Below are 142,709 nucleotides of genomic sequence, written 5' to 3'. Positions count from 1 at the left end.
ACATTCAATTTTCTTTCTCATGTTCTACATCAGGGTGTCGACTCATATTAGAAAATAAAATTCCCTGACTTTCCCTGACTTTCCAGTAATTTCTCGAAAAATTCCAGGTATGATTTTTTTCCAATTCTTAAGCATTTGAAAATCCTTGCATGTTGAAATGAAATGAATGAATGCATGAAAACCAAACGAGTTCCTGAGTTATTGGAAGCCTATTCACTTGTAGAAGCAGTTTTTGTAATAAATGGCAGGTAATTCTGGTCGTTCACAAAGATTCTAGTGAATGCGCAGAGCTCCCGAAAGGTTATTATAATTCAGTATTACACAAAATTGGCTCCAAAAAATGTTATAAACTTTCTGGTGCCCTCATCAACCTTCGGGAATTCTCCACGGGAATAGAGCTCCACGGCTACTTTTTCAAATCGTTGAAGTTTTCATAATCTTTCTAGAAATTTATTTGAAATCTTGTAACTATCTTATCTTTTGACAAGACTTTGGAACTCTTTCCAAACAATCGTGGGAGCTTCTAGAAATCCTTTAAATTCCGTTAAAAAATGCTTACGGATTTGCGGGTATTATCGGGAACATGAAAACCTTCTCTGAAGTATACTTACGGAATAAGAATGCCTATTCACTTTCTGTGGGGTGTATGGATTTCTGATAATCATCACTTACTGCTTGCAATCTTACAGATATTCAAGAATTCAATTCCAACAATCTCGCACAAATCCATTCAGCACTTACAATAAGTCATTAACATTATAACCACTGCGATACTTTAAATATTTTGGTTTGAATATGCTCAGTTCCTTCGGAGAAGAAGTGGCATAACTAGCCGCAAATGCAAGGGAGAGCTACATCTATTCCATTTATTTTATCGAGTTTTAGTTATTTACTAAAACTTCCAAAGTGGATCAATCGTTTTAGAATTACAGCATTGTTTTTTTTACAGAAAGTTCAATTACTCTCAACTCGATGATAGACTTTTTCAACAGCTACAACAAGCGATGAAGCTTTATAAAAAATATCTAATGGAATTTTTTGAGGAACTCGTGGAAAAATGTTTGAAGATTCCTTTCCTTTGCATATTTTTTGTATACATCCCTCCACAAATACATTTTAATTTGAGTAAATACCATACAATCTATTAAGTTTTTTTAGGTAGAGAAACTACAGAACATTTTTTATTTTAAAGGGGAATTTTGAAGTAATTTGGGAAATTTTGAGAAAGAAATAATTATAATTATCTTCAGAAGATATTCCAAAGTACACATGATTCTGTTTTAAACGATTTTTTCGCTGGTTATTCTGATCGTGCGATTTCAATTTGCCACCAAAGTATTTGCAAGACGTTTAAAAAAATTCTAAATAATTCAAAGAAAAATCACATGGTTATTATTATGCGTTAAACATTTAGGATGAATTAAAAATTGAGAAAAATGTAAATCGTGCAAAAACTGAATCCAGTGTATCTCACTGAAGTTATTTTTGGACAAAATTCTCCAACATCAACCAGAATATTTCCTGATAAAATTGTTTTCTAAACATCAAAAGAAACGTTTAGTGATTTTTTTGTAACATACAAAATCACTCTAATAAATCTACAAAAAAAATCAAAGCAGCGAATGCAATACTGAAATTTTGCAGGTTTTTTATAATGTTTTTGGTTTAAAAACATATAAGTAGGCAATGTCTAGAGATAAACATAGCCATCTGTTAACATGACTACAATTTCGCTTGTAGAGTAAATATGCAAACAGTCGCAGTTTGAAAAGTTCGCAACAAATATCTCACGGTTGCAAACAAGGATGTTAACGATCATTCAGTAATTTGCATTCGATCATTTAGTAGTTTGTCAATAACACATTCCAGAAGCTGAATTTCAAATATCTTGTATGGGGGACTTCTAGTACGAAGGTTTTTTTACAACTCTGCCTAAGGGTTTGTAGTTTGAATTCCACTAGTAACGGAGTTATAGCCAAGATGAATACACTACTAGGTGTTCCAATCTGCCAAATTCACGATTCAGCCATCTTGGATTTTAGTATGGGAGAGCCAGCCGGTTTGTTGTCGTTTTGCACTGAAAATGAATTTTTCACCCCCGCCTTCTTCTCTTCCACAAACTAAGCACATTGCAACACCTAGCTGTGTATTCATCTTGGTTATAGCTATAGTTTCAGTAACTTAGACTAAATGATTACAAAATTCCAATCATTTAGTTTGAGTTACTGCAACTAGCGCTCTAACTCCGTTATTAGTTGAATTCTAATAACGAACCATTGGGCAAAGTTGTAGAAAAACCATCGCACTAGAAGTCCACCATACAACATATTTTGAAATTCAGCTTCTGGAATGTGTTATTGACAAACTACTAAATGATCGAACGCAAATTACTGAATGATCGTTAACATCCTTGGTTGCAAATATAATTGAACGTTGCATTGTTTTTGCCTTCTGTAGATAACACAAACATTGTTGAAAAGTTTTGAAGAATTATTTTTAAACCGTCTGATTGGTGTGATCTTCTTGATTCTGTCAATTTATTTCAAATTACTTTAAATTTTCTAGGAGAGCGTCTATGATTGTGGAGTATGGAGTAACGTTTTACCATTTTACATGCTCAATAATTTGACCACCTGCCAATGTTATAAGCCCATCATCAAATGGAAGTTCATGAAATGGTTTTTCAACATTATCTACAGAATCTTGTTTGTAGCACTTTCAATCGTAGTTTTCGGCATTTGCTTGAAATAAGCCTTAAAACATCAAATTTTTGGTAGTAGGTTGAAATTTTTTATGATTGTTTGTTGAACGGTTCTGAACTATGGCCCATTTAGGCCTTTCGACTCAGTTTCGATTGCTTCCACTAGATAATTTTCATACATTTAGACGATAAATTTATATCAAAAGATAATGGGATATTATTGGTTTTTCATTGGAGTCGATTACTTGCATGTAGTCAGCAATTTAAATTCATTGTGATATATCATATTTCCTATCAATATCAATATCAATATATCAACATAATTACATTACGACTAATTTGTTTGACTAAATTGTTTGATGGGAACATGACTTGCACGCCACTAATGAAGAAACTGCAAAAAATTAAAAATTACTCTGACATAAAACCACTAAAACTAAATATGTATTGTTTTTTCTTTATTGATGTGATTTTTTAAATTTAAATAATAAATTATAAGGGGGGACTTTTCATAAAAGCTATTTGGATCAGGCCTGAACAGTGACCATTTGAGTAACCTCTGTTATTGATCTAAAATAGATTAATAGAGGCAAATTAGATTACCACGAGGAACATGGCATATGCCCGAAGTAGTCTAGTGATGGGCAAAACGGTTCATTTCGATGAGCGGCTCTGAACCAAGCGTTCACTTAAATGAGCCGACTTATTTGAACGGCCCAGTTCACAAAAAAAAAATAGAATGTTCCGGTGGTTTGAGCGATACAGCATTCAAATCATCGGAGTTAATTTTTAATTTGAACTTCTAGTAACTTCTTGATATATAACTCATCTCTAATGGACTTTTTTGCTGTTTTGTTTGATTTCATGCACCGTGCTCCAAGTTCAAATTGAAAAGTGTTCAGATTGGAATGGCCAAGTTACTGCAGTAGATATTTCTTTCAAATGAAAAAGCCTAGCCTAGTTTTATATCTGGCGTAATCAACTATATTCAATATCATTAACAAGAAATCAATCAAAAGAAATTCAAAATATCGAGTAGGTGTATTAAAACAACAATGAAATAGCCGTTCATTCTTAGTTTTCTTTTTATATCTTTACAAACTTTTTAATGTGAATTATGGCATACATATATTTTCCTCAATGTTTTCCGATGTTAGTCGGCTGCGTCGCTCACTAAAAATTTGTCTCGTTTTTGAAAAAAATCCTCTCGCTTGGGATTTGAGTACCCGTAATACAAAGTCTTTTCAAGACAAACTGATATAACCTCGAATAGATTGTTTTTATCTGCCCCCACCAGAACAAGGGATCGCAAACTTTCGGCAGGTGATGTTTAGTGGTATACTTAGCGCCTTCGATTATGGAAGAAACTGATGGATCATAATATCATCTCGAAGCTTACTGATCTGTTCGTCAAACCACAGATAACAGATACTGAGGTTGGCATCCGAAACGTTTGTAAACATCCACAACCGTTAGTTCAAATGTATTTTAAATTGGGACCGCGTTTGGCAATCGATTGGAGATGGCGCAAGGATTATTGCTATTGAAAACGCAGCCCGAATGCGGCTATCAAATGCAGCGTTCGCCCATCTCTAAAGTAGACTGCCAACGGGTCACACGAAAAAATAAAATATGCCTCACAGCTTGATTTTTTTTTATTACAGTTTTTACAGTTATTATTACAGTTTTGTGATTTTTTCCCTGACCTCAATCAAAATTCCCTGACTTTCCCTGACATTCCAGGTCCAAATTGAAATTCCTTGACTTTCCCTGACTTTCCAGGTTTTTCCAGGTAGTCGACACCCTGTTACATGATAATTAATATGATAAATGGCCTAATCTGAATAGCCTATTATGTGCTTATATCTTCTATCTTAATAGAAATCGTGTTAAAGTGAAGAAAGAAAATTGAATGTATGTGATATGTATATGATATTCATTATAATAAATAGCGTAATCTGATTTGGCTATTAAGAACATTAGAGATTATAAATGCAGAATATGGCTGGGTTTAAATCTTGGTCCAGTTTAAAATATTCTTGGGTTCCCTGCGTTGATTAGTCATATCATGATACAGCAATGAATGCATGAAAGTAAACCAAGATTAGGAACCTTGCAAAACGATAATGTCTCGAATTTAGTCTTCAAAGGATAAAAATGATTTTCATTGTCCTTGGGATTTGGTCTGATGATCGCGCAACATAGATGTTCTTTTATACAACTTAAAATCATGGTTGAAATTAAAGATCAAGTGGTTTCACATGACATTTTTTCAACGTCATTTAAAACGCTTTTTTGTGACGCTAATCTGTTTTAGAAGACGCAAATTTTATTTGTTACTCACTAAGTAAACTGAACCAAGCCAACCAGCATTGAAGTGGATTCTTGTTCAAAATAATTGAACTTTCACGAAACTGGGCATTAGAATTTTATAGTACTTGGCGGGTAAATGGAACTACGTATTTTGTTATTGTCAGAGGATCAAGCGAGCTGGAAACTCGACCACAACATATACAAATTAAAATGCGATTGCTCGTAAAAAATCTCTAACAATATTTAATAGATCCAAACTTCTCGTATATTGAATGAAATATATAAAAATTAGCCTGCGTAGTACAAACCGCAGGCAATCAACATATTTAATAAAGAATAGCGATCATGTATGGAGAAACGAAATCGATTGGCTTATGGTATATGATGAGACAAACAGACGATGATGGCGATGTCGTCTTTGATCGTAGCGGCTAAAGCGCGACCGCGAGGAGGAACACAGCTGAGGCGTACTGTTTTGTGTTGCGGCGACCTCCGTAGAAATGCAGGGTCAGCAGTAAATAAATTCATTTGCCATAATCAGTAGGTCGACGTCCATCGTGGACTTCGTTTATGCTAATTCCGCGCTTCATTTCACTGTCAATTGTGGTTGCGGTCGGTTCGAGTGATAGTTTAGCAAGTTTTAAAAAATGATCTTCAAGTTAACAATATTTACATTTTGCCTAGTGGGGATCCATGTTTCCACTGCAGGTCGCAGTTCAGGATTCTGGCGTGGTAAAAAGTTCTCCCAGGATGGCCCTACGAAGAATCCCGTTTTCAAGGGAGTGGATTCGAATGTTCAAACACTGTGGTTCGATCAACTGCTGGACCACAACGATCCAACAAATCCGACCACCTGGAAGCAACGGTACTACGTAAATGATGAATATTTCAAAAACGACGACGGCTCCGGCCCGTTGTTCTTGATGATCGGAGGGGAAGGTGAGGCCACCGTTCGCTGGATGACGGAAGGGGCTTGGATTCACTATGCGCAGGAATACGGAGCATTGTGCTTCCAACTGGAACACCGCTTCTATGGCAAAAGTCACCCAACTGACGATTTGTCTACGAAAAATTTGGCATATCTCAGCTCGGAGCAAGCATTAGCTGACTTAGCGTACTTCATTGAAGCAATGAAGGATAAATACCAACTGGGCCGTGGCAATCGATGGATCGCATTTGGTGGATCATATCCGGGATCGCTTGCTGCCTGGTTACGGGAGAAATATCCTTATCTGGTACATGGATCCATCAGCAGTAGTGGACCACTGTTGGCGAAGATTGATTTCAGGGAGTACTTCGAGGTGGTGACCAATTCCTTGCAGCGATATTCGGCTGAATGTGTTGATGCAGTACGTAGTTCTATGATACAGGTCGAAACGCTACTCAAACACATGATCGGTCAGCGAAATCTAAACGAAAACTTCAAGCTGTGTGATCCCGTTGAAAAGTCTATTGCGAATGATTTGGACATTTCCAGTCTGTTTGAGGCGATAGCTAGCAACTTTGCGGGAGTGGTTCAATACAACAAGGACAATAGCCCGCATGCTAGACTCACAATCGATGAGGTATGCGATGTGATGATGAACCAGACCATCGGAGTGCCAGTTATGCGACTGGCCGCCGTTAATGCGATGGTTATGAAGCAAGATAATGTGACATGTTTGGACTATGTGTACGAAAAAACGATCAAACAGATGCAGAACACCTCGTGGGATTCTGATGTGGCTAATGGAGGTAGGCTTTTTCTAATTTTGACTTCAATTTCTTCAATTTAGAGCCTTATTATGGAACCCTCTATTTCTACCTTTTCTCAGCTCGTCAATGGACCTACCAAACGTGCAACGAGTTCGGATTTTATCAGACGTCGGACAATACGACCCTGGTCTTCGGCAATCGTTTCCCGGCCGAGTTCTTCACCCGTCAGTGCTCGGACGTATATGGCAGACGATTTGATCAAAATGCCCTGAGCAGAGCCATCTATCGGACAAACACCAACTACGGTGCCCTGAACCCCGGAACGACCAACGTCCTGTATGTGCATGGGTCGATCGATCCCTGGCACCGGTTGGGACTGACGGAGAGCAACGACATAAACTTGCCTACCATTTTTATCGACGGTACCGCCCACTGTGCCAACATGTACGAACCCAAGGAGGATGATTTTCCACAGCTGAAAAATGCACGTGTTCAAATCAGTAGCTTTATTGGTCGACTGCTCAAAGTGGATTATGATTACGATTATTAGGATTATTACGATATAAAGTTATTATAAAATATAGCTCTCTCCTTGTGATTATACAAAATAAAAGCAGATTACTTTCGTGAAACTAATTATCAAAAATTTGTGATTTCTGCGAGTGGAATGACCTTGTCTCTATTTGGTCCTGTTGTTCGGTGTCATCTGCCAGCGATGCGGTGTCGACACAAGGATCTATCGTTGGCTGGGCGTTGAGATCCACGGCCGGACATTTAGCTATTTGACTGGAACGATTTGACTGAGCCGATTCCAGCTGGCGGACATTTTCGTTGCTGGTTTTTGATGCCCGACATGGAACTAGTTTTTTGCCGGCACTATCCGCATTTGCCTTGGCGCGATTATTGTTGCCAGCAGCATTATCCGGAGATGGGATTTTGATATGGTATTTCTGAAAGTGTAAAAGTTTAGACAAAAGTACGTTTCGTCGAAATGTAGATTAGTTTACCTCTGGAACCGTCCAGACGAATATTCCTCCATCACTGGAACCTGTCACCAAAAATTTCCCGTTAGGGCTGTACCTGGCAGAAGTGATGGCACTTGCATGTCCAATTCCCACGGCCACCTCAACTCCCAGCTGATAATCCCACAGGCGAACAATCTGGTCTGTACCAGCCGAAACGAAGAACTCTCCGGTCATGTTCATGTCGATGGCATTGATCGGACCGGACTTAGAGCCTTCCACCTCTCGCACCAAACTGCCATCGAAGGCTTCCCAATATCCAATCAGTTTATCCGATCCAGCCGTCAATATCTGAACCCCCGTCGGGTAGTACTGCGCCGCAATGAACTGCGTATGGGCGAAGATCACATGTTTCCTAGTGAGTCGAATCAAATCCCAAATCACACAACTCCCATCCCGCGAAGCCGACACAACTTCTGTATCGAAGCTATTGATGTGAACGGACTCAATCGGACCGTAATGTTCCTTCAGAACACCGATCATGCTCTGCATATAGGGTTCTATTTTCCAAACTCTTACTTGTCCTTCGATACCCCCACTGACCAATATCTTCCCATTGCTAGTGACCGCAACCGACGAACAGCCCTTGTTGTGGGCATTCGGAATGGCGTAGATCAGTTTGCCAGTTAGCGGAGTAAACGCACGAATAACTCCATCATTCCAAGCCGAAATAATGCTCTTGCCATCTCGGCTGAACACGATAGACGAGGAAGCAAAGTTCGGCACCACGATGCGTAACAGTTCCTGCATCCGTGAGGTCGACCAAATTCTGATCGACTCGTGGCTTGACGTGGCGAACACTAGGGAAAAGTTGCTGAAAAAAATGGCGATCGGTGAAAGGCGGGACAGCGCGAATAAGATCATAGAGCTACTTACTAGGGAAATGCGATGTCATAAACGGCATTGGTGTGACAGGTTTTGAGTAGTCGCAAGGTGGTTTTGAAGTTCTGAAGCTCCAGACAGTAAATTTCGCAGCCATCGGTTCCGATCATTAGCGTGTATTGATTCACAATCTGTAGAGAGGTGATCACGCCTCCTACTTTGGTTGATTGGAGCTGCAAGTTACGAAGTGGTTTCAAAATTTTAAAAATGAATTCAAAAGCGTTGATGAAATGGAAACTATGATGTTACGACATCTTGCGCCGATCCCTCACTACGCCTTCTACAGTCCTAATACTTCAGAGTCTTAATGTAAAACGATACTTCAACTGAAGAAAAGAAGAAGACGTCAGAAAGAATGATACTAGGGCCCCGCCAGTTGCAGTGAAACCAAGTATATATGGGGAAGAGTAGACCAGATGGGGCTACCCTAGCGTGCCAACCAATGGCATTGTCATTAATTGTAACTTAACCTAAACACTTTAAATAAACGTAAAAATCAAGACTTTTTTTTAGAAATTTATGAAACAAAACAGTAATAAAATAATGCAAAAAAAAAGACGAGGGGGTGGTTATATTTGGGACATTAGCAGATAAAGTGCTCCACGCTGTTTTCGGTTTCGCAGAGATCACAACGGGACCGGAAGGGACCTCCACCGAAGTTGTGGGAGACCCTTGTGTGGCCGGTCCGGAGCCTCGACATAATGTTCTGTTCTTTTTGAGTAGCCGGATCATTCCAGGAGCCGATGAATCCTTTGACTTTCCTCAAAAAGAGTCCTCTGCTATTGCTCCAAATCCGAGCCTAGTCCTGGCCGACGACGATCGTGTCCGACACTGGCCAGGACATCGGCTTCGTTAGTTCCCCTAATGCCGTAGCGGCCGTGGATCCAGGTGAATGTGGTGAATGTGGTACCGGGGATCATACCTGAAGGGATTCTCTGGATCCAGGGGTGTTTCGGAGTCTCACTTTGAAGGCCGGAAATTACACTTGCGGAGCCCGTGAAGACCATGATTGGCTTGTTCGCCGGGAGGGTGGCCGCGACAATCCTGCCGGTGGCGGCTTCAGCGGAAAAATATTGCACTGGCTCTCCGATTTGGTCAGACTAGGTCTACAGACTCCAAAGCCAACCCCTCGGCTCCGTCGGTACACCAAATCTCACTGTTTCGGAAACGTGTTGCAATGAATTCCAGTAAGGATGTTCGGAGTTCATCTGTGTTATCACCCCTTTTGAACCGGGCGGAGAAGCGGTCGCTGTTAACGGAGGAATCAGTCAGCTCTTTGCTCCGTGCCAGTGAGCTCGCGCCACGGGAGGAAGATTGGTACCAGCTACACTTCTCAAGATCCAGTCAGCCTCGTCTAGGAGAGGGATCATGTCATTTACTGAGGTGGCAGCAGCGAAAGAGGCGGCTTTGCGACAGATGGCCATCAAAGTCCGATGCCGGAAAGGAAGAATGCTGGCGTCAATTCAGGCCGCTTCATCGGGAGTGGACGGAAGTAGACCGGAGGCCAACCGAACGTAGCTGTTGAAGACAGGCGAGAGTGTGTCGATGAGGTTCCGGTTCGATTAGACCCACTCGCCGTATCCAGCTTTACAGAGCCACTATCATATTTTATAATTTCTTGAATTCTTCCCGTTTTTATTTTTGCCTATTAAAACATTTTCTTGCGACGGATGTTTGTCAGTAATTCTCGCATGGCGTGTGTTTGGAGAGCACTGATCAATGCATACTTTTTTTGTTCCACCTTCCACAACCCGTTTTTACCGCCGCCGTTTGTTTGTCGCAACAATGTAATCCGTAGAAGAGTTTGATACATCATCATCAATGTCGGTTCATTCGTCATCGCTTCGTTTGTTTTCTTTAGCAGTATGTTTGATTATTTTAGCGGATGATGTATTTTGCTGCTCGTTGTCAATTGGAGGAAAATCGCCTTGGGTGAATAATCCATCACATGGAGTCGATGTTTGGAAGACTGTATGCTCTTAACATCAGTATACTGGATTTAATATTATTCTCCAAAAAACTTTGCACTTTTCCAGCTTTTCCAGCGTCTGGTCGAACACTGAAGTCTATCACCAGGGTATTTTTCCGAACACCACACATATTGTAAGCGACGACAAAGCGAGAGAAGTAAGGAAAGCATGTCCGTCGGATTCGATTTGCGGCTGTCAACTGCCCGCGGACACACTTACTGGCGTTCATGATCAAGCCGACGAATGAAGCCCAGCGATGAATGGTACTTACCGCCGCCTGATTCTTAATCCTGGCCCTGGACCACGACCAATAAAATGTCGTCGGCGTATACAAATATATATACGTTCGCGGGTAGAACGAACGCTGAAGATCTCGTCCAATGCGACGAGGAAAAGCGTCACCGCTAGGACCGACCCTTGGGGGACGCCAATTTCTTCAGGGTACTCGTCCGATGCTGTGCCGCCAATGGGTACTTGGAAGGTTCGTCGGGTGACTGCTACCAGGGAGGCGAAGTAGTTACCGAGAGCATTGGCAACTTGTGCAGGGCCAGAAATTGTGCGGTTACCCTGATCGAGGTGGATGGGAGCCGCCCTCCAAAGTTCGGTGGAGGTCTGGGACGGATTGATGCTGTCGATCAAACCCTCCCATTGCTTGGACTTCGCCTCCCTGATGATTATCATCCATTGCCGATGCTTCTCCTTGTAAGACTCCAGGGCGTAGGATCTAAGGGGGTGGTCGCTGCTGAGCCTCATTATAGCACGTAAGGCCTTGCGTCTACCTTTAACAGCATGTCGAGTTTTATTGGTCCACCACTGAAATGCTCGACGGCCGGGACGACTAGGAATTAGGAATTGTATGGTTCCGATGTAAGAAAAAAAACAGAAGAAAAACAGCCAGTGCCTTTCTTGACCATCATAAAATGTGTGCGATCGGAGATAGATGAATGGAACTAGGAGTAAAAAAAGAAGAAAATTTTCTGCATCCGTTCTATGAAAATCGGATTATTTTAAGCAAAGATATGTTAATATGAATTTCGACAAAATGTCCAATCTTTTTGACATATCCCTGTTTTATTTTTACCCAGAAAAGGAAAATTTCATTCCCATCGTTCTGTAGATTAAAATAACGCAACTGGAAATTTCAGTAAATACTTCTCGGATCTCGTCCCTTTATTTGGTTCACGTTCAAGAATCTTTCAATGGCTGAAACTCGAAAAGCTGAAAATTATGAGAAACCGATTTTAATGGAAGAATTCACATTTGACGTTAAAAGGGGAACAAACTAAAATTAAACGAAACCTTCTTGCGACTCCTTGTTGTCTTTCAATTTTTATATGGAATTCAAATTTTTTAGTATGTACAGCACAAAATATTTGGAGGTACACAGAAAGAAATAAAATTGTACCTTTAAAAATTGTGCACTTTTAATCAAAAAAGTTGCATATTTTCGTAAAAATAAAAGTGAAATAACATTAAAAGAAAGTTATGCATTTCATTCAAAAGTGTTTTTTATCTTTCCTGAGTGTGATTTTAAAAGTTCATCTTTTCAATTTCAAAAACTGTTAAACTATCAAAAAACTGTTCATCTGTCAACAAAAAGTTCTGAACAAAACAGAGAAGAAGAAAAAGAAGATGGTTTGGAAAGGGCACTATGGTACATCATGTGGAAAAAAGTAAAAAATTAAATCAATTGTGTTCTTTATGAATTTCAAAGTCATATACATTAAAATGAATACATGTACGACATTTGAAAATAAAATTTACATAGTATAATACAATTAGATAATGTAGTACGATGTCACGAATGAATTTGCTGCAGAACCTAATTATACTTAAAAAAAATTAAAATGAAAATAAATTTTGTCCTGTTTTCAAGTGCATCTCACTGTTAGCGCACTTTTGCATCTATCACTGTTGCTGCCAACACATCGCCCTCGGTCAACAACAGTCGCAGTAGATGCAGCGCGTACGGTTTTTGTTTTTGCTGCCGGAACATTTTGTTGTGCAGCTGTTTCGGGAAATTTATTCGACGCACTTATGTCGGAATACGAAGGTAAGTCTTATTTTTGAAAAAAAAAAAAATGCTTATGCTGGAGCTAACAATCATCAAAAACAGGGCCCGCTCCGGTGCTGCAATAGCGTAAAAAGTATCGGAGTTGGTTGGCATCAAGAGCTCATAATGTTATTTATGTATAATTTCTCTTCTATAGGTAATTTATGGCGCAATGCCCACATATAACCCCAAATGATGCGCACCCTCACTCTGGCCAGGGGCTGGATCCCGGACTATTATGTCGAAAAAAAGTGGCCACCGTGTTGTGGATAATGATCCAGCTTACAAGCCTCGTTATAAGCAGTGTATACAGCGTTTAAATTAGGAAAAATGCTGAAATCATGAAATAAAAAGTAAAAGCAATTATGGGGTTCGATTGATTTTATTTAAAACTGAAAGATGATTGAAGGGTACAAGGGAGAAGAGGGGAGGTTTCTTTAATTAGAAATTGAAAATTTCAATTCCGAATGAAAATATTTTGCTCTATTTTTCACAGTGTGAACATTTTCATTTGACAGTTCTACAATTTAGTTTTGAATGTTCAAACTTTTAATTTCAAAGCATTTGACAAATTTTGAACCATGATTATGACAAAAGTTGGCGTACTTTTATTTTGAACATATGGAACTCTACGAAAAAGAACCAATGCAACTTTTTAATTTTACCAATGGTTTTTTTAATTTTAATAATGATTTTTCTTTCTGTGTAGCTTTATTATTCTCGGTTCTTACCAAGATTACTTCGTTATTTTTATTCTTTATGCTTCTCTTTCCTTCCTTTTTGTTCCCTCTTTATTTTTCCTTCTTTCTTTCTACTTCCTTTCTTATTTTTCTTCTACCTTCTTTTTTCTTTTTTTCCTTCTTTCATCTTCAACCCTTCCTTTTTCCTTCCAATCATCCTTTTTCTTTCTTCCTCCTTCGTTCTACCTTATTTCTTCTTAGTTCTTCCTCCACAGTACTTTCTTCTTCTTTCCTTCTTCCTTGTTCCTATTTACTTCTTCTTTGTCTTCCTTCTATCTCCATTCTTTTTCCTACTTTTATTCTGCTTTCTTCTTCCTTCATTCAATATCCCTTCTTCCATCCTTTTCTTACATTTACTTCCCTATTTTATGTTCTTTCTTCAATCTTTCATCTTTTTTTCTTTCTTCCTTCTTTCTTCCTTATTCTTTCTTTTTCTTCTTCTTCTCTGTGCATTCTTTTTTTTATTCTTACTTTTTTTGGAAAAGATATTTAATTTTGATACACATAGTTAAGTTTTCCATTTTAATGTGTTTTTATGAGATATTGCGAAAAAAGATTTGGCTGCCTGTGGGACTTGAACCCACACTATTCTATTAAGTACACAGACGTATTACCAATTATACAACAGCTGCCCAAACATGTGCTTCTATTTGTCGTATTGAGGCGTTGCAGAAGCAAACACGCCTCAATACGACAAATAGAAGCACATGTTTGTGATTCAAACGCAACCGACTGTTGTTTAATTCTGATACACATAGTTGGGTAGAGAAAATGATGTGAAATGTTGCCAAAGCAGATTCGATGGATACGGGGATCTCCCATCGTTATTAGCTGGTTATGGAACAACTTCGCGCAAGGGCAGCTGTTGTATAATTGGTAATACGTCCGTGTACTTAATGGAATAGTATAGGTTCAAGTCCCATCGGCAGCCGAATCTTATCGAATCGAAACACCTTAAAATGGCAAACTTAACTATGTGTATCAAAATTAAACATCTTTAAAAAAAAATTCTCTTTTCTCTATTCGGTATTTTTTATTCTGGGTCCGTTAGGCATAACGGACGTTTGGCATAATGTACGTTAGGCATAATGGACGTTTGGCATAATTCTGCCATCTTCATGTCATGGGATGTTCTTTGGGTCATTTTATGCCAAACGTCCGTTATGCCTAACGACAGTTATGTCGTTACGTCTAACGTCTTCATTCTGAATTATTCATTCTTTATTTTTTATTCTTTGTTCTTTGTTCTTTGTTCATTGTTCATTGTTCATTGTTCATTGTTCATTGTTCATTGTTCATTGTTCATTGTTCATTGTTCATTGTTCATTGTTCATTGTTCATTGTTCATTGTTCATTGTTCATTGTTCATTGTTCATTGTTCATTGTTCATTGTTCATTGTTCATTGTTCATTGTTCATTGTTCATTGTTCATTGTTCATTGTTCATTGTTCATTGTTCTTTGTTCTTTGTTCTTTGTTCTTTGTTCTTTGTTCTTTGTTCTTTGTTCTTTGTTCTTTGTTCTTTGTTCTTTGTTCTTTGTTCTTTGTTCTTTGTTCTTTGTTCTTTGTTCTTTGTTCTTTGTTCTTTGTTCTTTGTTCTTTGTTCTTTTGTTCTTATGTTCTTATGTTCTTATGTTCTTTGTTCTTTGTTCTTTTGTTCTTTGTTCTTTGTTCTTTTGTTCTTTGTTCTTTGTTCTTTGTTCTTTGTTCTTTGTTCTTTGTTCTTTGTTCTTTGTTCTTTGTTCTTTTGTTCTTTGTTCTTTGTTCTTTGTTCTTTGTTCTTTTGTTCTTTGTTCTTTGTTCTTTTGTTCTTTGTTCTTTGTTCTTTGTTCTTTGTTCTTTGTTCTTTGTTCTTTTGTTCTTTGTTCTTTGTTCTTTGTTCTTTGTTCTTTGTTCTTTTGTTCTTTGTTCTTTGTTCTTTGTTCTTTGTTCTTTGTTCTTTTGTTCTTGTTCTTTGTTCTTTGTTCTTTGTTATTTGTTCTTTGTTCTTTGTTCTTTGGTCTTTGCTCTTTGTTCTTTGGTCTTTGTTCTTTGTTCTTTTGTTCTTTGTTCTTTGTTCTTTGTTCTTTGTTCTTTGTTCTTTTGTTCTTTGTTCTTTGTTCTTTGTTCTTTGTTCTTTGTTCTTTTGTTCTTTGTTCTTTGTTCTTTGTTCTTTGTTCTTTGTTCTTTGTTCTTTGTTCTTTGTTCTTTGTTCTTTGTTCTTTGTTCTTTGTTCTTTGTTCTTTGTTCTTTGTTCTTTGTTCTTTGTTCTTTGTTCTTTGTTCTTTGTTCTTTGTTCTTTGTTCTTTGCTCTTTGGTTTTTATCCTCCATTCTTCATTCTTTATTCTTTATTCTTCATCCTCCATTCTTCATTCTTTGTTCTTTATATTTTATTCTTTATTCCTTTTTCAATTTTATTCTTTATTATTTATTTCTTTATTCTCCATTCTTCATTCTGCATTCTTCATTCATCATTCTTTATTCTTTATTTCTTTATTCTTTATTCTTCACTATTCGCCATTCAACATGGTTGGTACAACAACTCGTATGGTTGGGATTTCATCCCATCAATTTCAGCCTTTTGAGTTCAGTCTTATGAGTATTTAGCCTTATGCGTTTCAGCCTTTCGTAGGACACCGCAAATCTAAGTTATTTCCATTTCCATCTCACCCAGTGCACAATGGGGAAAAAAAGGTTCATAACGCGAATAAATTCAATTTGTCGGTTCGCTATGGGCGGATTGCGCTGAAATTTGGACACAAATCGTAGAACTTTTTGGGGAATCGCGAAAAGGTGGTTAAGTTCACTGCACGAAGCTGCATGACCTCGTTTTACACCTATTGTCCCTTAGCTATCGCCGTATGTCGACGAGTTTCTTGGCAATGCGCTCGAATAGCAAGATCATCGCAGCTACGTTCAATTCATGCAATCCAAGTTTCCAATCATTATGCTCAAGAATCATCCGATAATAAGAGCAAAATCGAATGCTTCCACGGAAAATATCTTCAAGCTAATAATGCGACGATTGCCAGCGAAATCTCACTACAGTCGCCTCTCCACATCTCGATATTGAAGGGACCATCGAGATAGGGAGAGATCGAGTAATGGAAGGAAATTTGAATTGGGTACTAGATCCGAAAAAGCTCGTTGCTATGAAAAACGTCAACAAAACAAATGTCGTTTCCTGTTGTTGATGTGTTTGTTATTGTCCAAAGATGGTCTAGTAGCCTAAAAATCTGACCATATCGACATAAGGAGAGTGAATCCTGAACAAAATATGATCAGAACCCATCGATATAGGGAGGTTATCGAGATGTAGAAAGTTCAAATGTATGTAGATTGAAGGGACTGAGGAAACCATCGACATAGGGAGAGATATCGAGTTATAGAACATCGAGATGTGGAGAGTCCACTGTACTTCGACCGTTCGTGCGCATGGTGCCGAAAGAGCACCTATATGATGGGCAAATTAAGAAAAGCAGTTTCAGCAAAGACATGGATGAGCACCCTGTAGTCCACCCTTTAGTTCGAGTTAATACTTAATACTAAAATTTAAAATTTTGAAATTTGCGTCAAATTGTTAATTTATAGCTTAGTATTTAATACTTTCTTGGGACACCTCAAAACCTGAGGCCCAACACCTAATATTGTATTGGAATCAACCCCACACTTGCGTTTATGCTCATGTACCTTGGTCTAAAATTGTAGTCACGCATCTCCTGTCGTTACATAAAAAATCTCAAAAACGAACAAATGTTTCAGAAAAATATATAAAGCTCTTTTAGTGGAATATATTCAACCGTCTAAGACGAATTAAGTACTCTCCATTTAATTCCACCAATTAATTTTCGATATCTTTGCAGATACGTAGTTCGACCACAACTGTGTGGTCGTCTGACGTCTTCAGTGTCTCGTACTTGACTCGACACTGAAGACGACCACACAGTTGTGGTCGAAATACGTATCTGCAAAGATATCGAAAATAAATTGGTGGAATTAAATGGCGAGTACTTAATTCGTCTTAGACGGTTGAACAAATGTTTGAACAAATGTTAATACATACCGATTTCAACTGCGGCCACGTGGGACTGTTATAATTCTTAAAACTAACATTCCTCTCGTGCACCATCTCGATCGTCCCGTCACCGGCCCCGATGATCAAACTCCCGTTGGGCAATATCAACAGATCGCGCACCCCATAGTGATACTTTTCGCAATCCTTGCCAACGGGTTTCCTCGGATTGTGCTTCCCGAAGCATCCCAACAGAACCGGTGTTTTATCCTGTGACGGCGCGTTCGGATCAGAGCTCACATTGAGCCGAATCTTCACGATGTCCCCACTCATGGTTCCCACGTAGAGAATTTCGTCGTCCTCGGTGATGCGCATTCCCGTGAATTCGCGCCGCAACTTTCCAACGGCCACATCCTGGACGTTCAAGCGTTTCCGATCGCGGTCGATGTGCCAAACGCGGAGATTTTCTGGGGGAGGAAAATGCGTTTACAATTGTAGTAACCGAAAGTAACACAACTAAAAGGGTCATCAAACCCCCGAAAACTTCTCTAAAATTATTTATTTAATATTCTAAGATAAGATAAAACAATTTCATTTTCAGATCTCTTTAATGATTATATTTAGGTCTTAAAATTGGATTAAATGATTTCAAGAAAGGTGAGTAGGATTAGGTTTGAACTAAGAATTAGAAAAATATGGTGAGAAGATGAAAGTTTGGACATCAACTGAAAGCTGTTGTGTTCTTTTTTCTTCTGCTGAACAAATAGAATTACCATCACGGACTGGTTTTTGACTTCATCGATGAGAGCAGTCAATCATTCCTTTTTTCAATGTGCAGTACACAATAAAGGTCATTCAAAAGGCTAAATAATAGTTCAGGTTAGGTACGAGGTACCAATTATAGGACATTCAATAAAGTTCAAAATATTCATGATTCCAAGCAATTTCAATTTTTAAAATATCCTTCAGAAATAAACGAAACTGTACTATTGACTTACGATCTCCACCCGATACAAAAGTTGTCCATCTTTGGTTGAGTCCGCAAACTTTCAAAGCGTCACCGGTTGTTTCCTTAGTTGCTATAGTTCCACAAATGGCCATACTGAAAAAAAAAACAAATCGAATTATGTCCCTGCACATCCTCGGACAAACCTTTGACCAATCGGACTCACTTCTGTTCGATATCCCACACGATGATCGAGCCGCAGTCCTTCCCACCCAAACTGACCAGGTACTGCTCGTTGGACGAGAAACACAACGATTGAACCTTCACCCGATGTAGCTCGTAGCGTGATATTTCCTTCCGGCTTTCCCAGTCCCAAATGATGACATACGCTCGGAATCCCATGTGATTGGTCTGCCCGGAGGCAACCATCCTTCCCGACGGTGCAATGTCCACGGTGGAGATTGTGTTCGTGTGGCCCCGCAGGAACGTCTGCCGGTTGGTCTCCAGCTCGTAGACGGAAATTTCATTTCCCAGCGGAAACACCAGATGCTTCTGGTCCGGGTGGACACGCAAACCGGCAATGACATGACCTGGAATATAAATCAGAATTGAACAACGATTGAGAATCTATAAAATTATTATGCGTAATTTTACGTACCATCAAATCCGATGATTGCCGCCGGTTCCAATCGAATGATCTCACAATTCTCCGCCGATGTCATAGCTGAATCAGTGAACTGGACTGAGTTTTCGAAGTTTTCAATTTACAAAATCAAACCCGATGCTTTGTCAATCAGGATCGAACGAAACAAACCGGCTTGCTTGGAAACCGGCGTTCCGAATGGGGTGGGCAATTTCCCATGGCAACGCTGATTGCGCGCGAATTTTCATGCATGTCGGGCGTATCGCAACATGCGGTGAGTCATTGTTATGAATGTTAATTTATGCTGCATGCTTTCCGACGAATATCACGTGGGGAGCATTTGAAATGTTTGGCGTTTCATAAGACGCTCATATATTCATGGTTTGTATCCGTTGTATCAGGTTGGATGCTTCCTTCAGGACTTCGGTCGGATGCTTATTTCGGAACCTTGGTCGGATACTTCCTCATGGAGCATCCGGTCAGATGCTTACTTCTGAATTGCAGTCGCACGCTTCCATCGGGACATTGGTCGTTTGCTTCTTAAGGAACTTCAATTGGATGCTTATTTAGCAACTTCGGACGAGTACTTTCGTTCGGAGCTCCGGTTAGATGCTTCCTTTGGAACTCCGGTCGGCTGCTTATTCAGGAACTTCGGACGCATACCTCCTTTCGGAGCTCCGGTCAGATGCTTCCTTTGAAACTCCGGTCGGATACCTTTTTAAAACTCCGATCGAATGCTTCATACGGAACTTTGGTCGCATGCTTCTTTCGACACTTCGGTTGGATGCTTATTTCGGAACTCCGGTCGGATACTTCCTTCGGAACACTGGTCGAATGCTTCCTTTGGAACTTCGATCGGATGCTTATTTAGGAACTTCGGACGAATACTTCATTCTGGAGCTCCGGTCAGATGCTTCCTTCTGAACTCCAGTCGAATGCTTTTTAAAACTCCGATCGAATGCTTCCTTCGGAACTTAGTTAGTCGAATGACTATTTCGGGACCTTGATCGGTTACTTCCTTGCGGAGCTCCGGTCAGTTGTTTACTTATGAACTTCGGTCGGTTGCTTCCTTCAAAACTTTAATCGGATGCTTCTTTTGAAACTCTAGTCGGACGCTTCCATCGGCACTTTTTTTTTGTTCCTTTATTTATTTGATAGGCACTCTGTGTTACTTAACCGCTACTGTGCGTGTGCCGAGATCTACTGTGCAGCCAGAATCCACACAGAATCTATTTTTAGATTTTTCCATTATTCATTGTTGTTGTCGTTGCTGGTCCATTCCTACGGAACTTCGGAAGGATGATTTTTTCGGAACTTCGGACCGATACTTCTTCTCGCAGTTCCGGTCAGATGCTTCCTTCTGAACTTCAGTTGCACGCTTCCATTAGGACTGTGGTCGTTTGCTTCCTACAGAACTTCAATTTGATGCTTATTTAGGAACTTCGGGCGCATACCTCCTTTCGGAGGTCCGATCACATGCTTCCTTTGGAGCTCCGATCGAATGTTTTTTAAAACCTCTGTTTTTTTTAATGTTTTTTCTATACTCTTTTTTAAAACAAAAACATTTTTAAAACTCCGATCGAATGCTTCCTTCGGAGCTTCGGCCGGATGCTTGCTTCGGAACTTTGGTCGAATGATTCCTTCGGAACTTTGGTCGCATGCTTCCTTCGGCACTTTGGTCGGATGCTTATTTAGGAACTTCGGACGGATACTTCCGTTCGGAGCTCCGGTCAGATGCTTCCTTTGGAACTCCGGTCGGATGCTTTTTTAAAACTCCGATCGAATGCTACTTTCGAAACGTATTAAAACAATGATCGGATGCTTCTTTTTAAACTTTGGTCAGACACTTCCTTCGGATACTTGCTTCGTTTGCTTCCTTCTGAATTCCGGTTACATTCCTCAGATCCGATTCTATGAAAACTCCGGTCCCATTCCTTCAAATCTCCGTTTTGATTCATTTCAGTCCACTCCGGTCCGATTCGTTCGAAACTTCGGTGCGGGCCGATCTGTTTCCTTCGGAAGTCCGAACAGATTCCAACGATATTTCGAATGGTTTGTTATGTGACTCCAGACATATTCCTTCATAGCTCCGGTCGAATTCCGGAAGTGTGGTCGGATTCCTTCGGAAGTTTAGTCCGATTGCCTCGGAAGGCCTACCCAACTAACATTTAATATCAATGTAAATGTTATTTCAACTCGTCTATACGGCTTCAAGCTGAATATGTGTGCTATACATATGATCAAGAACTTCTATTCAATGCTTTTACCAGCAAATCTGGCGAATCTATTCAGCTGTTTTTGACGTGTCTGCACAACTACTTTACAGCATGTTACACAGTTTTTTCTCAATCTTTACTAAACCATTTAGTAATATAATTCGCTTCAATGGCGCTTATTCAGATTTTTTGAATCTGTTTAATAAGTTTTATACAGCCACTGAATTCAATTTGATTAAATATTATTTGAGAGGAGAGTAAATTTCGGGAGTTTATTCAATGTTTTTTTTTTGTGAAAACTCAAATATCAATTTTGTTGCTATCTAGATTCGAACTCCTGATCTCCTGATTCAATGGCCGCTGCTCTGTTTTCACCGTCACTTTGACATATGTAAATAACAAAGAAAATTATGGATGTGCTTCTTCGCATACCCTATAGGTTGTTTTACTAATGCTATTTTCAGATTCATGCTGTATAAACGTTAGAAAGAGGCCTACATGCTGCTTTCAGCACATAAGCTTAAAAATTATGCTTTCAGCATTATTTCAACCATTATTCAAACATCTATCAGCATGTTGTGTTGGCTAACTTTTATCCATCATCAATCCCTGAAATTGTTTTTAGGCAACATTTTCTCGACCTGTATAGATGCTACTTTGCTGCTAATCGTTTAACAGTAGCTGTCAACAGAAAAATCGCTTCTAAATGGCTTGTTTTCTTACGCTATCTGCTAGCATTAATGACAGCGCTTTGTCAGTTGCTATAAGAGCAGGTGAATATCTTTGTAGCTGCATTACAGAAATCAATAGCTCATACACAGCTCCGGCAACAAAAATCAAATGTAAACATAGCGGTTTTGACGTTCCATACTGATATGCTATTAAAAGAAGCAGTAATAGGTTTACTTAAACGTTGTGTAATCTTCAAAGGTACAGAAGTTGCCTAAAAGCTTCGTTAGTTCATTTATAGCGCCATTACGCTATATTGTTAGTGCTATAACAAAAACGTTTTCATTGTGAATGCTACTCACCGTAATATGGGAAGTTGCTAACAAGCAACTCAGTTACATACATGAGCTCTTAACCGATAAGCTTTGTTGCTAATTCAGACAGAGCTGTTTTATGACTATATGAAAGCTGCATAAACGATAAAAGATTGAATATATTCGGCACACTGACTTGCTGATAGGTATTTGGGTAATAGTCGAGTTGAAGTTTAAGGGATTATTTGTGGAGGCTTTTCTTTTATTCAGCATTGGCTGCTTTTATTCAAATATTATACAGCCAAAGGCTAGAAGTTGAAGCTTTTAGCACCAAAAATGTTAGTTGGGTATGCCGATTTTTTTTCGGAAGTCTGATCGCATTCCTTCAAACATCGTTCAAACCGTGAAAATCGGAAGACTCCGGTGGGTCGGACACGTGGCCAGAATATCGGACAATACCCGATGAATATGGCACATTACAATGATCCGACAGGTACAAGAAGGCGAGGTGCGCAGCGAGCAAGATGAATCGATCAGGTGGAAGGCGATTTTCGGACCATCCGCAGACGACTGGGCTGACGACGTTCAGCCATGGACCAAGTTGAATCGAAAAGACATTTATTTACTGCACAGGCCACTCCGGCCTTATTTTGAGCAATAAATAAATAAATTATATGCAAAATACTTCAGTTGTAACATGCTTATGTATTTTAAACCTAACGAATGATTATTTGTTATACGTTTGGTATTGCAATAACCGAGTAAGTTATGCCTGAAGTATTTTGGATATTAATTTTTGGTATTACTCCTTTAGTATTTTACCTCTTATGCAAGGTAAGTTCATAATAGATAATAGGTTAGCTGCGTCACTTGAGGGTTCACGTACACTTTAATCCGGTGCTGAACTTATGGTTTCACGGCAACTAATTTCGGCGCTTAGCAGCCGGAGCATCGGGGTACTATGTCGGTGCAAAACGGCCAGTGCTTGCAACACGTGATCTTGCGACGATTCTAAACGACGCACACGGCCTAAGATTTAGCTGCGTCACTTGTGGCTTCCCTGTCACTGATTGGCGCTAAACGGCCGGGGCTTCGGGGCACTATTCCAGAGCTAAACGTCTATACAGATTTCTATGCAACGATTGCTTCGAAACTCCCGACGAACCTTTTTAATTCTGGTCGGATTCCTTCGGAAGTCCGGTCTGAATCGTTCGAAAATCCGGTGGGATTACTTCTGAACTCCGAACGGATTCCTTTAGAATTCCGAACGGATTACTTCGAAAATCCGAACGGATTCCTTCGAAAATCCAGATTATTCTTTCTTAGCTCCGTTCAGATTTCCCCCTTTCAGATTCTTTTCAAAGTCCGGTCAGCTTCCCCCGGAAGTTCGAACTAGTCGGAATCCTCCGGATGTCCAGTCCGGACGGATTCCTTTGGAAGTCCAGTCCGGTTGGGTTACGACCGCACTTGTGGAGGAATCCGATGGGCCTTCAGGAGGAATTCGACTGGACCTCCAAAGGAATTTGACCGGAGTTCCGGAGGAATTCAACCGGACTCCCAGAGGAACTCGACCGGACATCCGGAGGAATTCGACCGGACTTACGAAAGATTACGACCGGACTTTCGGAGGAATCCGACCGCACTTTAGGAGGAATCCGATAGAACTTCCGGAGATAATCCGGAATAATCCGATCGCACTTGGAAGTCCAGTCCGGTTGGATTCCTTTGGAAGTCCAGTCCGGTTGGATTCCTCCGGAAGTCCGGTCGGATTCCTCCGGAAGTCCGGTCGGATTCCTCCGGAAGTCCTGTCAGATTCATCCGGAAGTGTGATCGGATTCTTCCGGAAGTCCGGTCGTATTCTTTTGTAAGTCCGGTTATATTTATACGAGAATCTGGTCGAATTCCTCCGGAAGTGCGGTTCGATTCTTCCAGAAGTCCTATCGGATTATTCCGGAAGTTCGATCAGATTCCTCCGAAAGTCCGGTTGAATTCCTCTGGTCCGGTCGAATTCCTCTGGAAGTGCGGTCGAATTCCTGCGGAAGTGAGGTTCGATTCTTCCGGAAGTCCTTTCGGATTACTCCGGACGGTCAGATTCCTCCGAAAGTCCGGTCGATTTCCACCGGAAGTCCGGTCGAATTCCTTTGGAAGTCCAGTCGAATTCCTTCGGAAGTCCAGTCGAATTCCTCCGGATGTCCAGTCGAATTCCTCCGGAAGTCCAGTCGAATTCCTCCTGAAGTCCTATTGGATTCCTCCACAAGTGCAGTCGGATCACTCCGGAAGTCCGGTCGTATTCTTTCGAAAGTCCGGTTATATTCCTACGAGAGTCCGGTCGGATTCCTCTGGAAGTGCGGTTCGATTCTTCGAGAAGTCCTATCGGATTATTCCGGAACTTCCTCTGTAAGTCCGGTCGAATTCCCCTGGAAATGCCGTCGAATTCCTTCGGAAGTGCGGTTCGATTCTTCCGGAAGTTCGATCAGATTCCTCCGAAAGTCCAGTCTTATTCCTCCGAAAGTCCGGTCGAATTCCTCCGGAAGTCCGGTCGAATTCTTCTGAAAGTCCGATTATTCGGATTATTCCGGAAGTTCGATCAGATTCCTCCGAAAATCCGGTTGAATTCCTTTGGTCCGGTCGAATTCCTCTAGAAGTGCGGCCGAATTCCTCCGGAAGAGAGGTTCGATTCTTCCGGACGGATTCCTTCCTTCGGATTACTCCGGACGATCAGATTCCTCCGAAAGTCCGGTCGATTTCCACCGGAGGGCCGGTCGAATTCCTTTGGAAGTCCAATCGAATTCCTTCGGAAGTCCGGTCGAATTCCTTCGGAAGTCCAGTCGAATTCCTCCGGAAGTCCAGTCAAATTCCTCCTGAAGTCCTATTGGATTCCTCCACAAGTGCAGTCGGATCCCTCCGGAAGTCCGGTCGTATTCTTTAGTAAGTCCGGTTATATTCCTACGAGAGTCCGGTCGAATTCCTCTGGAAGTGCGGTTCGATTCTTCCAGAAGTCCTATCGGATTATTCCGGAACTTCCTCCGGAAGTCCGGTCGGATTCCTCTGGAAATGCCGTCGAATTCCTTCGGAAGTGCGGTTCGATTCTTCCGGAAGTCCTATCGGATCACTCCGGAAGTTCGATCAGATTACTCCGAAAGTCCAGTCTTATTCTTTCGGAAGTCCTATCGGATTCCTCCGAAAGTCCGGTCAAATTCTTCTGAAAGTCCGATTATTCGGATTATTCCGGAAGTTCGATCAGATTCCTCCGAAAGTCCGGTTAAATTCCTTTGGTCCGGTCGAATTCCTCTGGAAGTGCGGCCGAATTCCTCTGTAAGTCCGGTTGAATTTCTTCGTAAGTCCGGTCAAATTCCTTCGGAAGTCCGATCGAATTCCTTCGGAAGTTCGGTCGAATTCCTCCGGTAGTCTAGTCGTGTTCCTCCGGAAGCCGTATCGAGTTCCTCCGGAAGTCCGGTTGAATTCCTCCGGTAGCCCGATCGGATTCTTTTGGAAGACAAGTCGGATTCCTTCGGAAGTCTGTCGGAATCTTTCGGAAGGCTGGTCGAATTCCTCCGGAAGTTCGGTCGAATTTCTCCGGTAGTCTAGTCAAGTTCCTCCGTAAGTCGTGTTGAATCACTCAGGAAGTTCGATCAGATTCCTCTGGAAGTCCGGTTGAATTCCTCCGGAAGTCCGGTCGAATTCCTCCGAAAGTCCGGTCAAATTCCTTCGGAAGTCCGATCGAATTCCTTCGGAAGTCCAGTCGAATTCCTCCGGAAGTTCGGTAGAATTTCTCCGGTAGTCTAGTCGAGTTCCTCCGTAAGTCGTGTCGAATTCCTCTGGAAGTCCGGTCGAATTCCTCCGGTAGCCGGATCGGATTCGTCTGGAAGACGAGTCGGATTCCTTAAGAAGTCTGTCGGAATCATTCGGAAGGCTGGTCGGATTTCTTTGGAAGGCAGGTCGTATTGTGTTCTGTTCAACTCCTTACTGTCTTTAATTTGGTCGGATTTCTTTCAGTATTTCGGTGTAATTTGTTCGGAATTCCTGTTGAATTCCTTCATATATTCAGTTAGATTGCCTCAACAGATTTTTGCGATACTTTTGAAAATCTAAATCGTTTAAACATATTTCGAAAGATTAGCTCGGATATTTCTGCTTTTTAGTAGAATGAACTATGTTTGGAAAAATGGATTGTGATCAAGAAAATATTTGGAACGCACAATTCGAGTAAAATTTTTCATATGTAATTGTAGCTTTCTGTTGTTTTTTGTTTTCCACTTGTCACTATTTGAGTACAATGAATACCTAATCGTCTGTGGGGATCTTTTTTGGGTATTTATTTTGAATCCTCTGTTGTTGCTTTATGTAATCTAACTTTGTTGTTTTCCATAGAAGTGATAGTGAAATAGATTAGATTAGAACATTACAACATGTGTTGGTTTTGGTTGAAAGAAATCAAGATTAGATTATACATTTGTATGTCTGTGGCCTTTCTATGTATAAATACCGTTTATTTACCTTACTTCTTACTGTTCATGTAAATTAAACTAAGATCATTGATTCTCATTTTTTTTTCGTTTCGCATCAAGTCAATTTACTTGCTTTATTCTTGCTTTCCTGTACTGAGTTTTCAAAACTCGGTACACTGCTCAGAGATGAAACTGAATGTGACAGAAACTCCATCATGTGTTTAGTTATATTTGCTTTCGATATTGATACAAGAGTTGATTTTGCAGTTTTGTTTCATGGTTGTCGAATTTATCTGATTTGGAATATAGATTTCATATCATATGTTCATTTGCTTAATTTGTTCTGCTTTATCTTTAATTATGTCCATCTGTGTTGCTTTTCCATTCTCGTATGTCGTGTTGCGAAACTCATCCCTATTATCCGGTACCAAATACAGAACGATCCTCGACCACATACGAAACGCTCCCGTGTGCTCGCATGCCGCAGCTATTTGTTTTTTAATTTATTTGCGCTTTTGTTCTAACGTCGCCCTCGGTCTATCCGCACTTTACGATTTAGTTATATTTAAAGTCTATATAATAGCGTCCACCAATCGTAAGAATAATTAAATAAACGCAACATTTGAGTGTGAGTGTTGAACTTATATATCACTTGAGACAGCGCTCGAAATAGGTTTCGCCAATGTAGCTGCCGCGCATCGCCTTGAACACGTTGTGCTCGAAAAGGCGTCGGTTCGTCTGGAGCACTTCCGCGGCTTCTCGGTTCAGGGGGTCTTCGGGGTTCGGTTCCTACGGAGAACAATATATTGACGGGTAATTATGTTTTCGAAATATTCGCATCTATAGAGAGACAGAAAGCACTCACCAAAAACAAGTATTGCAATCCGTACACGATCGAGTTGATGGTCAGCACCGGCTTCCAGTCTTCGCGTAGGATATTGAGACAAACGTTTCCCTCCAGGTCAATGTTCGGATGGTAGACCTGGGTTTCGCATTTTACCTTGGGAGGCTCATGTGGGTAATTGGGACCAACCTAAGAGTAGTAATCAATCAATTCAGAAGTCATAATTAGATTTTCGCAGGAGGTTGGTTGTTCAGGTCTCCGCCTAGGAGGCCAGAGGCAATAGTCGGCAGCTCGGTGCGCAGTGCCTGGCTGGGCCACTACGGCTACGCCTGCAGAGGTTATGGACGGCCCATGGCTTGGGAGGGCGATAAACCGCAAAGACGGTGGGCTTTCGGCCTTCGAGGTGGCGACGGAACAGCTGGACGCCATTATCAACTTTGCGTCATCGAAGCATAATATCAGTAAGGACCTCAAGGGGAGCTTGTCGAAACTTCGAAAGTCGATGTTGGACGCCAAGCTGGAGAGGGCGGCCGGGACGGCCAAGTGCGAACCTGTGAAAACCGTGGAGTCGAGGTCTACCCAGACTGAGACCCAAGGATTCGCGGGCACGTCCAACGGAGCAGACACAAAAACGGGGGAGACAGTCTCCCGGGGATGAGCTCCCTGATACCTTCCAGATACCTTCAAAACCGGGGGAGGAAGGACCTGGAAAGGTCCGTCCACCCAGGAAAGACGGTGGTAAGGGGTTACGGCAGGCTTATAGCTCTCAGCCGCCCCAGACCAGGGAAATACAGGGGGATAACGCCTCCTTAACCTTGGTCAAGGACAAGAGGAAACCGAAGACGTCAAGGGTCGAAAAGAAGGCCCAGGCGAATGAGGATAGCAAGAAGTCTAGGGTAAGCGCCAATCGCTCCAGGGGCGATGCCCTAGTCGTCAAGACGGACGAGGCTAAGTACTCGAACGTCTTGAAGGCGATGAGGAGTGACGTCAAGCTCAGTGAACTCGGCGCCGACGTACGTCGACGTACCCGGACGGGCGAGATGATCCTCGAGCTGAAGCGTAGTCAAGTTACGAAGCGTCAAGGTGGGATGGTCGGTGTGCTCTGTGGCATATACGCTATGCGCCTCCTCGATGGTCGATCGAGCAGTTAAGTCGTATGCTGGATTGTTTGACGGCTAACTTGATGGGGCGTACGCCGGTGGTGATAGCGGAGGACTTCAACGCTTGGGCCGTAGAATGGGGAAGCCGGAGGCAGATCCTGCTTGAATCACTGGCCATGTTGGATGTGAACTTGGCCAATGTCGGTACCAAAAGTACCTACAGCTGGAACGGGGCCGAGTCGATTATCGACGTTACGTTCTGGAGCCCAGGCCAAACGAGTAGTTTGAACTGGAGGGTAGATGATGGCTACACTCACAGCGACCACCTGGCGGTTCGCTACAGTATCGACTATACGATCAGCATTCAGCGGACGGAAGAAGGGGCGATGCCTAGCCCTCGTACGTGGGCTTCGACGACGAGGTGTTTAAGGAAACGCTACGCCGCGAGCACAATACTCTCGGTCTGAGCGGCGAGCAGCTGGTAACAGTACTCTCGCGTGCAAGCGATGCCACCATGCCTAGGAATAAGTCCACTCTAGGAATGGGAGGCCACCGGCGCACTGTTGGACTCAAGCAATTGCGAACTTGCGCCGCGCCTGCCTACGGGCACGGAGGCGGATGCAGCGAGCACGCAAAGAAGAGGAGCGTGTTGAACGACGGGTGGCGTGGAGTGGCTGCAAGAGCCGCTCTGAAGGCTGATATCAAGCAAACAAGCCTGCTTCGAAGTCCTGTGTTGTCAAAGTGCCAATGCGAATCCTTGGGTTGACGCCTATAGGGTCGTAATGGCCAAGACACGTGGGGCGATGGCCCCCACAGAGCGGTCTCCAGAGATGCTGGAGAGAATCATCGCGGAGCTCTTCGCACGTCATGACCCAAGTCCCTGGCCTCACTTTGTGGAGCTGCAAGGGGGCAGGGTGGCCGACGAGGGAAGAGTAACCGTGGCGGAACTTGCGGGGATTGCACAGTCCCTCAGTATAGATAAGGCGCAAGGCGGCGGCCAAAGGCGGGAAAACCACCAGGGGATCCGTCGGCATATAGACCATTATGCCTGCTTGATACGGCGGGGAAGGTGCTCGAAAAGATCATCCTCAACAGGTTGTTGATACGCACGGAGGGTGCGGATGGTCTATCAAGTAACCAGACTGGCTTCCGGAAGGGTAAGTCGACCATAGACCAGACGCTATCCAGCGTAAGAGGAGGGGAGTTTGCTATTGTGCAGTAGTGACTCTCGACGTGAGGAATGCTTTCAATAGTGCCAGTTGGGCAGCTATTGCAGATGCGCTCCTGCGTCTTGGAATTCCCGAGTACCTGTACAAGATTCTCGGAAGCTACTTCCAGAACCGATTACTGGTATACGACACGGAGGCGGGTCAGAAATGCGTTGAACTGGCTCGCCACAAGACTGAGGTGGCTGTTGTTAACAACCGAAAGTCGGAACAATAAGCAGTGATAAGGGCAGGCAACTGCGCGGTCACCTCTGAACGCTCCATCAAACTCTTGGGGGTAATGATCGACGATGAGCTCACCTTTGGTAGACACGTCAATTACGTCTGCAAGCGTGCCTTCACAGATGTAGTGGCATTGTCCCGGATGATGTCCAATAGCTCTGCGGTTTATACCAGCAACCGCAAGCTTCTGGCTATTGTTAGAAAGTTATAAAGTACGCATAGGCTCATGTGCCTAAGAGTTGCGAGCGCGTACCGTACCGTGTCGCACGATGTACTTTGCGTAATCGCCGGTTTGATGCCTATTGACATCGTTATCGGTGAAGAGATAGAGTGCTTCAAAATGCGCGGCACGAGAGGCATCCGTAGGACTATCAGGTTGGCCTCAATGGTCGAATGGCAGCGTACGTGGGACAATTCCACTAAGGGTAGATGGACACATAGGTTGATACCGGAGATTTCTACGTGGGTCAAGAGGCGCCATGGGGAAATCACTTTCCACCTGACTCAGGTCCTTACAAGCCATGGTTGCTTCAGACAGTATCTACACCGGTTCGGACACTCGGCCTCGCCCGAGTGTCAAGTGTGCACAGGTTTAGAGGAAACGGCGGAACACGTGTTGTTCATGTGCCCGCGTTTTCGCACAATGCGTGACCACATGCTTGCCACATGTGGTCTGGACACTACCTCGGACAACCTAGTCCGGAGGATGTGTAAAGATGAAGTTGGCTGGAACGCCGTTTTAACGGCTATCGTTCAAATCGTCTCGGAGCTACACAGAAGGTGGCGCGTGGACTCTAGGAATGGCTAGTGTTGAAGTAAAGTTTCAACGGGATGTTTCCGATCTTATGATTCTCGACCGGAAGCGAAATGAAACACGTATAATCCGGTGATAGCGAGAATATAATTTCCTGTCACATAGAACATAACAAATTCAGTTGGTATTTGAACAGGTTTTAGTTTAGGCAATACTTGGCAATTGTATATATCTAAGTTGCCTTCATGCTAAATAATAATTTCATCAATCATGCACATTTATATGTGTAGTGGAATCGTTCTCAATTAATTATTATGCCTAAATGTAAATACATTTTATAATAACTTACGTTTAGTTCCCTTTGTATAATTCCACGTAGTTTACAAGGTTCAAGTAGATAAGCTGTAGTCGTAAATCCTATTAGGTTTATTGTAAGTTAGCTTATAAGGTTTAGAATTCATTTTGCTGTAGTTTTACTCTTACCAATTACTTCACGTCACCTAGTTCATAGTAGCATGTATGGCGTGTGGACAATAGGTCGCGGAATAGGTTTAGGTTACCTAGTTTAAGGATAGGTTTTAAGTAATTTTAGGCGATATTTAGGCAAATTAGGCTTACCGGTTCCAATATAGATTTGTGCACAAGCCCACTTGGAATTATTGAACTAGAATTAAGTTAATTTTATCTATCTTTCCTCAGAATACCTGACTTGCCGACTTCTTTTCTATTTGTTCGTCCTTTTCTCTCTGTTTTGTGCATACTCAGACTCACCCAATACCAGGTCGTATACCTGTCATCCACGTCAACCGTATTGTCACATCGCTCGCAGGGTTGCGAGTGGTGTAGACACTATGATGATAGATGCGCGCGCTGGCTTAACGGATTAGGCCAACACTCCCCCAGGGTACACCAACATCCGGTTGGTTTACTGCTCCACGCGCTGAACGTCCAAGATCGCTAACTTAGCCACAGGGCGCTCGTAGACCCCGCGAGCTGTACGTATGGTCGCTGATCGTATCTGGCCGTCTCGGCTGACACACGTAGATATGACCTTTCCTTTTGGCCAACAATTCCGTGGTAGTTTCGGATCGGCTATGACGACGATATCTCCGATAGCGATGGGTTTGACTGTGTGGAACCACTTGGATCGTCGGGTAATTTCCGGAAGATAATCTTTTACCCAGCGTTTCCAATACCTATTTGCCAGGATCTGCGAGGTACACATGTTCTGCTTCAGAGCATAACCGCTGTCATCGATGGTCACTAGGGGTTTTGAACCATTGGAGGAGCCGACCAGAAAATGGTTAGAAGTTAGGGCTGGACCAGAATCGTCATCTACTGGAACGTGCGTGAGGGGTCGGGAGTTAACGACGTTTTCGATCTCGACCAACAGATTCCGAAGAACTTCATCAGTCAAGGTCTTGGTAACGCAAACAGCCATTAAATTGCTTTTAACGGTCCGTATTAATCGCTCCCAACTACCGCCCATGTGCGGTGTCAATGGAGGATTGAACACCCACTCTGTCTCTTCGGTCGTGAACTCTCTCATAATTTCGTCGTGGTTGATCGTTGTCTGGAGCCTTTGCAGCTCTCTATCCGCACCAATGAAGTTGGTACCTCGATCACTGTAGATCTTGCAGGGTTGACCACGACGAGCAATGAAATTTCGGATTGCCATGATGCATGAATCGGTGCTAAGCGAGTTAACGAGCTCGATGTGTATTGCTCGGGTGGTTAAGCATGTCACCAACATTCCCCAGCGCTTTTCATTTCGTCTGCCGACAGCAACTTCAATGGGACCGAAATAGTCGATGCCCGAATGAGTAAACGGTCGAGAAAAAGCATCTAGGCGGCCGCGTGGCAGGTCGGCCATAATCGGGTTATTCGGTACTGCTCGCTCGTTTTTGCATCTTTGGCAATTCCGACGAACTTGGTTGTAGCATGTGCGTAAACGAGCAATTTGATATTTCTGACGTAGCTCGTTAATCACTGTTTCGTGGTTCTGGTGGTGATATTTATTGTGGTAGTGGTGTACAATAAGGGTGGTAAGGTGGTGTTTTCTTGGAAGGATGATGGGGCTTTTCGCATCTTCGGTGGGAACTGACACGCAGCTATACGCGTCTTCATTCGCATAATGCCGCGATCATCGATCCACGGGGTAAGCTTGTACAACAGGCTTGATCTAGGAAGTAGTTTAGCTGGCTCTGCGGGGCGTTCTAAGTTACTGTGTAGTATGTGAAACTCTTCCGGGTATCCGTCTTCTTGTGCGATTCGTATCAGTTGTGCTTCAACTGTACGGAGTTCACCGTTGTTCAAAGGTTCTCTGTTGATGGTTCTTTGTTGTAATTGAAGACGACAGTTCGTGATGAACCGCAGCACCAGTCCCATTACGTGCAGCAAACGCTTCCAGTTGGAAAAGTTTTGAAGGCAAATGATCGGTTCCGGAGACGTGTGATGAACCAACAGAGTTGTCAGCAGCTCGGTGTTCGTCAAATTATCGCGTTTGGTAGATGATGGCCATTTCTCTTCGTCTTCCCACAAAAAATTTGGCCCTCGAAACCATCTGCTTCTAATAGAAAGATCAGGAAGCCCGTCCCACTTGGTAGAATCGTCGGCTACGTTCAGTTTGCTAGGTATATATCGCCATTCGTGAGGTTCGGTGGACTCCAGTATCTCAGTAATGCGGAAACCGACGAATTGGCTGTAACGCCGGTGGTCGGAGTTGATCCAGCATAAGACGTCTTGTGAGTCGGACCAGTAGAACCTCTTCATGTTCCGGATAGACAACGTATCAAGCACCGTTTTCGATAGTCGTGTGCCAATGACCGCTGCTTGTAGCTCCAACCGAGGGATCGATGTTAATTTCAGAGGAGCCACTCTAGCTTTGGCGGTGACGAGTGAACAATAGGTCTCTCCGTTCTTCATGAACCTTAGGAAGCATGTCGCTGCCATCCCACATTTACCAGCGTCGACAAAGGTGTGAAGCTGAGTCTCGTCGGCTTCATTGATAGGATGTCCTGGCCAGAAACATCTAGGAATCTTGACTTCTTCTACATGCGGCAGAACGCTGAGCCACTTCCGCCATTTTTCAAACACATCGTCGTCGATTCCTTCATCCCATGTTATTCCGGATCGCCAGACATCCTGCAGCAGAAATTTCAGATAGGCGAGAAAGTGAGCGATAAGTCCAAGCGGGTCGAATATGGTCATCAGAATCCGTAGTAGTTCCCGCTTTGTAGGACGTCGTCCACCCTCAAGTAATAAGCCATCAAAGCGTTTCCAGCCGATCTTGTAGGTGAAAGCATCAGCTACCGTATTCCACCACATTCCTAGAACCTTCTCAGTGGCCATTTCTGCTGATAGGTCTAGGCTCTTCTCTTCATCGGCATTGTCTTCTTGCAGCGCATCTACAACTTCTCTGGAATTACTAATCCAATTGCGGATCTCAAATCCGCCCTGCGCGTGCACATGTCGAACATCCTTGGCTACCTGGATCGCTTCTTCTTCCGTCGCAAAGCTGATCAGCATATCGTCGACGTAATGCGACTTGATAATTGCTGCACATGCTGCTGGATACTTCATTTTGAAACGCTCCGGGTTAACATTCTTGACATACTGCGCCATTCACCGTCATGACATACACCGCCAGTTCGCCGGTTTCACCCGTCCAGTAAAAGCATTGGTATTGCTGATCTTCCTGCCGAATGTTCACTTGATGGAACATCTCGCGAATATCTCCCGTTACCGCAACAGGATGCAGTCGGAAGCGTAACAGTATGCCAAGCAGAGAACATAGCAGATCGGGACCTTTCAAGAGGACAGAATTTAACGAGACTCCATGGACCTCGGCCGCACCATCCCATACTATGCGAACTTTTCCGGGTTTATTGATATTTGTTACCGGGAAGACGGGCAGGAACCAAATGTCGGTGGATTGTTGCTGCACTTCCTCTTCGGAAAGCTTACGAATGTATCCCTTGACGGCGTAGTCGACGATCTTCTGATGTAATATTTCTGCGAGATTGGGATCCTTCGCCATTCGTTTCTCCAGGCATCTGTGGCGACGCAGAGCCATCGGTCGGCTATCTGGCAGACGGACGTTGTCATAGCGCCAGAGCAGACCAGTCTCATAGCGGCCTTCTGAGAAGCGTGTGAGAGACCTCAAAAGCATTTCGGCTCGCTCATCTTCGGCCGACAGAAGCGGTTTTGATGAACTAATTCCCAGGCTGTCAATGGAGAAATAATCCTTCATCGTCTGATGCAGATTGTCGTTCGGCCGTTCGTTTAACGAACACACGTGGAAGCTGTAATGAAACATGCTTGAAGCATCTCCGGATCTTAGATTGCCACACGGTCCAGCCTAGACGAGTTTTGGTTGCAATCGGTTCACCGAATTCTCCTTCGCGACTCTTGAGAGTTAAACCCAGCTGCGCATGCTTTGTTCCGATCAGAATGCGAGGACGTGCATCGTGATATGATGCGATGGGCAATCCTTCCAGGAAACGGTACGATCGCCTCAGTTCATCTATGTCTAGGTTCTGTAACGGCAGCAGCAGCTCGCTGACCGTTTGCACGTCCTCCAATGTGAACTTCTCTGCTCCTTTCTGCCGTCCGGCAACTTGTAGACGAATGATGCACGAGTTCTTCTCACACCGCTCAGTGCCACCCGTCCAGCGTAGACATATTGGGCTCGGCGTTCCATCCAGTTGTAGCTCGTCGGCAAGATCTTGATCGATCAGCGTTGCTCCTGAGCCTTCATCAAGGAAGGCATAAGTGTAGATCGTCTTCCTCGGCCCTGATAACGCAACTGGAAGGTAGCGGAAGAGGACTGGACTAGATGCCGTTTGGTGTGTGTTACACCCAAGCTCAGCGCCGCTTGCTGTTGATTGAGGAGATTGGGAATTTCCGGTCTTTGCACTGTTACTGTGAAACTTTCTCTTCTGCTCGTTGTGTAATAGCTCGTGGTGTCTGAAGTAACACCCGTCCTTGCCGCACGGTTTTGCTCTACAAGATCCTTTATGCCGACGGAGAAATGTTCGACAAAGACCAAACTCACGAATGACCGCCCATTTGGAGTCTCTGGAAAGCTCCAAGAACCGTTTGCATTTGTCCACTGACTTACACGTTCCTTGGCACACCAGACAGTTTTCTTACACTACCGGCGCAGCAAATGTTTCAGGTGCTTTGGAAGACGATCACATTATACTTTTCCTGTGTTTCTGTATGCGCATTGAGATATGCTTCACCTTTTCGGTTGCGCCGAACATCGTTTCGAGTTAGTTTCGCCTGCAAAGATTCCATTGGAAACGTAACCGTGCTTGCTGCTTCCGCCAAAGAGTAGATCCACTTACTGAAAGTCGCCAAGTTGACTGCCGGTTGAGCTTTACGATGCTGAGCCCAGTTCAGCTTAATCGATGGAGGTAGTTTTCCAATAAGCTGGTGCAGAAGAGTTACATTGTACATGTAGTCGTCTAGGCCGCACGATTCCACCGTCGCACAGAAATTCTGCACACTCACGGCGAAGTCCACCAATGTCTCGAGGCGATCTTCGCGGATGGGCGGTAGAGAGCTGATCTTACAAATCAACGAGTGTACGATGATCTCTGGTTGGCCGTACAGCATCTTCAGTGTGTTTATTATGCCCTGAACGTTTCCCGGATGCATCAACCTGCATTTAACCGATTCGTAAGCTTTCCCTTTTAAGCTTCTTTGCAACCGCACAAGATTTTCTTCTTCAGTGAATCCACACATTGCGGTTGTACTATTGTACATAGAAAAGAAAATTGGCCATTCCTCCGGGTTGCCGGCAAATGTTGGCAAATCTTTCGACACTGCTTGCCTTGCTGCGATTTGGGAGCGCGAGAGTTGGAATGGATCGTGTTCGTCTGGTTGCTCTGCTTCCGTCGGATGTTCTAGGAGCGTTGAATTCACCAGGGATCGAGGAACCCGACCCGGCACCCCAAGCTGGCCAGTTTGGATTCGAGTCGATTGAGGTTGGATGTTGGGATTGAAGTACTTCGACATTCTGACGGATTTTGTTGACGTTGTCCGAACTCCTGCTGCGCTGGTAGCAGATCTTCTTGACCTAGCCCCTGCTGTGCTGGTTGTCCATGGGATTGTTGCGCCGCATCCGAATGACAGTCCTTCTCTATCCAATCCGCTACACGATTCCGAGAGTAGTCACTACCGGAAACTCGACTAGATCCTCTTTCGCTAGCTAGTTCTTCTAAGATTCTGTACTTCTTCTCGATGAATACTCTATGTTTCTCCGCTTCTTGCTGTTCAGCTATCCGACGTCTTTCTGCTTGCTGCTCTTCGAAAGCCATTTCTTCCTCCAGACGCTGTAACTTCAATTTTGCACGGTTTCTAGCAGACTTCTGTGATGACGAACATGAGACTTCCGATGCTTCATCCAGTTGAATAACTGGTAAACCTTCCAGCGATGGAACAAATAACTTCCTTCCTGTCCCTCTGCTCTTCTGCGGTATTGCTCCATCCGTTTGACGTGATTGACTCCATTCATTCATAGTGTGAGTTCCGGCAGGATCTGATGGCTTTATCAGTTCCGGATTTCCGCTTAATGGTATAATCGCTGCAGCTAGAGAAACATTCCTTTTGGATGAAACACTTTTGGGTGAGTGCTCGTTGCTGGTACACTTCGACGCTAGATCCCTGTTGGATGTTGACGTTGTTCGCTGGTTCCATGTTGCAGTCTTGCAGTTGGCACAACTCCAGCTTTGGTCGACGACTTCCTCACTAACTCCAACGCATTCGTAGTGATGCCATCCATCGCACTTGTCGCACTGCACCATTTCATTTGTATCAGGCCTTCCACAGCACTTGCAGCTTTGTCCATCGATGGTCTTCTCTGTTTCATCCACCGCCACCACCACTTCACTTTCCTTATCACCAATCACTTCATCAACCACATCATTTTTGGCCTTTTGCCGATCACCTTTGCCACTTGTTTTTTGTTTTTTACCACTTGTTTTTTTATTTAATCCGAGAAAAAGTGATCATCGAGCATTGTGCCGGATTGACTAACATACGGTTGACGTTGCACCAATTGGCAAAGGATTCTAACTGACGTTGAAGGAAATAGCAATCGTCGATGGATTGGATTTGCAAGAACATTTTCAGGTCATCAGCATACGATAGGCGAGGAACTTCGAGTACAAAATTCACGTCATTGAAATATAGTAGGAAGACAAACGGTCCCAAATGACTTCCTTGGGGTATTCCCGATGTAGCCACGAAGGAATCAGATCTGCAGTCGCCGATAGCAACCGTTAGTTGGCGGCCGGATAGATATGATCGGAACCATTCCAATAAAGTGCCATTTACTCCAAACTTGTCTAATTTGGCGATAGCGATGCAGTGGTTTAACTTATCAAAAGCAGCTGACAGTTATCAGTCAGCAAGATTTGTAATAAGGGATTTGTTGTTACGTTTACGGAGGCTTCTTGTATGGTGCTTGATAAAAAAGGAGAAGTAGGTATTTGCTTCGGGCACAGCAGTTGGTAGATTATATCAATTGAATCGTCAAACTCAGAATACTTTTATGTCAACCGAGGTAATGGTATGGCATAGGAGACTCGGCCATTTGAACGTTCAATGCTTGAAGCAATTGAATTGAAGCAGATGTCAAATGGATTCGAATTGAAGAATGTTGAGGATTTGAACTGCATAGCATGTCTCCAAGGCAAACACTCTCGAGATGTTTTTCCGGTAAGTGAAAGTAGAGCTACTGAACGACTGGAGCTAGTACATACAGATTTATGCGGACCATTCGAAGTACCGTGCAAACTCAAACTTCGGACGCTTAAGCACTTTCTGATATACAAACATCCTGTTAACTCGCATTTTAAATCACACCGTTTAAATCACCATTGCAATCACTGAGTACAGTATTCATCTTTGAACTACGTATTTAATACGTGCAGAATATTGCAAAGAATGTTTGCAATTTATGAAAATGTCCGGCTTCTGTTTGATTCAAACCTCGGACACCGGCGGGGTTGGATTCATATTTCGGACACAAAGATTCAAACTTCGGACACCTGATTACACAGTACCGGGAAGAATTATTGAAAACAATTCTCACTGCACAGCTCAGACTGTCTTTTAATCATTTCGTCGCATTGTATTAACATGTCTTATTAAAATGTAACTATACTAAAACAAGCAAAAACTATTAGTCCTTCCGTTCCAGCTTGGCGAAACATTTCGATGAAATATTTCAGAAAATTTCCCATACGAATTCAAGCGTCCGAAGTTTGAGTGTGTCCGAATTTTGATTATCCACGGTACCATCTTTGGCGGGCAGTCGATATTTCGTGACTTTTATTGATGATGCGACGAGGAAGGTTTTTGTTTATACATTGCAGTCGAAAGATCAAGTTTTTGAAGCATATGAGGATTTCATAGTAATTGCTGAACGACAAACTGGTTGCAAATTGAAGACTTTGAGAAGTGATAATGGACGAGAATTTGTAAATAATCGATTCAGTGCAAGCTTGCGACGAGATGGAATACGGTAAAGCAACTGGAGGGCGATTTGTTGAACATCGAAACCGTGTATAAAGTGACTGAAAACCGGAGCGTATGTATTAAGTACAACACGAAGGAGGCAATGACGGAGTCACTTGCCAAAAACGCGGAAACCAAACATTTTATATACAGTGACGGAAAATCGGTGGATGTATGTATGACGATGGCTGGTCAAAATGTACACTATGTCCGGATGATTGATCTCCATCCGGAAATCAAGAATGAAGAACTTTCTTCGACTCTTCAACGATGCGGAAAGGTAGACCGAATTGTGCACGAGAAGTTTCCTGCAAATCTGGGTCTAGATCATGTATGCAGGGGTGTGAGAGGTGTGTACATTGACCTTAAAGAGGACCGAAGTTTGTCCGTAGGACCGTAGTTTGTAATCGAAAGGGAAAGATATTTTATGACGGACTAAAAAATAAATGTTTTGCATGCCAATCAGAAGGACACCGGAAGAATTCCTGTCCAGAGAGACTAAATTGGAATCAGCAAAAACCGCCATATGCCGGAATAGTCAGGAAAATGGACCATCACAAGGAACCGGATCCGATGGTTGATGAAATTATTTAATATGTGAAAGAAGAATCACTCGAGGGTCGTATTGATCAGGAAGATGAAAAACCGGAACCGAAAAATCAACATGCGAGAATCGATGACGAACAGATCTACAGGACATGTGGTATCCCCAATGCTACCCAGCTGGTAACGGATTTCAATGCAGCGATGGAAGAACAGACACGGAAACTAGCGGCGAGCCAGCGTCGGGCCACTTTCGCCAAATCAGGATCGACGGAGCATCGCCTCCCAAGGAAAAGCTCTCGTAAGAGTGCAAAATAAGTTTGTTTTTATTCTTATGTTTTATACTGTAACTTACTTGTTATGATGGAATATCGGCTCCGTAAAGTTTTTCTATAAAACGCCTGAGCCTATTAAATAAACTATTAAATAAAGAAGCATGGACAGTAGGGTGTCCCAAAAAAAATCGATGTTCGAAAAGTCATGGTGCTCAACCCTGAAATGAAAGATATACTTGTCTGGATAATTTTTGTAGAACAAACCGAATTTCTAAAAAATCGTTTAGAGGTCGCGCCAGATCGATTTTTGAAAAATGAGCTTTTTTAAGGTAAAAAATCAAATATTAGGTCTTTTGACAATTTTTTTAAGGGTCACCCATTCGTTTTATATTTTTTTAATTTTTCTGCGGATCTTTGCCCATATTCTCTATGAATTAGTTTTTGGTATTATGCGTTTTAACAGTCCGCAGAACTTTTTAAATATCGAAAATAACACATTTTTGCCTTTCTCGTACAACTAAGTTGTACCGAAAGGCTATCATTTCACTCCAAAATCGAACTTTTGATCGAAGTTCCGTAGACCCATAGTGTTATATACCATTCCACTCAGCTCGATGAGCTGAACAAATGTCTGTCTGTCCGTGTGTGCGTGTGTGTGTGTGTATGTGTGTGCGTGTGTGTGTGCACAAAATGCCATAAAAAACATTAGCCAAATTTTCACATAGAAACTCTTATCCGATTTTCTTGCAACAAGTTGCATCCGACAGAGACTAAAACGCTGTTGATCACTATTGAATTTCATAATAATTGCAAATTGCAAAAAATAGATAATATTAAAATAGTGATGAGACATAGTCACATAGAACAATAATGTGTTATGAAAAATGCCTTGCATCTATGAATATTTTATCCGTGGCTTCCCATTAAGAGTTTCATCGTACTATAAAGATGCTCGTGTTGCACGCATTTAGGCGTAAGTATGCTCTTCGTTCAGTTTCATAGTACTATGAAATTGTCCGAAAGTCAAAATTCGAACATAGGAAATTCGAGAAACTTTTGGCAGCGCCATCTGTCGTCTACTAGTGTAAATTTTCTATCATAACATTAGAAGGTGTAACTGTTTTGCCTTTCTTGTACATCATCGAGGTGTAAGCGTAAAGGCTACATTTATTACCTTTTTGCGCGAGAAAGGCGCCATCACCGCTAGGTGGATAAATATGGGTTTTTTGACTAATTTTCGAAGTAATTTCATCCTCAAACAAAAAAAAAATTTTCGTTCAGAAAAAAATACATACTAGAAAGAGCTATTTATAAGGAGTATTTTCATAAAAAAATATCCAAGAAATGTTGTTCTGGGGCTGAGATATTGCAGTTTTAGTAAATAGTCAAAAAGTGTACAAATTACGTACTTTTTCCTTACATGTTCTAATTTCATCAAGATTGCGCCAAAAAATTAAAAACAATTCAAAAGCAAATAAATGGAAATATTTTCTAGGTAACATAGCTTTTCTTTCCGATGGAGTTGGTTACCTGAATTACAGGATTTGGTCGGAGTATATGGATGGAGCCAGTTATAAAATGATATCACACCCAACATTTAGTATGTAGCAATATACAAGTAATCAGGTTAACTATGATCTCTTTATTAGTTTTGATTCAATCATAGGATGCTTTTCACGGTATATGAAAAACAAGGCAGGCTCAGCACGTATGTAAACATTCAGTTTGAACGTAAACATGTGTCGTCACTACTATCTTCGCACAAGCTGAACTGAGACGATGCTCTACGATTTCAGCATGCTTACTTTTGTACTCTAACATATGGCGATTAAATATGCGTCACTCTTGAAGTGTCATTTTCCCGTTTTTACTTTACGTTTATTCCGTTTTTACTTTTCCAATATCTCAAGTGAACTCATGGAAAAGCTGTCGAACTGATACGACGAAAAAAATTGTTTGACTGTCATATGACATAAAAAGCATCACGGTATACAGACAACAAGGTAGGCTTGTAAGAAAAGTGACACGTCAAGAGTGATGCATATTTTAACGCCACATGTTAGAGTACAAAAGTACGCATGCTGAGACCGTAGAGCATCGCCTCAGTTCAGCTTATGCAAAGATAGTAGTGACGACACATGTTTACGTTCAAACTGAATGTTTACATACGTGCTGAGCCTGCCTTGTTTTTTGTATACCGTGAAAAGCATCTTATGATTGAATCAAAACTAATGAAGAGATCATAGTAAACCTGATTACTTGTATATTACTACATTAGGGCAGTTCACATTTCAAAAATGTTCGAAAATCCCAACTCCCATATGTCTATTATCATCATTTTGATAATATAGGACTCCTGGCAAAATTTCAGGCAATTCGGTGGCCATTTAGGGGTGGCGCGAAGTCAATTTATGTTTATATGGACATTTGTATGGGAAAAACTTAAAAAAAATTCAAGTCTCCCTACAACTGTCAAATCGTGATGAATTAAAGTAAACATCCCCAACCTCCCTTTTGGAATCCATATAAATGAAACCTGCAGATAACACATTAGTTATGAGTAGATTGAAAGATTCTATTGACAGTGTGAATATGAGATAAATGGCTAAAATGGTGTGATTAGCCTCAACGTAGTAGTGGAAATATAAATCAAAATTAATGAGTTACCCACTGGTTGAGCTCAAATAGATTCCAAAAATTGGTTGGTTGATGTTTATTTGAATTCATTTAATTTAATAAAATTCATTTATTTGAATTCGATTTAAGTGTTGTAGGGGGATTTGAATGAATTTTAAGTTTTTCCCATACAAATTTCCATATAAACATAAATTGACTTCGCGCCACCCCTAAATGACCACCGAATTGCCTGAAATTTTGCCAGGAGTCCTATATTATCAAAATGATGTTAATAGACATATGGGAGTTGGAATTTTCGAACATTTTTGAAATGTGAACTGCCCTATTGCTACATATTAACTGTTGGGTGTGATATCATTTTATAACTGGCTCCATCCATATACTCCGACCAAATCCTGTAATTCACGTAACCAACTCCATCGGAAAGAAAATCTATTTTACCTAGAAAATATTCCCAATTATTTTCTTTTGAATTGTTTTTAATTTAAATTAAAATATTGGCACAATCTTGATGAAATTATAACATGTAAAGAAAAAGTACTGAATTTGTACACTTTTTGACTATTTACTAAAACAGTAATATCTCAGCCCCAGAACAACATTTCTTGGATCTTTTTTTATGAAAATACTCCTTATAAATAGCACTTTTTAGTATGTATTTTTTTCTGAACGAAAAAAAATTAATTTTTGTTTAAGGTTGAAATAACTTCGAAAATTAGTCAAAAAAATGTGTTATTTTCGATATTTAAAAAAATCTGCAGACTGTAAAAATGCATAATACCAAAAACTAATTCATGGAGAATATGGGCAACGATCCACAGAAAAATAAAAAAATATAAAACGAATGGGTGACCCTTGAAAAAAATTGTCAAAGGACCCAATGTTTGATTTTTTACCTTAAAAAAGCTCATTTTTTAAAAATCGATCTGGCGCGACCTCTAAACGATTTTTTAGAAATTCGGTTTGTTCTACAAAAAATATCCAGGCAGGTATATCTTTCATTTCAGGGTTGAGCACCATGACTTTTCGAACATCAATTTTTTTTTGGGACACCCTAATGGACAGGTAAGAAGCCGTACATTGGTCATTTGAAGATTTTTGGCTCTTCCGCCATGATGCATGTCCCGAAGCAGAAAAGGTTGAAGCTTGATCCTAAATCTACAAAATGTGTGTTTGTGGGTTACGCAGCAGAAGTAGACCCGATCGAGAACAATGGATTCAAACGATGAAAACAGAGATCGCAGCGTTGAAGTCCAATGAAACATGGGTATTGGAAGATTTACCAGACGGTGGCAAAGCTATCAAGAGTAAATGGGTGTTTAAGACCAAGCGCGGATTAGACGGAAAGATTGAACGTTACAAAGCACGATTGGTAGTGAAAGGATGCTCGCAGAGACCGGGTATAGATTATGACGAAGTGTACGCCCCAGTTGTACGATACTCGACGTTACGATATCTAATGGCATTGGCAGTGAAGTTCGGTTTAGAAATTGATCGAATGGATGCGGTAACAGCATTTTTGCAAAGTAAGCTCAATGAAGAAATGATACATATGCAGCAGCCCGAGGGTTTCATCACGGACTCGACGAAGGTATGCCGGCTCCAGAGGTCACTTTACGGTTTGAAGCAATCCAGTAGGGTCTGGAATCAACAATTGGACAAAACGTTGCGTGAATTCGGATTAGAGCAATCAAAGACAGATTCCTGTTTGCATTTCAAGATACACAGGATTTTGTTTTTACACGATTTTTTTTCGCTCGTATTTTTGATCGTGTGACTTCAATTTGCCACCAAACTCTCCGCAACATTATTCAAAAAATCCAGAATAAATCAAAGAAAAATCACATGATAATTAATATACGTTAAACATTTGGGATGAGTGGAAAATTGAGAAAATGTAAATCGTGTAAAAACAAAATCCAGTGTAAATGGCAGTAAAATGTTGTTTGTCACGATTTATGAGGACGATTTTCTCTTATTTACCAATGACGCAAAAATGAAGAAACAGTTAAAGAAATTCTTGTGTAAGCGGTTTCAAATGAAAGAATTAGGCCAAGCAAGATATTGCCTAGGACAGCGGTTCTCAACTTTTTTCTTGAGAGGTACCCCTTCGAACTTTTGCATGATTTGAGGTACCCCCTCCCAACAGTAGGCTTCCAATCCTCCTTTAAGCTTTTGAGTCCCTTTAGAGCAGGCTTCCGCGCCTCTTTATTAGAGGCTTGTGAGCCTCTTGTAGAGAGGCTTCCGAGCTTCTTGAAGGCGTTTTTCGAGCCACTTAAAACGAAGCTTCCCTTGCATCTTGAAAGAACGCTTCTGAGCCTCTTGATAGTATGCTTCCAAGCCTGTTGAAAGAAGAGTTCTAAGTTTCTAGAAGCGAGGCTGCAGAGCCTCTTAAAAGAAGGCTTCCGAACCACTTGAAAGTAGACTTCCGAGCCTCTTGGAAAGAGGCTTCGGGGCCTCTTGAAAGGAGGCTTTTGAGCCTCCTTAAAGGAGCCTTCCAAGCCTCCTGAAAGGAGCCTTCCGAGCCTCTTAAGAGGAGCCTTCCGAGCCGCTGGATAGGAGCCTTCCGAGCCGCTGGATAGGAGCCTTCCGAGCCTTTTGAGAGGAGGCTTCCGATAATTTTGAGAAGAGGCTTCCGAGCCTCTTGAGAGGAGGTTTCCGAGCCTCTTGAAAGGAGGCTTCCGAGCCTCTTGAGAGGAGGCTTCCGAGCCTCTTGAAAGGAGGCTTTCGAACCTCTTGAAAGGAGGCTTCCGAACCTCTTGAAAGGAAGCCTTCGAGCTCGAAACCTTCATTCGATGATAAAATGGTGAACAGTGTAGTTTGTGTCTGCCGTGCAGTTATTAATTAAATAATTTACGTGTGAAAAGTGCATAGTGCCGCAGAAAATTTTATTTCCTTGTGTGCCCATTAGTGCAGTGCAACCAACAATCAATATAAAACTGGTGAATTTTTCGTGGTTCCAGTTTCGCGTGCTATAAACGGTCTTCGGTACCCAGACATGAAAGCGTCTGTCAGTACGTAATCTATTGATGCGACCTTTGGAAATAATTTTAGCACTGCTGCCATAGCAACATTTTCGTTAAGTTGTTTTTCTTCAAACGAAAACAAACTACAAAAATGGAAGCTTGTTGAGGCATGGATCATTGCATCACGGATTTCAAATCGTTGGTTGTAATTTTACCTAAATTAGTGGTTATTTTCAACAAAAGATTCGTTGCTTGAACACACGAGTCCTGATATTTAAAAAGGTAATGAATGCTTACCTTATGAGCTCATTTCTTGCTAATATTCAACATAATCAGGTTCTCATTTCAGCAGCCATAAATTAATATCTATACTATGTGCAAGAACATAACACCTTTTCGGATGGTCGGATTACATTATCTCCCGACTAAAATATTTCTGTTAGAGTTTGTTCCCAAAAGTAGGATGAATAAAACTTCTTGCTTTGTACAATGCTGACCAATTATGTTTTATTGCTTTCAGTTCTAACTAAATTGTTTTGCCGTTCGAAGAACGATCATTTCCATGGAAAATAATTTAAAAAATACGAGAAAGGCAAAACAAGAAAGATGTAGGAAAATCTGCAACAGTTCGACGCCTTTCTATCGTTCAGTCGCTGCAGGCGATGTTCTTTTTACGCTTCTAAACTATAGACAAAGTCGCAGTCGCCAAACGATAGAATCGCGCCGCATGTGTTTGGGAGCACATTTATACCCCTTGGTAGTGACTGGGTCTGTGCGACTTGTACACGGGATTGTAGCTACGGAAGCAGTAGTCCGCTAGATGAAGTGAAAACACTATATCTCATTACTTCATCGGACCTAACCACGGGTCAGCAGAAATGTTTGTTATGTGCAAAATGCGTTGCAAATAAGTGTACAGTGAGTATTTTCCATTAGCAAGATCAATATATGTTTCGTCCAGGATGGGACGACCCTACGTTGTGTGATTTTTTTATGTAGTTCTCCGGACGACGGATAAAGTTACAACTGGTTCATACTGGACTAATAATTTATTGCCTCCGAGAGGCAGCGTGCCAGCTCGGAGGTTACTTTCGAGACACTGTACAAGACATTCAATTCAGAGTCGCCTTTTATAGGCGACTCTTAGTATGGAAACAATATACACATTTTAGGGGACGTGCGCACAAACATTCAAATTTAAGTCTAATAAGATTAACTACGCGCCAAATTGCCAACCGAACGCTACAACGCATTCGGGGTACTGGCGCGAAACACAAAACTAATCAAACGAATCAATAGAAGCTACGCACGCTGCTCTTCTTTGTGCTGTCCTCTCACTGCAAGCAAGCAGCAGAAACGGTGACGATGAGTTGTGCGAACAATATATTTTATGAAAAGCGACAAATAAAAACGTGGATGATTACATGAACTATTGTGTTTTATTTGTGTTTTGTTTATGTTGTCGGCAACTTCTCGAACGGCAGAACTTTCACAGCCCTGACCACTCCGTGCGTCCTTCGGTGATGCGAGCCAGTGGCCACTATGTATCAGAAATTCCATCCTTTTTATGGATCACCATTTGATCCACTTTGAGAAGTGTTGACTGCGGGTATCGTTGATTTTGGTTACGGAGCTGCGAGATGTAATCACGCCTTCACTGATTCCAGTGTTGTTGCACTAACTGCTGCAATGCTTGGTAGTGTTGCATCCAATTGACGGTACATCGGTGTAATCTGGATCAGGTATTGCGAGTAACGACTATGCCAGGCTTGAGCACGGCTAACTCATCTGGATCCTCCAACAATGGAGTAAGCGGTCGCTAGTTCATACAGCCGCCTCGACTTGGGTTAAAACTTTGGCCATGTCCTCAAAGGACAACTTCTGCTTACCCAGCACTCGAATTAAAGACGTCTTTGCAGATTTCACGACCGTTTCCCAAAGATTGCCGAAATTGGGTGCTCTCGGGGGAATGAATTTCCAAACGATCCCTCGTTGCGCAGTTCTGTTGAAAATCTCTGATGCGGTATGTGAATTACGCAAACGATCGTAGATCTCCCGAAAATGGTTGCTGGCAACCTTAAAGTTGAGCCCATTGTCCGAGTGAACGTAGACCTCGCCGTGAAATAAATCGCCGCAGAGCAGCGAGGAAAACTGAAGTTGTGGGGTCCCCAACCAGTTCGAGGTGGACCGTCTTCGTGCAGAAGCACACGTAAAAGGCTATGTATGCCCTATTTGCTGCTGCTCGGCCATGTACAGGCTTGAGGTAGACTGGTTCATAGTAGTTCACGCCAGTGACATCGAAGGGGCAAGAGAGTGTTGTACGGGATTTTGGAAGTTGACCGGAGTATCGGAGTATCGATCAAGCAGCGGATGAGGATGCAGGGGCTCCGCCTTAAAACTAGAACGTTTTTCTTCTGCTCCAGCAGTTTTTCCGACGGTGGCTCGTAGTCCTACGCCCTTAACGAAGTTCCATCGGTGTCCCTTCATTAGATCCTGGATGTGTGAAACGCGATTTGCAACGAAAGTTGGCCAAACGAACGGTGGTAGCTTGAGCCATAACAGGACAACGGTAGAATCCAATCAAAACCAAGTTTCAATCTACTCCATCTTCAAGGCCTTAATGGTAGTACGATACATTTTTGCGGCCACATAAGCACCGCAAAGTTCTAGCCTCGCTAGAGTCGTCTTCTTCAGGCTGGCTGGTCGGGATTTGTCTGCTAAAAGCTCCACTTTGATATGTCCAATCAGATCGAACGGGCATATATGCACGCTCCGTAAGCATCCGAAAAGACATGAAAGCAAATTGGGAATTTGTCTCTTATGTCTGGTATTCACGTATAATGTGAACGTATATTTTTGCTTTGTGGCCGACGATACTATTGTATGTGAGCTTTGTGTCATAGAGAAGCCGTTCGCAAAAGCGTTCTCGTCGCGTGAAAAACGTAGATCGTCCCCAACGCTCGATCTTGTTCACACATTTTATTTATTATCAGACTAAGGCCGGAGTGGCCTGTGCTGCACATAAAAGTCTTCTCCATTCAGGATAATCTACGACTTGTTCACACATACGTGTGCCGGTATGAGGCTTTTGTCACGGCAAAGTTTAAACGGTCGATGGTAAATATCAGTGCATGCGGTTCAAGAGATTCTTCAAATGCAAAGGAATTCAGATTCAAAGAACGATTCCGTTCATGCTGGAGCAGAATGGGCTAAAGGAGCGCATGAAGCGGACTAAGGGCCGATGTCCACCTAGCGGTTTTTTTAGGCTGCGTTAACGCCACGTCCACGAAAGGTACCCACCATCAAATAGAGTAATGCACACGTATACGTGTGCACGACTACATTTAATTCTGGGTACCTTGCGTGGACGCGGCGATAACGCAGCTTGAAAAACCGCTACGTGGGCATCGGCCCTAAGAAGGCAAAGGCCATGCTGGAGGATTTTTCCGCCGACAAGATTTTCTGGGGTCAAACTTTGCTAATAGCAACATATTTATTGAACAGGAGTCCGACTGCCTCGACGAGGGAACTAAGAAAACCGGATGTTTTCGGTTAGGGTGTATTTGTTCATGTGCCGTAGGAGTTGAGCTCGGTGCCAAAGCTTGAGATGTTTTGCGTCGGATACGCTCATAACCGCGTATGGGATTTGGAAGCAAAACATCCTGATTCGCATTCACTTTATATATAAGAGTTGTAAGCATTGATCTAGAAACAAATAAAAGTGTTAAAGCTGAAGAAAACCAAAATTATCATATTCCTTGACTCTCAGTTGTTGACCAGTCCGAAACCGCAGGAAAATAATAAATAGCCAGGATGATAACCTTGACAACAGTAGAAAATTAGAACTGTTCAAATTTATATTGAAGCGTTGCTTTGTTTCACTGGGTACCGAAATCTTAGTACATGGAACCATACAATGAGTGCTAATTTGCTCTGACCCCAACATCTTGATTATTATATCTATGGTACATAGCCCAAGCCACTCGTCCAGATATATGCTAGGCAGTCAACGCTGTTAGTCAGTTTAGCAGTAATCCTGGCCGAAAGCATTGGGAAGCCGTGAAACGAATTTTCCGGTATTTGAAAGGAACGATCAACAGTAGACTCGTATATAATAAGCAAGGCAACAGCGAAATAATTGGTTATACCGATACAGATTGGGGAGGAGATGTTGATACGCGACGATCAACTACCGGATACGTTGTCATGTTCCAAGGTGGAGCAATTTCATGGAACGTCAAAAGGCAACTAATATTAGCTTTGTCATCATGCGAGGTAGAATATATGGCCGTATCACGAACCATTCAAGAAGCACTTTGGTGGCGAAACATGCTGAAGCAAATTTTTGAAGAAATTCGTATCCAGATTCTATGTGATAATCAATCTGCCATCGCCATAGCCAAACATGGAAGCTACAATCCCAGGACAAAACATGTAGATATACGTTACCATTTTGTTCACGAAGCTATTGAAAGCGGATCAGTGACGGTCAGCTATGTAAACATTAAGACCAAGCAGCAGATGGATTTACAAAGCCTCTCGTTCAATCTGGGATTACTCATATGAAGCGAATCATCGGAATCAAGGATTAGGGAGGAGTACCGTAATCAAGTAATCCATGATGTGTCTTAGAAGCTGAAGTTTGTTATATTGTTAAATAAAATTTTCATTCCACTACCAATGTTCAAACCTATCAGACGTATTTCATTACAATAATTTTCTTACCCAAAGGAAAAAAAAATTGGTTGGGGGGGATCTTGGGAACGTAGAATCCGACGACTTTTTTTTCTCCCCATACTAGGCTGGGCCAGTCTAATACCAGATAGTACGTCGACAATGCTTTAATGATCGGCCTTCTGAAAGTTGTATGATACGGAAGCGGGGAATACATTGAACTCGTTGGCCAGGTTCACCGGAATTCGGACAACTAGAGGAGGGTGATGAGGGACGAGCTTAACCATGGGAGCTGGAGCTGCGCGAAGAACGGGGCGACATCTTGCTTGCTCATAAAACATAAGTCCAAGCAACGTTGATTCTCATTCGTTACATGATTGAACATAGTACGATGAATTCCAGATAGGCTTTGATGCCCAAGATGCGAATCCTGATAACGTAGTGTGTGCTGCTCCAAACAGATCCGACACTAGTCTAACTGTGCAGAACGCCGGATAAACAACAGAAAAATATTTGAACGCTGGCGATCAGTTTTAGGGCCGATGCCCACGTAGGAGATGCTGGGTACCTTGTGTCAATGCGGCGTGCACACAGCTTGAAAAAACGCTACGTGGGCATGGCCCACTGAATTGTTGGCAAGCAGCATTTTCGATCTTACATTGCTACAGTAAATGACCAAGGAATTCAGAAAAAGTAAGTTAGACGATGGTGATAGAGATGGAGAAGTGCGAGCCCTCCCCAGACGTATTTGTTGAAGTTCGTAGGTAATGTTGAGAAGGACATAGAACCCGGGTTAAGGTCCTGGGCTACCAATTAAACTGGGAATTACCAATTTATGATGGGAATTAAGCTATGCTATTACAAAGGACTAAATAGCGACTAGTTAGAATGTTCTATGAAGTTGTTCCGGATGATAACACTCTTGGAGAGCAAAATAGTCGTTCCCCAGAACGTAATAATAATCCGCGATATTCGCTACAACATTTATAGGAACCACTGTAAAAATATTGGAAACGAACGATTTAAAAAAAAAGCCAACTTAATTCACCGAGTAGTGATACTGCCTTTCTCGCATTTAGCCAAGACGCCAACCTTATATGGAGCTAATATAGTTCGATGAACCATTTTCTTAATAACTTCTAAACGCAACGGTTGATCGTTACCAAATTCAATAGTGATGAACTAGGACTTGTCCTCTGTCGAATGCAACTCGAAAATCGGTTAATGATTACTATATGAAAAGTTGTCTAATGTTTTTCCTAGCTTTTGTGCACACACATACACACATACATACACACGGGCAGACAGACATGTGCTCAGCTCGTCGAGCTGAGTCGATTGGTATATAACACTATGGATCTCCGAGACTTATATAAAAAGTTCGTATTCGGAGTGAAATGATAGCCTTTCGGTACAATTTTGTTATACGAGAAAGGCAAAAAAGTGCAATAATATAAATCCGCAATTTCCGCGACCATATTTAAAGGAACCGCGATTTTCGCGACTGGAAGAGCAAATCCGCAAAATTCGCGAAAACCAAGAGTTTATTGACAAACTACTGAATGATCAAGACTATCCTAGATTGAGATACAAAGTAGTAAGGATTTGAAATCAAGCCCACGACCTCCTGCTTGTATAACAAGTGGTCTACACTAGATCACCTATCCCGACATATTGAGCAGAATAATGATTGATGTGACTAAACAAAACAACTAGCAAACAACTACTCAGCAGATTTTGGCAACAAGCCTTCCCTTTTTTGATCTAAATATTTAAGTCACACATTACGATACAACATACGGGTATCTGCTCATCGATCGCCCACAATCGAAGTAATTCCATCAACCCCATTATCGATTCGTTCACGTATCGAGCTGCTATTGACCCTGAACTCATCCAAACAACCGAAGCAGCAAACTCCACTCACCTTGAAGTTGAACACGAACCGTCCACCCTTGTAGAATCCTTCGTCGGGGCAGATGATCAGCTTGAAGTTGAGCAAATCGTCCGGATCGGGGAACTCCGTGGCACAGGTTTTGGGCAGATTCAGCTCATTGATGTCTGCCCCATCATGGATGGAAGTTCAAGCGCAAAGTGAAAATTAGCGACCATGAAAACAAAATTGGCTCGAAAATGGAAATCGATTTTTTTTTTGTTTACCTTTTGTGATTCTCAGCTGGGCCGCGGTGAAGGCCTTCTTCTGGGGTCCGGACTTGGGTGTAGCTTCCCCGTCCTTCTTCTGCTGCTTCAGCGAGAAAAGTTTGATCATTTTTACCTGCTGGTGATGCTGTTTGTTGTTCAGAGGAGCAATTCGCAGTATTTTTGACAACCACTTCCGAGTGCGAGGTGGTGGGGGAAATTTCTCTTCTTGCTGCTTCTAATTTTGGCAGCAATTTTATATTTCTAGTTCTTCACTTCACGGATTTTCTTGTGACTAATGACGAAAGTGGCAGAGTCCAGAGGTAGCAGCCAAATAAATTCTGATGACTGACGGAATTATTGCGACGGACGTTTACCCTCACCAAAAAAAAAATGCAAACCTACTGAGACTATGAGACTGGAAGTTACTCTGGTGGTGGCCTCCGGAGTCGATATCGTGACCGGAAAAACTGTTCCTCGCGGCGGACAATACGCGATACCGACGAAATGGTGTCTATTCGGCCAAAATCCGAGGTAACTTTCCAGTTTTTTCTTCAGTAGCTACTGCAGTTTTCCTTTCTCCTCCTCGCACAATTCGTGTACAATCAATCAACAACGAAACGAAAACGAGATGCGAGGCGATTCGCTGCACACACACAAACAAAAATTGACAGTTCGTGCATTAAGGTGATTAGCAATTGATGATGGTTGAAAAACGACACGCGCAATGTTTTCGTATTTATAGCGAGCATTTCCAGGTGGATATTGTGTATCCGGAATAAATTTATACCGCTTTTTATACCGAAGTTGGATTTTTCTCCAGATACAGGCAACCCGGATAAAAATATACAGTAACTTGTATGACATAACCCATTGAAATACAATAGATTGTGTGGTAAACAATACAAACTATTGTATGCTTATTGTAAAATGTTCACGGTTGTAAAAGATCTTGCAATGTACTTACATTCAAATAACAATATATTTAAGTGTTACCAATACATTCTATTATATTTTTATTGTTCGCTTATGTTTAGTATTGCTCATCCAGAAACTAAACAAATTATAAAAGTATTCGGTTTGGAAATCTGGAAATTCGTCTAATATGATTGAATTAATATGTTTTTGGGATATTTCATGGATTTATTATATTGATGAAATAACAATTGAAAACAATAAAATTACAATAGCTTTGCTAATTAAATGAATGAAAATGTTATATGTACCGATTCTCAAGTAATATATTTTCATATTGCAGGTCTAGAAATGTTATGCAATAAAAGTTTGAATTAAAAAAAAAATGAAAGGGAACAAAAACTTTTGCTCATCATTTTTCTCGGAGAATGTCTAGATTCATTTGAGCGTGTACAGTTTTGTTTATAATAAGCGAAGAGATAAAAATAATGAAACTGTATGGTGCAGAAAGTGTCTTTTTCATTACAGTTTCTGGTGCTGGGCAACGGTAGATCACTAGGGCTTTGTACCGTGGTAAGTATCTAAAGTGTTAGAACGCGTTAGAGCATCATTACTGGGCGCGAGTATTTTGATCACCATCGCCGTGCTGTCATTTTAGATTGGTCAAACTTTTTCGCATCGGTCACTATTTTCGGTTATCATTTTGGTGGCTGCATTTCGTACCGGTGGCATTTGACATGGTGGCGTTTGACATTTGATAGTTCACCAAATAGCAGCGCCGTGATCGCGCTGAAAAATTGGTCACCTGTCAGCTGCGCTACTGTTTTATCAGCGCGTTTAGTAGCGACCGGTAAAGTGAGATTTTTGAAAATGAATACTGCGCTGGCAAACGGCTTATATTCACCACCGGTAATCGTAATCTGATACTACAAAAGTTCAATGTACATAATGGCCGCAGTGGTTCATCCCGAACAAAAAATAAATAAAAATTGTATCATCATAATACCTGATGACATACCTGGTAATACTAAGGACACACCTGTGGTACAGTCGTGATTCGCTGGTTGGGCCACGACCTCGGCCCAACTAACGAATTCAGTTTTTTAGTTGGGCCAACTGACAGCCATTTGAACACGTGTATTTCGACTTGAACATCACAAATGATGTCCAGTGACGCCCAATACCGTTTTCCGTGTTTACATTGAATTTTGACGTACGGTTGCTTTTTAGTTGGGCCATGGCCCAACCAGCGAAGGCCCAACTAAAAAGTGACCCAAGTATTAAGATCCCAACCAGCGAATCCCGACTGTACTTGTACCATTGTACAAGAGAACAAGAAAATTAATCCAAGACTATCTTTAATAAAGACAATAATTGGTATGCTATTCATTTCAAGATTCTTGTACCATGGTACTTGTACCACCAGTGTGTCATTAGTATAACATGTATCCTTGTTCCTTTACAGAAATGAAGCTTATGATGAAATACTGGTGCTTGCCGTTCACTGACTCAAGATCGTTCAGTGGTTATCATTGGCCAATCTCACCAACGGGATGTAATAAGAACTGATGTAGGTATTTTTTATCTTTTCTTCTCGATGTTCTTTTTCTAATAAAACTAACATTCTTTTATAATTTACATTTTCATTTACTTTCAGCGTTTCTGCACCCGTGGCCAAGTAACAGCAAAGCGAGGTAAAATGAGTGAAAATTAAGTTTGAACTAAATTAAAATCATATTAAAAATAAAATAATTTATAAAACAATTAATTGTATTGTATTTTTATTGTAATGTTGGAGTATAATGTATTCTAAATCCTGTTGTATTTCTATTGTAAAACAATAGAAACAGTAATTGAAAACATTTAAAACACGATGTTTTCTATTGTTTTGTTGCTCGAAATCATCCCATTGAAGAACCGTTAAATCAATTGTTTTGCTCAGAATTTTGTATGGAAAATTTTCGATTTTTTTATTGTAAAGATACATAACAACCCCCCTTTTTTATTGTAAAAGTTCCATTTACCATTCATTTTATCGTGGAAAACCATTATTTCTCATGTGATTTTATTGTCAAAATTCCATTATATTCAATGGTAAAAACTATGTTTTAAATGGTGTTGTAACAATAAAATTTATGATATTTTAATGATATTTTTTATCCGGGAACTTTCCCAACTTTGGAAGTAGTGCCGTGGATTCCCCTAATACTAAAGACACACTGGTGGTACAAGGACCGTGGTATACCACGGTTATATACCCTAGTACATATTGTACCATGGTTTTCCACGTTGTACCAGCATGGTACAAGGCGACACACCTGTGGTACAACTTGTACCATGGTACGAATACCATCAGTGTGTCATTAGTATAAAGATGCGCTAAACAACGCATCCATTAGTTTGACAGATAAAGCTTCGGAAGAAAGTTCGGTTCGGAAGTCCGGACTTCCGAATTCTAAGTTGGTGCTACGCCGACAATATGGCTCTTCCGGAAAGTTGACCTTGACTGCCGTAATCTGGAAAAGTGACGTAACCGCCATTTTACAACATGCATGTTTTCCATTTTTTTGTTAAAGAGCTCGATGAGTATATAGGACTCGTTAACACCATTTTTGGAAAATGGCGTATACGTCACTTTTTCAGATTACGGCCGTTGAGGCTTTGGTCCGATTCGCGAATTAAAATCAAATTAAACTTAAAAATGACAGTTCAAAATTTCCAAATAACCCTGCCCGCAGAGCAAGCTTACTTTTGACAGATGTTGAATCATTTTTGGTAGATATTTTGTTGTTCTTGCTGGGTAGCACCAGCCATTCTTATGAGCGGGGGATTTCATAATTTCTGAACTGTCACTTTTAAGTTGAATTTGATTTTAATTCGCGAATCGCCCGGATAAAAAATATCATTAAAATATCATAAATTTTATTGTTACAACACCATTTAAAACATAGTTTTTACCATTGAATATAATGGAATTTCGACAATAAAATCACATGAGAAATAATGGTTTAATAAAAAAATAAAATGAATGGTAAATGGAACTTTTACAATAAAAAAGGGGGGTTGTTATGTATCTTTACAATAAAAAAATCGAAAATTTTCCATACAAAATTCTGAGCAAAACAATTGATTTAACGGTTCTTCAATGGGATGATTTTCGAGCAACAAAAACAATAGAAACATCGTGTTTTAAATGTTTTCAATTACTGTTTCTATTGTTTTACAATAGAAATACAACAGGATTTAGAATACATTATACTCCAACATTACAATAAAAATACAATAGAATTAATTGTTTTATAAATTATTTTATTTTTAATATGATTTTAATTTAGTTCAAACTTAATTTTCACTCATTTTACCTCGCTTTGCTGTTACTTGGCCACGGGTGCAGAAACGCTGAAAGTAAATGAAAATGTAAATTATAAAAGAATGTTAGTTTTATTAGAAAAGAACATCGAGAAGAAAAGATAAAAATACCTACATCAGTTCTTATTACATCCTGTTGGTGAGATTGGCCAATGATAACCACTCTGAACGATCTTGAGTCAGTGAACGGCAAGCACCAGTATTTCATCATGTTTCATTTCTGTAAAGGAACAAGGATACATGTTATACTAATGACACACTGGTGGTACAAGTACCATGGTACAAGAATCTTGAAATGAATAGCATACCAATTATTGTCTTTATTAAAGATAGTCTTGATTAATTTTCTGTTCTCTTGTACAATGGTACAAGTACAGTCGGGATTCGCTGGTTGGGATCTTAATACTTGGGTCACTTTTTTAGTTGGGTTTTCGCTGGTTGGGCCATGGCCCAACTAAAAGCAAACCGTACGTCAAAATTCAATGTAAACACGGAAAACGGTATTGGGCGTCACTGGACATCATTTGTGATGTTCTAAGTCGAAATACACGTGTTCAAATGGCTGTCAGTTGGCCCAACTAAAAAACTGAATTCGTTAGTTGGGCTGAGATCGTGTCCAACCAGCGAATCACGACTGTACCACAGGTGTGTCCTTAGTATTACCAGGCATGTCATCAGGTATTATGATGATACAATTTTATTTATTTTTTGTTCGGGATGAACCACTGCGCATTATGTACATTGAACTTTTGTAGTATCAGATTACGATTACCGGTGGTGAATATAAGTCGTTTGCCAGCGCAGTATTCATTTTCAAAATCTCACTTTACCGGTCGCTACTAAACGCGCTGATAAAGTTAGCAGCGCAGCTGACAGGTGACAAATTTTTCAGCGCGATCACGGCGCTGCTATTTGGTGAACTATCAAAATGTCAAACGCCACCATGTCAAATGCCACCGGTACGAAATGCAGCCACCAAAATGATAACCGAAAATAGTGACCGATGTGAAAAGTTTGACCAATCTAAAATGACAGCACGGCGATGGTGATCAAAATACTCGCGCCCAGTAATGATGCTCTAACGCGTTTCAACACTTTAGGTACTTACCACGGTAGAAAGCCCTAGTGATCTACTGCTGCCCAGCACCAGAAAACTGTAATGAAAAAGACACTTTCTGCAACCATACAGTTTCATTATTTTTATCTCTTCGCTTATTATAAACAAAACTGTACACGCTCAAATGAATTAGATATCTCCGAGAAAAAATGATGAGCAAAAGTTTTTGTTCCTTTCATTTTTTTTTTAATTCAAACTTTTATTGCATAACATTTAGACATGCAATATGAAAATATATTACTTGAGAATCGGTACATATAACATTTTCATTAATTTAATTAGCAAAGCTATTGTAATTTTATTGTTTTCAATTGTTATTTCATCAATATAATAAATCCATAAAATATCCCAAAACATATTAATTCAATCATATTAGACGAATTTCCAGATTTCCAAACCGAATACTTTTATAATTTGTTTAGTTTCTGGATGAGCAATACTAAAAACATAAGCGAACAATAAAAATATAATAGAATGTATTGGTAACACTTAAATATATTGTTATTTGAATGTAAGTACATTGCAAGATCTTTTACAACCGTGAACATTTTACAATAAGCATACAATAGTTTGTATTGTTTACCACACAATCTATTGTATTTCAATGGGTTATGTCATACAAGTTACTGTATATTTTTATCCGGGCGGACCAAAGTTTGAACCAGAGTTGATGAATGTCGGATGAGCGAAGTGGCACTGTTGTACGATGATGAATGATGATGATCAATTTTAACCCATGTACGGGGTAATTTTTCCTGAGCGTGTTCAAACTAAACTGTCACATCACAAACAAGATCGACAACATCAACAAAGCACCCCCGCCCGGTACAGTTAGTCGGATTTTTCGGGAATTTCTGACAAATTTACGGATTTAGAAGGTAATTTTCTATTGTATTACAGAAATTGTTTAGGGACGACCTTTTTTTTGTATCTTCAGTTCCATTTCTGCGGCGCAACATGATCATGGACAACCAGAAAACGACGAGCAAGACGACGCTTCTCAAGCTGATGCTGATGCGGGCCTGGAAGGAACGTTGGACCGACTGCCAGTGGGGAATCAACGTAAAAACGGTGAGTCCAGTTTGTTCTCTTCCTGCATGGTGGCGTCCAGTTCCTTGAGCAGATGACGCTGCCTTGGGGTCACCTCGGTAGGAATGCGAATTTTTATTCTCACAATATGCTGACCCCGTTCCTGCGTCGAAAGGTCCCAAACGCCCTTGCCCGGGATGCGAATTTCCGTGTCGGGTTGCGTCCCCGGAGGAACGTGCACGTTGAAGACACCGTTGATTCCCTTGATGGGAACGTTCGCGCCGAGTATCGCTTGGGTGAGCGTTATTTGCTCGGTCGAGGCGATGTTGAGACCATCTCGCTGAAACCGATCGACGTCTTGCACGTTGAGGATGATGTTGATGGACCGTTGGTGGCCCGGTATGCGACACTTGATGATATCTCGATTTTTAGAGGTTTTTGGAATGTTCACCATTAGCGGGATTGGTTTCAGCGTGATTCCTTTTCCGTGGCATTTGGGACAAATTAGTTTTTGGGGGGTGGTTCGTAGGCCTTTGCAAAATTTACACGTCATCCAAAGGGTTCCGTTTTCGGTTTGAAGGGTTTGCCTCCCGGTGCCCTGACAGACCTTGCACAAACCCTCTTTGTCCACCGGGGGGAAGCTACCCCAGGCGGAGCATTTGTCACATTTGGACCCGATCGGAAGCTTTACCTCACGCCTCCCGCCTTCGATGGCTTCCTTGAAGGAAATCGTGAGGACGACATCCTCGTAGTTTAGCTCGTTGATGGTCCTCCAACTGGAGGAAAGGGTTTTGTGACGTTCGCGGGTGACATTTCTGCAACAAAGGAGTTGGTCTCTAAATTTTGGTATTTAAAAATTGTTTAAGCATAAACTCATACCGGTACAACTCCGGATTTAACGCAATCACACTGTCGCCCTTCTTCTGTTCGCTCATCAGCGCTTCGTAGGCTTCGGTGATCTCCTTGAATTTAGCCTCATCGACAAGCTCTCGCGCGTTCGTTCCCGCATGCTGCAAATCCGGATGGGATTCCTTCGCCAGCGAGTAGTACGCTTGTTTGATCTCACGAAAGCTGGCGGATCGCTTCACCCCCAGGATGCTGTGGTAGTCTTTGGCGACGGCTGTGGACTGTTGGGCATGTGGGGCCGGTGTCTTCGACGTAGCCGACGACGGTTGAATGAATTTGAATTTCGGCTTCGCTGGCGCCGACGGAACACCGCGGATATAACGAATCAAACCGGACCCTAGTTTGAATTTATCGATCATGGTGGTTATACCAAAGCCGTTGGAAATGTTGGTCAAGAAGGCGCGAAGGATTGTTAAAGGGTTCGGATGACAATTTGTAGTTTTTTTTTCGGTTGGTTGCTACGATTTAAATAATTTGGTACGTGGAGAGGTGTAGTGCGCGCTAGTGATCAGCTGGGCGAAAGTGCCCCCCTGAAGCAATTGCCTATTCCGCATTTGGAGCTTCTTGCCGCGGTACAAACTGCTCGGATGTCGCATACGGTACTCGAAAACCACAACATATCCGTTATCAATGTGGTATTTTGGATAGATGCAGAGGTGGTACAATCGTGGATTCGAGATCCGATCAGCGCCGCTACAAGGGGCTGTCCACATACCACGTGGACAATTTTGAGGGGAGGGGGCGTATGTCGGCTGTTCACGATTCAAACAATTTTTTGAAAATTTATATGGAGATTCGTACACGCTGGGGGAGGGGAGTATCTAAAACTAACCAAAACCTGTCAATGTGGTATACGGTCAGCCCCAAACAGTTCGTTGGTTTCCTTATCGGAGAGATTCTGAGCTTGACGAAACCAGCAGACTGGTGATGGGTACCGACAAGGCTAAACGTTGCAGACCTACTGACAAAATGGGGAAAGGATCCAGATCTACACCCGAGCAGTCCGTGGGCATGAGGCAAAGTTTCTGTACGACGAGGAGGAAAAATGGCCCAGGAAGAGTTTGCCGCGGACGAATATGACTGAGTAACTTCGGGTTCGTCTGTTGCTACGCGACGTTAAGGTACCAGCGGACGCGAACCGTTTCTCGAAGTGGACTATCCTGTATTACATTCCGCACTTAAATGCAGTGGTAAGGAAAGTGTCGGCGGCCTACTTCTGGTGTAAAGCACATCTCTGTCGTCCGCTTGTTGCGCGGATGGCTTCACTACCAGTGCAACGCATCATGCCGAATCTTCGGCCGTTTAACTACGTAGGCGTTGATTATCTGTGGCCGTTTGATGTTACTGTAGGGCGTTGAACAGAGAAACGTTGGATTCACCTGCATGGTGATACGAGCGATACATTTGGAGGTAGCACACGGACTGACAACTCAGTCCTGTTTGATGGCGATATACCGGTTTATCGGTCGCCAGGGCTGACCGATTGAGTTCTTCGCCGACAATGGGACGAATCTGCGGGTTGAATTGTTTGTTAGGGACTACGCCAGTTCAGCGAATGGTGGAAACCAACAATCCCCCACCTTGAGGACAGTTAAGGCTTTCAACCGCTAAAGACTAATTAAGCAGAGCTGGCCCTGTACAGACTGATAGTCAGAATCTGGGAAACAGAACAGCTACCGGAGGAGTGAAAAGAAGGGGTAATATAGCAAGGGGTAAATTAGTAAGAAAAGCGCTGAGCTGGAGTGTAAGAACTTTCGAACAATCACCATCTTAAATGACACATTTAAAGTGATCATCTTCCGTCATCTGTCACCGATAGTAAATGTATCCGTGGATGTTAGATATTAACTTTGTAATTACTAGGCTTTAACTATGGTATAGACCTTCTCTTAGGTTTAGAGATAATTAGAAGTCACGTCTTTATTCTTTACGATCACAGAATCTAATAGTTTAGTCATTGGTGTAACTAATAAAAAATTCTAGAGGGGAATTTTTTTTTTCTTTATTTTCTATTTTTACAGTCAATATACACAAAAACATTTCGCTTGCTGGCCTAACAGATAGCTATTTTAATACAACCGTAGGCGACTTGAAGATTACAAATAATGTTCATCAACGCTCAGTCTTTACATGAAAAAATCTACAAAATTTGAACGAGTCTCAAAAATCTCAATTCTTTTTAAAAACATTGATTTTCGTAAATTTTGAAATGTCTAGATCTTTACATATGAGTTAGTTGAACAAATCTTTGAATCTGTGGAGTTTTATTCTGATCATAATCCATAAATTACGTAACGCTTAGAAGAATGCTTCATACAAAATCTAGAAAATGGGGTGGGGACGGGGGGTTTGAAAATTGCCAATTTTTGCGTTACGTAATTAATGGATCTTCCGTAGCTTTTGCATGTTTGTTAATTTAGTAAATATTCGGCGAGTTGCCCCCACAAATTCAAATACTGTCAGCTTGTCATAATGTAAGCAAGATAGAGGAAAATAGGACAAGTTCGCCAACAACGATTGTAACATCAGTAAGCATCATTTTCACATTATTAGGGTCTGTCTCAATTGGATAATTAAACTGAAATTAAACTTAAAAGTGACATTTCAATAATTATCGAATAACCCTGCTCGCAGAGCAAGATTACTTTTGACAGATATCGAATCATTTTCCATCGATGTCCAATTGGAATTGCTGGGTAGCACCAGCCATTCTTATAACGGGGTGATTTTTTAATTTTCGAACTGTCACTTTTAAGTTTAATTCTCCAAATGAGACAGACCCTTAATCCAGCTTTCCACGCTCGCCCTAATGGCGGATGCTATTAAAGTTTTGTTATTAAGGGTCTGTCTCATTTGGAGAATTAAACTTAAAAGTGACAGTTCGAAAATTAGCAAATAACCCGGTAATAAGAATGGCTGGTGCTGCCCAGCAATTCCAATAAGACATCGATGCAAAATGATTCGATATCTGTCAAAAGTAATCTTGCTCTGCGAGCAGGGTTATTTGATAATTATTGAAATGTCACTTTTAAGTTTAATTTCAGTTTAATTTTTCAAATGAGACAGACCCTAACTGTTTTCCGAGACTGAACTGGAATTTCCATCAAAGTAAGCAGTGTATTCTTCGTAAGCAGTAAGCAGTGTAATCTAGAAAATGGGGTGGGGACGGGGGGTTTGAAAATTGCCAATTTTTGCGTTACGTAGGGTAAGGGAGGTATTTTGGACCACTAGTTCGACGGCTCATATTTTGGACCACTGAGTGCAAATTCCTCTTGGTGGTCCAAAATAAGAGCCCTCGTAAGGGTGGTCCAAAATACATCCTTTACCCTAATTAATGGATCTTCCGTAGCTTCTGCATGTTTGTTAATTTAGTAAATTTTTGATGAGTCGCCCCCTCAAATTCAAATACTGTCAGCTTATCATAATGTAAGCAAGATAGAGGAAAATACGACAAGTTCGCCAACAACGATTGTAACATCAGTAAGCATCATTTTCACATTATTAGGGTCTGTCTCAATTGAATAATTAAACTGAAATTAAACTTAAAAGTGACATTTCAATAATTATCGAATAACCCTGCTCGCAGAGCAAGATTACTTTTGACAGATTCAAGCTCTATCTGGTAAAAGGGCGAATGTCGCAAGAGAGAATTCTCTTCGTCGACTTCCCCTCTTTTAAATAAAAGTGACAAGCAGAGGATTTCTTTGCAGTTTATCACCTCAGAATGCAAGTTCGTATTGTTTTCTACCGTGCAGAGGTGATAAACCACAAAGAAATTCGCTGCTTGTCACTTTTATTAAAAAGAGGGGAAGTCGACGAAGAGAATCCTCTCTTGCGACATTCGCCCTTATTCCAGATAGAGCTTGAGAGCTTGAGATATCGAATCATTTTCCATCGATGTCCAATTGGAATTGCTGGGTAGCACCAGCCATTCTTATAACGGGGTGATTTTTTAATTTTCGAACTGTCACTTTTAAGTTTAATTCTCCAAATGTAACAGATCCTTAATCCAGCTTTCCACGCTCGCCCTAATGGCGGATGCTATTAAAGTTTTGATATTAAGGGTCTGTCTCATTTGGAGAATTAAACTTAAAAGTGACAGTTCGAAAATTAGCAAATAACCCGGTAATAAGAATGGCTGGTGCTGCCCAGCAATTCCAATAAGACATCGATGCAAAATGATTCGATATCTGTCAAAAGTAATCTTGCTCTGCGAGCAGGGTTATTTGATAATTATTGAAATGTCACTTTTAAGTTTAATTTCAGTTTAATTTTTCAAATGAGACAGACCCTAACTGTTTTCCGAGACTGAACTGGAATTTCCATCAAAGTAAGCAGTGTATTCTTCGTTGCCCATGACATCCCAATGTTTATCATTTTCAGGCCCAAGACGGCCTCTTTAATAAAGACGATAATAATGGGAATTAAAAATATTTTATTTAACTAATATGTTATATGAGGGTCACAATCTTCTACAAGTTTCATTTAGTTGGAGGAAAAGTCAACGGTCAGTGACACTTGTGAGCTCCTCTACCCGAGCAGAGAATGAAAACAAACTGGAAATTCATTTGGATATTTTGATACTTGCATTTGCAATATCAAATTTTGGTGACCCTGTGGTCGAGTTAATAGTAATCACATCAGAAGTTGAGAACTAAATGTTGTATCCAAATAAACAAAGTTATATCAAGTTTTGATATTACGGAAAACAAAAATAAACTTATTTTGATATTGGGCATTTTTTCTACGGTTTACATAATGAGTTTTCATTATGACAATGACTATATCTTGCAAAAACAAAACAAAAATATCTCAATTTGATATTATTTTGATCAATGGATCACATAGTGATATCAAAATACTCATATCTTATTTAGTTACTCGTTTGATCGATATCATGCGATATCAAGATTTACAAACTAGATTTAGTTATCATTTAGTTATGTTGTATAAGTCTTGATATCAGAAAAATATCTAATTCAGTTCCTATTTTGTTTTAATTTATTTGAGATGACATCAAAATAAAAATATCAAAATTAGTTTGACTTTTGGTGTTTAATCATTTTATTTTATTATTATTCAGTCTTATTCGATAACTGATAATAGAAAATAATTATATCTCGATTTATTGCTTATGACCATTCGCGGATTTGGTAACCAAAAAAACGAACAGTGGGTAATGTCTGTGACATAACCGCTAAGTGGACGTAGGACTTCCCTCGACCATGCCTTTAAAATACATAATATGTCCAAATTTCTCACATCAACTATTTTGGATAAATAATCGGCGTTGCATACCATTCCTTGGCAAAATCTTCTCATCAAACCGACACAGAAATCAAATCTACCTCGAACAAAAATCATCAAAAAAAAATCAGGAAGTATCTGTCCGGTCACGAAATATTAGCCTCGACAGTGGCAACCTTCCCACTGAAGGACTGCCTGAAATAAACCACAAGTTGGCTCAGCAGGAGATGTAGACTGTATCTCAGCCCTTCCACTGAAGGGCCTTCTAATCCGTGCGATAGCGACTGAAGGAGAACATTATTTTTAACTCTTAGAGCCTTGAAAAAGACTGTTTGCTTCGGCCAAGTGCAAAAAGTAAGAAAACGATCTTTTCAAATAACCGCGAATTTCTAGTGATGGTATAAAAAAGTCTGAATGCTCTGCGAGCGAATGCACTTTTCTTTTATACTACTTAATTTTGAATCTTCTCTGCTTTCGTGGGCCAATCAGCTAGTGTCTTGTATCCCGCTTCTTTGTCAGCCAAAGCGTCATCATCATCAACGCGTTCGAGAAGGGCTTGTTCTTTTTTACGCTTGTTGCTCGCTGCTGGCGTCTATTTCTTAACGAGACTTTTGCTTGATACAGGCCAATAAGCCGGGCAAGCGAGCTTAGAATTGCAGTTCAGGTGGGAAGTACATGTTCTTTTCTGAGCCAACATTGTTAGTAGTAGAAGGAAGGAAACACCCGGACATGGGATTTCGGGTGATAAGATTTAGAATTCATAACATGGGACGATCATTCAGTCACGTTCGCTTTGTGTGCGGTCAGTATCAAACAATGTTTTTCTACATATTTTTTTATCAATGCCAATATTGCATTGATCAATGCATAGATATTTAACGTGTATTTGCTTAGAATTTAGTTCTGGGTCGCGCGGATTTGGCGCAGAATGGATTTTCATGTCGCGCGGAAATGGCGTGGTTTTGATTTTAGTCGGCGCGGAAAATATTTCAGGATCTCCGTAACAACCCTGCAATTTCTATCTCGAAGGGAATTGAAAGCTTTGATATTGATCTCTATCATTGGCTCTCTGAAGAACCGTTTGTTTTTTGGACATACATGCTGCATCATGTTGCTTTTCTTCAGCCCGTCTCGGCTCATCACCGATGCCGGCCGGTCTCGGCTCGACTCTGCTGCTGCTGCCGGTATCTGCTCAGCATTGTTGCTTTGTCGGGTCTGGAGGGTGGACTGCTGCTGTACTGGCTAGGTTTCAGCTGATGATGGTGGCTTCGATGGTGTCGAGCCGAAAAAGCGGTCGGTGCAGACTTCATTCCCTGCTAAAAGGTGTGATCGATGATGCGGTTGCTTCGCTTGTCCCGGTCAGAATGAAAGGAAAAAATCGCGTTGTGCTATTTTATGGCTTCTCGGCAGACCCAGCGGCTGCTCATTCGCTGGTGTCTGCACCAATCAGAACGTGGTAATGGAATGATGCAAGAATTATGCGGTACCCATATTTATAGGTTCCCTTGATCTCGATGTTTTTCATTGAAAACAGTTTCATGCCTATTGAAACAAGTTTTTCGGGTCTTATCAAGCATGGACATGAAAGGCATACTTGAAATCTGTCGATTGAGGGGCTCACCGCAGAAATTCGTCCACTGAGACGAATGCTATTAACGTTTAAAATCTTTCAACACAGCGTAACGCGGTTGATTTGAATATTTTGAAATGACACCCGGTATAGTAAAGAGAGACGTAAGTCCTACGTCAAAAGCGGTAAAGTTAAAATATGATGAACGATTATAATTTACAATTTCCAACTCCATTATAACAGGTAAGCTGAATATTTCAAATTTAGAATTTAGTAATCATGACAGATTTCAATTTAATCATGCACAATATCGAACAAATAAATCTTGTAAAACCTTAGGGTATGACGACTCTGTGTGGCCCTGAATGGCCGGAACGAAGTTATGACGGCGACTCCCCGTGGATGCGTGTGCACGCCGCGGAGGTCTGATTGGAAGAGGCAAAATCATGGCTTGCTGCTCGCTGATGTGTGAATCTATTATAACAGCGCGCTGAAGGCATTTTACTCAAACCCCACATTTTCCTTCTTCTGTCATTAAAAAACGCAAAAAAAATCTTCTAGCATAGGATGCAATGCTTGTTTTTCTCCTGGGTTATTTAAATGCGACGAAAGCGAACATCGGTTGCATTTGAGCAACCGATTAAATCCTTTGAAAACTGCACACCATAATAAACTTGACTCAACATCATGGTTTTAATACCAGAACAATGATTCAGAGTGTGGGTTCCCAAACTGTGGGCTGCGAAAGATAAAACGTGATTCATACTTTCGTTGGATGATTAGAGAACAACAAATTTTTGAAGTCTTCTTTTGTTTGTCAAATACAATGACAATTTCTTCCAAAAAACATTCCAAATCTTACCCAAATGCAATCCAAAACTAAGCGGCGTTGAACTTCATGTTATTAGTCATGAAGTTCAACGCCGCTTAGTTTTGGATTGCATTTGGGATTCAAGAACAACCTAATAATGATAAGAAAATTCATGCTAATCCAAATTCAATCCAATCCAAATCCAATCCAAATCCAATCCAAATCCAATCCAAATCCAATCCAAATCCAATCCAAATCCAAATCCAATCCAAATCCAATCCAAATCCAATCCAAATCCAATCCAAATCCAATCCAAATCCAATCCAAATCCAATCCAAACCAAATCCAAACCAAATCCAAATCAAATCCAAACCAATCCAAACCAATCCAAACCAATCCAACCAATCCAAACCCAATCCAAACCAATCCAAACCAATCCAAACCAATCCAAATCCAATCCAAACCAATCAAACCAACCAAACCAATCAAATCCAATCCAAACCAATCCAAACCAATCCAAATCCAATCAAATCCAATCCAAATCCAATCCAAATCAATCCAAACCAATCCAAATCCAATCCAAATACCATCCAAACCAATCCAAACCAATCCAAACCAACCAAACCAATCCAAACCAATCCAAACCAATCCAAACCAATCCAAACCAATCCAAACCAATCAAATCCAATCCAAACCAATCCAAACCAATCCAAATCCAAACCAAACCAATCCAAATCCAAACCAACCAAACCAACCCAAACCAATCCAAACCAATCAAACCAATCCAAACCAATCCAAACCAACCAAATCCAAACCAAACCAATCCAAACCAATCCAACCAATCCAAACCAATCCAAACCAATCCAAATCCAACCAAACCAATCCAAACCAATCCAAACCAATCCAAACCAATCCAAACCAATCCAAACCAATCCAAACCAATCCAAACCAATCCAAACCAATCCAACCAATCCAAACCAACCAAACCAATCCAAACCAATCCAAACCAATCCAACCAATCCAACCAATCCAAACCAATCCAAACCAATCCAAACCAATCCAAACCAATCCAAACCAACCAAACCAACCAAACCAACCAAACCAACCAAATCAAACCAATCCAACCCAAACCAATCCAAACCAATCCAAACCAATCCGAACCAATCCAAACCAAACCAATCCCAAACCAACCCAAACCAATCCAAATCCAATCCAAACCAATCCAAACCAATCCAAACCAACCCAAACCAACCCAAACCAATCCAAACCAATCAAACCAATCCAAACCAATCCAAATCCAATCCGAATCCAACCAAACCAATCCAATCCAAACCAATCCAAACCAATCCAACCAATCCAAACCAATCCAAACCAATCCAACCAAACCAAACACAAACCAAACACAAACCAACCTAAACCAATCCAAACCAATCCAAACCAAACCAATCCAACCCAACCAAACCAATCCAAACCCAATCGAACCAATCGAACCAACCAAACCAATCCAAACCAATCCAAACCAAACCAAACCAATCCAAACCAATCCCAAACCAATCCAAATCCAATCCAAACCAATCCAACCAAATCCAATCCAAATCAATCCAACCAACCAAATCCAATCCAAACCAATCCAAACCAATCCAAATCCAATCCAGACCAATCCAAATCCAATCCAAACCAATCCAAACCAATCCAAACCAATCCAAACCAATCCAAACCAATCCAAACCAATCCAAATCCAATCCAAACCAATCCAAATCCAATCCAAATCCAATCCAAACCAATCCAAATCCAATCCAAATCCAATCCAAACCAATCCAAACCAATCCAAACCAATCAAACCAATCCAAACCAATCCAAACCAATCCAAACCAATCCAAACCAATCCAAATCCAACCAAACCAATCCAAATCCAACCAAACCAATCCAAATCCAATCCAAACCAATCAAACCAATCCAAACCAATCCAAACCAACCAAACCAATCCAAACCAATCCAAACCAATCCAAACCAACCAAACCAATCCAAACCAATCAATCAAACCAATCCAAACCAATCCAACCAACCAAACCAATCCAAACCAATCCAACCAATCCAAACCAATCCAAATCCAATCCAAACCAATCAAACCAATCCAAACCAATCAAACCAATCCAAATCCAATCCAAACCAATCCAAATCAATCAAACCAATCCAAATCCAATCCAAATCAATCCAAATCAATCAAATCCAATCCAAATACAATCCAAATCCAAATCCAATCCAAATCCAATCCAAATCCAAATCAAATCCAATCCAAATCCAATCCAAATCCAATCCAAATCCAATCCAAATCCAATCCAAATCCAATCCAAATCCAATCCAAATCCAATCCAAATCCAATCCAAATCCAATCCAAATCCAATCCAAATTCGATCCAAACCATTTTTCCAGCGGTCTTTTAGACGGGTCACCACAAACCTTTTTCCGACGGTCTTCCAAACGCGTCTTGTGATTTAGCAAACCACAAACCATTTTCCGACGGTCTTCGAGACGCGTCTTGTGGTTTAGCAAACCACAAACCATTTTCCGACGGTCTTCGAGACGCGTCTTGTGATTTAGCAAACCACAAACCATTTTCCGACGGTCATCGAGACGCGTCTTGTGATTTAGCAAAACACAAACCATTTTCCGACGGTCTTCAAGACGCGTCTTGTGATTTAGCAAACCACAAACCATTTTCCGACGGTCTTCGAGACGCTTCTTGTGATTTAGCAAACCACAAACCATTTTCCGACAGTCTTCGAGACGCTTCTTGTGATTTAGCAAACCACAAACCATTTTCGACGGTCTTCTAAACGCGTCTTGTGGTTTAGCAAACCACAAACCATTTTCCGACGGTCTTCGAGACGCGTCTTGTGATTTAGCAAACCACAAACCATTTTCCGACGGTCTTCGAGATGCGTCTTGTGATTTAGCAAACCACAAACCATATTCCGACGGTCTTCGAGACGCGTCTTGTGATTTAGCAAACCACAAACCATTTTCCGACGGTCTTCGAGACGCGTCTTGTGATTTAGCAAACCACAAACCATTTTCCGACGGTCTTCGAGACGCGTCTTGTGATTTAGCAAACCACAAACCATTTTCCGACGGTCTTCAAGACGCGTGTTGTGGTTTAGCAAACCATAGACCATTTTCCGACGGTCTTCGAGACGCGTCTTGTGGTTTAGCAAACCACAAACCATTTTCCGACGGTCTTCGAGACGCGTCTTGTGGTTTAGCAAACCACAAACCATTTTCCAACGGTCTTCGAGACGCGTCTTGTGATTTAGCAAACCACAAACCATTTTCCGACGATCTTCGAGACGCGTCTTGTGATTTAGCAAACCACAAACCATTTTCCGACGGTCTTCGAGACGCGTCTTGTGATTTAGCAAACCACTAACCATTTCCCGACGGTCTTCGAGACGCGTCTCAAACCACAAACCATTTTCCGACGGTCTTCGAAACGCGTCTTGTGATTTAGCAAACTGAAATGTATCACTCGTCACATTTTAATCACTTGAATTCAACTCACCTCATGAAATCAGCGACAAGATCCAAAAAATAGACTGGCAGGATCGCCAAAATGTGTGGCCCTAAATGGCCGAAACTAAGTTATGACGGTGACTCTCCGTGGATGCGTGTGCACGCCGCGGAGGTCTGACTGGAAGAGGCAAAATCATGGCTTGCTGCTCGCCCATTGACACACTTATGTGTGAATCTATTATAACACGCTGGCAAGGTAGGATATTTCGGAATCTATTTAACTTAGAAAGTAGTTGTCTTCTACAGAGTTGTTCGGAAGGTCAAAACCTTTATGTTAAAGATTGGTTGTAGTTCGATATTCCGAAATTGTGAGATGTTCACCGTAATGGTTTAGATCTTTCGAACAACTCTATGGAATATCACAACTCTCTAAATTTTACAGATTCCGAGATCACAAGCCTGCTAAATAAATATTGACAAAAATTCCTATGCAAAATAGCCCATCTTTTAAGTTTTTTTTATAGTTCAAGATTTTAAAGGTACATTCCCCATACTATTCGTTTATTTTACGCCCTTGCTTGATTTCAGAAAAGCTTCTAGCAATGCGAATGGTGAACTTATGTTGTCGGTGTCTATTCGCTCTCTTACTATCGTACTGAACGATTAAAACATGTATCTCCTCACTGCTAGAGATGTCGTAAAATCCCGATTAATCGATTAGTTACTAATCGATTACTCTTGATTCTTGTCGATTATTGAATCGATTAATCATTGTGTAGTAATCGATTCAAAATTAATCGATTATCACAACGATGAATCGATTAATCGAAATAATCAATTAATTTTCGACATCCTTATGATGTCGTAAAATTCTGATTAATCGATTAGTAACTAATCGATTACTCACGATTCATCTCGATTATTGAATCGATTAATCGTTGGGTAATAATCGATTCAAAATAATCGATTATCACAACGATGAATCGATTAATCGGAGTAATCGATTAATTTGCGACATCTCTACTCACTGCCATGTTGTAGCTTGAAGCAATCCTTCTCGATTTCGACTGGTAGAACTGGAACTTCCGAGCAAAACAAACCAGTAAATAAACCAGCAGCACAAGCAAAGCGAGAAATAAGCTTTGTCGCTATAAATGATGTGAGAAGGTTGCAACACCCAGCAACGATACGCAAAAATGAAGCACGACAACTCTCTCGTTTGTGCGACAAACACAGTACACCGAACCTTTCGATGAATCTGAGAATTTCCATGCAACTAATTATCGTTGAGTATATTCACAAAACTGCACCTTTCACAAGGCCTGTTGAAGACTCTAGCGCAAATGAAGTTATCAAAACCCTTGAATTAATTTGGGACCCGATCGGAGATGATTTTCTATTTCGGGCACAATCAGACTGTAAAATTCCAACCCCAACAAAGCGGCAAGTGTTGTCAGTAATTGCCCAGCTTCTTGATCCACAGGTACCATGATCGTTTTGTTTGCGTACCAACCCAGTGCACACTGAACTGTGTTCAGAGTTCAAAACTAAGTACACAAAGGCACGCTCTTGGCTCATGTTCTGTTCAGGATGCATCTCAAACCATCTCAAGAACCTTCCCGGCCCCAAAAACCTCTGCATACAAATTTTCTCGCCGATCGGTTCAGTAGTTTCGGAGTCTATAAGGTTCAGACAGACAGAAATTAATTTTTGACCCTTCCTTCGGAAGTGTCTATAATTTCACTTTGTATGCGTTATGCAGGTGTGTTACGTATTAATCTATCAAGAAATCTCGTGAATTATCAAATAAAATGTATGGTATTTTAAACAAAATCACTTTGACATTGAAAACATATTTATAACAAATGATATGACATGGAATTATGCCTATTTTTCTGATTTGTTTCAAAGAAACAAAATGATTTTAATTGAGGAACATATAGAAGCATGTACAAAAAAGTCTTCTCAGAAAAGCAAAACGTAAAATTGAAAGGGATTTAAAAATTTCTTCAGTGGAAGCTAGATAGCAAATGTGAGCATGTTTTGAGACACTAATAGATCACTTGTATGCATGTATGTGTGCGTATGTGGGAAAATTCTGAAATTTACTATCATAAAAATCTCGCTCATTTTTAAGGTATTGAACAAGCTTAGTATTACCAAATTAGGCATCCATAAGGCGAAATATATGTTATTATTGAACGCTATTGAGTTTCGCTCAGATCAATGACTGATTTAGTTAGTTCTGGATTAATTAATATCGAGGTCTCTGGATATTACGAGTACAATATATGCAACCAGCGTTACGATTGTTACTAACTATGTCACAATAGTTTTTCAATCCGACGAGCGCCTTATAGATAGGCAGCATGAAGTACAGTACGTTATCATTCGTTAAGTTGTCACTCAACCCATGATATCCGCCTTTGGGTAGGCAATTATTTTGTCACTTAAACGGTAAATCGCAGTGGGAAGCTCATTAGTTATATCTCGTTTTAAATACTGGAGTCTGGAAAAAAAATTCTTATAACTAAGGAAGGGTCAAAATCTCACTGTAGGTTTTTTTTTTTTTTTTTTGTGTCTTTATTAAGGAGACTTTCAGCCCGAGGCTGGCTCGTCTCCGCTCACTGTAGGTGGATTAATCTGGGTTTATGTATATAGATTGCGTTATAAATCAAAAGGAATTCTAGTTCCCCAATAATAAGATAAACCATTTGTCGTAGAGGAATGATCATTTACTTGTTCTAAAATCTACAGGTTCTAACACGTGGTGTCAGCGGTGACGTCTACAATTTGGCAGACTGCATCCTACAGCAAGCAGTTGTTGGGTCCGGTGCCAATACGGTACGTATCTGTATCCTATTCGTAGGTCAGCTCTCTCTGGTTCAACTAACCTTTAATCTTTTCATTCTTCAGCTCTTCCTGTCCTATCTGAAGCATTCCCTCTGCGCCCACCTGATCTCACACGCGGCCGTCCTCAAACGGATCTCCAAGTACGACCACTTCGAGATGCACCACTGTCTAATCGCGTTGCTCGAATTCCTGGAGTCGATCATCGCCGGCGTAACGTGCCGCGGCAAACAGGAGGAGGCCCTACTGACCAAGGCGATGCTCTCGCTCGTCTACTGGCTGATGCAGATCTACGAGCACGCGATAGGCACGTTCGGCGAGAATCGCTCGCTGACCAGCGAGCAGCAGGAGGTGGTTGAGAAAACGGCCAACGTGCTGGAGAAGATCGTTCAGAGTCAGTTTCTGTTGGGGGTGGTTTACGTAGGCAAGCTCGAGGATCCTGAGCTGTTTGCTATGCTGACAAAGAAGTGTGTTGGGATCGACAACTTGACGGCCAATACGGGATTCGTTCCTCCGGTGGTTAGCCAGAAGAATGTGACGGTGAACGACTACATTCGGAAGCTGGCAACTATCGAGGCAGATACCTTGGAGATGAAGGAATTCGACGGCAAGGGAGTGGAACCAATCACGTACTGCTTGCAACCTTTGATCGCCATCGATATTTTGTTCAACCCGAACTGTGACAACCAAATGTACGTGCTGGAGTTCCTTTCGATGCAAGCGCTAAAGGGTTATTCGTTGCCCAGGCTGTACTGCGAGATCATTCGCGCTTGTCTGACTTGCCTGAACAATGTCAGCGGGTCGAGTAGGGAGTCGTACATTTGTGCGTTCACGTTCATCAAAGTGCCGCAGATCATCCGACAAATGCATCTCCAATCTAGGGTACTCAATCCGAACGAGTATGAGGACGCAAAACTCGATTATTCGCCTGAGGTTGTCGACGCTTTCGAACTGCTCCTGCAGGATTCGGCCATTTTGGACGTTATGGACGCTAAGTGCGCGGGAAATACGGTAGAATATCTGCTCAATGAAATGCTTAAGCACCACTTGATCAATGAAAAATACTCGAAGCTGATTGCTTCCAAGCGAGATGTGATTACCAATGGATTGCAGAAGTTAGATCTGAACACCAACCAGCACTCGATCGTGAAGTTTGTGCTGCGAGCCGAACCGCCCTTGGTCGGTATTTTGAAAACCCTCGGCTCCGATTATAACAAGGTGCAGGAGGGCTTGCTCGGTATGCTTTGTCAAATGCTGTCCGGCAACAGTTTAGAGTTGATCCTGTCCGTTGCTACGGTTGAAGGAAAATTGAAAACCTTCGTCTCGGGGCTGATCAAGTGCAACGAAAATTCCAAACAGGTCCCCGGTGAAATGGGAAAACCTGCTCTCACTCGAGCTGCGCTGTTCGACGTATCCTTCCTGATGTTGGTCTTCATCGTGCAGAGTTACGGTTCGGAGGTCGTCATGTCCGACGGGTCGGATTCGTTCTTCGAGAAATGGGTTCGCGAGTGTATGGTCGAGAAGCACAAGTCCAAGTCGCCGATAGCCATGATCAAGCAGTGCGACCAGAATAAGGTGGACGAGCTGATAGTGAGTCTCAACTCCCCAGATGGGTTGAAGGCGACGTCATTGAAATGGCAGGAAATTTGCGCCAACATTCCGGGGCTTCTCTATCAGGTACTGCTGGCGTGGGAAAACGATACTCTCTCCACGGTGGAGATCAAAAAGTTCCTGGATAGCTTGAAGTCGCGGTTTTGCTGTTTCTCGATCTGTGCGGCTTCGTGGCTGTGTGCGTACATGCAAATCATCCGGCAGGATGAACTGCTGAAGCCAATGAACATGATCCAGCAGTTTGTTACCAACGTTAGCTCCGAGGAGATGATGCAGCAGGAAAATTTGAAGGAGAGGATGGGACTGACAATGCAAATTATCCGCAAGATGCAAATAGACTTTCAGCGATTGCCTGTGACAAGTCCCAAGATGAGGAATCAGCTACAATCGCAGAGTTTGGTCTCGCAGGTACCTCTGGAAGAGCAGTTTGACGATGTGTGGAAGGGGGTGTTCGAGAAGGGCTGGGTACCGATCGATGCGGCACTGGTGCTGGAGAACTTGCTGCAATCTTGTGGTCCGTTCTGGTTAGTGGATAAATTGGTTCAGCAAATATTCCATTGCAAATATATTAGGGTATGTAAAATAATAGACTAGTATTGAGATTATTTGAACTTATTAATGTTTTTAATTGTAGGAAATGAACAAGACTATGGACATCGTATTCGCAATCATGCATTTGGATATTGAGCGATGCACGATAGCGCTGCTCTCTCAGTTGGTTCCAATGATGCTTCTCAACAAACTTCAGTAAGTATTTTGAAATTTGAATATTGCAGAAACGATTTTAGTTTTTGTAAGGAAAGATTTATTTCAAGAGGTTTGCCATTTAATGCTGAAACTACTTTATTAGTCGCAAAATACCACATGAACAATGCTTTCATTCTACAGGATATCGGAAATTGTCGACCCATTCTCGAGAGTTCTGGCCAAACTGTGCGTCTACTGCATCGTGGCCACAATGGAGGCTCCGGTAGCCCCCACCAAGAAACGCTCACGCGCTGCAATCGCTGCCGAAGGCGACGATCTGGACGCGCTCTGCTCCACCCCAAAAATGCGCAAAATCGGTTCCGAATCGTGCGACTCCAGCTCCAGTGATTTCATGCTGGAACAGGTTTTGGCCGCACGGGAAAGTCCGGCCCAGCTCAAGGAACCCCTGCAGGGATGCCTGCAGGCGCTCTTCCGGACCTTTTCGCAGTACATCGTTTCGGATGAGCTGTCGCCGAAGATTTTCTTCATGTTTCAGCTCCTGTCGTTGCTGGTCGAGGTGGGCAAGGATCGCATCAAGCCGGTACTGAAGCTGATCCCGAATGGGTTGATCCAAAATATGATGAAGATAAATGCCACGGATGATATGACGGTGGGATTCATACTAAGGTGGGTGAGATACTGTTTTGAGATAGGGTTTCATAAATTAACGAAAATTGTGTTTTTAGGTTATACGATTTAAACACGACTGCTGGTAGACAGTTTGCAATGTCGGATCTCTGTCTGTTTCGAAACATTCAAATGCGGAAGGATAGTATTAAGCTGTAAGTAGTTTTTACATGTTTTCTATATGTATTGTAGAATTTACCATTGTCTCCAATCTTATAAATTAGTAATTCATTAATTATTTAAATAAGATGAACATTTTTTGTGTAACAAATCTTTTTATTATGTAGTTGTATATCACTTTCTTGGTTTATTGTAGAATATGTTGGAAAACTCCCCTCGATTATCGTTGGGTGACTATATAACAAGCAATTAATATTATGGTTTTCTATTTACGGGGACCACAATTTGCAAACAGGATTCCAAGTTTTTTACTGCATTTATTCTTGAAAAGTGCTGAGATAAAGGATGTTTTCTATCTGAAATTTAGATTTGAGCTCGTCGTTGTATTGGGGGTCATTATAGTCTCCATTTGAAACATTTTAGACCTACATTTCATAATTGACATTATGAAACGGTGTTGAGAAAATGGATATTTCGTTACTGTGTTCTATAAAATCAACCAATAGGCTTGAAATTGTTGTGATGGGCTTAGTTACATGAACTATTTTTTATTGATTTAATATGGCCAATGCGCATTAATTTTAATATTTAATATTTATTTATTTATTCATTCTTTGATTCTTTATTGAATACATCAAGAGGTCTATCTGACCCCAATGATTTATTAATTTACAAAAAAAAAACTATGACATTTATAATAACATTGCAACATGAAAACATTTTCAATAAACACAGTGAAAAACGATGAACAAATCTTACATAAACATTTGTTTGTTTATATCAGCGGTTCTCAACCTTTTTAATGAGAGCTACCCCTTCCAACTTTTGCATTAATTGAGGTACCCCCAGAGTTTTGCTGTAAATGAAAATAAGCGTAACGTAACTGCCTGAGGTAGCGGCAAAATGGTTCGACTGATGATCTCCAATAACCGCGGTAAGGCTGCGACCGGTTAAATACGACTGGAACCATCGCAAGAGAGAACCATTAATTCCGAGGCGATCCAGTTTAGCAATCGCCTAAAACACTGGTTATATAAACATTTAAGGCTGGTCAAGGCTCCCAGTAAGGTGAAACATAGCGAACGAATTCCCGGAACAGTAGTCCAGCAGGCCATGTAGTTTCAGCGAGTGCCATCTGTTTGTATCTCCAATCTACGCCGACTTTGAATGAGACAAAACGCCAATCTTCGGAACTCCCCCATCGTGATACTAATTTGCGAATTCAGGCTCTTCTTGCAAGTTTAGCAATCTGGAAACCATCTCTTGGATAACTTCGCTCTGTACGTGCTTGGCAACCTTCGTGAAAAATATCCAAAATTTGCCAGGTGAAATGTTCTGGTCACTACTTTGACGCGAACCAATAAGCAATCGCGATCTATTGTTTCTGCATATTGTTCTTTTCGATGGAAAACTTTGTGGCGTAGAAGTTATTGGCATACTATTGGTTGCTGAATGGTTTTGATTGCGATCGGTCGAATCAAGCAAACCCGTGATGCACTGTTTGATTTCCGAAACTTCTGCTTGGAGTTGGCCCACTGTGTACTCAATACAGCTTTGGTCGTCTGTTGGTTTATTCATTTCCTCATTCTTTTCGTCGTTCGGTTTGGTTCGCTGTTTTTGGAATGATCGTAAACAGTCATCACACATCCATAGCACATTTTCGTTTTCCGCGCAGCGTCGAACATCAAACGAATTCAATGTTGTGCAGTCCTTGTGATATGCCTTTCCACAGCAACCATCACAATTAATATATTCGTCCATACCGCCAATGGACCGAGAGCATTTACCACATCCATACTGTAACCGTTCGGGGAATGTTCTCGAGGATTGTTAAACGGTGGCTTAAGCGCCACTCTCTAAGAGAGACCACCGGTCTTGTTTGGTTTACCCGACTTTTAAAGAGACCTTTTCGCTCAGGGAAACTTCTCGAACGGTTCGCGGAATAATAATCAATTTCGTAACGCATGCACTGTTTCTGACTCTCTCTTAACGAAACGAAACTTAGGGAACGTAGAAGGAGTGTTCACTCATTCGAGCAATAACGAAACGTAATTTAATTTAGTGAGAGTGTTTATTATGGTTCAGGCATTAAACGTACTGGAATCCAACCAAGCATAAAACAATTTTCAATCAAACTTAATATATTTTAGATCATTCATTCGTATTGAACACGAGTAGAACGTACTGAATAGAAAAGAGCAAACATGGCCATGTAATAAAAAGCTCCTCACGTACCTGCGCAAGATTTTGATGACTCGGTGCTGGCGGGAACGATAAGGCTATCGTTGTCTCGTTGATGGCGACAATTACTTCGAAGATGGCGGTAACACGATGGCGGTCACCGGCGGGTCCGTACTGCGATTTGGCGCGCAGCGATAAAGATGACCCGTGTGCGATATGGCCGATCTAAAGGTGCGGAGTGAGTGGCGGCTGGAACGGAAGCTTCCGATTTCGATCGGAGAGAGTGTTGTGGCACTTGGCCTGGATTCTCCGGGACGATCGGCGCCGCCAAATAGAGGCACACGTACCCAAACGACCCGTCTTCGCGTACCTTTCCGGTTCACCGAGCGGGGAGTGGTGTGTCCTCTATCCTTTGGTTAGGATCAAGGTTCGTGGCGTGCAATTTACGACACGCAGAAAGACGAACCTACACTCTCTAAACACTGGTCCGAAAATGTAACGGAATGGACCTTTCCGTCGGTAGTTAACGACCGACGTGAAATATTCGCTACGATTGACTAGCGACCTCACTCACCTCCGTTTGGCTACCTACTTGAGGCTGGCCTTCGCTGGGCACACGGATCGGACGGTCCTCGGACGGTCCTCGGACGGTCAACGGACGAAAGCGTGGTGAAGTACCACGAACGGAATCTCGATGAGATGATGAATGCCGCCAATTAGCGACAGAAAATCCAGCCGTACGGAAAAAGCGCAGGGCGCTGCGTGTCTAACACGAAATCACATGAAATTTAAGGAATTGCTCAACATAATTAGATTTAATTACCTTTTTTCGTATTAATTCACTTTAATAAAATTATCTGAGCAGAAAACGCAATCGATTGGACCTCGGCCCCCTAAACTAGGAAGAAAAACACAGAACATTTAACACCACTTATTTTTTTTTTAAACTCACTCACTAATTTTACTTTCAAATTAAACTAAAATTACTCAAGCAAAATCTTAAACTTTCACTGAACGAAACTATTTTTTTCGTGCACTTCTGCTCTCCAGCCGATTCGTAGACGAAATGAGCGAGTGTGAGTTGTACTTGCGCCAAGAAATTTTATATCGTTTGAAATCATTTTACTATTTAACTATTTAAATCTGAGCTATCATTCAATTTGATTCTAAAGCATATTCAAATAAAATTGCGCCAACCGATTAGCATGGCGATCGGAGGCATGGCGCCTGTTTGCCGCATATTTGCAGCTCACTTGCGTGCCATAATGAGTTGAGCTTTTATAACAAATACTATAAACTTGAAATTGACACAGGAACGAACAGATTTTACGAACGCAAACGAAACACGACACACGATCACAAATTAAAACAAAATTCAAAATTTATTTTTGATTTATCGGTAAAAATCAAATATTTTTACTTAAATTTATATCGAAATAAACGTAAAACGTTACAATACATTTCGTGGGCACTCACGGAAGGCAGTTGTCAGGCGAGAGTCAGAAGTGATAATGGATGAAGTATGGAATATTACGATGATCACTGAACTAGAAATTCTTGGTTTAACGATATACAATTAGCTCAGTATCACGGTAGTTTGAAGCATAGTACGATTCAGTTTTGAAGGAAATCTCGATAGCACATAATTGTAGCAATAAAAAACGCTTTGTTTCGCAGTAACGTTGGAAAAACCGCAGAGCAATGCGAACCACTTGTGCAACAACAATTTCACACACACACACACACACATTTTTCAACAAGATGTGAAAAATATACCAGTTTTCAGCAACCAACTGTGCCAATTTCGTTTCAAAAGCTTTAACGTTGGATAATAAAAATTAGACGTGTTGATCCGTGCCTTGCAGCTTTATGTTCAAGTCATTGAGATGTTTGGTAATATCTACCAGAAAAGCTCGCCTCGCTCGCCTCCCTCGCCTATTCGGGATCATCCAGTTCGGGCATTGGTTTGTAGTAGATTGCAAAAACGTACCGTCGTCGGGGTGACAATGGGTAAAATATGGGTCACTGTTTCAACTACTTAGAATACTTGTAGAATAGATTGAATGTATCTGAGGGCAAAAAGACTAAAATATAAGAGACCTTTTTGAACGATTTTGCTGTACGACCTCCAGACTGCCGGGGAGAGCGATGACCCATTCTCACCCTCAGACCCATTGTCACCACCGATGGCGGTAGTATAAACTGAAAAGGGAGCGGCTCCCATACAAATGGAACACAAAATTTCTGCATAACTCGAGAACTGATCAGAGAATAAATCAATTTTAGGCGAAACGAAGTTCGTCGGGTCTGCTAGTAGTTGCATATATATATGGAGCATAATAATATTAAGAATAAAGTTTTAGCTAGCATAATGAATCATTTACAAGGCAATCGCTCATGCTAAAAAATAAAAAAAAAATGATTTTGGTTTGAAAGCCGTAGAAATGTGGTTTAGTGTCATTTGGCCGAATGCCGTTTGCTCGAATAGCTAAAATTGTTTCCTTTTCAAGTGAACTTAGAAGAAGTGAGATGAACAAAGTAAACAGTGAAAAGTAAAACTACACGTAAAAAAATAACCTTATATGTTATGGCAAAAACCCATTCGAAAATACTTATACTCTTCATTATGCCACCTAATGAATGATCCCATATCAAAAAGCTAATAATATTCATAACTTAATGAAAAGTATAAGTTTCCGAATGTATGTGACTAATGCGATGTATAAGTTTTTTCTTATACATGTCATTAAGCGCCTGCTTTGGCGAACAAGTATTAGAAATATTAATAATAAACAACATGATTTTTTTTTACGTGTAGATAATCGATTGTCGCTTTTTGCAGAATCAACTACTATTATTTTCTGGCTGGTGTTCCATCAACCGAATGGTAGTCAACCCGATAAAATGCTCTGTGATTACGTTCTCCCGGAAAAAAGAACCAATTAATTTCGCTACTTGACTCCACGATCGAACGGAGGACTCGGGTGAAAGATTTGGGGGTTATCCTCGACTCTCAACTCACGTACAAGCTGCACATCTCATATGTCGTGGACAAGGCTTCCAGAGCGTTAGGATTTATCTTTTACAAAGGACTTTTCCTATATGTATTGTCTGAAGTCCTTGTACTCCTCGCTGGTACGTTCTATACTGGAATACGGCTCCGTAGTGTGGAACCCGAACTATAACAACGGTTCCGACAGAATCGCGTCGGTGCAACGCCGATTTTTACGTTTCGCACTACGTAAACTTCCATGGAGGGATCCACAACGTCTTCCAAGCTATGAATCACGATGTCAGTTGATACATTTGGAACCGCTTCGATACCGTAGGGAGACAACTCGAGCTCTTCTAATTGCTGACATCTGAATCAAATTAGCATCAACGTCCGTCCCAGAGCACTACGAATCGGCGCAATGCTAAGAATGCCTTTCAGCCGAACTAACTAAAGCATGCATGGTGCTATCAGCGGGTTGCAGAGAAACTTCAATCGTGTCTCAGCTTTGTTCGACTTTAACATTCCTCGACAGACGCTACGCCGCCGTTTCTACCAGTTCTTGTAAATTCAGTTTTTGTAAATTGTGTTAAATGTATAACTTTTAGTTTTGTTTTATATTCGCCCAAATATTTTTTTTATCACACCATCATTGGGACAAATTAGTCTGTTGATGTAGCAACAATAAATAAATAAAAGTGAGAACTAAGAAATGAGAAGAGTTCGAAGTGAGGACGGAGTTATGAGAAGTGAGTACTGAGTATTGATATGTATGCAGTAACAACTGAGAAGTGAATAGTGGGAAAGGAGCAGTGCGGAGTAAGAAGTGATTGGTGAGAAGTAAGATGCGATAGTTGCGAAGTGGGAAGTTAGTACTGAGGGGATCAGACGCAAGAGGAGTGAAGTGAGAGAAGTTAATAGAGATGAGAGAAGCCAGACGTTGATAAGTGAGTTGTGAGATATAATACAGAAATAAGAAGGAAGGAAAGAAGAAAAGAGAAGAAAAAAAGACGAAGGATGATGTAACAAAAGAGATAGACGAAGGAAGATGTAAGAAGAAAGAAAGAATGTGGAACGAAGAATGAAGAAGGAAGAAAGAAGAAGGAAAAAGAACTAAGGAATAAGGAAGAAGGAAGGAGAAAGAAGGAATAAAGAAGAAAGAAGGAATTAGGAAGAAAGAAAGTGAAAGAAGAAGGCGTAAGAAAAGGGAAGAAATAGCAAGATATAAGGGGAATGATAGAGAAAGGAAGAAGTAGAAAAGTAAAAGAGAGAATAGAAGGAAGAAGAAGAAGAAATGAAGAAAAAGAAGAAAATAAAAGAAAGAAGGAATTTGAAAAGAATAAGGATTAATTACACAACTTTTAATTCTCGTATCTCATCCCACTTCAAGGTACTCAATTCTAAATTCTCATTTCTTCCCTTTAACTACACATTTATCCCTTTTGCTTTTCTCACTTTTGACTACTCGCAATCAGTTTTTTTAACTACTCAGTGTACCGAGCATATGAACTGTTTCTGATAACACAAAGTCAGCGTGGTGAAAATCTATTGCAAAATTACTTTTACTTAGATGATATAGAGGAGGGAAGGTAGGTATCAACTTACGGAGGGAACGCAGTATGCTAGATTTAACAGACTTTGAATTTCATCGAGTAAGGGAAAATATCGAGTTACAGAACATCGAGTTAGGGAGAGTTCACTGTAAAATAACTATCTAGTCTTTTGAAAAAGTCAAAAACCTCCGTATAATACGAGATACGGGAATTATCAGGGAATGGATGAAGGTTTTCTTTGATAAAAATTTACCATTGGTTCTATTATAGTACCTACAAACGCAGACTTTGATCATGAACGGAATTTTCTCATTTTCTCTATCAAGGTGAGACTCACTCTTTAGTCTTACTTTCCAAGTATATATATTTATTATCAAAACATTGTTTCCTGCCTGTATTCCATTAGTAGTGCAGTATTATTATCATCAGTATAATGTAAGGAAAACACAATGAATTCCACAGTCTGGGAAGGGGGGTAAATAAAACCTGCATCAAAAAATATGCTCGTGCGTGCTTGACATTTACATAGAGTTTATTTAGTTTCGTTTAGTTTAAGTTTTTCGTTGCTGTCTATCGGATTTGGATCCATTGTCTGTATTCTGATACGTTTAAGCGAAAAACATTTAGAAAAATACACATAGTTCTACGATCTTGTTTTCTGCAGTTTTCTTTTGTAGCCAACGATTAGTTTAGCTTATGATCATCAGTATTTTTTTGAACGGTTATTTTAAGTTTGAATGGTTGTGCCAGGTAAATAATTACCCTAAAGTTAGTCAGGTGGACATTGTTCTCTTTGTTCGTTTTATAGTTGTGCTTAAAGTTTCCTTCATAATTCAGGCTAGGAGAGAAGTTTAAAAGTTACGGTTTTATTAATTGATTTCTAAAAATATTAAAAAAATATATGTATACGTGGTAGGTACGAAAAGTTAGTACAAAATAATTTATCATTTTCATTTCCAGTGGATATTTTTGCTTTCTTTCGTTTACATTTGCTGAATCTAGGAGCTTCATGTTATTAGATATACATTTATAGAGGACAATTTTGACATTGGTTTCAGTAAACAGCGTTTTCTATGACATGGTTTAAGGATATTAACTGCTTATTAGCGCATTCTGTTCCGTTTGACTTTGCCTTCCAGGATCTTATTTAGCTTCTTTTTTGTTCTTTTCGAATATTGCCTGCTTTGTAATGTCGTCCTTAATTATTTTTTGATAACTATCACCAAAAAAAAGTAATTCTGCTGTAAGCAGCAAAAATATCGATAACGGAACATTTGCTTCTTGGTTGAGGAAGATATTCAGTCTTAGAGAGAGGATTCATTGCCTGTAAATTCGCGATGGTTTTGTTCTTTGAAGAAATGTTTGATTGTTAGTTTCTACGAAGCTTTACTGCTTAGTTCTCACGAAGTTCTAGCACAAAAGTGTTAGTCGAAATGCTTATACTGGAATGAGAAATTTTTATCTGAAATAGAATGTTTAGCTCGGTAATGCCAAGAGGAGAGAGTTTCTTTTAGGAAGTTTCTAAAGTCTAGTAAAACAATAAATAGCTACGCACAGTGGATATGATTTGTTTCATTCGAAAGTAGTTCAAACTTCGCAACCTTTCGCCCAAACTGGAGGGGAGGCAATCGAATATGAAAGCTTATATGGCGAAAGCCCTAATCCCATATACATTCCTAAATTCGTCTCTTGCTCTTAGTGCTTACGATTTCTTAGATAACACCTAACAGTAAGGTATAAATAATTTCTTATTCTCACTTAGTAATTCCTAATGCTGCTCTGCATCAATTGGAAAGAAGAACCGTTCATTTGTTCTGATGTAGCTTTCAACAATTACATTCACATGTGTTTATATCTACTGCATTAACAAGGCGGACACAATTTGGGGGTTTTTCCCCCATTTACTTGAACAACGCACAGCGATTTCCATATATTTCACTATTTAAATATAAAAATATATATATTTACTGCGTTTCTTTCTCGCCCAGAACGATCTACAACCTCTTGTCTGCGTTTTGCGCAGCTTTCTGTGCACTTCCAAAATTGTAAGTTCTTTTCTTACCGTTCGTTCATAGATTGCTGTTAAATTAAGATCCATAACTGTAAAATTATTTATTAACATAAGCGCGTTTAGGTTCACGATCGCCACAAGGCCTGTATTTGATTTTACTCATCGCTCGGTAAAAACTTTTCGTCACAATCGTTTCCAACCAGCTACAAACTACAACACACGTTCAGCTCCCAAAATTTGGGGCTCGAATGTCCGATGTTCTGTGGGACGAACGCAAAATTGAAACATAGAGCGGACATCACTTTCGATCATCCTCCGAATTATCATCTTCGATCTTAGAACAGCCCGCAGTCTTTGAGGTTGTTCTTGATGATCACGTCCGAGACGGCATCGAACACGAACTGGATATTGCTGGTGTCGGTGGCGCACGTCAGGTGGGTGTAGATCTCCTTCTGGTCTTTCCGCTTGTTGAGGTTCTCGAACTTCATCCGGATGTAGCTGGACGCCTCCTCGTACGTGTTGGAACCTGTGTGGAAACGAGAATGATTTTGAGAACTATATACGTACGTATCGGAACGAGACATCTGAGCTGAAAAATCAACTGAGAAAAATAGTGGAGCAACTGAAGCAATTACAGAAAAAAATGCCTGGAGCAACTTCAGAAGGAAATCAAAAACGATTTGAATGCGGAACTTCAGGATGGAATCCCAGAAGAGCTTCAGGAGACATGCCTTAAGGGTCTAGAGCAGCGGTTCTCAACCTGGGGTACATGTACCCCTGGAGGTACCTTCGGAAGCCTTTTCAAGAGGCTCAAAAATCTCCTTCCAGGCTCAGAAGCCTCCTTTCAAGAGGCTCGAAAGCCTCTTTCCAAGATGGTCAAAAGCCTCCTTCCAAGAGGCTCGGAAGGCTCCTTTCAAGAGGCTCGGAAGGCTCATTTCAAGAGGCTTGGAAGACTCATTTCAAGAGGCTTAAGAGCATCCTTTCAAGAGGCTCGTAAGCGTCCTTTCAAGAGGCTCACAAGCCTCCTTTCAAGTCCTCTTTCTTTCAAGAGGCTCGGAAACCTCCTTTCAATTCCTCTTCCCTTCAAGAGGCTCGGAAGCCTCCTTTCAAAAGGCTCGGAAGCCTCCTTTCAAGAGGCTCGGAAGCCTCCTTTCAAGAGGCTCGGAAGCCTCCTTTCAAGAGGCTCGGAAGCCTCCTTTCAAGAGGCTCGGAAGCCTCCTTTCAAGAGGCTCAGGCCTCCTTTCAAGAGGCTCAGAAGCCTCCTTTCAAGAGGCTCAGAGCCTCCTTTCAAGAGGCTCAGAGCCTCCTTTCAAGAGGCTCAGAAGCCTCCTTTCAAGAGGCTCAGAAGCCTCCTTTCAAGAGGCTCAGAAGCCTCCTTTCAAGAGGCTCAGGCCTCCTTTCAAGAGGCTCAGAAGCCTCCTTTCAAGAGGCTCAGGCCTCCTTTCAAGAGGCTCAGGCCTCCTTTCAAGAGGCTTGAAGCCTCCTTTCAAGAGGCTCAGAAGCCTCCTTTCAAGAGGCTCAGAAGCCTCCTTTCAAGAGGCTCAGGCCTCCTTTCAAGAGGCTCAGAAGCCTCCTTTCAAGAGGCTCAGGCCTCCTTTCAAGAGGCCTCAGAAGCCTCCTTTCAAGAGGCTCAAAGCCTCCTTTCAAGAGGCTCAGAAGCCTCCTTTCAAGAGGCTCAGAAGCCTCCTTTCAAGAGGCTCAGAGCCTCCTTTCAAGAGGCTCAGAAGCCTCCTTTCAAGAGGCTCAGAAGCCTCCTTTCAAGAGGCTCAGAAGCCTCCTTTCAAGAGGCTCAGAAGCCTCCTTTCAAGAGGCTCAGAAGCCTCCTTTCAAGAGCTCAGAGCCTCCTTTCAAGAGGCTCAGAAGCCTCCTTTCAAGAGGCTCAGAAGCCTCCTTTCAAGAGGCTCAGGCCTCCTTTCAAGAGGCCCAGGCCTCCTTTCAAGAGGCTCAGGCCTCCTTTCAAGAGGCTCAAGCCTCCTTTCAAGAGGCTCAGGCCTCCTTTCAAGAGGCTCAGAAGCCTCCTTTCAAGAGGCTCAGAAGCCTCCTTTCAAGAGGCTCAGAAGCCTCCTTTCAAGAGGCTCAGAGCCTCCTTTCAAGAGGCTCAGAAGCCTCCTTTCAAGAGGCTCAGAAGCCTCCTTTCAAGAGGCTCAGAAGCCTCCTTTCAAGAGGCTCAGAAGCCTCCTTTCAAGAGGCTCAGAAGCCTCCTTTCAAGAGGCTCAGAAGCCTCCTTTCAAGAGGCTCAGAAGCCTCCTTTCAAGAGGCTCAGAAGCCTCCTTTCAAGAGGCCTCAGAAGCCTCCTTTCAAGAGGCTCAAGCCTCCTTTCAAGAGGCTCAGAAGCCTCCTTTCAAAGAGGCTCAAGCCTCCTTTCAAGAGGCTCAAGCCTCCTTTCAAGAGGCTCAGAAGCCTCCTTTCAAGAGGCTCAAGCCTCCTTTCAAGAGGCTCAGAAGCCTCCTTTCAAGAGGCTCAAGCCTCCTTTCAAGAGGCTCAGAAGCCTCCTTTCAAGAGGCTCAGAAGCCTCCTTTCAAGAGGCTCAGAAGCCTCCTTTCAAGAGGCTCAGAAGCCTCCTTTCAAGAGGCTCAGAAGCCTCCTTTCAAGAGGCTCAGAAGCCTCCTTTCAAGAGGCTCAGAAGCCTCCTTTCAAGAGGCTCAGAGCCTCCTTTCAAGAGGCTCAGGCCTCCTTTCAAGAGGCTCAGAAGCCTCCTTTCAAGAGCTCAGAAGCCTCCTTTCAAGAGGCTCAGAAGCCTCCTTTCAAGAGGCTCAGAAGCCTCCTTTCAAGAGGCTCAAGCCTCCTTTCAAGAGGCTCAGAAGCCTCCTTTCAAGAGCTCAGAGCCTCCTTTCAAGAGGCTCAGGCCTCCTTTCAAGAGGCTCAGGCCTCCTTTCAAGAGGCTCAGAAGCCTCCTTTCAAGAGGCTCAGAAGCCTCCTTTCAAGAGGCTCAGAAGCCTCCTTTCAAGAGGCTCAGAAGCCTCCTTTCAAGGCTCAGAGCCTCCTTTCAAGAGGCTGAGGCCTCCTTTCAAGAGGCTCGGAAGCCTCCTTTCAAGAGGCTCGGAAGCCTCCTTTCAAGAGGCTCGGAAGCCTCCTTTCAAGAGGCTCGGAAGCCTCCTTTTAAGAGGCTCGGAAGCCTCCTTTCAAGAGGCTCGGAAGCCTCCTTTCAAGAGGTTCAGAAGCCACCTTTCAAGAGGCTCAGAAGCCTCTTTTCAAGAGGCTCTAAAGCTTCCTTCCAAGAGGCTCGGAAGCCCCCTTTCAAGAGGCTCAGAAGGCTCCTTTCGTGAGGGTCGGAAGCCTTTTTCAAGAGGTTCGGAAGCCTACTTTCAAGAGGCTAGGAATTCTTCTTTCAAGAGGCTTAGAAGCGTCCTTTTAAGATGCAAAGGAAGACTCCTTCTAAGTGGCTCGAAAACCGCCTTCAAGAGGCTCGGAAGCCTCTCTACAAGAGGCTCAAAAGCCTCTAATCAAGAGGCGCGGAAGCCTACAAAGGAGCTTCCATTCAAAGAGCTCGGAATTATTCTTTTAAGAGGATTGGAAGCCTAATTTCGAGAGAGGGTACCTCAATTAATGCAATAGTTCGAAGGTGTACCTCTCAAGAAAAAGGTTGAGAACCGCTGGTCTAGAGGAGAAATTTGTGATGGAATCAAAGAAGGAATCACTGGAGGAGTTCCATGAAAATTTTCTGAAGGAACTCTCTAAAATCTTTAGCTGAAGTTATTTTAGAAACTCCAGGATGAGTTTCTGGGGTAACTCGAGAAGGAATTCTGGGAGGAATTTAATGAGACATTTGTGGAAGAGTTGCTGTGGGTTCCTCAGGGGGAATTCCTTGGTTAACTCTAGGACACATTTTTGGAACAATTGAAGGAGGAACTCTATTCCTCAACTCAATAAATTCCTAAATTCCTGAACTCCCAAATTCCTAAATTTCTAAATTCATAAATTCCTGAATCTCAATTTAAAAATTGCTGAATTCCTAAATTTATAAATTTATAAAATCGTAAATTTCCAACTTCCTAAATTCCTATGTTTAAAAACTTCTGAATTCCTAAATTCCTAAATCCAAAAGTACCTAAACTCTTAAATTTCTAAATCCAGGGATCCCTGAATTCCTAAATTTCTGTTTCTAAATTCTTGATTTCATAAATTCATAGATTCCTGAATTCCTTAGTTCCTGAACAAATTCCCAAATTCATAAGTTCCAAAATTCCTATGTGCCTAAATTCTTAAATTGCTAATGTCCTAAATTCATAGATTCCTAAATTCCTTAAATCCCAAATTCCTAAATTTTTAAATTCCTTAATTCATAAATTTAGATTTCTTAATTCCTTAATTCATAAATAAATTCCCAAATTCATAAAGTCTCAAATTCCGAAATTCCTATGTTCCTAAATTCTTAAATTGTTAAGTTCCTAAATTCCTAAATTCATAGATTCCTAAATTCCCAAATTCGCAAATTCCTAAACTCCCAAATTTTTGAATTTCATTCATGAATTCCTGAATTCCTAATTTCAAAAATTGCTAAAATCCTAAATTCTTAAATCCCTAAACGCCTAAATTCTTAAACTTTGAAATCCATGAATTCCTAAATTACCAAGTTCGTAAATTGCTGTTTCTCAATTCTTGAATTCATAAATTCATAGAATCCTAAATTTCTTAGTTTCTGAACAAATGCTAAAATTCATAAGCTCTCAAATTCCAAAATTTCTATGTTCCTAAATTCTTAAATTGCTAAGTTCCTAAGTTCCTAAATTCATAGATTCCTAAATTTTTAAATTCCCAAATTCATAAATTCCCTTAATCCCAAATTCCTAAATTTTTAAATTCCTTAATTCCTACATTTAAATTTCTAAATTTCTTAATTCATAAATGAATTCCCAAATTAATAAAGTCCCAAATTCCGAAATTCCTATGTTCCTAAATTCTTAAATTGCTAAGTTCCTAAATTCCTAAATTCCCAAATTCATAAATTCCTATATTTTCAAATTCCTAAATTCCTGAACCCCTAATATCAAAAATTACTGAATTCCTAAATTTATAAATTACTAAAATCGTTTTTCCCAACTTCCTATGTTCATAAATTTCTGAATTCCTAAATTCTTAAATCCCTAAGTGCCTAAATTCTTAAACTCCTAAATCCAGGGATTATTAAATTCCTAAAATACAAAGTTCGTAAATTTCTGAATTGCTGGATTGCTAAATCCCTAAGTTCCTAGGTAACTAAACTCTTAAATTTCTAAATCCAGGGATCCCTGAATTCCTAAATTACCAAGTTCCTAAATTCCTATGTTTCTAAATTCCTGAATTCATAAATTCATAGATTTTCTGATTCCCAAAAAAATCCCAATTTCATAAATTCCCAAATTCCGAAATTCCTATGTTCCTAAATTCTTAAATTCATAGATTCCTAAATTCCGTAATAAATTTCTAAATTCCCAAATTCATAAATTCCTTACCTCCCCATATTTTTAAATTTCTAAATTCATGAATTCCTGAATCCCTAATTTAAAAAATTGCTGAGTTTCCAAATTTTTAAATTTCTATAATCGTAAATTCCCAATTTCCTAATTTCTTTTCATAAATTCTTTAATCCCTAAGTGCCTAAATTCTTAAACTCCTAAATCCAGGGATCCATGAATTCCTAAATTACCAAGTTTGTAAATTGCTGTTTCTAAATTCTTTAATTCATAAATTCATAGAATCCTAAATTCCTTGGTTCCTGAACAAATTTCCAAATTCATAAGCTCCCAAATTCCAAAATTCCTATGTTCCTAAATTTCTAAATTCCTATATTCCTAAATTCATATATTCCTAAATTCCCAAATTCCCAAATCCCTAAATTCCTTAACTCCCAAATTCCTATTTCTATATTGCTAAATTCCTTAATTCCTAAATAAATTCATAAATTCCTTAAGTCCCAAATTCCGAAATTCCCATGTTTCTAAATTCTTAAATTGCAGGGTTCCTAAATTCCCAAATTCCTAAATTCCTAAACTCCAAAATTTTCAAATTTCTAAATTCATGAATTCCTGAATCCCTAATTTCAAAAATTGCTGAACTCCCAAATTTTGAAATTTCTAAAATCGTAAATTCCCAACTTCCTAAATTCTTATGTTCATAAATTTCTGAATTCCTAAATTCTCAAATCCCTAAGCTCCTAGGATTCTTAAATTCCTAAATCCACAGATCCCAAAATTCCTAAATTCCTGTTTCTAAATTCCCAAATTCATAAATTCATGGATTCGTAAATTCCTTGATTCCTGAATAAATTCCCAAATTAATAAATTCCTAAAATCGTGAATGCATACGTTCCTTAATTTTTATATTGCTAAATTCCTAAATTCTTAGATTCCTAAATTCCTTAGCTCCCAAATTCCTAATTTTATGAACTCATAAATTCCTGAATCCCTAGTTTCAAAAATAAGAAAAAAAAAAATCAAATTCTTTTTCATTGCTTTGTTTTTGATGGGATGAACATGGGAGCGATGGTGTTAAAGCTTTAGCTTTAATTTCTATTGCTGGTGAGTGGTGATTGACAAATAGATATCTTATATAAAGCCGCTAGCAAACATCACCCGTTACAATATCATAACAATCAACACTTTAATTTTGAACAATTTCAAAAACATTTTCCGACAAATTTAAAATTGCACTTACCGGTGTACTCTGGGAAGCAGATGACGAGCGGCGACCGGGTTATTTTCTCCTCGAACAGATCCTTCTTGTTCAGGAACAGTATGATGGACGTGTCGACGAACCACTTTGAGTTGCATATCGAATCGAACAGCTTCATCGACTCGATCATCCGGTTCATTTCCTCGTCCTCCGCCAGCACCAGATCGTACCCTGAAAATTAGTAAGTTTGTAATCCTAAATCATCCTTCATGGAGTTCAACTTTCAAACACTCACCGGAAAGCGCCACGCAGAAGATGATCGCCGTTACACCTTCGAAGCAGTGTATCCATTTCTTCCGCTCTGACCGTTGACCACCCACGTCAAACATTCTGCGTCAATGAGAAGGAAATCATAAGAAACAGCCATTGAAAACAGTAAACATTACTCACTTGAAGTGTATTCCCTTAAAGCTAAAGTGCGTCTCGACTATGCCGGTCGTTTTGACCCGCGTCCGGAGGACGTCCTGCTGCGTGGGGATGTAGCTCGGCTGCGAGATCCGATCCAGCGAGTTCAGGTAGTACGCGGCGGAATCGTTCAGCTGGTATTCGCGGGACCGGGAGAAGCACTGCTGCACGCCCGGATCGGTCCACAGTTTCTTCATGAGCGACACCAGCTCCGGCGTCAGTTCGCCCTCCTCGGTGGCGGACGCGTATGTGAAGAATTGGCGGGCAATGTCCTGCAACGGCATTTGTTAGGTCAAACTTGGTTCGTTTAAGAATTGAGGACAGGTGAGCTTCGATTTGACTATGGCTAAATACTTTTGTATTAAATCAATCATCTCGTTTCAACGTTTCCCTTTCATCGGGAATTTTCCTAAGGGAATTTCGGAAGGTTTTCTTGAAACGATTTCGTAGGTTTTTCCGAAGAATTTTCCGTAGGAATTCCGACTAAATTTCCAAAGAAATTTTCCAAGGAATTTTTCCAAGAAATTTCAAAGATAACTTCCAAAGAAATTCTTTAAAAAATTCGGTAAAATATTTCCGAAGGTATTTTCTGAGAAATCTTGGAAGGAATTTCCGAAGATATTCTCAAGACGCAAGTACTTCTTAAGGTGAAGGTGGGTTGAGTACCAAAACAAAGCTTTGAAAGTATTGGTACAATAAAAACTGTCATATACAGTAGTAGTATTGGTGTCGTATTTATAAAATAACAAAGAATATTAGTAGGGTGGTTCAAAAAACGACCCAGCTCCACCACGCTCACTCGATTCCGTCCCATGCTCCGAGTGTCCTCAAAAAAACGATTTGAGAAAAACTGGTTGAGCGCAAGCCGGTTCAAGTTTGTATGAAAACTAGTATGGGAAACTAAACCTTCTATTACACTGGCTACGGCGCCTCCCCTCCAAACGCTGGCGAAAAGAGAACCCACATAGCTGAAAGCAACATTCCAGAGACTTCACTGAACGAAAATCGCACCGCAGGAAAGATCCATTGATTACGTAACGCAAATATAGCATTTTATACCCCACTCACCCTTATGTCACACTTTTTGTATGAAGCATCTGCCCCTGGTGCGATAGTGTAGACTAGACTAGACTAGAAGTATCTGCCCCTGGTGCGATAGATATCACAGACAAATTCTGGGTATTTTGTTGAATTGCACGTTTCACTGATGCCTTCTGAGAAGCCTAATTATCATGCGAAAGATTCGCAACCTCGATTAAAATCGACTCCCAACTATTGGAACGACCATTCAATATGGATTGTGTATGGAGTTGAAGCTCTTGAATATTTCATCCAGTCATATGGTCTCCCCCCTCGCTAGCGCCCAATGACGGAGTGCCAGAATCAGAATAATGTTAAATTCAACCTCGCCATATCAACTGTCATACAAACCTGAAACGACTTGTGCACGGTAAGCCTCTATTCAAACCAGCCCAAACCATTGGATGACACCCAATTTATAAATCATAATCGACTGAGCGTGGCGGAGCAAAATTATTTTTTGAACCACCCTACTTATTAGTTTGCTGCTGCCGGTGCCGGTGCACCGCGGTGTTTACATTCGCTCCGCGATCAGTTTTTAATCGTTTTTTTCGGGCAAAAATAGCAGTTTATATTAAGTTTTCGGTTTAAGGTGAAGGTGGGTTGAGTACCAAAACAAAGCTTTGAGAGTATTGGTACAATAAAAATTGTCATATACTGTAGTAGTATTGGTATCGTATTTATAAAAAAAAAAACAAAGAATATTAGTAGGGTGGTTCAAAAAACGACCCAGCACCACCACGCTCACTCGATTCCGTCCCATGCTTCGAGTGTCCTCCAAAAACCGATTTGAACAAAAACTGGTTGAGCGCAAGCCGGTTCAAGTTTGTATGAAAACTAGTATGGGAAACTAAACCTTTTTTTTCACTGGCTACAATGCTTCCCCTCCAAACGCTGGCGAAAAGAGAACCCAAATAGCTGAAAGCAACATTCCTGAGACTTCACTGAACGAAAACCGCACCGTAGGAAAGATCCATTGATGACGTAACGCAAAAATAGCATTTTATACCCCACTCACCCTCACGTCACACTTTTTGTATGAAGCATTTGCCCCTTGCGCGATTGTATAGACTAGACTAGACTAGAAATATCTACCCCTGGTGCGATAGATATCACAGACAAATTTTGGGTATTTTGTTGAATTGCGCGTTTCACTGATGCCTTCTCTGAAGCCTAATGATCATGCTAAAGATTCGCAACCTCGCTTAAAATCGACTCCCAACTATTGGAACGACCATTCTATATGGATTGTCTATGGAGCTGAATATTTTCTTGAATATTTCATCCAGTCATATGGTCTCCCCCCTCGCCATCGCCCAATGGCGGAGTGCCAGAATCAGAATAATGTTAAATTCAACCTCGCCATATCAACTGTCATACAAACCTGAAAAGACCTGTACACGGTAAGCCTCTAATCAAACCAGCCCAAACCATCGGAAAACACCCAAATTATAAATCATAATCGACTGAGCGGAACAAAATTATTTTTTGAACCACCCTGTTTATTAGTTTGCTGCTGCTGGTGCCGTTGTTTACATTCGCTCCGCGATCAGTTTTTAATCGTTTTTTTCGGGCAAAAATAGCAGTTTATATCAAGTTTTCGGTTTAAACAAGTGACTGATTTCGAAAATTGATGTTTAATTTGCATTCCATCAACATTTCGGGGTGTTCATGTGCGGAGAAGTGAGTAAAAACTTGATATTTTCAGTGCCCTTTGAGAAGAAGTGAAGTGCAGTGATAAACCCACCAAATCGCGAACGGCTAATAAATTGGCACGAAACTGCTAATTTATGATATTATTCGAGCCGAAATACATAGGACTCTTTGGATAAACATGTACATTATCACGGGAAGTGAATAAATATGCTGTGAACAGGTTAGTAATTTGAATAATAAATTTTTGTTCGATGCTGTTCGAAGCATTCGAATGCTGGTGGGAGAGGGGTGCGGGAGGTGTGGGGTTGCCCCGTGGAAGTTCCGGTACCATCTTGACTGCCATCGTGGTACTCTTCCAACTATGTCCTTAAACAAGTAACTGATTTCGAAAAGTGATGTTTAGTTTGCATTCCATCAACATTTCGGGCTGCTCATGTGCGGAGAAGTGAGTAAAAACTTGATTTATTCCGTGCCCTTTGAGAAGAAGTGAAGTGCAGTGATAAACCCTCCAAATCGCGAACGGCTATTAAATTGGCACGAAACTGCTGATTTGTGATAATACTTCTTCTTCTTCTTCTTATTGGCATTACATCCCCCACTGGGACAGAGCCGCCTCGCAGCTTAGTGTTCATTAAGCATTTCCACAGTTATTAACCGCGAGGTTTCTTAGCCAAGTTACCATTTTTGCATTCGTATATCATGTGGCTAACACGATGATACTTTTATGCCCAGGGAAATCGAGACAATTTCCAAACCGAAAATTGCCTAGACCGGCACCGGGATTCGAACCCAGCCACCCTCAGCATGGTCTTGCTTTGTAGCCGCGCGATGATAATTATGATAATATTCGAGCCGAAATACATAGGACTCTTTGGATAAACATGTTCATTATCACGGGAAGTGAATAAATATTAGAGTGGGGCGTCATGGTCATTTTTTCAAATCAATGGTTTTTCGAAGCCATTCTGGGTCCTGAACAACTGTGCAGAATTTGGGATCGATTGGTTGCTTCCTCGCTTTCCGCATCGCGTTTGAAGTTTATATGGAAATTAGTATGGAAGAACGTATATTTTTGCATTTCTACTACTAGAGGCTTCAGTTCATCGTAAACCAAGTGGCACATTGCGTTAAAGTATAACCCAGAGGATGCCGAAAAACTTTGCTGAAGAAGGCACGTTGCTGGAACGTCCACGAAAAAAGTTATAACGCTTAGAACATTGAGTGTTCAAACCATATGCAAAAAATCGTTTATTCTGCCAGCACTGCCGTACTACGTAGACCAATAATTTACCTGAGTGTTATTTCAAATTAATTGATCTTATAGGGCCTTAGAGCTAATGGGAGGTATCCGGAATCATTTCACAAAGAATAAAATCCGACGAGAAGGAAGATGCGTTTTGCCCTTCGAGAACCATAGGTTGTCCGGTAGTGCTGGCAGAAACATTGATTTCTTGCATATGGTTTACACAATCAATTTTCGAATCGTAATAACATTTTTTGTAGACCTTCCAGCTACGTACCTTCTTCGGCAAAGTCTTTCGGCATCTTCCAGACTAGATGCTAACGTATTGAGTCACGTGATTGATGATAAATTGAAGCCGCTAAGAGCAAAAATGTAAAAAAGTACGTTTTCCCATACTAATCTCCATGTAATTTTAAAACGCGATGCGGCATGCGAGGTTGCAACCAATCGAGTCCATATTTTGCACAGTTGATTGGGGTCCCAAAACGATTCAGAAAAACCTTGATCTCACTTGATCGGACGAAGTTTGCGTTTTTCCATACAACTGCGCCCCACTCTAATAAATATGCTGTGAACAGGTTAGTAATTTCAATATTAGACTTTTGTTCGATGCTGTTCGATGCATCCGAATGTTGGTGGGAGAGGAGTGCGGAAGGTGTGGGGTTGACCCGTGGAAGGTCCGGTGCCATATTGACTGCCATCGTGGTACTCTTCCAACTATGTCCTTAAATGGGATTGTACAAACTCGTCTTATGACAAGTGAAGACATTCCACTGAAAAGCTCAAAATAATTTTCTTAACTCTAAGAAATTCAAGGAAAATTAGTTTTTGCCTTTCTCGTATACTAAGTATACGGTAAAGGCTATATGATCGCTCCAAAAACAAACTTTTTATAGAAGGCCCGGAGACTCATAGTGTTATATACCGATCGACTCAGCTCGACGAATTGAGGTGATGTCTGTGTGTATGTGTGTGTGTGTGTGTGTGTGTGTGTGTGTGTGTGTATGTGTGTGTGTCTGTGCGCACCCCACCCAAAAAAAAATGTCACTCATTTTTCAGGTACTTATCCTTAACCGATTTACTCGCAACAAGTTGCATTCGACGCAGGATACTCTACCATTGTTTCCTATTGAAAATTGGTCAGATCGGACTATGGGCTCGGAAGTTATGGTCAAAATACCACTTTTTATAAAAAAAGAAGTAAAAAAATGTCACTCATTTTTCAGGCACTTATCCTTAACCGATTTACTCGCAACATGTTGCACTCGACGCAGGATACTCTACCATTGTTTCCTATTGAAAATTGGTCAGATCGGACTATGGGATCGGAAGTTATGGCCAAAATACCACTTTTTTATAGAAAAAATGAGTAAAAAAATGTCACTCATTTTTCAGGTACTTATCCTTAACCGATTTACTCGCAACAAGTTGCATTCGACGCAGGATAGTCTACCATTGTTTCCTATTGAAAATTGGTCTGATTGGACTATGGGCTCGGAAGTTATGCCCAAAATACCACTTTTTTTATTAAAAAAAATGAGTAAAAAAATGTCACTCATTTTTCAGGCACTTATCCTTAACCGATTTACTCGCAACATGTTGCACTCGACGCAGAATACTCTCCCATTGTTTCCTATTGAAAATTGGCCCGATCGGACTATGGGCTCAAAAGTAATGGCCAAAATACTATTTTTATAATGCACGAGAAAGGCACCATCACCGCTAGGTGGATTAATAAGGGTTTTTTGGAATAATGTTGACGTATATAATAAAATTTAAAGAAAAATATCCGATTTGGCAACAAATCTTCCAGGAATACATTCGGCAATTCCTTCATGAAATCCTCCGGAAATTTCTTCAGACATTAATTGGAAAATTCCTGCGTTCGGGAATTTATTTTTATTTCGTAAATTCAAGGCGACATTCCATCGAATTTTTTTTAACAGTTATTGTGGTTCCCTTTTCTTTGTCACTTTTCGGTGTTTAAATGCTGCAGAAATCCTTTTTAGAATGTAGAAATTCTATAAGCGGTTTCTTTGTATTTTTTGTTGGTATTCCTGTGAAAATACCATCGGAATTATTAGAAAATATCGCAAAAAAATCTTCCTGGAATTACTGCTGATTCAGGGTTTGAAAAAAATTATCTTCCTTTTACTTCCACTATTTTGTTTTTACGTTTTTGTGAAGACACGTAAAAACAAAATAGTGAAGATGTCCAAAAGTAGTGGACGAAATACGTATTTGTGAAGACACGTAAAAACAAAATAGTGGAAGTAAAAGGAAGATATTTTTTTCAAACCCTGTAACATTTTTCCCTAAGACGCTCAAAATTAATTATTAATTACTGCTGTTTGTTTTGAATTCTTTTTGAAAATCAACTTATAATTTTTGAACAATATTCAAATGAGGTATCAAATCAAGATGAATGCTACAAAAGCATTACAAAATAACACCATTCCTGAGGAAAACAAACCGTAAAAATGATATAATATATCATACTTGTGGTTCATCGTAAAAAGAAAAATCAGTCAGAAACTGATAAATATCTCGGAATTACGACGATATAAAAATGGGTGTTCCTGCCTTCAATAGACATGTTTTGTATGCGTCATGTTTCAGAATGCGGGCAGCAGGGACTATGTCCAAGGGCTTGACGATCCCTCCCAAGGCCATCTGCAAGTTGTGGGGCTTGCCTAGGATGTGGTGGGGTTTGACAGTGGGCCCTGTTAAACCTCTATAAAAAGCTGCATGTATCCACAAGTAGGCTCCACCAAAGCGATCGTGAGCCGCTCAAAGCGCACAAGCCCAAGTCCTGGTGTTAGGTGGGACGCTAAACAGCCCTGACACGACGGCCCTCCGACGAGACAGGAGGTTTGCGCAGGCCCAATAAGCCGCCTGGAAAACCAATCATTACGAACAATATAAGAGATAATGCGACTCGATATAATCGGCAAAGACCTAGGCGACGAATACAGGATCACGATTGGAAGCTTGGAACATGGAATTGCAAGTCGCTAGGTTTCGCAGGTTGCGACAGGATGATCTACGATGAATTACATCCCCGCAACTTCGATATCATGGCGCTGCAGGAGATTTGCTGGACAGAACAGAAAGTGTGGAAAAGCGGGCATCGAGCGGCTACCTTCCACCAAAGCTGTGGCACCACCAACGAGGTGGGAACCGGCTTCATAGTGCTGGGTAAAATGCGCCAACGCGTGATTGGGTGGCAGCCAATCAACGCAAGGATGTGCAAGCTGAGGATTAAAGGCCGTTTCTTCAACTATAGCATCATCAATGTGCACTGCCTACACGAAGGGAGACCCGACGACGAAAAAGAAGCATTCTACGCACAGCTGGAGCAGACATACGATGGATGCCCACTGCGGGACGTCAAAATCGTAATCGGTGACATGAACGCACAGGTAGGAAGGGAGGAAGTGTATAGACCGGTCATCGGACCAGATAGTCTGCACACCGTATCGAATGACAACGGCCAACGATGCATAAACTTCGCGGTCTCCCGCGGAATGGTAGTCCGAAGCACTTTCTTTCCCCGCAAAAATATCCACAAGGCCACATGGAGATCACCTAACCAAGAAACGGAAAACCAAATCGACCACGTTCTAATCGACGGTAAATTCTTCTCCGACATCACGAACGTCCACACTTACCACAGTGCGAATATTGGATCCGACCACTACCTCGTTGCAGTATGCCTGCGCTCAAAACTCTCGACGGTGTACAACACGCGTCGAAGTCGGACGCCGCGGCTTAATATTGGGCGGCTACAAGACGGTAGACTAGCCCAAGAATACGCGCAGCAGCTGGAAGTGGCACTCCCAACGGAAGAGCAGCTAGGCGCAGCGTCTCTTGAAGATGGCTGGAGAGATATTCGATCCGCCATTGATAGCACCGCAACCGCTGCACTTGGCACGGTGCCCCCAGATCAGAGAAACGACTGGTATGACGGCGAATGTGAGCAATTAGTAGAAGAGAAAAATGCAGCATGGGCGAGATTGCTGCAACACCGCACGAGGGCGAACGAGGCTCGATATAAACAGTCGCGGAACAGACAAAACTCGATTTTCCGGAGGAAAAGCGTCAGCAGAAAGATCGAGACCGTGAAGAGACGGAGCAACTGTACCGCGCTAATAACACACGAAAGTTCTATGAGAAGTTAAACCGTTCACGTAAGGGCCACGTGCCACAGCCTGATATGTGTAAGGACATAAACGGGAACCTTCTTACGAACGAGCGTGAGGTGATCCAAAGGTGGCGGCAGCACTACGAAGAACACCTGGAAATCCAGGAGGAGATTGGCCGGCTGAAGAACAACAAAGCCCCTGGGGTTGACCAACTACCAGGAGAGCTATTTAAACACGGTGGTGATGCACTGGCTTGAGCGCTGCACTGGGTCATTACCAAGATTTGGGAGGAGGAAGTTTTGCCGCAGGAGTGGATGGAAGGTGTCGTGTGTCCCATCTACAAAAAGGGCGATAAGCTGGATTGTAGCAACTACCGCGCAATCACATTGCTGAACGCCGCCTACAAGGTACTCTCCCAAATTTTATGCCGTCGACTAGCACCAACTGCAAGGGAGTTCGTGGGGCAGTACCAGGCGGGTTTTATGGGCGAACGCTCCACCACGGACCAGGTGTTCGCCATTCGCCAAGTACTGCAGAAATGCCGCGAATACAACGTGCCCACACATCATCTATTCATCGACTTTAAAGCCGCATATGATACAATCGATCGGGACCAGCTATGGCAGCTAATGCACGAACACGGATTTCCGGATAAACTGACACGGTTGATCAAAGCGACGATGGATCGGGTGATGTGCGTAGTTCGAGTTTCAGGGGCATTCTCGAGTCCCTTCGAAACCCGCAGAGGGTTACGGCAAGGTGATGGTCTCTCGTGTCTGCTATTCAACATCGCTTTGGAAGGGGTAATACGAAGAGCAGGGTTTAACACGAGTGGTACAATTTTCAATAAGTCCGTCCAGCTATTTGGCTTCGCCGACGACATAGATATTATTGCACGTAACTTTGAGAAGATGGAGGAAGTCTACATCAGACTGAAGAGGGAAGCCAAGCGGATCGGACTAGTCATCAACATGTCGTAGACGAAGTACATGATAGGAAGAGGTTCAAGAGAAGACAATGTGAGCCACCCACCGCGAGTTTGCATCGGTGGTGACGAAATCGAGGTGGTAGAAGAATTTGTGTACTTGTGCTCACTGGTGACCGCCGCAAATGATACCAGCAGAGAAATTCGGAGACGCATAGTGGCTGGAAATCGTACATACTTTGGACTCTGCAAGACGCTCCGATCGAATAGAGTTCGCCGCCGTACCAAACTGACAATGTACAAAACGCTAATTTGACCGGTAATCCTCTACGGACACGAGACCTGGACGATGCTCGTGGAGGACCAACGCGCACTTGGAGTTTTCGAAAGGAAAGTGCTGCGTACCATCTATGGTGGGGTGCAGATGGCGAACGGTACGCGGAGGAGGCGAATGAACCACGAGTTGCATCAGCTGTTGGGAGAACCATCCACCATTCACACCGCGAAAATCGGACGACTGCGGTGGGCCGGGCACGTAGCCAGAATGTCGGACAGTAACCCGGTGAAAATGGTGCTCGACAACGATCCGACGGGCACAAGAAGGCGAGGTGCGCAGCGGGCAAGGTGGATCGATCTGGTGGAAAATGACTTGCGGACCCTCCGTAGACTGCGTGGTTGGCGACGTGTAGCCATGGACCGAGCTAAATGGAGAAGACTCTTATATACCACACAGGCCACTTCGGCCTTAGTCTGAATAAATAATAATAATAATAATGTTTCAAAATGGATTAAAAATTACAACAAGTGGTGCCTTCCCTCCTTGCAACATTCGTTTGAAGAATGCTCATGCATGCCATTCAATAAGGGCTTGAAAATATCTAAAAAATGATGTGAGTAGGGTTAGGGCAGGCATATTCGTCTTTTCGTCATAGTCTCGAAAACCAATCAAAGAGACACTTTTTGCCAATCTCATCTGTACCAAATCGTAAGGTCAGGGAAAACGCAAATCGATGTTGCTTTCGTTGGTTTTAGCCTCTACGACAGGCCTGCCCAACCTTTTCAAGCCACGGGCCAATTTTCAGAATGACTATTTGCTGGCGGCCAGGAAATATTCGATACATTTTTTTTTTACATTTTCAAATAAATCAAAGTAAAATACATCTTTTTCAGAATGTTTTTAGTTTTACAGAAAGGCTAACATTTTTAAAAGAAAACTTAAACGTGATATTATTGCGATTTCACAATCGGTGGTCAAATGCTGCAAGCAGATAATGAAAATCAACAATTACTTTTTATTGCTTTCATTCTTGATCACACAGATATGTACTTCTGAACAGAAAAAATATCTTACAACAGATGTGTCTTTCTGAAATTTGGATTTGAGCTCATTGTTGCATTGGAGGTCAATTATCTCCATCTGAAACATTGCATGAACATTATTTACATCAGTAAACGGTGTCGAGGAACTGTGTTTCAAACATTAACGAATAGGCTCGAAATTTTTTGTCGAAATGTTTCGGGTTTACCAGCATATTGACCAGATTTGCATGAAAGGTTTTCTACCAAATTAGAGAAATGTATCAGTTTTCGACAATCAATTGTGCCAAATTGTTTGAATTTTGTTTGAATAGTTTGCCTGTAGGATAATAAAAGTTCGACGTGTTGATCCCTGGCTCGGAACTTTATGTTCAAGTCATTGAGATGTTTGGTGACATGTACTATAAAAGCCAAGCCACTCACCCATTCAGGATCATTGGCATTGGCTTGGGCATGCTGTATCTTGTAAAAATAGTGTGATTTCTTTTCGCTCTCAAGCAAGGTACCATGGGCTCGCCAACGAACTAACACAAAAAATATCCGTATTCTGCTTTCATTTCCGTCAACATAATTTGAAATTAGTGGTGGTTGAGTTTCCTCGCGTCGGTAAAGTTGATCTTCTTAATAAAGAGCCACGCTGCATCACGAATATTGATCGTTTTTACACATAGATCTTTTTTAGTGAAAAATGCAATGGGCTGAGAAATATCACAAATTAACTTTTGTGGCTGATTAACAATTGATTAACAAATAATCAAATTGCTTTAATTTTCAATTGTTACAACGTCCGTGTACTTTCCCGCCATTGCTGGAGCTCCATTAATTGTTAGAGAAGTTCAAGTACCTTCATACAGGTCTTAACGGCTTTCTCCAGGTCTATACCGGTAGTCGTTTCGTTCATTGCGATCAAAGCTGCTAATTCCTCTGTGATTTGAAGATGATCATAAATGCCTCTTATGAAGACAGCTGCATGTGTCTTGTTTTTTACATTAAGTAGGGGAACTGGCCCGATCTCCATCTCACTGAACATATGTTAATCATCGCGAAACAAATGAATACAGCACCAATTTTGTCGCCCACTGACTGGAAAAAAATCACAAAAATAAGAAACATATCAAATTGTTTCCCATTGCTTTTTTTTGATGGGGTGAAGAGTTCTATCGAATATTTATGAGATGAGTTCCAGGAGCAGTTCCCCTATTTTCCTCGATTGCGAGCAGTTAGAATCTGAAGCCCGTGGCTTTTTCACGTAACGTAGTTTTCAAATCTTCTGTGAGCTTACCGTGACTTACGAGAAACTAATGCTACTGAACGAGGCTTTTTCTTTAGAGCACACGATATCATCAACAGCTGATATGTATTCCCTAATAAGTTCTCCGTCCTGGAGGGTTTCACCCACATTGCCAAAATCTCATTGGAAGAAGTACTGGCCCGTGCTGCATTATTCGACCCTGTGCTTGCCCAGATTTAATTTTTTAATTAGTAATAACCTTCCGCCATACACAAAGTACGTCACGCTCCTAGAGGGGAGGGGGGTTCCGAACAGCGTGACCACTCATATAAAATTTTTAGAGTTTTAATACAAAAAGTGTGACGAAGAGGGAAGGGGGGTTTGAAAATTGCCATTTTTTGCGTGACGAACTTTATGGATCTTCCCTCAGTAGGTGTTTCTCGAGCCAAATAAAAAAGCTATCGGGCCGGTTATGAAGCATTTTTTCTTACGCGCTGCGGGCCACAAAAAAGGAGTCAAGTGTCGCATCCGGCCCGCGGGCCGTACTTTGGGCAGCCCTGCTCTTCAAACGTAAATTTTGTTCTCAATAACATTTGGTCGGGGTTCAGCCAAACCGCACCAAGCGGCTTTTCGACTGACTTGTGATATTTTGTTCGTACAAGGACAACGGAAATAGTTTCATATAAATTTAGGCATACATTTGCAGTAGGATATCCTCAGTTATGGGGTTGAAGGATATTCGATGCGATTTGCGAACAATTAAATTTGCTAAACGAAAGTTTGAGCATAAAAATCGGTAATTTTTCGATGGCGCTTGGTGTGATTTGGCTGAACCCCGACCATTTGCTAACGAAAACAAAGCCCCTTTTGATAGACATAAAACTAATTTTCAAATTACCGTTCTTAGATCTAGAATTTTATTTATTCAATTTTCACCTAAAACTAAATCCGCGCGAAGCCCGACAATTGTGGGGCGAAAATTGCGAAATCCGCGTAGTCGTAAAAATCCAGGATTTGTTAGGTTGATAAGGGGCTTTTTACAAATTACGTAACGCTGTAGAAGGAGGGTTAGGCCAAGTGTTACGATCCATACAAAAAAATCTTCCGTACAAAAAGTGTTACGAGGGAGAGGGTTGAGGCCCAAAATCATCAAATTTAGCGTTGTGTAATTTGTGAAAGAACCCTAGACAACTATTGAAAATCCCACCATCTTGTGTTATTTCACTTACTGTTTTGCTCGGATCGGCAAAGTCGATCCTGAGCTGGCCCATCGCCCGGATGATCGCCATCAGGCTCTGGATCGTGTTGCTGTAAACTACCGGCCGGTACTGTTCGCATTCTTCCTGTGAGTAGCCCGTCTCGTGGATGATTTTCATCTGTTTGACGATGGTCGATTTGCCGGATTCGCCCGCACCTATAAATAGAAAATAAGCGGAGAAAGATGTATTTATTGAATTGATCTCGAAGCGTTGTTGTGTTGACGGGATTGATGAATGAGATAAATCAATTTATAACCGCAGTTGGTATAGGGTAAGTCGATCGGGACCTTGAGGAAAATTGCGTGCTGAATTCGATTTTGCACTACATTCGGTTCATGTTGACTGTCAGTCGCGATTTGTTTGTGAAGGGTGATTTGAAAAATATGGGATGGGAGAAGAATACTTAATTCTATTTTTGGAAGAAAATTGATTCGATTACAATACCGAAGTTCAAGGAGATGGCACTCTGCTCAATCAATCGTGATTTTCGATGTTTATCGTAGTTATACATATTTGTTGTTGAGTCTATCTGTATGGAGTGACGGCTATCGACAGATAGCATTATCAATGCGGCCTACATTCATATGCAACTTGTTTAGGAAAATGTGGTGCGCTGGTGAGCGATGTGTAAACGAATCAATCTGTTCGCTATAGAGAATTAACTGGGCTTAGGATATGAACTGATGGTGTAACAACGGTTGCTTACTTCAAACTCATGTGTCGCTAGTTGTTGATCATAGCGAGTGCATTTTGCTATAGGAGGGGACATCGATTGATGCAATTGATGCAAACAAGGCGTGCCAGAGGGGAGGAGTATAATTGGCCTTGTCGTGATGAATCTGTCAGGAGCATGATTCACCGAAGGCCCGTTATACCTACATAGGTGTGATTCTAAGTATTTCTTATCTTCGCTTGGTATCACCTAGTTTGAATTCTTCAACATATGCTGATTCAACGGTACTAAGAGTTGAAACAATTTAGCGTCATTCGTTTGATTTACGAGGATAAAAAGTTGTTGAAATTCCAAATACCTATCTGCTTAGTTTGACAATTTGAGCAAATAACAGAGAATTATTCCTTGTTTGAGAGTATATAGGGTAACGGTACCAATAGTGGAGGTATTAGTAGATCCACAAAAGAAAATATTTTTTAAAAATTGATAATTATGGAAAATTTACAGATTTAATATCTTAGTCAATAGATAAACTAATAAATTTGCTAATAAAAATGAGATAGATGTCATTTAACATCAATAATTACCAAATATTGCTTGCACCACTATGGGTACACTGTTCCTTTAGTGGCGGTAAAAATTAATTTTGGTTCCCATAGTGGTGCTATCCATTGGTTTCTTATGAGACTCGCCACTATTGGTACAGTTGCACCACTATAGGTGCAAGGGAGTCAATTTTGTTAAGGAAAATCATTGTTTGTAATAGTTTTTCAAGTGAAATCTTAAGATAAGTTGCATTTAACAGGATATTTGAAGCACGGCGAATCAACTGAAACCATCGTAAAGTGTATAAATATGATAAATCTCATTAAAACCCCACTACCTCCACTAAGGGTACGGTTACCCTATATAGAAATTTTATTATTATCGGTTACTGCATTAACAAATAATGACAAAAACGTGTGCATTTTGGACCATCTAGACATTTGTTGCTTTTTATTATAATAAACTCGATTGATGTTTAGAATACTATCTTGCAAGGAAGCTATTCTCGTATTGATTTCAAATCAAAGTGTATTCAATTGACCAACAATATTGAAATTGTTTACACTCATACTGAGTTTATGCTAGATCAAGAGGAAAAAGCCTAAGTGATTATTCATAAAATATATATCTGTTTAAAATGTAAATTTCTTAATAAGAATAATTAATCTTAGTTAAAAATGTTGTTCGTAACCTTTGCGTTCCTAATCTATGTTGCACGCTCAAAACTCGATGATCTTTTTCACTAGCCCATTCAGTTTTATTAACAGAATAGTTTGAAATTTTCAGAAACAAAGCAGAAACCATTTTAGTTTTAAACGATCAATTGATTGGATATTGTATTGTGAGTCACCGGTGGTAGATCTATACGGTAGTAACAAACTTTGTCTTTTCATAATCTTTTCCAACTTATTTGCGATGTCTCTGAACGAATTTGTATCCATGATGGCCAGTTTTGGTCACCCTGGAACCGGTTCCGGGGCTTTTTTTTAGCACATGCGCTCGGATGTTTTTAAATATGTCATTCATTTATTTAGTCTACATCTAAACAGATAACACTGAATCAATAATTTGACGCCACAATACACGGTTCGCATCTCTCCACCTCTCTCCATCCTCGAATACGCCCCACGCCGGCCAAGTCGTTTTGCACCTGATCTGCCCATCTCGCTCGCTGAGCTCCACGCCGTCTCGTATCTGCCGGATCGGAAGCGAACACCATATTTGCAGGGTTGCTGTCCGGCATTCTTGCAACATGTCCATCGTACCCTTCCGGCTTTAGCTACCTTCTGGATACTGGGTTCGCCGTAGAGCTGGGCGAGCTCGTGGTTCATTCTTCGCCGACACACACCGTCTTCTTGCACACCGCCAAAAATGGTCCTAAGCACCCGTCTCTCGAATACTCCGAGTACTTGCAAGTCCTCCTCGAGCATTGTCCATGTTTCATGTCCGTAGAGGACAACCGGTCTTATTAGCGTCTTGTACATGACACATTTGGTGCGGTGGCGAATCTTTTTTGACCGCAGTTTCTTCTGGAGCCTGTAGTAGGCCCGACTTCCACAGATGATGCGCCTTCGTATTTCACGACTAACATTGTTGTCAGCCGTTAGCAAGGATCCGAGGTAGACGAATTCCTCGACCACCTCGAAGGTATCCCCGTCTATCGTAACACTGCTTCCCAGGCGGGCTCTGTCGCGCTCGGTTCCGTCCACAAGCATGTACTTTGTCTTTGACGCATTCACCACCAGTCCAACTTTTGTTGCTTCACGTTTCAGGCGGGTGTACAGTTCTGCCACCTTTGCAAATGTTTGACCGACAATGTCCATGTCATCCGCGAAACAAATAAATTGACTGGATCTGTTGAAAATCGTACCCCGGCTGTTACACCCGGCTCTCCGCATGACACCTTCTAGCGCAATGTTGAACAACAGGCACGAAAGTCCATCACCTTGTCTTAGTCCCCGGCACGATTCGAACGAACTGGAGTGTTCGCCCGAAATCTTCACACAGTTTTGCACACCATCCACCGTTGCTTTGATCAGTCTGGTAAGCTTCCCAGGGAAGCTGTTCTCATCCATAATTTTCCATAGCTCTACGCGGTCTATACTGTCGTATGCCGCCTTGAAATCAACGAACAGATGGTGCGTTGGGACCTGGTATTCACGAAATTTTTGAAGGATTTGCCATACAGTAAAGATTTGGTCCGTTGGCGAGCGGCCGTCAACGAAGCCGGCTTGATAACTTCCCACGAACTCGTTCACTAATGGTGACAGACGACGGAAGATGATCTGGGATATCACTTTGTAGGCGGCATTAAGGATGGTGATCGCTCGAAAGTTCTCACACTCCAGCACTCCCTTCCTTTCACTATTCCGGTAGCTGTTCAGTTTCACAGATTCTGACTATCAATTTGTGCAGGCAAGTGGCTAGCTTTTCCGGGCCTTAATTTCCTTTTCCGGGTCGTAATTCTCACTCAATCTGACGAACATACTTGCGAGCATATGATGCTCACTTACGAAGATTTTCGCCGGAAAATCGTTTTGTGGAAAAAGAAAAATCGATCAGATGAGTAGGGTAATTCGCCAAATGTTGAGCGGCTAATTTCTTCGCCTATAGTTGAACGCACGTGCCTTTCTTATGGGAGTTCAACAATAGGCAAAAAAATTAGCCGTTCAACATTTGGTGGTTTCCCCTAATAATAAAGTTGATTTTATTTGTTTTCTCATGAAGCCTTCACTAACGAAAGTAGCCTTTATCGAACAAATACTTTAGTCTCTACAAGCAGTCGAAATGGTGTTAGAAAATGTCCTTTCGTGTTATTGTACTAATTTGCTAATAACTTTATTTTCAACAGTAAGGCCGTCTTCAGTGTCTCGTTCCTGACTCGACTTGAAGAAAATGTCGCAGCTTATACTATTTATACTAGGCGTATACCTAGATAGTACCTACGCCCAGTGTAAATAGTATAAGCTGCGATCATTTTCTTCAAGTCGAGACACTGAAGACGGCCTTACAAAAAATACAAAAAAGTAGTGAAATTAAATGGAATAGTATAAACTCGCCTTATGACAAAAAATACATTCCACTAAAAACTTAAAACAATTTTCTTATTTATTCACAAGTTATATAGGATTGTGTTTTTTTTTCATAAACGGGCCACCCTCAGAGGATCCTATATTTTTTTAAAACACGTCATTGATCTTAATCTGGAATTGGCGGCGCGAGAGCAAAATTGTATCGCGATTCGTAGACTAATGTCAATCGTTTTTGAGATAGGATTACGTCTTTCGGGATGATAGGGGGTTCATTCTGCAGGTACAAATTTGAAACCGTCACGAAAAGTGGTCAGACAGTATGGGCTAATAACTCAGCTTTCTCCCAACCGATTTCGGAAATTTCGGTATCAATCGATCGACGAACTCTTTAAGATTTAACCCAATTCTTAAAAACAATGAATCAAAGACCCTGAACTATTGAAAAATTGAATTTTGTCAAACACTGTTAAAAATCGGTAAATTAACCAACTCTGTACGTGCATCGCTAGCACAGACATCAAAATCGTAGCAGCGCGGTCCCAGCGAAAAGAGAATCATCAATTGGCAGTCGCCGATAGCAGCACTCAGCAGAAAGTAGGTAAATCATCGATTGGCCGTCGCCGACAGTTGATTGCAGAAATGGCGTCGGTTGCGGTTCCGGTACATCAGTGGCGTTGCTGAAAATGTATTCTCACTGGCGGCGTCTTAGTGGAACATCATCGAGCCCCCTTGGACAGCAGCAGCAATCAAATGAAATCAAGGTTCTAACTAACGTTTGATTGCTGTGAGTGATTAGAAAGACGATTGTGGATTTAAAATCGGTTCTTCTCAGGATCAGCATGCTATGAGAAGAAAGGGTTGAAAGGGCGTTGGTTGCGGTCCCGCAACATCAGCCATAGGGTATTGGCAGGTATTCCTAGCAGACTATTGCATTTCGGCACACCCCTCTAAAGCCGTAATTGCAACTTTAGGTTTAAGTTCAACCAGCTGCATTGTAAATTCTCGATTGAACAGTTTCACTTGTCCCGGAAATACCATCCATAACCCTACTGAAAGAAAGAAAGTTGGTAGCAGCTCGTCTATCGCGTTTCAGCGGCAAATCATCGAGTGGCTGACGTTGGCGTCAGTAGCAGTTAAGTAATATTTTATGTCCAGATTCTGATTTTGGATTTGTTTCTGTTGGCGATTGGAAAGGCGCATTATTGAAAATAAATCGGTTCTTTTCATGACCACCATTTTACACAGCAGAAGGTTTAACCGACACTAATTTTCTTTAAACTACCAAACAAAATCGCTTGGCAGCGGCAAAAAATGACCGTCGGCAGCAAAACCACATTGCAATGATAACAAATCATCGAGTGGCTGATGTTGGCGTCAGTGGAAGTCATGTCTACAAAATGTTCAAGCTTGATACCCATATGGCCATAATTTGTGGTTTTATGAAAATGGATGATTTTGATGCATCCGAAGGCTTCCCCAAAGGCCTCTAATCTATCTCTAGAGTAGCCTAAATCTTAACGAGATGTCATAGTTTCACTTGTCTTGCATAATGCTGAAGTTGGGTATCAAATTTTTGCAAAGAACTTCATCAAGGGCCTCAGAACTGACCTCAGGGTGATCAATATCCGAAGAAACATATCCGGATGTCATAATCCTACTTGTCTTGCAAAATGCTAAATATGGAGCGAAAAAATTGAACTGGCCATTTTGGGACTGGTTTCCAAAAGGTTTTTTCGGAGACACCTTTTGTTAGCCATTTCTGGAACAGGTGCCATGATTTTTGATTCTGATAAAATCCGTATATACAAATCTACCTAAATGGTATGAATAGGGACGAAAAAAGCGACATTTTTTATATTCATATAGCCAAAAAAGGAAGTTGTGATCAAATTTACTGCATCTGACCCAGTGACCCACCGGAATAACTCCGGATAGGAGAACCACATCACAAGTCCTAAAATGAATTCTGAATTATGAGATTCGTACGAGCAGAATAGTGAGGCCAATATGACATAATATGACGAAATTGCAGCAATTTGATTTTTTTTGATTTTGAAGCAATCGTCGCTCGAGCCTTCCTGTCTCCTGTAGTCCATCCCTTGGTGACCGGGTTTGGAGCTGCACTAACGAGTAACCGAAAAGTAAATCATTCTTTCATTTTTCTATTGGTTCCCTTCTTTCTCAAAAATATGATAAAATCTATATTTTCAATCCGATTGGGTCCAACCTAAAAATCAAAATTGAAATAACCCGTACAGGCTCATTTTATGTCCAATTTCCATAAAAATTTCCGAGCAGAAACGTCATCATGTCTATTTTTTTTATTCATGACATGATTTGACCATGGTGTCAATCCGGTCGGATTTATTAAGGGTCCTGGGTCAGTTGCGATAAAAACAGGAGATTTTTTTAAACCATTGATAAATGAAGGAAAGTGGCAAGAATGTTAATGCAAACGTCAGTGTTGGTAAAATCATTCATAAATCTCAATAGCTGAGCGCTTCCGCGCGAACAAACTCGTTTGCGAATTTAAAGGATTGCATCACGTCTGAAACGGATCATTCGACTCTTTTTCCTAAAAATCATTTCGTTCCAAGAAGTGTTTTAAATCAATTTGGGGGAAATTTATTGTTATCACACGCAAAAGTATCCATTGTTCTATGTGTTGAATGTTAATTTACTTTGAATTTACGAAGGTGAAACCTACGATCATTCAAATGGATGATTCAACCTAGCCATAATTTTTTAGATGCTGTGTTGGGTTTGGGTGCGATTGATTTGTATCGTTCATGAGTTTTGAGATTTTGATTTTGTCTCAACACTGGCAAACGTGCTCAAACCAGTATCAGAAGTCAGGTTCGATACAATTGGATCACTAGACGACTAGACGTCGTAGTACCATATAAACCATGAAAATATTGTTCGTTGGTCAGATGGCCCTTCAAAAAATAATTTGATAAATCCTTCATAACTTTTGATAGAAAAAACATACATCTGAAATTTTTGGACACAATGCACAATATAAGCTAAGCTTTCCATCGATGTATTAATCGGTGGTTGCGAACCTGGCGGAAAAATAGTTTAAAAAAGAAATCCAAGATGGTTTGCAAGATTTTGTTTCTCTTTTTTCAAAGCAAATTTTTGACAGCTGCCGCAGCCAAATTCCCTTTTTTGCGGGCGGCTTGAAACGGATTTTTATAACTCTTATAAGAGGTTTATAGTGGTAATCTAGAGAGGGCCATTTGGACATATCTCACTCTTATAGTGGTCATCAGAAGGTAATCCTGTAGTAATGGGTTTTATTGTCAGTTCTTGTAATTCGATCTTGAAAACTATTTCTAGAGCGGAATAAAACTTGAAATGTTACTTGGGTCTTCCTCTTTCCAACGATATGCTGATCTCTACGATCGGTTGAGAAATGTTGGAGTTATGACAGTTTTGGTGAGTCAAGAATTGACAAAAATCGAGGGGTTCATCTTTCTGAAGAATTTAACTCGGATCCTTAATATACTCACCGAAAGCTTTCGAAAGAATATAAATTTAGGTATTTTTAATAACCTCGTGTAAATAGTGGCCCGGTTTCAGCGAGAATTACTAAAAGATATTTTAGTTCGGTCCTATTTAGTTTAGCTCCGAAACTTATTTTGCGACGAATCGAATTTCACGATTTTGAAAGACAAGACCCACAAATACATTTTTAAGCGATTTTGGCCATATTGGAAGTGATCCGGAAGTGTTCCAAGGGAACCTCAGGGAAGTGGACGAATTTCGATTAGCTGCATAACTCATCTTGCGAAGAATCAAGCTTTACCATTTTGAAAATCAAGATCAACTGATGAGCTTTTGAGAGTTTTTTTAATACTAAAAACCCTGGCGTAATGAAAAACATATTATAAATCCATCCTTAATCCCATGCGGCCCTTTGAGTCAAGAAAAAAATTGATTTGGAATACTCCCACTTAGCGGCGCTAGTGTATATGAAAATACCAGGTTCGATGTGGTTCGACATCTCGGGATCTATGGGATTTAGGAAATTTCCGTCTTCTACGAAGTTGTTCAAAGACTGAAGACCAATATGTTGAGAAAATGTTTAGTTCAGACTTCAGCCGTAAGACAGCGCTAGTGTATATGAGAGATCAGTTTAATTCGATATCTCGGGATCTGTGGGATTTAGAAAATTGCCGTCTTCTACAAAGTTGCTCGAGGATTGGAAACCAATATGTTAAGAAACTGAATAATTTATAATTCATCCGCAAGGAGGCGCTTCTGTATATGCGAGATCAGGTCTTCGATATCTCGGGATTTGTGGGATTTAGAAAGTTGCCGTCTTCTACAAAGTTGTTCGAGGATCGGAAAATAATATGTTGAGAACCTGTTTAGCTTAGAATTCATCCGCAAGGTGTCGCTACACACTTAAAATAAATCGCCGAATTCGGTAAAATTTTACCGAAATCTCAACAGCAGAACTGTTCGGTGAATAATTTTATTGATTTTCGGTGATTTTGACAGTTGAGGAATGGGAAAAATTACAAAAAGATCTGTAAAATAATTACCGAACAGTTCTGCTGTTGAGATTTTTGTAAAATTTACCGAATACTGTGAAATGAATTAAGTGTGTACTGTATATGAGCAATCAGTTTGGTTTGATATCTCGGGATCTGTTGGATTTAGAAAGTTGACATTTTCTATAAAGATGTTCGACCATTGGAAACCAATATGTTGAGAAACTGTTTAGTTCAGAATTCAGCCGCAAGACAGCGCTAGTGTATATGAAAGATCAGTTTAGTTCGATATCTCGGGATCTGTGGGATTTAAAAAAATGCTGTCTTCTACAAAGTTGTTCGAGGATTGGAAACCAATATGTTGAGAAACTGAATAATTTAGAATTCATCCGCAAGGAGGCGCTGCGGTACATGCGAGATCAGTTCTTCGATATCTCGGAATCTGTTGAATTTAGAAAGTTGACATCTTGTATAAAATTGTTTGAGCATTGGAAACCAATATGTTGAGAAACTGTTTAGTTCAGAATTCAGCCGTAAAGCGGCGCTAGTGTATTTGAAAGATCAGTATAGTTCGATATCTCGGGATCTGTGGGATTTAGAAAATTGCCGTCTTCTACAAAGTTGTTCGAGCATTGGAAACCAATATGTTGGGAAAATGAAAAATTTAGAGTTCATCCGCATGGAGGCGCTACTGCATATGATATATCGGTTCTTCGATATCTCGGGATCTGTGGGATTTACAAAGTTGCCGTCTTCTACAAAGTCGTTTGGGGCTGTCCACAAACCACGTAGACTGAAATTTCAGATTTTCAAACCCCTCCCTCCCCCCTAGTAGACATTCGTAGAATTTTCTGAAACCCCTCTCCCACCCCCTTGAAGTCTACGTAGACTTTTCCAAATTTTACAAAATACCATATGTGATTGGACAATCAAAATCGAAATCAAATTTAATCCTCTGTCCACTGCTCCTGAAACCAAACCTCAAAGTCAATTAATTCAACTTCTGCTGAATTCGATTCCTCCTAGAGGTGTGCACCACCGCTGCGAAAACTTTTGCATCGGCGTGCCACTGCTTAAATTCTGTCACACATCTGACCTACAATTATTCACGCCGGTTCAAATTTGTATAAAACCGAAGAATTTTCAGAATTTCCATGAAAAGTTAGAATTATTTTCCGGTAATTGTAAGTTTAAATGGACATTCCGAAATATTTCCCGTGGAATTTTGGAATGGTTTCCTACGTTCTTGCTTGCAGATTTGGAGCAATTTCTGAGCAATTTCCTCGCGAAAATTCCGAAGAATTTCCGCAATTAAGAAAAAAATCCCGGGGACCTCCCAGAAAATCTCCAGTGAAGGGTTTCTCGCGAAAATTTTGAAAATTTTAAAGAATCACGAGGAAAATTAAAAAAAAAATAACAATAAAATCCAAGTGGAAATTTTGAAATCCATACAAACATTTGTCGAAAAAAAAAAAATCAAAAAAATATAAATTTGTTCTCATATGGGTAATTGTTTGCAGCTTTGATAGATTTGATGAAAGGTTGGCCTGAAAAAAAAAAAAACATTTATTGAGTAGTAACAATGAAAGGGGGATCAAGTCTCTCCAAATCTTAAGATTGTATGTGCTGTCGAATTCCATAACAAAAATTGTTCATGAATACGCACAGCAAATCATAAAATCTACGTATTTGGAAGGAACAATATTTAAAAAATCAAAGAGCATCTTTCTACTTATACCAAAGCAAGTTAGTGGAGAGGGATCAATTCCCCCCGAATATTTTGGAATTCGTTTTTTGACAGCAATCTCAAATATCACCATCAGAAATGGTTTAGAAAAAATGCGCTGCTCTAGGACAAACTTCCCAAAATGACCATTTTTATGGACGTTCCGGATTATCCGGAAGGACATCTGGTGGCCACCTGCGGTCATAGCAGAGTAAGAACTGTGTAAACCCCAAGGTTATTGTCAGAAATTGTATAGAGAAAAATGCGCTGCTCTAGGACCAACTTTCCAAAATGATCATTTTTACGGATGTTCCGGATTATCCGAAAGGCTGTCTGGTGGCCACCTGCGGTCATAGCAGAGTGAGAAATGTATATTAACTCTAAGATCACCGTCAGACATTACTTAGAAAAATTTGCGCTGCAGTAGGACGAACTTCCCAAAATTACCATTTTTCCGAACGTTCCGGGTCACCTACGGTCATAGGTGAGTGAGAACTGCGAATAAACTCCAAGGTTGGAGAACTAATTTTTTGAGGAATACATGGTAGTTTGGTGCAAATTGGTCAACTGACTAAAAAGATATCTCATTTTTACTCCATGTACAACTTTTTACAACAATGCGAGTCCCGGAAGGTTAAAAAACAGGTTTTGCATTTTAAATAATTTTCTTCCATTTTTCATAGAAACCGAAAGAAAACAATTTACCGAAAGGGGATCCTTTGTTTTAAACCTCACCTTTTTCTGTCCCTACGTTGCAGTTGTAATAACGGATGTTTTATTAATGTTTAATTACGCATTGTTTTGGTCTAAGAACACGCTGGGAACAACAAAAGTGTCCCAAGAGGTTTATCTACCCCAGGTTGAGTACTTTGGTCAATCACGAGCCAGGTATCACTAGTGAGTAATCGGCCAGTATATCACTGTACGATGAAATACTGTCGAGTGTTTTGTCTATTTGTCTGTGCGTGATCTATAAAATTGTGTAAAAACAGCAGTTAAAAGTAGAAATAATTAAATTCTCATTCAAAATTGCATAAAAGAAAATGATTAAGCTCTTTTAGTGGAATGTGTTCACTTATATCATAAATCGAGTTTAGTACAATTCCATTTAATTTCATCACGTTGTAAACTTTACAGATACGTCATTCGACCTCAACTGTGAGGCCGTCTTCAGTGTCTCGTAAGTATAGTCAAGTACGAGACACTGAAGACGGCCTCACAGTTGAGGTTAAAATGCTCATTCTTATATGTAACACTGTATCTGAACGAAACAACGTTTGGACGTAGATAATTGTGAATTTAGATTTTCAAACAGTAGTCACGTTTATTTTCCTAAAACTTCCAAACTCTGTACCGTCTCTAATCCGTGGAGATCCCCAAAACCATCAATCACTAATGTCCCATCACCACGAATTCAAATGGCACGTTCACATTTTATTTTGAGCTTCAAAATGTTAGGAAGGGGAAGGAGGGACCCGTTCCTATCGATATCAACCGTCAATCAATGGAGCAAATGTGAATAATTTCCCCACACCATCTGAACTGAACTGCCATTCCGGGTGGTGGCGGCAATTAACCGCGCTCGTTTGTTAGCTCTTCATTGATGTCAGTCGTATCGTATAATGGAGATTGAATTTGGCGATGCTTGGAGAGAATGACGTCGCCCCACTTGATTATGTGACATCTGTGCCCTCTGATAGTGGCGCGCGAATAATTTCGCCGGTGCTTCCGTTTCTCGTTGCATTTGATTTACATATGGGTAGATATGTTGCTGTGAATAATAGGAGGATCAGAAAAGAGCATTTGCGTTGTTGACAGTGACATGGATGTTTGTGCAGGATTATCCGTCGTTTCGCAAATGGATAACGTATAATAATAATGGAGACTACAGGATCATAAGAACTGAAGTCGGATGGAAATCAGATCAAGATTATTTCTCAAGTAGCACATTTGTTGAAAAGAAGTTTCTAATATCAATTTGTTCCTAATTGTGGTACACACCATTGGAAAGTTATAGAGTACACTGTAGAAAGCAAAATGCAAAACGTGATTCTATTTTGAATCAAAATTGATATAAAACAATCATCTGATTGACCTTGACACTGAACTAGTCTGCTCAGTTTAAAATTTAGTGGCAAAGACGAAATAATATCACTGACAAACATTAACCTTGCAAACTCTATAAAATATACAGTCAACCAAGCCGATGGAACCCTTCCAGTTGGCGCATCATCAACTCTGATGGTTGTTTATTAACTCTCGCAGCCCATTGAATAGAGTACAAATTGTTTGACACCACGAGTTGCCCCCTTACTCTCCTTTGAATACATGCCAGAATAAAACACTGTTGTTCGCCCCAACAACGCAATGAATGGGCATTACAGTGTGCATAGTGAGTAGTGTTTTGTCGCACACATGAAGTCAATTATCGCACCCGGCATTTTCGAGTCCACCACCGTAATTCGAAAGAACCGGCAGACGGCCGGCGGCGGCGCCTATCTACCGCACCTATCTGCCTGCCGCCCTTCTTGCTGGGGACAGGCTATTATTCCGTGTATAGTAGAAAATCGAAAATTTGTTTTCAATAAAATGAAATATCTGCAGTTATCAGACGTCGCAACTCATTTCTGATTAGTGCGCATGATAGTACATCCATGCGTGCATGATGCGCACTACTAATGAAATATTTCAAATTGTCGCGACTCGCGTCGCAGCGCGAGTGCTCAATCGCGCGGTCCGGTTTGGTGCCGGCCCGACAATACCAATCGACCAACTCTCGCTTTACGATTTTGTTTCATTCATCAGTTGTTAAACTCGTACGTAGGCTCTTCGTAAAACTCGTAAAATTGACATGCACGGAGTGTATGAGTGGAGAGGTGGTTGATTGAAGAAGTGCATCAGGCGTGCGCCCGGTTGGCAAAAAAAAGACCGATGGACACTTTCGGTTTCGCGGTTGTCAAGTGGACATATGTACATAATAGGGGGTAATGGTCAAAACTGAGACAGTACATAGTAACAAAGAATAATTTATTGTCATTCAGTAGAGTCTTCTTCATCTTCGTCTTATTGGAATTACATCCCTCACTGGGACATTGTCGCCTCGCTGCTTAGTGTTCATTCAGCACTTCCACAGTTATTAACCGCGAGGTTTCTAAGTAGGGCTTCCATTTTTCCCGGGAATCAACTTCCCGGGAAACGGGAAATGAAATAATAATTTCCCGGGATTTCCCGGGATCCCGGGAAATAAAAAAAAACTCAGAAATCGTAGTTTCCTGTCTTTTATAAAATCGTAGTTAAAATTTTGTCGTAAAATATGGGTTTGAAAATATACATTCGACATCAGGGAGGCTTGCTATTTTGTCCTCAAATGTTGAAATAGTTGTTGAAAGCCTGAGAAAGATTTTGTTCAGTTCGAAAAGCGTTTACTCCTTCTACAAAACGTTCGCCATGTCATAAGTATCAGCATCTGCTCTGGATCAAGAGTAAGATCTGCAGTGTCCTGATGAGCTCCACTATGTGCTACTTCTCCATATTTTTTAAAGAACTGTTTCAGGTTATATCCCCATGTTTTCAGTTTTGGACAACGACGGCTTCGAGAGATTCTCTTCTATTATCGCCAAAACATTCATAACATGAACTATTCTTATACTCGACGACTTTTTTAATGCATGGAATCTTCTGGTCAACTTGGAAAGATAAACCATTTTTATTCATGTACGTCATTTGAACACGTTTTGTATTTAAAGCAGATGAAATATTTGAAATGAGAATTCTTCCATTCGAAATAAAAAAGAGCTGTCATGCGAGTGCTTGATTGTCGTACTTTAATGATCCTGACTATACCATTTTTTTCAGTCAAACTTTGCTTGAAATGCCGAACAGCACCTAAAACGCATCAAACTTTTGCATTGCGAGTATTTGTTGTAAGACAGTTGTAATGATCGCATACTTAAGACATAAAATCTGTTTTTCCATCAAGATCTGTTAGCCCACCAATATTATAAAATATTCAAATGAAATATTTCAGAAATATCTCAAAATACAAACGAGTCTGTGGAATATGAGTCTGTTCGGAAATTGAATCAAAAAGGATTGAAGGTCTTAAAAACCTTTTACAATAATAGGACAAAACTACCAACGCGGTCACTGCTATTGCCTCAGTATTTGCGAACATTGATAGCTCTGCTGTTTCACCACAGACACTAAATTTTTAATTCGACTTCACAACGCTTACCGACGTCTCGCCTCTCTTCAACACGTGTTGGAATGCACCGTATGATTCTTAAACTTCAAAAGTGAAATAAATTGTGAGATGATGCTAGTTAAAAAATGTAATTGATACCCCAAAACCCGTTATCATCAAATTAAAAAAAAATAAGATAATTATTACAAAATATTTTAGTAAGTTGTTCATTTCCCGGGAAATTCGGGAAACTGATACATAAATCCCGGGAATCGGGAATCCCGGGAAATATGATTTCCCGGGAAATCGTTTCCGGGAATGGAAGCCCTATTTCTAAGCCAAGTTACATTTTTGCATTTGTATATTATGTGGCTAACACGATGATGCTTTTATCCCCAGGGGAGTCGAGACAATTTCCAAACCTAAAATTGGCTAGACCGGCACCGGGAATCGATTCCAGCCACCCTCAGCATGGTTTTGCTTTATAGCCGCGCATCTTACCGCTAGGCTAAGGAGGACCCCAATCTTGATATTTAACGGACCACCGCGATAGAGAGAAATAGTGTTAGAATCCAGGTCTGTTACAAAATGACAATATTCCGATCCGCGATATCCGCGACTAGCAAAATGAAATCCGCGATTACAAAAACAAACGGCAAGATACATTATTAAATCAAATGATAAAACTTGTGAATAGGCTATACGTTGTTCATGGCTATTTCATAGTCAATTGAAGGGTTTCGAGGCCTGCATCTAGAGTAATAAGAACAGTAGGTGACTCCGAACTCATGGTGGAACCAAAGTGGGAAGCCAGTTTGGATTCTACACACTCGAACTGACATCGATACAAGGTTCTCAGTAGGTTGGTCAGATGGTGTTGGATCACAAGTAAATCACAATTTGGTTAATGTTAATTTTGAAGAGCAATAACTTAAGGTGATTATAGAATGAAGCCAGAAATCGGCCATTTTGTAAACCACGTGCTTTACCAATATTTTTTTCAATCACACGAGATGAAAGAACAATAATGCGTATGGGGCTGAAATAATGGTAAATCGTTTGCTTAGTTATGCTGAACAATCATAATTTGAGTTTCGCCACTGTACGAAAACTATTACGCCAGATATGGGCTTTTGAAAATGTATGTAGATAAACGTGTGGTGAATTTGAAATTCACCACGGGCTTCATTCTATAATCACCTTAAATGTGTTAACTATTTATTTGAAAACCCAGAGGACTAGAATCCTTAAGAACTCGATTTTGCCAAACTTATTTTCCAGAGATCTCCTAGAATCCTACCCAAAAAAGTTGGAAAAACTCTAAACAGATGCAGAGGCGAATAGAAATGACTGTAAGCAGGGTAGAAATATTTCACAGTCAATGCAGTGAAAAACATGGATCTCAGTAAAATCTGCTGTTGCCTTCATCACCGCCGTGGTGAGTGCGACTGGGTGCAGCCGAAAAATCATTTCCAACACCGACTATTCAATTTCGCATTCAGCCACTCACAAGTCGCTCTGACATGCTGCTCAGTTCGCGCCTTACCGTATGACTGTGAGTGGCCCATTTAAACGCGTGGTGAATTTTTTCAATTTGCTGGGTGAATGTGTACATTTTGCTGTGGTAAATTTCATCTTCGCGGCGCTGTGGGTGATGTGAGTTCTGTTGTTTACTTTTCTGCCTCTCCGGGAATGTGAGGTTGATTTCAAAGCAGGAAGAAAATAAAAAAATGATATAAAAAAACATCACCTTCATCCAGTGCTGCCGAATATTTACAACCCTGACTGTAAGGTCTGCGGATTTTTGGTGTGCTGTCCACGAAGTGAAGAATGTAGTTATCATCACTGCATAGTTCGTATTGGAGCAGAGAGGAATACAGGAGTTGCGTGATTCTGCTGAGCTTGAGCTTGAGCTTGATTGACTGCTCGTAGTTGCTACTCCATTATGACCAGATCAGCTGTTCTTGCACAGGGAACCAACAGATGTTTGCTTGGGACTAGCACACATCTTCAATGTACAAGTACTGGTGATCTCATTTGTTAGGTCATACTGGCGCCTGCCACGTCAGAATGCAAGTCAATGTAGGGAAGGGGGAGGAAATGATGATGCAATCACTCGCCCACTGCAAGCCGAATATACCTCTGCACTTGCCACGAGTTCATGCGGAATTTGTTGGAATTTATGGGTTAGGTTGGAGAGGCAGGGGTCCGTCTTGGTTAACGAGCTGCCAATGTGATAGATAGGAAAAGGTAACTGATTGAATTTCCAATTGGATGAAGGAAACGAGCTCTATAGTTCATTTCCAATTCTAGCAGATTACTGATAGAATACTCAAGTTGGAGGTATAGGAATAGTAATGGAAACGGTATGGAAGTCCATTTCCAGTTCTAGCGATTGCTAGAACATGAGGAATAAAGAGAAAGATACAAAGTAGGAGAATGGAACGGACCTGGGATTTAACCCACGACCTCCTGCGTATGAGGCAGAAGCAGTAGCCATATGACTACCAAGCCCGCTACAGGAGTTGCGTGATTCTGCTCCCCAAAAACATACAAGTACCCAGTCAGAGGTATTGCATTGTCTGTTGACCACCTATCTATAGAGCTTGCTGACGTTTAATCATCTTTATCTTTCAAGCGCAAAGAGAGGATAAGATTTGTTTTCATCGGGAAACGTTTCCCGTTTCCTATCTTTCCCATGCGCTTGAAAGAGAAGGATGATTAAACGTCAGCAACCCGAGCAGTGGATCGTCGGATTTGCAACCAACCTTGATTTCCCAAGGAGTCTCAATTTCTGAAAGTGCTCAAGCATGAGCAGTGTTGTAAAATGTCATTGGAATTCATTTGTCTAATTTCTCGAACCTACATGATTTCCATTTTTCTGTTAATGAGCTCGATCAGTACTACTCGTTAACACCATTTTTGGAAAATGGCGTATACGTCACTTTTTCAGATTACGGCAGGACAGTAAAGTGTGGGAACCCAACGTTAGGTAATCTTATATTTACAAAAGTTATGTAAAATTTACCTACAACTATTAGTTAGTTTCTATTCAAAATTGGGTAAGTTTTACTTAATATTTAGTAAACTTTACTCAATATCAAGAAAAATTTACTTTATTTTGGGTTTTACACTGAACCCCCGATTTGAGTGAAAAGTACCTAATCTTAGGTACTTTTTACTAACCGTGTATAACTTTGTCTAATAGGCAAGGTTTGCAGAAATCACTCTCAATAGAAAACGAACAGGGTCCCTCCTTAGCCGTGCGGTAAGACGCGTGGCTACAAAGCAAGACCATGCTGAGAATGGCTGGGTTCGATTCCCAGTGCCGGTCTAGGCAATTTTCGGATTGGAAATTGTCTCGACTTCCCTGGGCATAAAAGTATCATCGTGTTAGCCTCATGATATACGAATGCAAAAATGGTAACTTGGCTTAGAAACCTCGCAGTTAATAACTGAGGAAGTTCTTAAAGCTGCGAAGCGGCTCTTTCCCAGTGTGGGGATGTAATGCCAATAATAATAATAAGAAGAAAACGAAAACGAAATGAAACGAAACAATGAAAGTAAGGTAAAAACTGTTCCGAATCATTACAAGCCTTGATAACAAATTTATCAAACTTGTATACAAGTGCAAAACAACAGAATCGGATAGGCAGCCCCCATCCCACAGAGAAGTGATGATTTTCGCTCATTTTGTGTTGGAAACCGCACAGTTGTTTAGAACAAGTTTAAATCCGGCATAAGAACCGGTGGTCCCCACGTTTGGAGCTTTTTAAAAGAAATTTATCATGGGGTATAGGCCTCCGAATCAGTGCATTATCATATCATGGGGGAGTCGCCCCCCCCCCTGAATTGTGGAAAGATTGAACTACTGAAATGAATTCCCTCAAACATGTGCACTTTACGATCCAATCATATACAGAAATGGGTGGTTGAAATTCAAAAGATTCCCAAAACTTATTAGGGCATCCAGGATCCATAATATATGAAAGTTCAAAACAACTCGAAACATTTCGGGCTCAAAAATTCTCCTTGAAATCCTTCTAGAAGCTCCCCTGGGAGCTTCTGAATTCCTCCGGATAGTTATCCACAAATGCCTCTGAAAATCGTTCGAAAATCCTTCTCATGTAATTGTAATTCCTCCTTATCTAGAAACCCCCCCTAATTTTTTTTTTAGGAAATTCACGAGGAAATTCCTTTAAGATTTCTTTTCTTCTCTCCAAGATTTACTTCTAGATATTTCTTCGGCTATTCTCTCTTCAGGAAGAATCCGGCAATTCCTTCAGGAATGCATTCGAGAGTTCCGTCAAGAATACATACGGAATTTCTTCCCAAAATTCTACTAGAAGTTTCTTCAAAAATTTATTACGGAAATCCTCCGATTTAGCTCCATAATTTCACTTGTAAATCTATAAAAAATTCCTTCGGAAATTCTTCTAGGAACTTCTCCGGGCATTCCTCTCGGAACTCTTCCTTTAATTCCTCCGGGATTACTTCCAGGAAATTTTCCGGGAATACCTCCAAATATTCAATAGCGAAATCATCTAACATTCCAATCTGGAATTCTTTTCGCAATTACTTCAGAATATCTTTCAAGAAATCCTCTAGAAATATCTTCATGAATTTCTCCTGGAGTTCGTCCAAGTATTTCCCCAGAAATTCTTACAGGTATTTTTTCGGGAGTTTCTTCAGGTACTTCTCCAGGAATTCCTTCAGGAATTTCTCCGGGAGATTTTCCGCGGAAGTGTACTAGAATTCCTTCCGGACTTCACTCGGAATTTACTCGGATATCTGCCAAGAGTTCTTCCAGAAATTTCTTCGGAACAATCCGCAGGGATTTTCTTCAGCAATTCATCGGGGAATACTTTCAGGGTTTCATCTGGGAATTTCTGCATTAATTCATCCTGGTATTTTTCTGGGGATTCCTTCAGATATTTTTTTCGGAAATTCCTTTAGGAACTTCTCTAAGAATTATTTCAGGACTTCCATGTGGGAATTCCTCCGGAAGTGCTTGTGGGAGTTCCTCCGGGAGTTCTTCCAGGAGTTTTTACAAGAAATTCTCCGGTAATACCTCTAGGTACTTCACAGGGAGTTCCTGGACGATATTTGGCAAGAATTTCACGGGAAATGGGATTTCGGAAGTTCCTTCAGAAATATTTTTTCTCTTCCTCTAGGGTATTCCACCGGATGTTCCTCTGAAGTTCCACCAGTAGTTCCTTCGGGAATTCAATCAGGCTTTCTTCCAGGAATTCATTTAACATTTCTTTAGGCATTTATCTACAAATTCCTCCAGAAATTCCTCGGAGAATTTCTCTGGGAGTTCTTACGGGAATTCCTCCGGGAGGTTCTTTTAAGAATTCTTCCAGGAGTTCCTACGGAAGTTCCTTTGGGAGTTCATCCTAGCATTCTTACGAGAGTTCCTCCAGGATTTCATCCGGAATTTTTTCCTGTAGTTCTTCAATAAATTCCTCCAGAAGTTCCACCGGCAGTTCCTCTGAGAATTCCTCTGATAATTTCTCCGGAAATTCCTATTGAAAATTCCCCGGGCGTTCCTCCGGAAATTACTCTGGGAGTTTCTCCGGGAGTTTCTTTTCAGAGAAACACCCGGAGAAACTGCCGGTGAAACTCCTGGAGGGATTCTCGAAGAAACTGCTGGTGGATCTCCCGGAGGAATTCCCGAAGGAACTGCCGGAGGAGCTCTCGTAAGATCTCCCGTAAGAACTCCCGGAGGAATTTCAGGAAGAATACCTAGAAGAATTCCTAGAGGACCTCCCGGATGAGCTCCCAGAGAAACTATCGGAAGGAGGAATTCGGGAGGAATTTCCAGCTTAATTTCTGAAAAAAGCCCAAATGATTCCCTGAAAAAAGCCTGAATAATTTCCTGTAATAGCTTCTGGTGAAACTCCCGGAGGAATTTCCGGAGAAATCCCCGGATGAATTGTTGGTGGAATTCCTGGAGGAACTCTCGAAGGAATTTTCTGGAAGAATTTCCCCGGGGAAACTACCACAAGCATTCTCGGAAACAAGAGAATTCATCTTATAGACAAATCTCGTCTAGCTGAAACCTTTGTTGGGGTTTGTAGCTGGACCATCATCATCATCAGAGGACCTCCCGGAGAATTCCCTGAGGAGCTCGCAGAGAAATTCTCGGAGGAGCTTCTGGTGGAAAATCTATATAAATTCCTGAAGAAGCCTAAATAAATTCCAATTCTGCCGAAATTCCCGGAAGAATGTTCAGAGGAACTGCCGATAGAACTACCGGAATAATTCTCGAAGGAAATCCTAGAGAAATTCTTGGTGGAAATGCCGGTGGAACTCCTGGAAGAATTCCAGGAGGAATTTTCGGAGAAACTCCTGGAGGATCTCCCAGTGGAAATCTTGAAGTTTTCACCGGAATTCTTTCAGGATTTCATTGCGAATTAATCTAGGAATTCCTCCGAAAATTCCATTGTTGATTTAATTTTCGGTATAATTTCTGTATAAATTTCCGTTGGAATTCCTTGAGAAATTCTTTGAAATTTTCACAAGAAATTATTCGAAACAATTCACGGAAAATTTCATGGAATTTACACAAGAAATTCGATTCGAAGATTTTTCGTGAAATTCTCAGGAATGTTTACTGTCAATTCTGCGGAATTTCCACGGAATATTCTTATTCTTTAAAATTATGGGAAACAGCACGAAATTATTTGAATTATTGCAGGGAATTCTGCAGAACTTATAAAGAAGTTCGTGAAGATTTTCTTGGAGTAAATAATGGTGGAATTTTCGGATCAATTCCCGGCAAAATTTATGGTGGAATTCCTGAAGACACTGCCGAAGAAGTTGCTGGAGCCATTCCTTAAGAATCCCTGATAGAATTTCGGATAGAATGCCAAGAGCAATTGTCGAAGCAATTCCTGGAGAAAGCTTGCATATTGATTTTTCTGCCTATTTTATAATAAATATTATTTCAGAGAGGATTTGTTTAGAAATTTAGATGTATGGTTCTAGTTTTCTTTAATTTATAGAAGATTGCAGGATTTTTATAATAATTGTTATAGCCGATTTTATATTCTTTCTGAATATTGTGGATTTACTTGACCAATGGATTCGAAGGTCGGTTCACTTGCCTATTTCAAACGTTCCCTTTTCCTGCAAGGTTTGCCAATCTCAATAAATGTTTGGTAGATTAACAAGGTTGCTCTTTGTCTATCAAAACAGATGTCAAAACATCGGAAAAAGAAAGAAAAGTCCGAGGGAAACAGCAAAAACCACGTGGTAGACTTGTCAGTTTTGACAGATTTTACTATGAAGACGGGTGTGAAGGTGAAAACGGCGATTTCAACGACCGTTCAAGGAACGATTATTTCGAACGGTCGTGTCCAATAGGGAAATCCACGTACAATACTAAGTTCGTTAATATTTTTCTCACTTTATTTAAAAATATCTGATGTGCAATAAATCACGCATTTTTCAATCCATTATTGTTTTAATCATTATTGTTTCGATTTGGTTTGGATTTGGTTTCATGTGTTAATATTCATGTGTTTTTATAAAACTACTACAAAACTACGATTTAGAAGACCAAAAAAGTTGCCCCCCCCCTCTTCTCGAAATCCTGGCTACGCCCATGAATAAGAAAATTATTTTGAGCTTTCAATAGAATGTCTCTACTTGTCACCTTGTCATAAGACACGTTTGTACAATTTCATTCAATTCCACCAATTGATTGTACCTTTGACAGATACGTATTTCGGCCTCAACAGTAAGGCCGTCTTCAGTGTCTCGTACTTGACTCGACTTCTATTATTGTCATTGCATATCGCGGAGGATTTTCACTATTGATTGCATACATAATTCACCCATATGAATAAAAGCGAAAAATTAGCAAAGCTTTGGAATGAACTTTTGAAATTGACCGAGGAGGACCGTTTATTGGACATTTAGACGTCACAGAAAATTCCCACTATTTACTGCACAATTACTTCCCCGCTTAGGATGGTTTCGAAATCAAATGTGGAGCTCTGGGATAAACTTCTGGAAAAAATCATTTTAACGGATGTCCCAAATTTTCTGGAAAACCGTTTTGCAATTATTGGCGATGAAAGAGGACTTTCACTGTCGATTGCAGACGTAACATGCCATAAGCAATGTTTTCTAAAAAATCGATTGTGATTAACTTTTGGTTAATAAAATTGCGATGCTCTGGAATGATTTTTTTGAATCGGCCCTTTTCATGGAGGTTCCGGATCTTCCAGAGGACCGTTTAGGGGGCATTTTCGGGACACAGAAGACTTTCACTATTGATTGTACTCACAATTCGCCAGGATGGATCGCTACGAAACAATTGCGAAGCTCTTGGACGAACTTTTGGAATTGATCACTTTTACGGATTTCCCAGATCTTCCAGAGGGCTTAAGTTGGGATCATCAGAGCACATATTTGCAAGTAATTTTATGTTTCATAACACGAAACTCTAAAATTTGTTAGCAAATTGAGAAGCTCAAACAGTACCTCTTTAGCACAGGTTCCCCGAGGACTAGAGAGTTCAATATGGATGAGCTTTCGTTTGGTGCCTAAAGATCTAAAATCGGTTGAAATTTGAGTTTTTGTGATCGTGATGAAATCTTGGGTCCCAATGGACCCAAATGCACAATGTGTAACTTATTTCTAATGCATTAGGAAGGTTAACTTAACTATTGTACAATTGGTTTCGTTTCGTTACGATGTATGTGAATGATCCTTTCCTTTGTGAAAAATCCACCATCCTACCTAATGCATGTACAGTAGATATGAATTACACGATTTTTACAACTGTTAACATAATTCTATTTTAAGCATTCTCGCATAATTAACTAACTTTTCAAAACAATATGACCCAGGTGGGATAAAGCCGTTTTATCTGATGTACTTAGTTGTACCGCACTCTGTTATCTTATTTTCTGAGCACTAGTTCCAATTACATGACACACTCCTGTAGGGTACTGAATCAGTACCACTGATACGAAAACAAAACAAACTTGACTCCGGATTATCTTCTGTTCGGTTCTCTTCCATATCGCCTTTTGCTACGCGCCGCATATTGGTGCAAGTGCGCGCGGCTACACGATGGAATACTTCTGAACGCATAGAAACATAAAGCACCACACCAGAGCAGAAGATGGGAGGCGAGCCGGACCGGCAGCAACGTCATCGTGTCAAGTGGCAAAAATTACACTTTGCTTGGGTGGGGTGTGACTGTGGTGTGGTGCCGGAGACGAGACGAGATTCATTCATTAATTTGGCCGGCCGCCGCCGCTGACTTGCGCTTACGCGCGTGGCTTACACATATAAAGTCCGTTGATTTTTGTGGATGTTAAAAGTGGATTAGAGGAACAGTCAATCGTTGCAAAAAAGGAGGAATGTAGAGTTATAGCCGTTGGATTCAATTCAAGTACCCGTAATGATACTTTAAAACAAAGAATTAAGCCGCACAATGTTTCACTTTCACTTAATCACAAAACATATGCAATTGATACATAGTTTTTGGTTCGATTTTTATCAAAGTAAATGTGAGGATCAGGCCAGTAATAAAGTCTCGCTCCGATCAAGATTTTTTTTCGGGTGGGATGGCGGGCATAGACAAGCTTTCATTTAATAACAGTGTAAATGCGAATAGAACACTAAATTGAAAATCAGGCCATGTTCCAGTTGGAATGTAACCCACTGAAGAAGAATAGCGAATGTGTCACTTTGGAGCTTCATTTGAGTTTGATTGAGAAATTTAGGCACAAGTTACCTATGATTCATGCATTCATATATACATGTGGTCTTGCACGAATAGGTTTTCTTATTTCCAAAATCAAAAATTTCCCAAAACGAACCAAAATTTGATTTCTTTTCGTTTCACCATGATATGTTGCTCAACTGCAAAGAAAGGCCCTGTTTTTACGTCGAAAAAGTTCAGCGATAGACACCAGCGACAATAGACAGATTATTCAGGATATTTCCAATTTTTAATTCCACCTCATCGTGCCCTAAATTCGCTTCCCCTCGTTTGATCTTTATAAGGACAGAGCTGCATCCAAACAGAAAAAAAAACGATTGTCCTCCACAAATGGAATTCACCCTTTTTACTCCTTACTAACGAGATCCCCGCGTTTATTCTCATTAATTCCATTTCAGTTGAAGGAATGAATCATCCATCAAGCGAGAGGCATTCCTCGCACATCGAGTGTGCGAAACATCTTTGTTTGTATTACGATATTCATCTGGGTGCAATCATTCGCAGACCGACCACGCGTTGATTGTTTAGCTTAGGAGGAGCCAAACCGAATGACTGTATACGGATTTCGGGATGTAGGTGAATCACGGACGGATCTTCCGCAAATTCGAGTGCAAGCAAAACTCGATAGCATCACGCTATCAGCTTCCGAATCTCTTTTGGCTCGTTTCTTGGAAAACTGGATCAAGCTGCGTGCAAAACTGTTAGTTGGATGATCATCGCCTGTCTACGTGCCTTGGTTGGCGAACGAACGGGCCAACCAAGGAGGCGGTGAGCGACGACGCGACGCGTCGCGCGGGGTGAGTCCGTTCGTGTTGCTTTGTGGAACATTTTCGTTTATTTTGAAAATTCAATTGTTTTGAACGTTTTGGAGAAAAGCTCAGTTACGGGTCCATACAGCAACAGGTCATCGCGCTCGCCAGATATTGGGTCGTTCGCTACTGCGAAGCAATGCGGAATCCCACAAGCGATTGCATGAGGGCAGGGATTACCAGTTGCAGCGGAAGCTTTCGGTGTGATGAAATAGCTTCAGTTCGGTTCCCCTCTTCGCCAACTGACGCATTTTCTGTTTGGTGTCTGGTGGTGTTGGCTGTTATTACTGTTGCTCTTTTCACTTTGGACGGTGAGCGGCGGGGTGTCGGTTTTTACGTGATTGCAGTAGTGTAAGTAGTGTGTAATACAGCGTGTTAGACAGGCATGGTTGCCAGCGTGGAAGGAGATGTTTTGTTTTCATCGGATGTTTTGAAATGTTCAATAAAGCAGTCGTAAATTAATATGTAGTAGGTAGCTATTTTAATTGCATGTTTATCTAGAACTTATAAATTTCCATATTCGATTGCTGGAATTTAAAATTTCAAAAAGGTTCGAAAATTGTAACACCCATATGATTATTAGCATCTTTTGAAAATTTGGTAGTCCTGGCAGAATTTCATGATTTAGAGGTGTAGGCTAATTCATGTGTATAATAAAATTTGTATGGGAAAAAATCCAATTTGTGCAAACCCTCCTACAATTGATGAATTTTAATGAATTCAAATGTTCAACCACTACCGAAACCAGTGATTTAAAATTGATTCAACAAAAGCTCCCGCACTTTTTCAAACAAATGATAAAAGATGGATTTCTTGCATTTCAGAGATCACAATTTTGATAAAAGTGCGTTAAGATAAATTTCAAAAGGCTGTAAAGATCATCAATAATTGAAATTGTTGTAGGACTCAAATTCAAATTGTATAACGAATCAGGTCTAAGAAACGTCCCAGACTTGGAGTCTGACATTGATTAGCTGGTTCACGACCACGACCGCATCTAAAATTACGCTTGTAAGACAGGGGCACATTGAACACAATCACTTGGAATTTCCGAAAACTTTGCGGAGTCTTCGGAAGTCTTTGGGATGCACTCGAACTTATAAGAGTACGTACCGTTCACGATTTAACGACTTTTTATGCGTTTATATTCTTGTAGTTATTTTGAAAATATGCTTCCATGGCATCGGCATCCATGGCAGATTTTACAATTCTGCATAAACAATCCAAATCTGTATTGAAGTCAGGGTTGCCACATTTAAATCCAGACATTGCAATATCATTTGAGCACAGGATATTATCTTTGCTCGTGCAAAGATATGATCCCAAATCATAAAGCGCCCTGGAAAGATATTAGTATTTGACTTGAGCATTTGATGATGATCCTGATAGCCATCGCAATTTGGGTTTTGTTCACGTTGCGAAGACGTTGCTACAAGACGTTGCCAAGCGCCCTCTCTCGTTTGGAAAGGGGTCTCTCACGCAAATGTAACACCAATTTCATCGAAACTCAAGAATTAATCAAGCAAATGGAACCAAATCTGACAAAGGGAAGATACGTTTCTGTGGTGGCTCAAAACTCCTCCTCCTTCTGGAAAGGGGGGCTCCGATACAAATGAAACAAAAATTTCTGCATAACTTGAGAACTAAACTGAGAATAAATCAATTTTATGCGAAACAAAGTTCGTCGAGTCTGCTATTGCTAATTAAAGAATACATTCAACAATGTTTGCTTTTTCTTGAATTGGGATTCGATAATTTTAGGTAAAATCTGGCAAGATTCAATCTTTATCTATTGTAGCCATATACACAACAACTTTATTGGCCCACCCCAGTCAACATAAAATCGTATATGATGCAACATAAAATGCTAAAGTGAAGGCGATATACGTAGATGTTGTATGGGGAAGTAGTTTAAATGCATTGCTGCAATTTTCGAAAAAAAAAGTCAGCGGCCATTAACGTATTGTTAGCAAAGTAAGCGTTGCGTTTTTAAAAAGGTAATAAACTAGTCTACTGTAAGCTCTTTCCCTAACCAGTCGAGTTTTTCTCTGCTATCAGGTTATGGGCCGCTAGCAGAAGTAACCATAGTAACGACCGATCAACAAGCCGAAAATATTTTTTCACCTCAAGACTTCAAGATTCTAAAATCAAGAGAAGATGGCTGGCGGCGTGAGACATTCAAACGGTGGAAAAGGAAATCCAGCCGGCAACGGAAGTAGTGGCGCTGCAGCAGGTGGAAGTTGTTCCGGAAATCAAATCGGCAGAACTGACGACATTCAACCAGGAGGCGGACAAGCAGATGGCGTTTCGAGGTTTCCAGGCGGTGGTATGTCGCTCCACTCGGTGCCGAAATTGAAAGTCGGAGGTTCTGGTCGTAATAAGCAGGTGGCGTTGCTAGCATTGCACAAGCCGATGCATCAGACGGAAGACTGGATCCTGGACTCTGGAGCGGGGCGTCACATGTGCAGATCCCAATCGGCTCTCGTGGCTCCCAAGAAGACATCCGAATCAATCTACTTGGCCAATGCAGCGGAGATTCCTGTGGCGGCTGTTGGAAGCGTGAAGCTCGAAGCCGAAGTGGAAGGTACGTACACCGATCTCGATATATCTAACGTGCTATGTGTTCCAGACCTTGCAATCAATCTTCTATCCGTGAGCGAAATCTGCAAGAAAGGATACCGTGCTACGTTCACTGACAAGGCCTGTGAGGTGGTGCACGCGTCCAAGGGGAACGTTATCGCGACGGCACGAGAGAAAGATAGCCTGTACAAGTTAAATCTCGTTGCACAGAACAATTCGTTTGTCGCAAAACCCTGTGGCAATTTGGAGTTGTGGCATCGACGGCTAGCGCATCTCCACATCGACAGCGTCAAGCGGTTGACATCGATGGTGACTGGTATGGACATCAGTGGTACCACTATGCAGGGTTGTGTACCGTGTGCGGAAGGCAAACACCGAAAGTTTCCATTCAAGTCAAGTGGAGTTCGAGCGAAGGAAGTGCTAGAGCTAATCCACTCAGACCTGCGTGGACCAATGGAGAAGGCGTCACATGGCGGTAGCAAGTACTGGGTTACGTTCATTGACGATGCTACCAGGATGACGTTCGCTTATTTCCTCAAATCCAAGGCGGATGCGTTCAGTGCGTTTGAAGAGTTCAAGGCCTACGTTGAAAACCAGACGGGAAAGAAGATCAAATGTTTGCGAACCGACAATGGACAGGAGTATCTGGGTAAGCAGTTTTAAACATTCCTGAAGAAGAGCGGAATACGGCACGAGAGGACGGTACCGTACAATCCGCAACAAAACGGATCTTCGGAGAGGATGAACCGGACGATTGAGGAGAAAGCACGTTGTTTGTTAGCGGATTCGGGGCTCGATAAACGTTTCTGGGCAGAGGCTGCATCCACGGCAGTGTACCTAGCGAACCGATCTCCGACGAAGGGCAGTCCAGCAACACCGCTGGAAATGTTTTCCGGTAAGAAGCCAGACCTCTCTCATCTCCGAGTGTTTGGTTCCAATGTGATGGCGTATGTACCGAAGGACAAAAGGAAGAAGTGGGACGTGAAGTCCATTCCATGCATTTTGGTTGGCTATCCGGATTGTACCAGTTTTCAACTCATCAACAGGAACGGTTTTCGTTAGTCGGGACATCATCGTACTGTCGGAATTCTACCACAACCAAGAGGTTGAAGAAGAGCACAGCCAAGACATCGGTGTGGATGTTATCAGCAACAAAGAGGACGAGCCAGTTGCAGTTGATCTGAAGGATGACGATATTCCGAACGCGGAGTTGGAACCGGAAGCAGAGGAAGAACAAGAGGTCGACCAGCAAGGGGTACAGGCAGTTCAACCGTCCGCGCTCCCTTCGCAACTTATTCGAGACAGTGATCATCCTACTCCAAGGCGCAGTGAGAGGGAGCGCCAACTACCAGACAAGTATTCTGATTTTAGGGTCACATACAGTGTCCTTCCTCAGATGCTTGATTCTTCACAGGATTGTGGCAGCCAAGCGGGACGACGCAACTCACCTGGAAACAGCATCGCGCTCCCGTCACATTCCAAAGAAGAAGATGTTCGTCTGCAACAGATTTCTGAGCACAGTGACTGGGAGCGCTCAGTCGGAGGCAAGTATATCACAGCTTCCATTAGAAACAGCAAACCTTCGGAGTCGAATTGTCCACAGAGTCAAGACGATCCAGAAACCGTTCGGGAAGCGCTGGGATGGTCCGATCGAGATCGTTGGATCGAAGCGATGGAAAGCGAGATGAGTGCGTTAAGCGAAAACGGCACATGGCGTATGGTCGACCTACCCCCAGGGCGGAAAGCGTTGAAGAGCAAATGGCTCCATTGGGCAGTACAAGGCGCGACTTGTGATCAAGGGTTGCTCGCAAGTAAAAGGCGTAAACTATACGGACACCTACTCGCCTGTCGTTCGCTACGCAACGGTGCGTTACCTACTTGCACTGGCGGCGAAGTTGGATCTGGTGGTGCATCAAATGGACGCAGTAACTGCCTTCCTGCAGGGCGATTTGGACGATGAAGAGATTTTCATGGAACAACCGGAAGAGTTCCGTGATGATCGAGCACCGACGAAGGTTTGCAGACTACAGAAGGCGCTGTACGGTCTGAAACAGGCCAGCAGAGTATGGAACCGGAAGCTGAACACGAAGCTCAAGCAAACGGGTTTCAACACCCAACCAGGCGATGGCAGATTTTAATACAGTTCTGCATAAGAACCTTACAGAAACTGTATAATAATTGGGCATATACAATTCTGTAATCTTTTTATACAAATATTGTATTAAAATAATACAGATTTGTATTATTTTAATACAATATTTGTATAAAAAGCTTACAGAATTGTATATGCCCAGATTTTATACAATAATTGTCAGATTTGTTTTTTGGGTGAAGCGATCGAACCATGACACGTGCGTCTACTATCGGGTGGTGGCAGGAAATGTCGTCATGATTGCCTTATACGTGGACGATTTCCTGATTCTCTCGAAGGATCAGCGGTTGGTAGACCAGATCAAGTAGCAACTATGTGCGGAATTCAAGATGAAGGATCTGGGACCGGTCAAGCAGGTGCTGGGATTGCGTGTGACCAGATCGGAAGGCATTGTGGCAATCGACCAGGAACAGTACATCGACAAGTTGTTGGCGAAGTTTAATATGGTCGACTGCAATGCTGCACAAACTCCCCTCGACGTGAATCAGCGGCTCACCAAGGAAATGTGCCCTGTAACTGAAGAAGAGAAGGAGAATATGAAGAACATTCCGTACAGAGAACCTGTAGGAGGATTGCAGTTCGTTGCGCAGTGTACCAGGCCGGACGTCAGCCATGCGGTAAGTCTGGTCAGCAGCTTTTGCAGCAACCCTGGACCGGCGCATTGGACAGCGGCGAAGAGGATACTTCGGTACTTGAGAGGTACGAAGCACGAAAAGCTTACGTACACACGGACCGGAGAGATGAGTTTCCACAGCGATGCAGATTGGGGCAACGATCCCAATACACGACGATCCGTAAGCGGGTATGCGTTCCTGGTGAGTGGTGGCGTTGTCAGCTGGAATTCGAATAGGCAATCTACCGTTGCACTTTCGCCAACCGAAGCGGAGTACATGGCTCTGTCAACGGCGACTCAAGAGGCCATGTGGTGGAGAAGCTTCCTGCGTGAGCTTCACGGGACGAACGGTGCTTTGGTGATCCATTGCGATAACAAGAGTGCCATCAACCTGGCAGAACGTGAAGTTGGCTACTCGGCACGTAGCAAGCATATCGACATAAGACATCACTACGTACGGGAGCAAGTCGAAGACAAAACCATCAAGTTGGTCTTCGTAGCATCTGAACTTCAAGCGGCGGACTTTCTAACAAAATCGTTATCTGGCCCGAAGCATACCGAAGACAGGAAGAAGCTAGGAGTTATATAACTTTACGCTTAAGGGGGGATGTTAGCAAAGTAAGCGTTGCGTTTTTAAAAAGGTAATAAGGTCGAGTTTTTCTCTGCTATCACGTATGTCCCGATTCAAAGTTCTCCAACAGTATGCGCTCGACCTGAATTTCATTACTGTTTATCAGTAGGGTAATGTTGTGGAATAAATTCCAGTTCTTATTTTGCGAACAACAATTATCCAACCAAAAGATAATTGTCTTCAGGTCAGCGTACTTCATAATAACTTTGAAAAACAGCTAAGGTAAACAGGAGAACGGTATGAATCACGAATTGTACCAGGTGTATAAAGGGCTGGATATTATTAAGCTTATACAACACGGCAGACTACGGTGGGCTGGTCACGTTGTTCGCATGCCGGAAGAACGTCAAGCGAAGATAATATTTAGTAGAGAACCCGGAAGAGGCCGCAGGCTTCGTGGAAGGCCGCGTACACGATAGCTTTTTGCAGTTGAAGAGGACCTGATGGCGCTCAATGTTCAGGGCGACTGGAAGCGATTGGCCCAGAATCGAGTCCAGTGGAGAACGATACTTCATTCGGCGTAGGTTCATCGAAGGGCTGTAGCCCATCAAGTATCAAGTAAGTAACATGTGACATTTATGCGTCCGAAGGCAGTCTACGGAATTTATAAAACATTGTTTACAAAATAAGTTACGACCAAATCGCAATCGGTCCGAAATAATAGTTACTGAAGAATTACAAAAAAAAGGATCATAACTATGACAAAGAATTTTTGTCACTTTGATTGAATTTCCCGAAAAACAATATTTATTGAAATTTTCATTTGATAACTTCGAAAAGCAGGCGATGACTTTTGGTGCGAAAAGTTGGCGATAACTTTTCAAATCTTGCAAACGATTGATAATAAAACAAAATTATCATTTTAATGTAAACCTAAATAATACCAATTTAATGTCAACAATGAAATTCAATCGGTTGTTGGGCATTGTGTATCGGTGTTATGTAGGAAAAATAAGTTTAAAAGTAGCATTTATCAAATCTTCGAATCGAGATACAATTATCGAACGATTCTTACTCTCTAGTTTTTATCAATTGATAAATAGACGAATCCAAGTAAAAATAAGAAGAAGACAAACGACGGTGTTAACTTTGACAGATCCTACAGGACAGTATAGGGAGATCATTTTAAAATGCTTATAATAAATTCTAGACAAAATTTAATTAAAATCTGATTGATGTATGGTACGGAAAAAGTTCCGAACTGTATGATAGATGCATTTTGGGATAATATTCAAAAAATTGAGATAAGCTTCCAGATATGTAATTCAGAACTTTTTCCGTACCGTACATCAATCAGATTTTAATTACATTTTGTCTAGAATTTATTGTAAGCATTTTAAAATGATCTCCCTATGCTGTCCTGTAGGATCTGTCAAAGTTAACACCGCCGTGTGTCTTCTTCTTATTTTTACTTGGATTCGTCTATTTGGAAGCGTGATCGCTTGAGAGTGTTGTTCATTGTTTATTTATCGATCATCCTTTATTTTTATCATCCTTTTCAAATTTTGGTCTAAAAATTATATATCACCAGGGTTCCTAAGTTGAGTGAGGAGTACAGGATAAACATCTAAAACAGATTCACCCTGAGCTTGAAAAACGCTTGTTTTGGTCTCATCGAAAAGAAAAGTCCAAAACCTGTACATTATATACAGCTACGTAGTTCAACGTCATCTTTGCGTATAACCTGGTTGGACTGTACCTTTGAGTTTTTGGCTCGAGACAGGCACGAACACTGTTGGGTGGATAAATCAGGGTTTATCATTGTTCTCAGCAAATCTAGCAATTGCTTCGATTAGAAATGGGCGATACCGATACAACGCATGGAGTATGAAATATCGATACTCCAATTTATTGATCTTCGATATTTGGGAACTAAAACTGCCCGTAACTTATTTCATAAACAAACATTGGAAGACGATTTCCTTTGAAAACTACGGTATGTCTCCGATAGAATAAGTTTTACTCTATCAGATAAGGGAATTAAGTTTTGGAGAAAATCGCTTGCATTCTAAGGAATCCACAGAACAATGTTTGTTTACAAAATAAGTTACGCCCAAATCGCAATTAGGTTTCGACATCAGTTATCATTTCAATAAAAATTACATTAATATGAAGCGTAGATCTTTGTTTTATCGGCACTGACGAAGCATTTTTTTTCGTATCGATATATAGAAAAATCAATGTTTTTGCTTCGATATTTTGACACTCAAAACATCGATTTAGCAGTATCGATATTTTTTTTAATCGACTGCATATGTAAATAGGTTACACAATCGTAAATATTCCATATGCAGGTACAGTATACCCCCGTTGATCCGACAAATGTATGGCCGGACTACCGGGGTTTCTCTCGATAATCCGACTGTCAAATCTATACAAATGAACCAACACAAAATCACCGCACAAAAAGACAAAGAAATTGACAGCATAATATGTTTAAATGGGTGTTTAATCCGAAAAATTCTTAGCGAGATCCGGACTAACGATTCGTCGGATTAGTGAGGTCCGGATAAGCGGGAGGATACTGTATTACATACGATATAGTAATCATATTTGGGCTACCTTTATAAGTAATCATATACAAGTGCGATAAAAATTGCGATATATGCGATCAAATATATATTTTCATATACGATCTGTGGTTGACTGGGTTGTAGAAATGCCTATGAAGACAATATTTACAACGCTTGAATTTCGTCGAGATAGTCTAATCATTCGTGAACAATGCAATCAAGCAATCCATAAGACAGTTGCGATTAGCTGACGATTTTTGTTTACTTTGATTTTTTGACAGATTCAGACCAGACTGACACAACGATCCAAAGAAAATTGTTAAGCCCGATCAACATCAGCAGTTACTTTGCTTCAACTGCGTACACAGTATCTTTTGATTTCGATTGTAAGTCCCATCACCGAATGTCCTCATAGATAGCCTAATAAACAAACTCTGAAACATGATGGAACTTCTTCCAGCACGGCAACACTGGTTCTACTACACCGAGATTCATCGCGTTGTCTGTATGCGTGCGATCAACTGTCAGATTGATTGGGTGTGTATCTGTCTGTTAACAGCTACTCGTCTGTCTCTCCAACGTATCCACCGTCCCTCTGAACGACTTCCTATCCGTTGATGACTAGTCTCCCCGGAAGATTCACCGGGATTGTCGGTGGCCCTCTGGAGTCCCAGTTTCCCAATGGATAAATCTTTACCTAGTAGAAGCAGCTTCACTTCGCTGGCAGCTCGCTCTCCATCGGCTCGAAGGGCTCGGTCAATGTTTTTCGACCGTTCGATGGCTTCCTTATCTCTACTCACTGCACAACCCATTTTTGCTACACTCTTCTTTCACCACTTGTTCGGCTTCTGGCACCTCTTGGTGGTGCTGGCTGCTGGTCTTCTTCGCCGCCACACTCACTCACTTCTTCGATTCACTACCACACCACGGCTTGCACTGACTGGAAATTTCACTCGCTTTTTGCTTCGATTCCTGGTCGCGCGGTGGTGGTGTTGGTGGCAGTTGTTGTAGGTGCCCCAAGCAGTAGGCTTCAACGGAGACCTAGCACTTCGGGAGGTTCTCTCCGCTACTTGGCACACTCCGTGGAACACACTTGTTGAACACTGTTACGTTTGCACCGTTTTTCCCAAAAGCACTGACCCCAGCACTCTCACTTCCGGACGGAGTAAACTAAAGAAAATAATACTAAAAAGGCTGGGAACCAAGCCCAAAACACTCCCGGGGAACGACACTGATGATTGCGCGGCGGAGAAGAAGAAGCACAGGAGAACGATACGCACAGAATTTGACGACAACGACATCAACCAACAGCGACTGCTGATTTCGCTTCTCTCTCGCGGGACTCGCTTTTCGCTACTGACTCTGTATTCTGCCTGTCTGGTTGGACTGCCAAGATTATTCGCCTTGCCTTGTCTAGTCGGTGCGGGGATGTATGTGTTGTGAGTCACAGCTTTGGAAGCTTTTGGCTTTCTTTCGCCCCTCGTTTAGCTGTGTTTGTCACTTTTTGTTCGCTTTAACGGTTTGGCTGCGTTCGTTTTGTTGGAAACCCTGCTAAAAGTTCACAGCGAGATATATACTGTGATGATTGATTCAAAATGACAGTTCTATATGATGGTATTATAACGTGTTATAACTATCACGTCACTGTTTGTCTATGAATAATATAACCACAGATAACATATTGAAAATCTTGTGTAAACTTTTGAACTGATATACGTTTACTCACTATCGCCATCTACTCAACTGATTGCGGAAGTACATACGGACGCAACTGACTAGCAACCATCGAACGCAGCCAATACGTTTGACAGCTGCATTTGGGCTGCGTTTTACACTAAAATGATCGTCGCGCCATCTCCAAATGATTGCCAATCATATTGCTAACGTTGAATTCATTCGAATCAACAGTTGCGGACGTTTACACACGTATCGGATACCAGCTTCAATATCTGTTATCTGACGCAACTGACTAGCAACCATCGAACACAGCCAACACGTTTGACAGCTGCATTTGGGCTGCGTTTTACACTAAAATGATCGTCGCGCCATCTCCAAATGATTGCCAATTGTAATTCTAATGTTGAATACATTTGAATCAACGGTTGCAGATGTTTACACACGTGTCGGATACCAGCCTCAATATCTGTTATCTGTGGCACATACGATCATCACATGATGAATGCATTGACGAATGCGACATGAAGAATGAAAGATGCGACATGCGGAAGAATTTTTTTTATGAAAACAAAAGCTCACAAGCATTAGAGGGAGAAGAATTGAGTAAAGCTACGTAAAGCTTTGTTCACAAACTTACACGGGAAGAATTGTACCGTTTATATTTAATTATCAAATGGTCAATCGTTTTCACTATACAATTATTTATGGATAAGAACTTTGTAAAAAAGGGATTTTGGTTGTAAACTCTGATTATCCGTTCTTGTAGGGTAACGGCCTTGGTAACGGCTGTATTTTGGACCGGGCTCTTATTTTGGACCACCTAGCTGAATTTTGTATTTATATCACACAAAACTAAATAAAACATGCAACATTCAAATTTTACTGCAAAAAGAAACTATCCATAATTGTGTATTGTTTCTTATAAAATATTGCAATTCTTCTTCTTCTTATTGGCATTACATCCCAACACTGGGACAGAGCCGCCTTGCAGCTTAGTGTTCATTCAACACTTCCACAGTTATTAACTGCAAGGTTTCTAAGCCAGGTTACCATTTTTGCATTCGTATATAATGAGGCTAACACGATGATACTTTTATGCACAGGGAAGTCGAGACAATTTCTAATCCGAAAATTGCCTAGACTGGCACCGGGAATCGAACCCAGCCACCCTCAGCATGGTCTTGCTTTGTAGCTGCGCGTCTTACCGCACAGCTAAAGAGGGCCACAAAAAAAAATCTTGCAATTATTAAGGATATTTTCACGTATTTACTCATTCCGGCTGGATTAGACCAAAACTAAGACGACATTGTAAAATTGAAGTCAACTTTCAAAAGCTGTAAGTTTATTTGTACATAGATTTGAAACCTGTGAATAATGCTGTTGACTTATTAAAACCTTATTGAAGCCGTTTCATATCTCGAGTATAACATTATAAGTTTGAAAACAGTATTCTGAGGCATGTCCAAAATAGGTTCATTTTTCATTGAACCGAACATATTTTCGACATATCTTCTTTTTAAGTTCTAGATCTCTCTATATTTTGTAATTACCAACCATTTGTTTCTCTAGTATCAAACTATTAATAAATTACTGTTCATACCGCATTTATAAATTACCGTTCATTGATGTAAGCCCTAGAAAAATGTCTATTAACCCGACATGTAACTGTTTTTATTATTTTCATACGAAAATACTGCCTATGAGCGCATATTAGTCCCACCTTTGCTGGAATTC

General features: G+C 41.2%; 6 protein-coding genes and 1 long non-coding RNA gene across 9 annotated transcripts; 3 read left to right on the top strand and 4 right to left on the bottom strand.

The window, feature by feature from the left end:
* The first annotated feature begins 5,538 nt into the window (after positions 1 to 5,538).
* LOC134210416 (putative serine protease K12H4.7) lies at positions 5,539 to 7,345 on the top strand. The gene is made up of 2 exons (XM_062686462.1): positions 5,539 to 6,748; positions 6,829 to 7,345. Exons 1-2 carry the CDS (start codon positions 5,662 to 5,664, stop codon positions 7,257 to 7,259), a joined length of 1,518 nt encoding a protein of 505 aa, XP_062542446.1. The 5' UTR covers positions 5,539 to 5,661; the 3' UTR covers positions 7,260 to 7,345.
* On the bottom strand, positions 7,342 to 19,178 carry LOC134210415 (cilia- and flagella-associated protein 52). Its single transcript, XM_062686461.1, has 7 exons — positions 18,972 to 19,178; positions 18,540 to 18,903; positions 18,366 to 18,469; positions 17,419 to 17,834; positions 8,608 to 8,786; positions 7,717 to 8,545; positions 7,342 to 7,659 (listed from the first exon to the last, which is right to left on the bottom strand). Exons 1-7 carry the CDS (start codon positions 19,033 to 19,035, stop codon positions 7,342 to 7,344), a joined length of 2,274 nt encoding a protein of 757 aa, XP_062542445.1. The 5' UTR covers positions 19,036 to 19,178.
* A 7,178-nt stretch (positions 19,179 to 26,356) lies between these two features.
* LOC134210413 (NEDD8-conjugating enzyme Ubc12) lies at positions 26,357 to 53,124 on the bottom strand. Its single transcript, XM_062686459.1, has 4 exons — positions 52,534 to 53,124; positions 52,301 to 52,434; positions 27,469 to 27,636; positions 26,357 to 27,392 (listed from the first exon to the last, which is right to left on the bottom strand). The coding sequence occupies exons 1-4, from the start codon at positions 52,640 to 52,642 to the stop codon at positions 27,252 to 27,254; spliced, it is 552 nt and encodes a 183-aa protein (XP_062542443.1). The 5' UTR covers positions 52,643 to 53,124; the 3' UTR covers positions 26,357 to 27,251.
* Positions 53,125 to 53,876: 752 nt separating this feature from the next.
* On the top strand, positions 53,877 to 55,181 carry LOC134214784 (uncharacterized). Its single transcript, XR_009979910.1, has 3 exons — positions 53,877 to 54,000; positions 54,893 to 54,997; positions 55,085 to 55,181. It is a non-coding gene; the product is annotated as an uncharacterized LOC134214784 (long non-coding RNA).
* A 3,675-nt stretch (positions 55,182 to 58,856) lies between these two features.
* On the top strand, positions 58,857 to 130,417 carry LOC134210434 (mediator of RNA polymerase II transcription subunit 24). Of its 3 annotated transcripts, none has more exons than XM_062686481.1 (7): positions 58,857 to 58,984; positions 73,744 to 73,830; positions 73,903 to 76,020; positions 76,082 to 76,194; positions 76,336 to 76,821; positions 76,881 to 76,976; positions 130,399 to 130,417. In XM_062686481.1, exons 1-7 carry the CDS (start codon positions 58,871 to 58,873, stop codon positions 130,400 to 130,402), a joined length of 3,018 nt encoding a protein of 1,005 aa, XP_062542465.1. In that variant the 5' UTR covers positions 58,857 to 58,870; the 3' UTR covers positions 130,403 to 130,417. The 3 variants fall into 3 exon arrangements, with proteins under 3 accessions (XP_062542465.1, XP_062542463.1, XP_062542464.1); XM_062686479.1 differs by lacking the exon at positions 130,399 to 130,417 and adding an exon at positions 81,965 to 82,080; XM_062686480.1 differs by lacking the exon at positions 130,399 to 130,417 and having other exon boundaries at positions 76,881 to 77,092.
* LOC134210435 (chaperone protein DnaJ-like) lies at positions 58,971 to 60,323 on the bottom strand. The gene is made up of 2 exons (XM_062686482.1): positions 59,822 to 60,323; positions 58,971 to 59,757 (listed from the first exon to the last, which is right to left on the bottom strand). Exons 1-2 carry the CDS (start codon positions 60,205 to 60,207, stop codon positions 58,971 to 58,973), a joined length of 1,173 nt encoding a protein of 390 aa, XP_062542466.1. The 5' UTR covers positions 60,208 to 60,323.
* Positions 84,007 to 140,666, bottom strand: LOC134210437 (G protein alpha i subunit). Its single transcript, XM_062686483.1, has 6 exons — positions 139,996 to 140,666; positions 105,561 to 105,745; positions 92,720 to 93,006; positions 92,565 to 92,659; positions 92,312 to 92,500; positions 84,007 to 86,204 (listed from the first exon to the last, which is right to left on the bottom strand). Exons 1-6 carry the CDS (start codon positions 140,108 to 140,110, stop codon positions 86,014 to 86,016), a joined length of 1,062 nt encoding a protein of 353 aa, XP_062542467.1. The 5' UTR covers positions 140,111 to 140,666; the 3' UTR covers positions 84,007 to 86,013.
* Between the last annotated feature and the right edge of the window lie 2,043 nt (positions 140,667 to 142,709).

This window comes from Armigeres subalbatus, chromosome 2, assembly GCF_024139115.2.
Source record: "Armigeres subalbatus isolate Guangzhou_Male chromosome 2, GZ_Asu_2, whole genome shotgun sequence".
Taxonomy (NCBI): domain Eukaryota; kingdom Metazoa; phylum Arthropoda; class Insecta; order Diptera; family Culicidae; genus Armigeres; species Armigeres subalbatus.
Note: the sequence above shows the minus strand (reverse complement) of the source record. Positions and strands in the feature narration are given on the sequence as shown.

What these genes read in the sequence shown, in the direction of transcription:
- LOC134210415 (XM_062686461.1), bottom strand. Translation starts at nt 19,035, where the DNA reads ATGACATCGGCGGAGAATTGTGAGATCATTCGATTGGAACCGGCGGCA. An exon ending in GGCAATCATCGGATTTGATG is followed by an intron (nt 18,904 to 18,971) that starts GTACGTAAAATT and finishes TTTATATTCCAG; the next exon opens with GTCATGTCATTGCCGGTTTG. An exon ending in TATGACATCGCATTTCCCTA is followed by an intron (nt 8,546 to 8,607) that starts GTAAGTAGCTCT and finishes CATTTTTTTCAG; the next exon opens with CAACTTTTCCCTAGTGTTCG.
- LOC134210435 (XM_062686482.1), bottom strand. Translation starts at nt 60,207, where the DNA reads ATGATCGATAAATTCAAACTAGGGTCCGGTTTGATTCGTTATATCCGC. An exon ending in TTAAATCCGGAGTTGTACCG is followed by an intron (nt 59,758 to 59,821) that starts GTATGAGTTTAT and finishes CCTTTGTTGCAG; the next exon opens with AAATGTCACCCGCGAACGTC.
- LOC134210437 (XM_062686483.1), bottom strand. Translation starts at nt 140,110, where the DNA reads ATGGGTTGTGCAGTGAGTAGAGATAAGGAAGCCATCGAACGGTCGAAA. An exon ending in TTGCCGATCCGAGCAAAACA is followed by an intron (nt 93,007 to 105,560) that starts GTAAGTGAAATA and finishes ATGCCGTTGCAG; the next exon opens with GACATTGCCCGCCAATTCTT. An exon ending in CTGCTTCCCAGAGTACACCG is followed by an intron (nt 86,205 to 92,311) that starts GTAAGTGCAATT and finishes GTTTCCACACAG; the next exon opens with GTTCCAACACGTACGAGGAG.
- LOC134210416 (XM_062686462.1), top strand. Translation starts at nt 5,662, where the DNA reads ATGATCTTCAAGTTAACAATATTTACATTTTGCCTAGTGGGGATCCAT. An exon ending in TTCTGATGTGGCTAATGGAG is followed by an intron (nt 6,749 to 6,828) that starts GTAGGCTTTTTC and finishes ACCTTTTCTCAG; the next exon opens with CTCGTCAATGGACCTACCAA.
- LOC134210434 (XM_062686479.1), top strand. Translation starts at nt 58,871, where the DNA reads ATGATCATGGACAACCAGAAAACGACGAGCAAGACGACGCTTCTCAAG. An exon ending in TCCATTGCAAATATATTAGG is followed by an intron (nt 76,021 to 76,081) that starts GTATGTAAAATA and finishes TTTTAATTGTAG; the next exon opens with GAAATGAACAAGACTATGGA. An exon ending in ACGGTGGGATTCATACTAAG is followed by an intron (nt 76,822 to 76,880) that starts GTGGGTGAGATA and finishes TTGTGTTTTTAG; the next exon opens with GTTATACGATTTAAACACGA.
- LOC134210413 (XM_062686459.1), bottom strand. Translation starts at nt 52,642, where the DNA reads ATGATCAAACTTTTCTCGCTGAAGCAGCAGAAGAAGGACGGGGAAGCT. An exon ending in CCAGCTGAGAATCACAAAAG is followed by an intron (nt 52,435 to 52,533) that starts GTAAACAAAAAA and finishes ATGATGGGGCAG; the next exon opens with ACATCAATGAGCTGAATCTG. An exon ending in GATTGCAATACTTGTTTTTG is followed by an intron (nt 27,393 to 27,468) that starts GTGAGTGCTTTC and finishes TGTTCTCCGTAG; the next exon opens with GAACCGAACCCCGAAGACCC.